Raw genomic sequence first — 144,179 nt, forward strand, 5'->3', positions numbered from 1 at the left:
TGGAATAACACAACTATATAACAATTATACAACTACATAGTAACCAATCTATTATATAGAAGGGCACATGATTCGGATTTTTTTTACTTAATATATATATATATATATTTTTTAAAACGGCTTAATGTTATTTCATTAAAGAAATCCAAAAGTGGGGGAGAATCCAAAATGAATCATGATCAAAGCTAGACAAACTCTAACTTTGATTAAACCAAATGAGTAAAAGACATAAAGTATACAAAACTTACAACATTAACAGTCTAATTCAAATGAAAAATCTCATCTTTGACTAAGCTTCATTGCCTTTAAACGTTGTTATTCCTTTTCTTCTATGTAATTTCATCTTTCTTTTGTGAATATATTGTTTTTCAGCATTAACGTCAACTTTTCTTTATTGTTCATTTGAGCACTCTTTTTCACAATTGGTTATTGGACTGTTTCCTCCTCACTCTTCTCATTTTTTATTTTGTTACTTTCTTCTTTTGTTTGTTCATCTTCCTTGTTTTCATATTAAACTTCTTCGGTATCCTCTATTTCTTCAATTTCATTACATTCTTTTTTCTCTGATTTTCCTTGCTTTCTTTCTCTGTATTTTCCTCATTTTTGCCTTCTTTATCATTGTTCTTAACTTCCACAATATGGTCTTTCATTCTTGATTCTTCCGTTTCATTTTCCTGTTTTTCCGCTTCATGGGCTTTCAGGATTATTTAGTACTAGCATGCTGGAAAATATTGTAGAAAGCACACATGTTTGGCCCTCCATTCATATGAGATTTACATGACAATGGACTTTCCCTTTTTATCATCAATTGTCATGGTCTTTGGTAGTGTACTTTGAGGGTGTACTTTTAGGATTTTTAGGATGCACTTCAATGTTTATTCTAACAAAAGTAAAGTGCTTTCCTCCCTTTGTAATTGAGTCTATATATAATGGTTTTCCCAATAAACTAGAAAAATGACTTAGAGATTCTACATTATATATGTGTGATGGGATGTCACTAAGATTGAACCATATTTGGGTTGTTTCTTTTAGTTTTTTTAGAAAACTCAATTTTTCAAATCATCTCTCTAGCTTCATACAGTTGAATCTAATATAAGTATACTTATTACCCAATTTTTAGAATATTATTCAAATTTGTTCCCTACTTGAATTGCAGAAAATAGAGATCATATAAGTTTGCTAAATATTTGTATTTATCCGAAAGGTAAATTTCTGATTTTTCTTGAAATAATTAAACAAAATAGATTTTAAATGTTATTGAAAAATCTTTTATTACTTTTTCTACTGCATCTTTTTATATATGTTGTTCACATTAATTAAAAGTGATCAAATACTCACCGGGAACACCTAAGATTTTATCTGATTTTAATTTTAATAACAATAGATAATGTTTAATATATCATAAGCTCATAATCCAATAATATTATAAAAAGAATTATCATTACAAGTAACAAGGCCTCAAGTTGTTTTTGTTTAAATTGTGTTCTAATTTTCTTTTTTTAATGATTTTTTTCCTTATGGTTATACAAGTTTTTTTACTTTTAAAAAAAGAAAAAACATAACTCTAATCAGGCTAACTCAGGACAGACCATCTAATAAAATAAATATTATTTTAGTTAAATTTAGTAGATATTTTAATATAAAAGTGTGTATCTGAATGGTTGAAGATTAAAAAGAAAATAGTATTTGATTATGGGTTTAAAACTCACTAAAAATAATTTTTTTTAACACGTGTTTTTACATGGGATGGGACAACTCAATTCTCGAAGCGACGCTGACTCTAATAACACAACATTTTTACATTTAAAATACATTTTCCTTTCAAATGAGAGTACTGTAGATCACATATGATCTTCCAGGATAGTATTGACATATACTTCATATAGAAGAAAAGTATATATCATGCAAAAATATAAGAATTAGTCCCTTATATTGTTTTAGAAAAAATGATGTTCTAAAAGAAGTCTACTTTTTTGATTAAATTTATTAAAAGTACACGTAACACAATTTGGAAGGGACTATGAACAATTGAACCTAGGGGGGAGAAAGCTAAAGTTTTAATCAAACAAATGCAATCAATAATAATGCCAAAAACAAATAACACTTATTCATGTATTAATAAAAAGTGAAATAATTTAATAGTAATTTTTATTTTTTTTTAAAAATAATAAATTTTTTTTATTAAAAATGAAAAAAAATTTGTTTAAGTATAACAAAAAAAAAAAAAGCATTACATTAAAAACAAAATAAGAAAAAACGGCACTCAATAAGTTATCGAGCTAGTATATTTTTGAGAATAACAATTAACTCCTCAACGAATTCTGCTAGTTTTATGAAATAAATCTCAGAAAACGTCATAATAATAGCATTACGAATGAAAGTTCGACGATTTCTCTCCAACAAGATAGTCTACCAAAAAAACAATTGGGAAAGTAACCCAAATATCTAAGTATGTCATCTCAGCCACATCAATCCAAATTTTTCAACAATTACTGAAAATTATGCATCACTCAATAAATCACAATAATACTTTCCAAATATTAGACACCACTCAAAAATGCAAAAGTAAGTGAGTTGTCAATTCAACATCTTCGTGACACATACGACTAGGCATAATACAAAATATTGTCATGGACATATCATCCGTAAATATTCTACCGTGAATAACTAATTTAATTGTAATTACTAATATAATTTTGAAAACTTAATAGTTATAATGATTAATAGAGTTGAAAAGACACATTAAACGTGATTTTAATTTAAACTAGCATGATTTTTGTGCGTTTGCACAGTTAAAAGTACAAAATACCACAATTATCATTTGTCTTATTCATCAAGAAATATATCATCTCTCACTTTGAGTAACCAATATATCCATTATTATCTACAAACGAACTGTATATATTATCATATTACAGATCACTTTCTCATTTCACCAAAAAAATCTCCTCCTTATCGACTTCTTACCACCTTTCACTCTAAGGAACCAACATATTCTCCTCTAGAATTGTCTTAGAAACTGGATCGGTATTGATAAATCTTGGGCTTTCCTCGGTGATTACAACGTAACCAGAAACGAATCTGATCGTAGCCCAGAATCTGAAATTACTCGAGATATGATTGACTTTAATGACTGCATCAGAGATATGGGTTGTATCGAGCCTACCAATTATGGGAACTTCTTCACTTGGTCTTCTACGAGAGGGAATGAGCAAATTAGAAAAAGTAGAATTGACAGATGTCTGGTAAATGAGAACTGGATTAACCAATTTCCGAGAAGTCAACTTCATGTTTTGAATTCGGGTATATCTGATCACTGCCCGATTAAATTGTTCTGGGAAAAGGAAGAAAGGTTCAAAAGGCCCTTTAAATTTTTCAATTTCTGGATGGATAATGATAAATTCAAGGATATTCTCGAAAGCGTATGGTCAACAGATGTCAGAGGTTCCAACATGTACAGGGTTTCTGAGAAGCTTAAGCTTCTGAAGAATCATCTTCAAATCTTTGACAAGAAGAAGTTCAGCAATATCTCCAATAGAGTTCTGGCTGCTAGAGAAGAACTGGAAGAGGTTCAAAAAAAGTTATTAAGGGATGATAGTGATGAACAACTCAATGAAACAGAAAGATATGCGCTTGAAAACTTCAGGAAGCTGAGTCTGCTTGAAGAGAATTTTGTTAGACAGAAATCAAGACAAAGTTGGCTTTCGTTGGGTGACAAAAACACAGCTTTCTTCTACAGAGAATGAAAGGCTAGAAACATGAGAAACAATGTGTACAGACTGAAAAATGATGATGGTGAATATGTTCAGGGTCAAAAGGGTGTCCAAGATCTGGCTATCGATTTCTATAAGAAGCTTATGGGTACAAGAAAGCAGCATCAAAGTCACCTAAATACCTTGTATCAAATTATTGATAGGAAAATCTCTGCAGAAGATAGTCGCGAGTTGATAAGGGTGGTCACGAAGGTTGAGGTTAAAGAAGCTCTGTTTAATATTGATGGGAATAAAAATCTAGGTCCTGATGGGTTTAATGCACAATTCTTCAAGGATAATTGGTTGGTTGTGGGTAAAGATGTTATTGATGGGGTTCTAGAGTTTTTCAAAAACAGGAAGATGTTAAAGCAATGGAATACAGCGGTCCTAACCTTGATCCCCAAAACTGCGGTACCTGAGAAAGTACAAGATTTCAGACCAATTTCCTGCTGCAATGTGATTTATAAAATAATTTCAAAAATCATTTCTAAACGTTTTAAAAATTTAATAGGAAAAATAATAAATCTTAATCAATCTGCATTCATCCCCGGTAGGACAATCTCTCATAATATTCTTCTAATGTAGAGCCTATTAAAAGGATACGGAAAAAAGAAAATATCCCCGAGAGTGGCATTCAAAATAGATATCAAGAAAGTTTTCGACTCTATTAGATGGGAAGCCATTCGAGACTTTCTGGTTGATTCTGTTTTTCCTATGATTTTTATCGATTGGATTATGCAATGCGTTTCATCATCCTACTTTGTTGTTAGCGTCAATGGAGTCCACAGAGGCTATTTCAAGGGTGAAAACGGGATAAGGCAAGGGGACCCCCTCTCTTCTTACCTTTTCGTAGCTATCATGGCGATCTTTGAGAGCATCTTCGCGATGTTCCGAAAGAATCGTCCATACATCTTTCACCCATTCTGTGAGGTAGAGGAGGTAACACATTTATGCTATGCTGACGATTTGTTCATTTTAGCGCACGCAGACGTTGATTCTATTAAAAATATTAGGGCTGCACTAACGTTCTTTTCTGAGGTAACAGGTTTAACTATTAATGAAAGCAAATGTGTGGCATTTTATGGAGGCGTGAAGGACGAAACAAAGCAGAACATCTTCAACATCATGGGCATTAAGGAAGGCAGCTTTCCCATAAGGTACTTAGGAATTTCGTTAACTGCGAAGCAGATCGAGATCTCACACTGCAAGTCGCTGATTGAAAAGGTAAAAAACACGATCTCTGGCTGGGCAGCGAAAAAACTTTCTTATGCAGGGAGGATCGAACTTATCAAAACTGTGGTTATAGGCATAGTTGGCTATTAGCACAGCAAATGGTCATTCCGAAGAAGGTAATGAAGGAACTCGACACGCTGATGAGAAACTTTATCTAAGGTAGTAGTGGAAGAGGAGGAAAGAAAGTCAAATGGACCGCTCTCTGCAAACCGAAGGACGAGGGAGGCATTGACTTGAAGAAATGTATCGAGTGGAACAAGGCTCTAACCTTCAAGCATCTGTGGGCTTTAGAGCGCAATCAGGAGTCACTATGGATCAAATGGGTACATACGAGGTTTATGAAACACGAAACCAGCATATGGACCTGCAAAATTCACGAAGGTATGAGCTGGTCTCTGAAAAAGATTCTTAAACTAAGAAGCGATATTACAGATCTTTATGACATCCGACTAGGGGACGGGAAAGGCACTCTATTCTAGCACGACCCTTGGTTTGAAAATCAGCCTATCATCGACAAGGAGGAGTTTCAAAATACTCGTATCAGAAGGGACTGCGCAAAAGCGAAAATCAGAGACATCAAAGACGGGAATTGGAACCTGCTCTTGAGAAGAATTCCAGAAGGAAAGAGGATACTTGATCATATAAGTAACATACAACTACACGACAGACCGGATATTCATGAATGGAAAGCTGAGGACAATGGGAAGCTGGTATTGAAGAAAATATGGGAGATAATCCGGGAAAAAGCACAGAAAGTAGAATGGGCTTCTCTTGTATGGTCAAGGAAGATTATCCCTCGACACCAGTTCATCTTATGGCTCGCCTTCTGGGAAAAACTCAGCACTCGTGATCGTATCAGTAAGTATATGAGCATCCCGGACGCGAGCTGTCTTCTATGCATAGGAAATGAAGAAACCATAAATCACATATTCGGGAGTTTTTGTATTGCTTCCGAGCTTTGGGACAGATTCTATAAAAGCTTGGAGCTGATCAGTTTCCCGATCGAATGGAATGAAATCAAAGAAGCAGCACTACTCAAAGCCAAGGGAAATAGATTTGCAACAAGCGTGTTCAAGTGCGGCTTTGGAGCAGTGGTGTATAATATTTGGCAAGAACGGAATGCAAAGGTATATGACAGAACCCGCAGGAGCATTGACGAGTTATGGAAAGATATTGTATCGGATTGTAGCGCCCTCGCGGGAACGTGGAGAAGAATTCCAAGCACGGGGCAGAACTGGAATATCTGCAGGAACTGGAATTTACCGTTTTTTAAACTCACTAGAATTGAAAGCATTGTAAATAGATAATTCATTTACGTTTTTAGCTTTTTAGCTTTTATTCAGAATGTTACGACTTCAAAATCATTCTAGGCCTGTCTAGAATGATCTCTTAAACTCGTAGTTTTTTCCCGTTTTTTGGAATTTTTAATGAAATGACGCTAAGTCGTTTTTCCCCCCAAAAAAATAACCAACATATTCATTGTTACCCGCAACTAAACTATATATCATATTACAGACATTTTCATTTCACCCAAAAATATTCTCCTTATCGTCCTCTTACCATTTCTCACTTCGAGTAACCAACACATATCCATTGTTACCCGTAAACGAAACTATCATTTTGAGCACCACAACCATCTCATATCATTACAAACTTTTCTATTTACCATCCTCACTTCAACCAACCAATATAACCCTTAAATCTCTAACCGAACTATCATGTTGAGGATTTTGCATTACAACCAATCACTTATTCCCCAACATATCCCAACTGAACTATCATTTTGAGCACTTTGCACCACAATCATCTCATATCATTACAAACTTTTCTTCTTACCATCCTCTCTTCAACTAACAAATAAGATGCTTAGTTCCCAAACTATCTTATCATATTATAGACCTTCTCATTTTGCACTAAAATCAATCTCTTATTTCCCAACATATCTCAACTAAAGTATCATTTCGAGTATTTTGCACCACAACCATCTCATATTATTATAAAATTTTCCTTTTACCATCCTCACTTCAACTAACCAATATAATCCTTAGTTTTCAAACCATCTTATTATATTATAGACATTTTCACTTCAGTTAATCAACACCAACCGAATTATCATTTTGAGCATTTTACACACAATTATCCCATCACATTAAAGATATTTTCATCTCGGTCAACCAACATATCATTTGTCCCCTAATTGAACTATCATTTCGAACATTTTGCACTCTTTAATATAAAATTCAAATAAGTTTTTATATACCTATACAATTAATGTATAATTAAATAAATATTTAATAATTAATAAAAATAAAATGATTTATATATATATATATATAATTATTTATTAAAAAATATAAAGTAAAAAAATAAAAAGAAAATAGTTTCACGAATACATGAATTAATTAATTAATTAATTATATATATATATATATATATATATATATATTATATTATGCCAACATCAAAAGTGTTGACATAAGAGATGGGCTCTTACATGTGTCTCTCTATTTAAAAAAAAAAACTAAACATTTTCTCTCTAAAAATTGTTTTAAAAATAAATTTAATTTAATACAGAAAATTTCATTAGCAAGTGCCCCAAACCCTAAGAGCTTTACTACATGTCCCCAATCCCAACAAGTGCATTGTTTATAATAGTAAAATACTATTTTATTCTTTCTCGCTATTTATGTTATCTTGATCACTTAGTAAATTCCACCTAAAAATTTTAGGTAATAAACTCAAATGGACAAAATAATAAAGGCTTCGTACGAGCTAAGATTTTGTTCTATTTGAGCATGTAGTAAAAATACGCAATTGTCAATTATCATTGTAAGCTAGTTCATTTATTACATTGCCTACTTCCTAAACATATATATATGACCTGATTTGGATTGGAATTTTTTTTTAAATCTAGAGGAAGAAAAAAAGAATGATTGTTGATGATTATTTTTAATAAAAAAACTTAAAGGGTATTAATATATATATATATATAATAAAAAAATAATAATTTAAAAATGAAAGGTATTTTAGTATTTTAATTAGTGAAACTAGTTATGTGATTGTTGAGAAGTGATTAATTGGAAAATTGATTTTGTTTGGATTTTTTTAAAAATTCAACGAGAACAAGTTCATAGGTGATAATTTGTTTTTACTCCTATTTAGTGTTTCAAAAAATTAACATACATAATTAGAGTGAAAATGCATATTCAAACAATAATATGAGAAATCTTATAGTATTGAAGGGCATGGGGTAAATAAATGAATAAATTTTTTTGTGTATGATATTTAATGCGTCGATTAAAGTATTAATATATTTTTTTAATTGTAAGATAGCGTGCAAGGACACACTAGTGACTTAAATTTGTACTAAATAATCTCCATCATTCAGTTAGTTACGGATAAGACTAAAATTATATAGTTATTGACTGTGACGAGTTAAATTTAGTTTATTAATATAACTAGTTTTAAAATTCAATTATTCAAGGTTCATATGATAGAAAATAATACATTTTCTAGGTCAATGTTATGAATTTTCTATGATCTCCTTCATTTCCTAGCTAATAAATACTATTACTGACATAAGCATGATTGAAACATTTTGTTTTCTTTTAATAAAAAGTCTATTTTAGTTTTTTTACAAAACAAAAACTTTTGTTGCACAATTTATAAGCTAACAAACCATCTTGATAAGTAATGAAAAAAAAAAAAAAAAAGTAGTATATGCATATAAGGTTGAGTCACAACAAATTTACAATATTTAAAATTTTGTAATAATGAGCGAAAATTTAGTATTATAAAGGATGTCGGAAATGATATGTTAACACGTGAGTGGGCTTGAGAAATAAAAAATTTACCTCTTATTAATTTTAAAATTCATTCACGTGTTAACATATCATTCTCGACATCATTCATGACATCAAGTTCTCGCTCTTTATGATTACTCTTTTAAAATATTCCTCAACGAGGTGACATTATTTACATAGAGTCCTAAGATTAAACAAATAGACAATATTTTTACAGATTTCTACTAGAAGAATAAGGGTCTAGTTTTAACTTTTAGATTCACTTTTAATTATTCATTGGCCATCTTGTTCTAACCAGCACTTATTAAAAATATATTTGATGTTTTATAAAAAACAAGAAAAGTGGCTTTTTACCAACTTGGCCCAGCCCATTTTGGCCCATCAAAATCTTAAGGTGGTTAAATGACCAAAATGCCCTTTTAGTCATTTTTTATGTAATTATCCCTTTATTTCCATTTAATTTGTATCAATAAATTATCTCCATTATTGTATATAACATTTATATAAAATAATATATATACAAATATTAAATAATATTACAAATAAATTTAAAAGTAGGGGTGAGAAAATTATCGATATTATTGGTATATCAAAAATAACGTACCGTAAAATATCGATTTTGTAGGTATCCCAAAAAAAATGTAAGATTATAATGATACTGAAATCATTGGTAAGTTAACGTATGAGATTTTTAAAAATTTTAAACTGATATATGCCGAAATATTATAATAATATTTATAAATAAATTTAATATCAAATTAATAATAAAATCATAATTTTTGAAAATTAAATCAAAATATAATTATATTATAATATTAATATTCAATATATGCTATCCCCAAATATTTTATTTTATAAGATATTAAACTAATTTTATTTTACCTAAAGTGTTTTTCTTTTTAGAATATGCTGAATAGAGTCTAATATGTTGTCAAGTTAATTTCTAATAAAAACACAATGAAATCTGAAACACAATAGTCTATAACTCGAAAAGAGAGTAAAAACAACTTCGAAACTAAAAGTCCATGTAACTTTTATGCAGAGTAAGCGTATATTTTTGGAACACTGTAAAAAAATGACAAGGGAGTTAGTTGATGAAAAAATACAACTAATTAAGGTATGCAAATTCTGTAAAGTTGAGATTCCATACATTTATAGAAGTGCTAGTGAGTCGAAAACCACTTATAAAAAATGTGTAAGTTAAGTCCATTTTACAAAAACAAGTGAGGGTGATAAAAGTCAAAGTATATTGATGAACGAGACAATAGGGTAAGAAAATGATCTGGTTCCTCTTACTTTTAACTATATAAGGTGTGAAATAAAATTGACCGAATATGTGATCTTCGGTGAAGTTTCATTTAAAGTTATTGAAGAGAATGGGTTTGTAAACTTATTACATGAAGAACAACCGAGGATCAAAATTGTTAATCAAAAGAAAGTTACATGTATGGTTTATGATTTATTCTTAATTGAGAAAGATAAAATTCAAAGTGTGATTAATGACTAAAGGATAAGTATCAAAACTAATATTTGGATGTCCATTCAAAACATTAATTAAGGTAATTACAACTCGTCTTCTAAATAGTAATTGAATATTGCACAAAAGAATAATTAACTTAAAAAAAAAAATAACTAGTTATATTGGGGAAGATATTAGTAAGATCTTTAATTTTTAGTTTTGTATAACACTTATGTAGTAATCCTACTAAATTGGTTTTTATGTTTAAGTTAATATTTATATATTTAGGTATCAAATGTATAATATCAATATTGTACTGATATTAAGGTATACCGAAATCAAGGTATATACCGAAATAATGTTAAGATAATGATATGAATTTTCTTATACCAAAATTTTCTGAAAGGTATAAAGTATGGATAAAAAATTAAGAAATATAGTACCGACCTACCCCTATTTAAAAGTCATTCTTGTTTTAGTTAATTTTAAATCTCTATTTGTGTATAACTAGTTAAGTTGTTAAATCTTGTGATCGAATCTAATTAAAAAATTAGTTATAATACAATTACGGGAGACTTTTAACAAAAAAAAATTAATAGCATATGTTTGTCGTTATATGATTGTTATTCTAGGTACCTATTGGACTAATCTCCGTCGCAAATATAGGTTAAATATGCGTCATTAATTGCCCATATCTTCTAAACATTGTTTATAGTTGCAAAATGGTTTTTTTTTTTTGGGTAAGATTATGATGTTGATAGTTTTTCACAAGTCCTTCTCTTATTGAATACACCACAACCATGGTAAGGCATAGCACAATAAAAGAGAGTTAGAAGCCTTAAAAAGTGTTAGGCAACCCCATTGGATAGCATCTCTTTAGGGTCGCGTAGGTTCCAATGCTGAGGAATCCCATGTGAAGTAATTTTAGGATACTATGTTTGATTGATTTGAAAACATAATATTTAATCATTAATCATTTGAATACATAATAGATACTCAATCTTCACAAAAACAATATTCAAAGTTCATAACAAAAAATAATTTCCCCAACCACAATGAATATAGAAGAAAAACAAATCAAAAACATTCAATCAACAAACACTCTTCTTCAACTTATATCGGTACAAAACCTTCTTCTTCTTGCTCGACGCATTCTCTATCGTCAACACAATTTTCCCAGCCTCGTTGTTCTTGAAAGTGTTCCGAATCGACCCCTCATTCATGTTCACCTTCTTTTCTTTTTGTACTAACACACTATAAGAACCCTCATCACTTGGCACAAATTCCTCCTTGTAATTCACTTCCCCTCCCAAAACTGTTAAATCCCAGATAAATGTGCTTCCAGCCTGCCCATAATTTAATTTTTTTATTTATTTAACAGTTATTACATTAAATCATACCCAAAATTTTGTATATACATACCTCTGGTGTGGGAATTTCAATAGTTTCAATAGAACCAGATTTGAGAATGAGCTCAGACACATCATCTTCAATTGAGAATTCAAAATCATTGTCTCTTTTAAAACCCCCATATTCAATTGGAATTTCCTCTATTGAAATATACCTATCAAAACAAATAAAGATATGTTTGAAATGATTTACATGACCATGTTTAATCAAACAAAATGAAAGTCTTACTTGAGTAGGATCTCGGTTTCTTTCCCGGGTCGGGCGAAGATGAATTTGCTCTTAGTTCTTTGAGTTAGGAAAGTAGACAAAAGGGTATTGGAAGCATAATACCAGAATGGTACATTAATGAATATCTGCAGAAGAAAATCAATCAGATTTCTAAATCAGTTAAATTTGTAAAGTTTAAGGAAACATGTCTCTAATATCTTACATTTCTAGCAACAAATTCTGGGTAATTCTCTTGAAGAAGATTGACAGCTTGTTTTGTGACTATTCGAAGTTCTTTCCTTGATGGGGATAACAAATTCTTCATATCATTGATTTCAATTAATGAATTGATTCCATCAGCCTTGAAATGAAGCTTCTTGATCCCCTTTTCCATCAACTGTACTCTCCATCTTATGAATTTTTCTCTGTTTTCCTCTGTTCCAAATGATTTCTGATAAAGCTCCTCGTTTTCGAGTGATCCAATGAATGAGTTGAAACAGATCGGGTGTCCTTCACGATCAGTTCCGTTTATGTAAGCTGAAACTGGGAGATCGAATGTGAGTTCTTCATTTAAGAGTGAATCTGCTTTGAATTCCTTACGCCATTGGAGGGTTTTCTTCAACATTTCAAATGCATCATTTGATTTGAACTCTTTAGATCTAAGAAATTTCAAGAGGATTACATCTGTTGATTCATGGATTTTGCTGGGTAAAAGAGGTATACCCCATAGAGAGATTTCTTTATCAACTTTCCCCTCCTCTTCTTCTTCTTCTTCTTCAGTACCCTGTTTCTTGAACAGGGTGTTTCCGATTATGGCTTCTTCAAGCTTCAATTTAAGCTCGTTTAATGCATCTTTCTCGTGATGTTTTAGATCAGAAAGAAAATTGCTTTCTTCCCTGTAAGAGGAACTTTTAAGAAGTACGGCGGGATTCGATTCATTGTCTGCTTTAACGGTGACAGATTCTGGCAACTGGGTTTCTGGAACTTGAACCTCCACAGTCATGGTGAATGAGAAGAAATGGAAGAAATGGATTTTGATAGAGATGAAGAGAGAGAGAAGATGCAACGGTTATATAATTTTGAAATACAGTAGAGCAAAGAGAGAAATAATTGCTTGCTTAGTTGGCAGACACCTCATAGGGTTGAGGAAACTGTTTTTTAGAAGATTCTGCCAGCATGTGTTATCACCAAACCAAGGACTTGTTTGTTGGATGTGTTTTATTTATGTTTATCAAATATATTTATTTTATTTTTGAAAATGTTACATGTATATTAAAAAATAACCAGACGTTTATAGATAAAAATATGACTTGAGAAAAAATAAATTATATAACATTAAAATAAGAAAAGAATATAAAGCACATTATGAGAAGGGTGATTAACTCCCCGACCAACTCCGCCGAATTTTCGAAATAAATCTTAGAAAATATCATAATAATGACATTATAAATGATAAGCATACATCTCAATTATTCTCTGATGACTATCTGATTTGAGAGAAATCTGCGAAACTTCAATGATGGTAGTCGTCCGATACGTATCATTTACAGTATTATTATTATAATATTTTATGAAATTCGTTCCGGAAAGCCCGTGAAATCGGTCAGGGAGGTAAATGTTCTTCTCGAGGACCTACGAGCTCGATAACATATTGGGTGGGTAACGTGGTTGTATTTTATTTTTATTATTTTATTTATTTTTTCATTTTATGTTTTATCTTAAACGATTTTTATCATTTTTAATATATATGAACTATTTAAAAAAAATAAATGATAGGTATTGTACTATATATTATATCTATTTAAAGTTTGATGTTTTCTTTTCAGCTAATAAGAAAATAATTTAGATTTAATGTTTATCAACTATGTTATTCATAAAAAAAAAAAAATTAAAAAATTATAAAAGTCGGCTTAAAGACCAAAAGGTCTTGATTTAATCTTGAAACGCTTTAAGTTTAAGGGGGCGTGGTTGTGGGGTGATATATTAGTTCTTCTTTATTTCAAAAAAAATAAAATAAAAGGTGTAAATATATTTTTTTAATAATAAATGTATTGAATGTATAATTAATTGTTAGAATTTGCAATGAAAAACAATTAAAGGTTTATAAGATGATATTTTGAATAAAATACAAAAGAAAGAGAAAGATCAATCATATGATCATATGCATAATTGCATATAGAGGAGCTGTCTTTAAATTTCATGTTAGTGATTCTGGCCAACTAGTAGTTCCTTTTTATTAAATTATTTGAAAATTAATTATTTCTATGACTCACTTTATTAATCTTTTTTATTGTTATGGATCTGGCAAAACCAAACAACTCAATGATTGAGTCATATCATGAATCTGTTTGACCTTTTGGTGCCAATGTTTTTATTTTCTTCTCAAAATGCATGTGATTGTATTGAGCAACAAATGAATAATACATCAAAATTAAAAAAAACAAAAAAAAAATATATATATATATATATATATATATATAGCCAATGGCCTAAAATGAAAGAATTAATATAAATTAGACATTTTGTTAATATAAATTAAGAATAATGATATAAATTCTTCTAGGTTGTTAGAGGACAGAGGCTTGACTTAAAATCTATAAAGATTTTTGTTATCATATACAGTAATATATTAATGAAATATTATCACATTATATTAGTTTTCTTCCTACAAGTTTAATTTAATGTTTATGGGTTGGTTGAAATTTGAGCTATTGTTATAACCTAGTTATTTGAAAATAATAATAATTGATGATAATTTTAAGAATATAATATTTTTTTAGTAAAAATACTTAAAATATATTAATATATAATGATAAAATAAAAAATAATAATTCAAAAACATAAGTTATTTTAATATTGGCTGAAATAATAAATTGAGGCTTCTTATTATGGATTAATTACAATTTGAGACCTCTTCTTTTGAACCTCACAATTTGAGGCTTCTAGTTGGAGGTCAATTGTAATTTGGGATCTCTTCTTTCGAACTTCACAATTTAGGGCTCCTTATTGGGACCAATTGCAATTTAGGACCTGTTATTTCGAGCCTCACAATTTGAGGTTTCGTATTGTCAAGTTTATACAAAATGAGGTTTTGCCCTAAAGGACGTGGACTTTCGTCAGAAAAAATATTACATGGCAACATTAGTATTATTTAGAATTAAATGTTATTGTTAATTTTTTAATTCATATTCGTTAGGGCAGAACCTCATTTTATACAAACTTGATAATGTAGAGCCCTAAATTGTGAGGTTCGAAAGAAGAGGTCTCAAATTGCGACTGGTCTCAATAAGGAGCCCCAAATTGTGAAGTTCAAAAGAAGAGGTCCCAAATTACAATTGATTCCAATAATGACCCCCAAATTGTGAAGTTCAAACGAAGAGGTCGCAAATTGCAATTAGCTTCCAACAAGGAGCCATAATTTGTTATTTCAGCCTTTTAATATTTTGGTTAATGAATTAAGTGTTGTGATGAATGAGATGGAAAGTGAGATAATAATTTTTTTTGTTATAGTTAATGAATAACACTAAATGAACAAGGTCTATAAATTGGATATAATCTATGTAATTCAATATTACATTAATACAATATATTCTTTATATTCTAACAATGTTCATATTCTCTTCGGGAAGTGTTCATGTTTGAGAATCAACATTGTTTTCTTATTTGAGTCATGTACCACGTTTCCAATAACACTAGTATTATAGGTTGCAAGCACAATATTTTTTTACCATCTACATATGCGCCCTTTTGGGACCAAGGATCATCGTAAAGTTATATGGGGTACAACATGTGACAAATGGAAGGCGAATTGACTCTATGGAAAATTAAAATCATCTCAAAATGATGCAAAGTTGTACTAATTAAGGTCACTCCGTCAATAAAACAGACCTCTAGGATGTCTTTATTTGAATTATTATCCAAGAGTGTGAATAGAGAATATGGATCCAAGAACTAGAGTTATGATTGACTTGAAAAATACAGGGATGAACTTGAAAAAAAGGAGAAAAACTAAACAAATACTTCATCATTAATGAATTAGATTGAAAAAAAAATAGGGAATTAGGGTCACCTTACTACAATAAGAAAATAAAATAAAATTATGTGGGCTTAAACTCACTTTGGCCCTAATGTAAATTCGCCGTGAGTATAACTTCATGTATGGAGAAATGGATGCATAATTTCCTTTGAGGGTCATACAAATCATCTTTTACGCATGTGGTGAATTGGAAGACGATAAAATACCATATAGACAACAAGGGTCTATGTTTAAGGGGACTCTCATATGAGAATGGTGTAGTAAATTTTTCTATAAAAAAGGATAATTACTAAGTAAAATTTGGAATTGATTGGTGGGGTGGTTCTCCAACAAAATATAATTGACCAATGTGGTGGAAAAGTCATTAACACATCATATGATGAATTTAGAAGTTGCTCAATGAGTCCGTGATTAGTGTTTCGTAGAACATTTGGTACATGGGTCATCTCTAGTCACGAAATTCCCCGACACAATTATTTTCAACTTAAAAATTAGGAAGAACCAATGTTTCCATGGGATCGAGTTTGGTTCCATTTGCGTACCATCCAAAATCTCCTTCGGGTGTTATGCTATGCTAGCCTAAGGGTAATTCCAGTTAAGCAACTTCCTAGGATCACCTGATCATTCTACAGACATTTAAAATAAGAAAATAAAATTGTATTACCCTTTATGGTAATTCAAGTAAAAAAAGTAATTATGAAGAGATTAAAAGTTATAGGTTCAATATGTTTTAAATAAAAATAAATGTCATGATTGTGGGACTTTCATACTAGTTTCCAACTTTAAAAAGATTATACAAGCAAATTTGAACTACGAGTCGCATTATCTACTAACATAATATGTAACTGACTATACTATGTTATTTTATAATTTGAACTACGAGTCACATTATCTACTAACATAATATGTAACTAACTATACTATAACTATACTATGTTATTTTATTTATTAATAATAATATAAAACTATTATATTTATAAAGATAACATAAAAAAACATTGAAAGAAATAAGAACTAAGAACAAATTTAATTTTTCTCTTAGGACACCACAAGTGGTAGGATGGTACTATGTGTTTCTCTATAAGTTGGTATACTTACATATGATTTTTTTTTTTTAAGGTGGATGATTTTTTCATGTACACCGGTATTGATCTTGGGAGAATTATTGAACTCAACGATGATACTCAATTAGGGCAGGAAAATGGTTGAGGTTAGAATCAGGGTGCATCATTCCGATTCACATAGTTGTTATTCTGAATCTATTTGTGTTGATAATGAGATATATGTGTATAAAGGTGTTGTATGGACAAAACATTATATTGTCATATCTCCTTCACTTGGATCCTCTTCATCGGAACACGAAGTGAAGTCTTTGTCAAATGCTCTTGTGTTAGAGTCATCGACTTCAAATATGCTAACAAGAGAGTCAATGATAACCCCATTTTACGTTGATTGGATCCGTATGGATAGCCTTGTAGATGTTGAAAGGCTAGTTATTGAGATAACAAATTTAAAGATATTTGATATGATTGGGAGGAAGGTTGAGTAGGCTAAGGCTGGATTAAATGAGCCAACACATTCTCAAGTTGAGACGGAGTATATGTCTTCACAATCACACCCCTCGAGTTGCGATGCCACCACAAATGTTGAAAATGGGGGAGGAGACAAGTAGTGGTTTATCAAGAGTTGAGTTCATCAACTCCCAGTTCTATTTTGATTTTTGTTCGAAAAATAAATGATTGACGAGTTAGAAAATAAATTATAGTCACATGTAGAAGATATAATCCAAGCAATTCTTATTTGAACACTTTATCATGAGATTAATGTTTTTGAATTGTCAATTTTCATTCACGATGTGTCTATTGAGGAATCGATTGTTTTGAGCTAGATTATAATGTTAACGAGAAAATCCAAGTAAAAATTCTCGATACATAATATGACGATGAATGGAAAAAAATTCCCCATGAAGGAGGTCTTTGAATTAGAGACTAAAGTGTGGCCCAATGTACACGAGATTTCACCCCTCCCGTATACTTTATATCCAATCCTTTCTTCATAAAAAAGCTACTGAAGTTAAATGATCTACCGTAGGGTTATATGCAAGAAGAAAAATATGTCTTGAAGTTGAGGAATAGTTCTTTCGACTAGATTTTTATCAATGATTGGAAATATTATTGCTTGGAACATTTATGAGATAAATGATGGTTTGAAGAGAGACGTCATTAAAACATTAATGAAAATCATTGGTTGTGGTATATACTTTTTAGTGAGACTAAAATTCAAAGGATGGATTAATGGATTGTAAGTGATCTATGTAATTGATGGTTATGTGGTTGGGAGGCTCTTGATTCTATTGGGGCATCGGGTAGAATTCTTGTTCCATAGAATGAAGACATGTATGAGAAAATAAATATTAATTTGGGTAGATACTCGATTAGCATTCACTTAAGAAATAGGGAGGATAATCTTCGATGGGTAATTTATGCGGCCTATAGGTCGGTTTTTTCACAATTTAAAATGAGTTCTTTAATGAGATGAAGAGAGTCACTAGTCTTTGAGACCTACTATTTTACGGTCATATGAACGAAGTTAGATGCCCGTCTAAAAGAAATGGGTCAATAAGCCTAGTAATCTAATGCGCGAGTTCTTAAAGATAATTGAAGATTAACTTGTCTTTGGAAGGTGGTCAATTCACCTTTAGTAGAGGTAATAACAATAGGGTCACATTTATTCTCATATCTATATATTATTAATTAGTGAATCAATTTTTTTGAGGGGTTTCTAATATATTTCAAAAGGTCTTTCATGGAATTGTTCAGATCACCGACTAATCTTGATAAAATGTTGAGTGATGGTGAGAACATGTCGATCACTTAGATTCAAAAATACATGGTTGGTCAAGGAATGCTTTATATAGTGTGTGTACAATCATGGTGGCTGAGCCATACATTGGTTGGTCTTCATCTAAGTAATTTCTTTGTGAATTTAAGGAATCTATATAAGCTTCTCAAAAGTTGGTTCATGGGGGATTGTGTTATATTTTGTGTTAAAATTAATGACTTATGTAATGAAATTAATGTCATTGATGGGGCTGAAGAGATTTGTGAACTCTCTGCAGAGGAGGTTAGTTCTCGAATTCACATTGTTAGAAAGTTGATTGTGATCTGTAAGGACGGAAAAATTGGGACACGCCAACGTAGTAGAACTACATGGTTAAGAGTCGGGGATAGAAACACCAATTTTTCAATGAGATCTTTAATGTGTGAGCAAGAAATAATGTGATTAATTTGATCTCAGTCGAAGGGAAAGTTCATAATAGTGAACTATAAATCTTTAGGAGTATTGTCAAGTTCTATAAGGGTTTGTCAAAGGAGACATTTAAGGAAAAACCTAAATTGAATGATATTACTTTTGAATAAATTAGTACAATAAAAAAGGATATGTTGGAGGCTCGTTTTACGATGGAGGAGGTTGAGAGGGCCATTAAAGGGTGCGAAAATGATAAAGCGTCAAGATGCGATGAGTTTACTTTGACTTTTTTAAGAAGTCATGGCATTTTCTTAAGATTGGAATATGGAAACAATTGATCATTTTTATCATTTCGGATCACTTGTATACTTATTAGTCCGGTTGGTTCGAATTATATATTATATCCAATTACTTATATTAAAGATTGCAAAATAAATAAATAATGCTTAATAAAAAAATATTTTAAATTGTATTTTCTAAGTTAAATAATAATGACAATAAATATTTAAAATGTAGATAAATTTTCAAAAGGATCTGTGGCGCAATGGTAGCGCGTCTGACTCCAGATCAGAAGGTTGCGTGTTCGATTCACGTCAGGTTCAAAGAATTCTAATTTTTTTCTCTTTCAAATGATCACCGTCGAGTAACATTTTTGTGAACTTAAAATAAATCTGCGTAAACTTCTCAAAAGTGGGTTCGTGATTGTGCTATATTTTGTGCTAAATAAATGACTTATATAATTAAATTAATGTCATTGATGAGGCTAAGAAGATTCGTGAACTCTCTACGAAAGAGGTTTATTTTCAGATTTATTTTGTTAGTAAGTTGTTCGCTGTATGTAAGGAGAAAGAAATTGTGGCACGTTAGCGTAGCGGAGCTACATGTTAAGAGTTCGTGGGTATAAAAAACCAAACGAAAGAGGTTTATTTTCAGATTTATTTTGTTAGCAAGTTGTTCGCTGTATGTAAGGAGAAAGAAATTGTGGCACGTTAGCGTAGCGGAGCTACATGTTAAGAGTTCGTGGGTATAAAAAACCAAATTTTTTAATAAGATCTCTAACGTGCAAGAAAGAAATAATGTGATTAATTTAATCTCGATCGAGCGGATCTTAATTCTTAATGATAATGAACCAGAAATCTCTACAAGTATTGTCAAGTTCTATAAAGGTTTGTTTTAGAAGTCATTAAAGGTCAAACATAAATTGAATGGTATTGTTTTGATTTAATTAGTATAGTGCAAAAAGATATGTTGGAGGTTGTTATTCGACGAAGGAGGTTGAGGAGGTCGTTAAGGGATGCGAAAGTGATAAGCCGCCAAGATGCCACAAATTTATTTTAACTTTTTTTAAGTAGGCATGGTCTTTACTTAAGACTGGAATTATGGAAACAATTGATCATTTTTATAGTTTCTCATCATTTAACAAGAGTTGGAACTCTACTTTGATACGTTTCCTTCATAAATTCTAGGGACTATTGACGTGAATAATTTTAGGCTTATCAGTCTCGTTTCATCCTTATATAAGATTGTCTTAAAATGTTTGTCTAATAGGTTGCGGAGGGATTTAGAGACGGTCATATCTAATAATCAGATAGCGTTCAACAAAAGTAGTCAAATCTATGACGTGGTATTAATAGACAATGAACGCATTGACTCAACTAATTCAGGAGGCGACAAATAAGCTTTTGTCAAGTTAGACATCGAAAACCTTATGATCACGTCAGTTGGAGATTTTTGTTTGATGTAATTGAAATAATGGAATGAGTGTGAAATTGATTGGTTATATTAGATTTTGCCTCTCGACAGTTATGTTTTAAGTCATTATAAATGAGAGTTCTCATGGACTTTTCGAGGGATCACACATTGTGATCCACTCTCATTTCTTATTCATCGTTGTTATGGAAGCCCTCTAAAAAATGATAGCCTTCGAAAAAAACTCGGGATTCATCTATAAAGTGACTTGTGTGACAAGAATGCATCATTTTTCATATCACATTTGTTTTCACTGATGACACACTCTACATGGTTCAGGCCACCTTCAAGAATTTTAAGCATCTTCAGGATATTTATGGTTATTTGGTGCCTCTTTCGTTTTTTGAGTTAAACTTAATAAGTCACACATCTTTTTCTCAATACTATTTTGAATAGAAGGAGGTTGAGGTTGACAAATATTGTGGGGTTCAAAATTGGTGTTCTTTCGTCAACCTATCTTGGTATGTCATTGGGTGCTAAATTACGATTCAAAGTCTCTTGGGATTAAGGTTGTTCATCGGTTTAGTTTTTAGATTATTCAAGTACCTCGGTTCGGGTTCCTCGAATTTTATTTTTTTTACGCTAATTCAAAAATCGAACCGAGTTCGGTTTTTTTAAATTATAATCCCAAATATATTTTTTTAAATTATAATCCAAAACTATACAAAAAGTACAAATTTTTTCTTAGTGAATAACCATCAAGATTCGAATAGGCGATTGAATGACAAAGGTGAAGCGGTGCTAGTGGTGGTGGTGACTAGAAATAGCGACGGTGACGTTGGTGAGTGATTTTAAGCAAGGAAGATGGAGGGATAGAGATTAGAGATTTGGAGTATACATTAAGGTGGTTGCGAGCTAGAGGAAGAGAGATAAAGATTAGAGATTTGGACTTTGGAGTAGAGATATGTTAAGGATGGGTGGAAGTCAGAGTGATAGAGATAAAGACTTGGAGTAGAGATAGGTCGAGTGTGGGTGGCGGCAAAGAAATGAAATAGATCTAATTTAATATCTAATAAAATAAATAATAATAATAATAATAAATGTTTTCGGTTTGATTTCAAGTAAAACCTAAACTTGAAAATCAAATAAAAACTATATTCGAATTTGAATTCGTTTTGATCAAAAATAAAATTTGAATTCGATGAATTTGGTTTCAGTCGGCTATTCAGTTCAGACCAAATATTGAACAACCCTACTTGGGATTAGATTATCTCTAAAATGAAAGGTAAGTTATTTAGATGGAAAAACAAAATAATATAAAACATGATCGATTAATCTTCATTAAGAGTGTGTTATCATATGCCTACATATATAATGTATAATTTTGAAAAAGTGTAAATATATATTTTTTAAATAAATGCCTTGAATGTATAATTGTTTAAATTTGCAATGAAAAACAATCAAGATGATAAATTGAATAAAAGAAGAAAAAAAAAGATCAATTCAATGATGATCATATACATATTGAGAAATTTGCTTGTAAATATGACTTTATTAATGGGAAATTGATGCATAATTTCCTATGAGGGTTTGACAAGTTGTTTTTCAGTTCCTTTCACACATACAGTGAATTGGAAGACGGTAAAACGCTATTAGCATTTCAAAGAACATTTTGTAAAGGGGACATCTCTTATCGTAAAATTCTCGACACATTTATTTTTAACTTAACAAGGAGGAAGAACTAGAGGATGGTTTGGTTCCATTGGCGTACCCTCCAAAATGTCCTTTGAATCATGTTAGTCCAAGGGTAAGGCTAGTTAAGAGGCTCCCTAGGCCACCCATACCACAAATATTTAAAATAAGAAAACAAAAGTTTACTACTTCATCAAGGTAACTTGACTAGATAATGATTTGTACAAACTTAACCTATGATCAATTTGTTATAATTTATAATTATCTAGATATTATTAAATATTATAACTATGATAAGTGTTTTAATAGAAAATGCATTACATTGTTATCAATCTATTCCATTATTATTAAGACACGCAAATTATGTAATATATAAGATTACTTTACATTTGCGCATCGCACAGATAACATACTAGGGTTAATTTATAAAACAATCAAATCTTGTTAACAAAATTAAGCTCAAATTTATAAAAAATATTAAAATTTTAAAACAAATTGGTCCTTAAAAAAATAAGTTCCATGTAATTAATATTGAATATCCGTCACTTTGGAACCCAATAATTTCGGATCACTTATATAACCTTTTTTTCGCATTTTTGTCCGGTTGGTTCGGGTTATTTATTATATTCCGTTACTTATGTTAAGGATTGTGAAGTAAATAGATAAGGCTTAATAAAAAAAAATATTAAATTGTGTTTCCTAAGTAAAATAATATTCACAATGAATTAAAAATATTTACATATATTTTCAAAAGGATCTGTGGCGCAATGGTAGCGCGTCTGACTCCAGATCAAAAGGTTGCGTGTTTGATTCATGTCAGGTTCAAATGATTTATATTTAAATTTTTTTCTCTTTCAAATGATCTCCATCGAGTAACATTTTTGTGCACTTAAAGATTTGCGTAAACTTCTCAAAAGTTGGTTCCTAAAAGATCGTGCTATATTTCGTAAACTCTCTGCGGAGTAAGTTAGTTCTCGAATTCACATTGTTAGTAAATAGCTCGATATAGATAAGGAGAAAAAAATTGGGGCACGCTAGCATAGTAGAGCTACATGTTAATAGTCGGGGATAGAAATACTAAATTTTTTATGGGATCTCTAACGTGCAAATAATAAATAATGTGATTCATTTAATCTCGATTGAGGGGGAAGTTAATGATAGTGAACTAAAAATCTCTACAAGTATTGTCAAAATCTATAAGAGTTTGTTTTATGAGTCATTTAAGGTCAGGTCTGAATTTAATGGTATTGTTTTTTATTTAATTAGTACAGCGCAAAAGATATGTTGGAGGTTCGTTTTTCGACGGGAGGTTGAGGAGAGACCATTAAGGGGTGCGAAACTTATAAAGCGCCAAGATGCGACAAGTTACTTTGATTTTTTTAAGAAAGTAGGGTCTTTCCTTAAGACTGGAATTATGGAAACAATTGATCATTTTTATTGTTTCTTATCATTTGACAAGAATTGAAATTCTACTTTGATATGTCTCATTCATCAATTTTAGGGACTATTGACGTCAATAAATTTAGACATATCAGTCTCGTTTCATCTTTATATAAGATTGTCTCAAAATATTTGGTCAATAGATTGCGGAGGATTTTAGAGACAATCATATCTAGTAATTAGATGACGTTCAACAAAGGTCGTCAAATTAATGATACGGTATTAATAGACAATGGGTGCATTAACTCAACTAATTCAGGATGCGACAAATGTGATTTTTGTAAAGTTAGACATCGAAAACCTTATGATCACGTCAATTGGGGTTTTTATTTGATGTAATGGACATAATGGGAGTGGGTGTGAAATTGATTGGCTAGATTAGATTTTACCTCTCGACGGTTAAGTTTTAAGTCATTGTAAATGAGAGTTCTTATAATTTTTTGAGAGCTCCCGAGGGATCACATAGGGTGATCCTCTCTCAATTCTTATTCGTTATTATTATGAAAGTTCTCTAAAAATGATGGTCTTAGTAAAAAAACTCAAGATTTATCTGTAGAGTAAGTTTAAGTTATGCGACAATAAGGCATCATTTTGTTATATCACATTTGTTTTTGTTGATGTCACACTCTGCATGGTTTACGCGACCTATAGGAATTTTAAGCATCTTCGGGATATTTATGATTATTCGATGTTTCTTCTGATCTTCAAGTTAATCTTAATAAGTTAGACATTTTTGTCTCAAATATTATTTTGAATAGAAAGAGGTTGAGGTTGACAAATATTATGAAATTCAAGTACTCTTTGTCAAGCTATATTGGTATGTAATTTAGTGCTAAATTACGATCCAACGTCTCTTGGGATTAGGTTTGTTCATCGGTTTAGTTTTTAGGTTCAAGTTCATCGGTTCAGGTTTCTCGGATTTTTATTTTTTTAAACTAATTCGAAAACCGAACCAAATTTGAATAAAACCGAATCAAATATGATTTTTTTAAAATTCGGAAACTTATATATATTATTTTTGGAAAGGACAGAAGAATTAAATTCAAAACAGAATGTCCTTTTATAAATAAAAAAAAAAGGGCCCCTTGGTGCATTTGCTTGATGGCACAAATGTAGAAGGGACGGCACAAGGCAAGCGAAGTCTACGAGTTTGATTCCTTAATTTCCTTAATTTCAACTCTATCGGCCACCTAGTTGACGAACAATGGTCGGCCAACCGATTTCATGATGAAACATGCATCACTTTATACCAACACACGATACACAACCAGGTTTCTAAAACTAATTCAAAGCTAATACTGGTATAGAGTGTCGACTAAAACCAGTTTTAAACTATCATATTGGAACATTTTTTTTTAGTAAAAGAATATATACAATGTTTTAAAACGACAACACAAACTATGTCATAAGCAACCTGCCGTATTTTCAAACTTAACATTAAGGCATTCATATAATTCAACTCTATCAAACATCTAAGAACCACCCTATCTTCTCTTCCTCCATCTCTAATGGGTTTTTCTAGACCTCCGATGCTTTGTGATCCTCGCGAATTTTACTCGAAAAGGGCTTTGATAGAGGTCGGGGAGAGATAAATAGGTTGGAGAGGAAGGAAGGGAAAGAGCAATATTTGTTTGGTTTGTTTAAGGATGTCAATTTGAAACCGCACCGCGAAAATCGAACTGAATTGTCCCGTTTAAGACGATTTTTCCCCAAAACCGAACGGGGATAGGCTGGGATGATATTTATGTCCCTCGACCCGCCCCGGTCTTACCCCATTTCTGCAATTTTATATAATTTTATTATATAATTATTTTATTTTAAAAAGAATTATTAACGGTGTCTCGCGGGAATTCCCTGAAATTGAAATAAATTGAACGAGACGGAGATGATATTAAAAAAATCCCTGAAATAAAAACGGAATAGAGATGATAAATGCATTTAGCCCTGAACCGCCCCATTATTGTCCCTAAGTTTGCGCAGCCTTTTTTATTTTTTGTCTTCATCCTATAAAACAAAATAAAACAAGCAAATAACCATTAATGAAGGTATATAGCTTTATTTTAAGATTATCTAATATATAAAATTATATAATTAAGGTGTAAATTTAAGGAGTCTACAATTATAAAATCACCTAGCTCTTATTTGAGTTATGTGAATAATGTTATTCGGTATAATATTATGAAAAGTTGATTTATTCGTACAAAATTTAAAAATTATTAATATTTAATGAAAAAATATATATATTAAAAAGTAAATAAATAATAATTTAATATTTTAATTGATTTGACTGGAAAAATAAAAATGAAAAGATGATTTATTATTTAAATAATTAAATAACGAATGATTAATTTAAATAATCCTTACCCAATAAGGCTCATTTACACTATAGCAAGATTTTGTAACTTTGACTTCTAAACTATATAATATATGTTGAGACTCTTGTTCTAACTTTTTCTTTTGCTTGAATTGTACTAATCAACTTAGCAACAAACACAATATATGCTTTGAACCCACAATATTTAAAAATATATTATTAGAATCTTATCAAAAATACAAACAATTTATTGGTATAACAAAGTTTTACAAGATTATTTGATATAAATATTTGGAATCATCTTAACAAACTCATGACTAGATAAAATGAAAACACTATCGAGGCATAACTCTAGTTTTTTAATGTCTCGCCAATTTATTAATAACGCAATGAAACTTATAAATTTCGCAAAAACCTACCAAACATTCATAGTGGGTGGGGAATTTGATTTTGCAGAGTTCATTTATTATTAAACCAAACAAGGCCTAAATACAACAATACACCTTCCCAATATTACATATCATATATAAATGTATATATTATGTGAAGAACAACATAACTTACACCAATTCAATCAATTCCCATGAAATATAATAATATTCCTTTGAACAGAGCTTACTGAGTTTGTAAGCTAATTCTATTTCTTGTTCAAAACAAGGCCAAAATTCCTAACTTCCTCGAAAGCTCGCATCGTTTCTCCGTCGAATCCTCCTGCAAACTGCAATCGAAAATGAACCATATAAATTACTTATGTCAATTGGTCATGTTTCATGTTTTCTACAAACAAACCTGATGAATTCGAAAGGCGAATCTAACTCCTTGCAATAGCATATAATCCATAGAAGAATCTTTCTCGGTTGTGTTCTTCGATTGAAGCTCCGTTGTCACACGTTTCATGTACTTCTTTGCCAATTTAACCGACCCGAGTTTAATCTGTTAACACATTGTTATTGTTGTTAAACAAAATTGAACCAACTCTAATGCACATATTTTCATTTTTTAGTTTTATTCTTACCTTGCTCACTATTCCGCTATCAAGTATCCAATCAGTTGGAATTTGAAACTCTTTGCAATTGCGAATTAGTGATTCTCTGCTTCGAAGAAGGTCATAAACGGTTCTCTCCATCCTAAAAGAATAAAACCAATGTCAGGACATTGAAAATATTGTTTTTCTAACGTTAATTTCATGAGAATGATCCTCTACTTACTTCTCGGACAAATTGACCATTTTCTTTAGCCCGACATCGCATGTCAAATGACGATTATCGTCATAAGTCGATACTTCTTGCTCCAGTTTCTTGAGATCCTTATAACAAAACGCTGCCTCCCTCATTGTGTCGGCTTTCTTCTCTGGCCAATTGAAATGCTTAAGAACCGCCCTTTCGTCCACCTAAACAAGCCCATTCGCAATTTAAAAAAAAGATTGCAAGTTTATTATAAGGGATGGAAATTTACTAGAGAAAATAATGACTTACGAGGAAACCGAGTTCATCGTCGAGCCACTTAACAAACGCAACGACGTCTTCAATGTCTTGATAGACAGCCTCGTTAACTTCTCGAATCAAGAAGTTAACGAATTCTCCTTGTGTCTCGACATCTGCCTTTATCTACACACAATGAAACAACTTGTCTAAGAATTTTCAAAAAAACAAAACTTAAGTTATGACATAACATATGTAGTCATAAACAACCAGCAAAACTTCAAAATAGGCTAAATCAAAAAAACTAAATTTTCTTTTTTCGAATTCAAATTCAAATAATCTTACCGCTAGTAAATGAGAAGAACGGTTCTCAATTTCACCAATCATGCTACTCCTGGCATTGGCTACATCAGGGGAATCACAAATAGCTCCACCCAATGAATCTTTTCTCGAATCCCTTTTCATGAGGGAATGATAGAATTCAACTACCTCGGGGACCCTTTGAACCACGCCAATGGAGGCTTTAGCCGCGAATTTTGGTGGCGGAGGTGGTGGTGGTGGTGGAGGAGGTGGAGGAAGAACTCTTTTCCCGGAATCTTCTACTTTTTGCTCGATCAAAACCACATTAGAAGAAGGCAGAAGAATTCTCTTCCCCAAATCTTCTTCTTTATGATCATTTGAAACTGAACTTGTAGAAGGCCTAGGCGGGGGATTTGGAACTCTTAATGCCCGTTTTTCGACATCAAATGAAGAAGTTAGCCTAGCAATCTCCTGCCCATAACCAAACAATTGATGGTTTTGAACAATAATATGATCATCATCATCATTATCATCAGCTAGTTCATTCTCCATTTCCTTTGAACAGATAAAACCATCAGATTGTCTTCTCTTATTCAGCATTATGTCATCAATGGTGAATTTCGATCCACTTATGGAATGTCTACGTCCTGGACTACGAAGATCAACCACCCACTTTTTATCCAACCCATTTCCATCAAGATTATCCACATTCGAAACATCTTCATCGGTTATAGGCCATTTCTTCAATTTCTTGATCAAACTCATCTCATCTTTTCTCGAAAAATTTACTGATGCAGGTGATGATTCATTCTCTCTTTCGTTAAAATTCGATTCACTTGTTTTATTTGAAAGCTCATTTCGCAAACAAGAGTTAACCCATCTCAGATAAACAAGTTCTTCAACCTCATTTAGCCTACTTATCTGTAATCCTTCTACTTGCTTAGACAAATCTTCATTTGTTAACCTTAAAACTGAAGCTTCTTCCTTAATTTTAGCAACAACTTCATTCTAAACAATAACAAATACACAATTATCAAGATTTATGAACAATTTAATTAAGAAGCTATGAAAATCTAAATCTAGATGAATTTAATACCTCTGTTTGCTGGGATTCTATTGATGAAAGTCTGCAAGAAAGATTTCTTTTTTGAAGCTGAAGCTCCTTGTTAAGCCGCCTCAATTCGACCACTTCCATCTCGTGATTACTCGAACTGCGATGAACTTGGGATGAATCATCATGACTAGTTGATAGACTTATGATCAGTTGTTCATTGAGGGTTTCTTTCTCTGTTTCCAATAACTCAACTTTTTGAACAAGGCTTTCGATTTCACTTTTCTTCAATTCAATCACCCTTTCAAGCTCCAAGAGTTTTGGGTTTCTCTTACATTCAAATAACTCAGCTTGAAGTTTAGATTCCCTGTCTTTAGATTCTTGAAGCAAGCTTCTAAGCTGATCAATCTCAACCAATAGATCTCTGGATCCAGATGTTTTCGTCCTTTGGATAGGAACTGCTTGAGGATGAACTTGTGCAGCATTGTAAGAACAAGATAAATCGTTGATAAGTGATCGTTTGGTTCGGGCATTTGGAGGAATTCCTGGGTTGTTGTTGTTGTTGTTGTTGTTGTTGTTGGAGGTTGTGAGGGGAAGTTTCTTGGTTTGAACTGCGGATTGGGTTTTTGTTTTCTTGTCTCCGGCTAGACCTTTCACAAGCTGAGAACTCCAAGAAGATCTTAATTTCGTTGAATTGGTATTTCCTTTGACAAAACTGGCTTTTGGGGGTTGGTTTTGATCGGAAAATCTTGATGGTTTTGATTTATTCTCAGATGGGTTATCTTCCCTCATTTCTTAACAAATAGAATAAAGAGATTAGAAATGGAATAAGGGGAAATGAAGGTAGACAAGAACAAGAACAAGAACGGAGGAATGAAATTAAGCACAGTCAAAATGATCCATTTTCAAATTGAGAGAGAAAGAGAGAGAGAGGGAGAGATTCAAAGTTTGAATTTTTGTGAGCTGAATTGGCAGCTTATTGAAAGAGAGGAAGAGGAGAGAGATAGAGAGAGACTTGACATTGGAGAGCATTGGGGTTAGAGCTTGGCTTGGGGACGCTCCCACGTATGGTATGCTTGGGAGAGAAAAGTGGCACAGTTTGAGGCAGCTTTTCTTTATTGTCACTCTCTCTCTCTTCTCATTTCTGTATTTGAAATTTGAATTTTACTTCCTTAATGGGGTATATAACGGTAACCCTAATTTTTTGAACACTTTATTTTAGTACTAGTGTGCTTGTTTGAAATTAGATTTAAATCATTTTATTTTAGTTGTCTGAAATAATATTTTAATATAAAGATTTCCACAATCTCTTTGAATACCACAGTAATAAATGTTTCCTTAATTTTTTTTCCTAAAAAACTAATGTTTTTTAATCAAGAAAAAAATACTTATTTTGTAGGCATTTTATAAAATAAAAGTTGTCCCACGGTAATAGAGATTGGTATTTATATCTCTATTCATCTGGCACGAAAATTATAAATACAATTAAACATATAAAATTATCAATATATTTATTTATTTATTATATTTTATAAAAGTTTGAAGTTTATTTCTTTATAATAATATAAATTTTCAATCCATTATAATATATATTATATTAAAAAAAAATATGTTTATAAATACATTTTTAGAAAATATTAAACAGAACAAAAAGAAGAGGGTAGTAAAAAAAAATTTCAAAATAAAATAGGAATGTAAATTCTAACGTACCATTATATCCCTACTTTTTAAGTAAATAATTTGTGAATTATATAGAATTGTTGGTGATTTTAAGAAGTTTAATATATTTTTTTTTTAAGTTAAAATTTATTAATATATAATTTATTTATTTTTAAAATAAAAAATATTTTAATATTTTAATTAATTAATTTAGTGTTTTTATTTTACTTTTTAATGAAAAATAATAATAAAATGATTAAGTTAAAATATTAAGATGGATCAAACCAAATAAGGTCACGTTGGTTATTGGGGTGGGGATAAAAGCAGATTTTTTTTATTTAACCTTTTTGGTGTAAAAATTAAAATAATAGTTTTTTAAAATATATATATATATATACTTAATTACCTTTGAAAATGGGTATTTTATATATTTAAAATGATATATTTATTTGATAAAAAGAAGGTAGATGTGATGTTTGGGTTTTTGATAAAATAAAATAAAAAAGTTTCAAGCAAATTCTAAGGAAGGTATAGTCATTTTTAAGAATGTTACAAGCATTTTTTTTAATAATTATGAAATTTTATTTTAATAATATTAAAGAATATTTATAGAAAAATAATTATAAGAAACACTTATAAACTAAATATCCAAAATTATAAACTTCATAACAAACTAATTTTAAGAAAATAGAATAACATAAGAGTGAATAATATTTTTTTTCTTTCAAAAAAGTGATTAATTGGATAAAACTTCTTATAAAATTAAAATGAATATATAGCTTATATGTTAGAAAAATAGAAACCTATATTATAGTTTAATTTATTATTTAAAATTTCATATTATTTATTTTTAAAAACAAACAAACCTAATATTTTTTTCAGTTATAACCATAATAATTGATTTTTTTAACTCAAAAAAGGAATCAACTTCCTTTTATAACTGATTTGACCAGTAAAAGAGGGTATGGAAATTTGAGCTTCTTTGATAAAATAGAAAACTTCTCTATTATTTGTATGATTTCAGAATTATTTGAATTCAAATTTAAATTATATAAATAATAATTTATTATTTTAATTAAATTTTAAGTCAAACTTCACTTTTTCAAAACCACTTTCTCTTCAAAGTACAAATCCCATATTACAACAATCATATAATAATAAAACTCATTTACAACCTTACTTTCTTTTCTCAAAATCAAATTAAATTAATTATTTTTCAATCAAACTATTAATAATTTAATTAATTAAAAATTCAAATAACTTATTTTTTTTATCACACAATTAAAACAAATAATAAAAATAAACCATTATATAATTCAACATCAAATTAGCTTTTATTTTTTATTTTTTTATTAAAATCTTTATATATCACATTTGATCACTTTTTAATTATTCAAATCACTCCATTAATATATGGAAATACTAAAATATATTTACTTCACTCTTACAAAATTTAAACAAAAAATATTAAAATAATTCAACCAAATAAAAACTTATATAATTTACATTTTTATCAAATATAATCAATCTTTTTAAAACCCAATAAAAATCTCAAATAACTTAAAATCAAACAAACTCTAAGAATAGCTTTTCCGAAAGATTGAAAAAAAAAATACTTGGACAAAAAAAACAATCAAAAACTAAGAATAGAAAAAGATCCGGCATAGTTTTTTTTTAACATTACATGACCAAAACAATCAATAATTAAATTATCTCATTCAAATATTAATCTAGATAAATAATATTTAAAATATAACTTTAATATATATATTCATACATTTATTCATAATTTCTTATTAAAACCCAACTTGAATTCCAAATATAACAAAGTAATTATTGTGGTCTTAATCAATAATGACAATAACGAAATTAGAAATTGTAAACTTTAGCTTAGCTTTAGCTTGTTTAGTATATATTTTGAGCTCGTCTCAAACACGATTCAAACTTTTAACTTTTATATTATAGTTCAAGTTCGACGAGTTCGTTCAGAATCTAGAGGAAGATTTTAAATGAGTTTCGCATTTCTTTCTCTAAACGTACATGTTCATAAGCCTATAAACGATCCTCTAAACGAACATTTATAAGAATTTTTAAACAAACATATTTAAGAATTGACGAGCATAAAATCTACAAGTTCGTTAAAATTTTCAAATGAGCTCATTAAAACTAACGAATCAAACAACTTTTTACAAAATTGAGATTCAAATAACTAACTATAACTTTATTCATTTATATCCCTAATTATAACTTATTATTATTCCTTGAAAGATCTTTAATTTCACAACAGCCAAAGATTAATTTCTAAATAATCGTAATTATTAATTTTATTTTATATTCAATTAACTCTCACCATTTTTCAATTAAATACCTTAACATCATGGATAATAAAAAAAACAATAAATCAACATTAATAATTATGAAAAAGATAATTAATTATTATAACTAAAAAAGGAATCTTTTGCCTATGTATGACATAAATGAGATTATTTAAAATTTAAAATTTTCAAAAATTATAAAGTTACATATTTGAAAATAAAAACAATTTTTTTTCAATCTTAATCTAAAAAATTATCAAAAAGTTATTTTTCATACACTATCCCTTAAAATATAAACAAAATTACTTAGAATTTATTTGACAATCTTAAAATTAAAATTAAAATTCAATCATTTATAACTAAAATAAAATTAAAGTGATTTTGTGATTTTTATTTATTTTAGAATCGAATGTTAAACAAAATCATTTAACACTATGAAGATCTCCGTGCGATTCACACGGATAAAAACCGTGTTCATCAAATTTGGTATTGAATTTAAAATATAAATGTTATTAGCTTACTTGATTAAAGAGTTGTACTTATTTTTGTTAGGTTGCGAGTTCAAAACATACCTATAACACTTTTAATTTTATTTTTAACCGTTTTAAGTTTATGGGCGGATCAACCCAAAATCCGACCTAAATATCCATTTACTCTTAATTATATATATATTCAAATTAACCACAGCTCTCGACCCGATAATCCGGACATTTTTAAAATTAAGCATCATTATATATAATAGATACATGTTAGAATTAAAATTTGAATGTGAATTTCAATTCATGTCGTCTAGATACATTAACCCTTTTTGGTTCTACCCTACCTCCATGTTCATTTTTCCAATATAACCCCACCTCTATTCAATCTTCCCACAATATCCCCATTTCCCTCAACTTATTAAAATATTAATTTTATAATATTATATATATATATTTAAAATTAAAATCTCTAAATTAAATAATTAAAAATAAAATAAAATATATATATATATAATTAAAATTAAACATTCTACATCAAACAAGTTACATAGTTATTCCATATAATGAATAAAGGGAAGACAGTTATTCCATATAATGAATAAAGGGAGTCTTCGAAGTCATTCCTATACAATACAGAACCAAAAGTGGGTATTGAAAAGATGGTAACAAACAAAATGTGGATTTATGTAGAGGTTTTTGCTCTTGTAAAAAATGGAAACGATATCATTTTCTTTTTCACATATTTTGGCAGGTTATTTGACATGCAATCTAGATTGGAAGCAATATATTGAATCATGTCACAATTTATCAACGCTCGGTAAAATGTGGAAGTTCGAGTTTAACTCAATTCCTAATCAAGTATATTGGACATTTCCACTAGCAAATAATTAGGAGACATACGGTGTTTGCATTGCTGATGAAAACATGAGAATAAAAAAAAAAGTGGTGAGAGAGGTCAAAGCTTGCATCGTATTCAAATTGTAATGGATAATCCTAGTAAAGACACATTTCGGGATGCCCTAATAATGGTCATCATTAGTATTTAATGTCTACTTATTTATTTTATGAGAAGTGGAAAAAAATTTGGGAGAATGAATGAAGAGGTAATGACATGTCATCATATCACTGGTTGAAAAAAGAATAAAGAGTGAGAAAAAGAGATAAAATTTGTTAATTTTTCAGTAAATCATATGACAAGTCATTTTCTCTTAAATTCTCTCTCCTAAATTTTCTTCTTAATCATTTCTCTTATTTTATTTTTTATTAAATGTATTTTTTTAATGTTTATATATTATATTTTATATTAATATTTGTATAATATATTTTATTTTAATGTATAATATTTAAGTTAATTTTTATTATTTAATTTAGATTATTTAATTTTAATTATGTAAATATATATATATATATATAATATTTAATTTTAATTATTTAGTTTAAAAATTTTAATTTTAATTATATATATGTAATATATTATAAAATGAATATTTTAATAAGTTAAATAGGGAAAATAGAATAGTGTGGGAAGATGGAATAAAAGTAGGGTAAATTAAGAAAATGAACATGAAAGTGGGGGGTAAAACCGGAAAAGTTCCTAAATACATCCTTCAGACAGTTTTTAAAGATTTTGTACAAAATACATTTTTTTTCTTAATTTTAGAAAGTTAAGCATCACTCTTCAATCATGATATCTTAAAACGTTCTTAGTAAAAAATTAAACATGAACATTTGATCTCTTAATCAAAACTCTTACACTTAACTACCCTAATGAGTTGATCAATACAAATATTGTTCATATTTCATACAAATTTCCTTTTAATCTATGGAATCACAATCTTCTTACAAAAAAAATATTCACAATTCACAAAACTACATTGGTATAGCTTTAACTAATGCTCAGGCACCTTGAATCGAATTTGGATAACTGGTAAACTATGAGTTGGAAAAGTATTTGGACAAACAGACAATTTATTTTGTTTGTGTTAACATGTGGATCAGTACATGGTAAATTTCAAACATCTAGATTTGATGTAGTGATCTTTATAAATTGGATCGTGGTGTTCTAGTTATTTTGAATGTTTGTATTCTTGCAAATATGTATAACAAAATAGTGAAATACAAGAAAAGAAAAATACCGTCTTAGGTATTGATAACCTATATAATCAAACAAGATACAAAATGTTATCAGAGTCCACCAGATGAAGGAACAATGTGCCATGGGGAGCCACCTATGGAATCCTGCGAAAACAAAGATCACTTTCTAACTTAAGTAATAAAATCATGAACAATGGGCATTTAACAAATTCTACAGTATGTACTATACCATAAAGATTGAAAAATGTAAGGAAACCATTGAAAGAACACACAAGAACAATGTAGTTGGTTGGTGGAGGAGGATCATTGGATGCTTTGTTTCATATAGTCAAATATGTAGATACCAAAACAAAAACAAAAAATCTTCTTCCATCATAGTTTGATCACCCAATTTGTGATAGTATTGTTGATTTCCATTCTTGTAATCCTGGAATGACGACGAATTAATGAATATATGCAAATCTAAATCAATCTGCGGATGAGATACTCAGACAAAATATTAAAGGAGCTTTCAATGAAATTTATCGACATTTTTTTATCCAAACCCAACTTCAGCTCCGGAAAGTGTTTCCAAATGGATACTTCTCTTCTCCAATTAAAACATGGTTTCTTTTTCAAAGCAGAAAAATCAAATTTTGGTATGCAGAGGCTGATAATATAGAAAGAGTTGGTTATGTGCACCTTCAGGCTTCAAATGTAGCGATTGGTTAATGTGGGTGGCAAAGCTTTCAGCAGGCAAACAGAATACAGCTCTTCAAGTTTTGATAGTTTCCATAACTCTGAATGCAAAAACCAAAAAATTAGGATCATTATCAAGAAATATCTACTCACTTCAGGGATAAACAATTATAATCTTCTAGGACTGAATTTTAAATAAATTGAACCTGTCATACCATAAATTCCTTAAGCGGCGTCTTTTCACCTGGCAACAACCCTCTTCAGCCATGTAGAAAGACAAAAACTTGACAAATGTTCTGGCAAATCCAACTGTACAAAGTGAATGGTGTTTTAAAAGGATCAAATATAGAAGAAGAATGAATTCATTTAACCTAGAAAGTATATTTTAAAAACTTAAGCAAATGGATCAAATAGCTTTCGTCATTCCAACAACTACTTTAAAGCATATTCATCAAATTTTAACTATAAAGATCCCATTTGAAAACTGACATTTTTTTTAAAGAAAATCTTACTTGCATCTCAAATCCCAATGAGAAATCGTCAAATTTGTAATTCGGGTAGGTCAAAACATGTAGTTAGAATGATATCACAACTTCATTTGGCAAATGGAGGTGTAGTTGGATCATATCTCGAATTTTAGACACATATATTTAAATTGAATCTTAGTTGGATGACAATCGAAATTAAAATAACAAAATAAAATCAGATACCAAAAAGGCTCAATGTTAGTAGAAACAAACATTACTTACCCTATCACAGGTTCCTTGGGTGGATTGAGGTTTAGCAAATATTTTGTTTTGACATCTAAGGAGTATATTGAAAGTAAGGATAGATAAGTAAAACTTACACTCGTCCACGATGAGGCATACCCATCAGTCGAAAGCATCCAACTGCCAGTACTAACTTGCACGCCTTGGCTGCTACCCGAAAATTCTAAGTCTAGTAAAATATCATCCGCATCGAAGGTCCTTCTTCGTCGCTTCCTATGTTTATCTTTTTTCTTGTGTTTGAATCTAGATGAACCCTTTTCATCCAAATCAGACTCCCAGTCTTCAGACTTCAACAATGAGTATCTGTTATTACGAAAACTTATCCCATTTTCATTAAACAGTGATTCCCACGATTCTGGAGTCTGACACTCTTCTGACAATCTGTAATAAAGAGCCCAAGCCTGTAGTCCCAACCATTTCACAGGTTTCTCATCTTTGGCAAATGGATTGGAAGGTCTTGAGGATGTGCAAACCTGGGAGACAAGATCTCCAATTTTCATTTTCTCTTCTCGGTTTTCTTCTTCATTGATAAGCCTCAGAAGCTGTCGTTTCTCACTGATAACAGCGTTTAAGAGGAATATCTGGTCCATAGAGGTTGTGTCGCTCCATTTTGTAAGGATAATCTCAAGCCAATATGATGGATTAGTAAAATCAACCGGTTCTGTTCTTGTCTTGAGGAGTTTGCTTAGTGACTCGAGAAAATGTTGGAGATCGTTCTCGTCAAGAGCAATAAGAAGGTGCCGACACAACGATGAGAATGGCTGCTCAATTAGAAACTCGTTGACCACTTTCCATGCTTCTTTAGAGTCCTTGTTAATCAATTTAACAAAGAAGTCTACGAAGAATTCTCTATCGATTGACAAAATCTCTCCGTCTTTTAGTGACTCTGCAAACTCGTCCGAGGACCAAAATTCTGGTACGTATTCGATAAAATTTTCTATTGTTTTCTCTACATCCAAATCCAAAAAGTAATGAGGTTTTGTGGCAACCATTGCAGGAGATTGGCCATGTTTACCTTTCCATTCAAGCTCCTCCCAACAGATATCCCTGTTCACAAATGCAAACTGTGATAATGCTTTAGCACCCTTTTTGTGATCTGAATCTCCATTACCAGAAAAACTAGAGAACCACTGCAAGATCCGTCTCCGGTTCCCTGCATTTTCAAGTTCTCAGTCAGAATTACATAAATTGAAGAGGGAATTTGCGCTCTTAGGACAACAGACCTTTGAAGAAGTTTTCCAGCAGGTGACTTTTATTCGATAGAACATGCCCAGCTGTTCTAGGTTGCTTTTCAAAGATCAATTGAAATATTTGAGTTGCAAGTGTTCGTTTTTCTCTCTTCGACTTCAATATCTTCACAAAAAGTTCGCATTGATGGCGCGGAGAGATGGAATTTATACCAGCGATGCTGTTACACAACCATAGACGAAGCTCTGATCGACCTCCAGCTTCCACAAGCAAAGACCAAATCGAGGATTCCAATTTCTCTAGTAGAGCTATCCGCTGCTTAACTTGTTCATCATCCTCATGATCGTTCATATCAGATTTCGAAAGGTACAATTTTAGAACCATTTTGCTCTGAGAAATAGAGAATCATATTAGAAAACAGCATTTGAAGACTAATAAGAACAGTGGATGAACAAACCTGATATATTACACTTTAGCTTCTACCCAGAGAAGGATTATTCGATTAAACCCTATAGAGAAATTGGAAATCGAAAGAGATGAGAGAAAGAAAAAAACCCTCCTTTTTTAAGGAACCCACTACCCAGATACAATCTTGAATGTTAACAGTCCAATTCGATTCAACAACGTAAAATTTGGGGCTAAAAATGATTTCTTTCATTTTTTTAATTTATTTTTTTATTTTATTTTTATGGGTTCCCCTTCACTCTCTAGCTATCTCAGTATAGCAGTGGCGCATGGGCAAGAGATGGCGAAAACTGAAATGGGTTTCTCCATTCACCGAGGAAATGACACCATAATCACCAACAATTTCTCGATTTCCTCTTTTTCATTTGGGTTTTCAATTTCTCAAAGACCCGTCTTTCTAGTTGCTTTGACGGCAAAGAAGTTAAAAGATAACCATCTTTTAGGCCTTAGGACGTCCCGCACCTCGCCAGTTCGATGTATGGTGAAGTCAGAGTCAGCAGACCGGTCTATTGACGCCGGAGTTATTGAGAAAGAGTTCGAATTCACTCCATCTTTCGGTGAGTATTTGAAGATTTTGGAATCTACTAAAACTACTGATAAACAACAACAGACGAAGGAAACATCCAGTTTAAAAAGAATCAAGTCGAAAATTGAGGTGAAAAGGAAAGAAATTGTTTCTTCCAATAATTTACCCTCTGTTAGAGAAGGTCGAAGCTATAGATTAGACGAAGAATCACGCGAAGGCTTTGGTGGTGAAAGTCGAGAGAGAGTAAATACAGAAAGGAGAGACAAGAATCGAACTGGGTTTGGAGATAGGGGTATTTCCTTGACTAGGAATGAAGCTCAGGTCAGAGATAAGAAGCATTTGAAGTTAGGATCTATGGTGGAGCCTGAGCATTCTTCAGCTAAATTCAGTTCAAGAGGAAACGACAATGACAGAGGGAAGATGGGTTTGGATAAAAAGATTATGAAGCCCACTGATAAACAGATTACTTCTATCCAAAGAATGGAGAGAAACGCTGAACAAACCAATAAGAGCAGTCAAAGGCATCCCAAATTTGATAATGATTTTGATTTAGTCGAAACTGATACTAGTAGAAAGACATGGAAAGGAAAAGTGAATCCTGGTAGGAGTGACTTGCATAAACAAGATAGGTATGAGGAACCTGAAACGGGTAGAGTTGCCTTCAAGTTTCTTGAGGAGAACGATGATATTTTAGGCAAGGGTCGAATGCCTCGAGCAGAAACAGAGGATAGAGTAGCTAAGCTAGCTAATTGGTGAGTAAACACAGTGTTGATTATCTTTAGAAAGTATAATTTGTTGGAATTTCAAATAACTCAAATGCCTTTACTTAATCTTTGTCATGTTATTACCTGATATTTCATGAACTTGTATTCAAATGGATTAATTGTTTGATCCTTCTCATTTGAACAGTTTGAATGGCGCTGATATTGATATGCCGGAGTGGATGTTCTCTAAGATGATGCGAAGTGCAAAAATTAGATACACAGATTACTCTATAGTGAGAGTTATTCAACTCTTGGGAAGGTTGGGGAATTGGAGACGGGTTTTGCAGCTTATGGAATGGCTTCAATTGTGTGATCGTTTTAAATCCCACAAAATGAGGTAGTTGATTTATTCTTTCATTTTGAATCTAATCCATCTTTATACTTTTTGTGATGTGGAGACTTGTTTGTTTCTATTCATTAGTACATTAGGCTTTCACTCCCCCTCAAAGTTGTCCTTTTGCAATGATTATGAATCAAAGCTCTGATTAGTTGATTAGCCTCATTTGGAAACACCTATTGTTAATGTTTTTGTATCTGGATCTGTTTCCAGTTACATAAACATTTGGTAACTAACTTGAAGCATAATATTAGGTTAAAACCCAAGTCGATTATAGACTTTGTTACATGGATTAGAGGGAGGGAATATAGATATGGTATATCCCTAGAATCATGATATTAATAATATATTTTATAGTATAATATAATTATGGTTGAATTAGGGATTATTATAAGTGATTGAACTTGATTGCAATACTCTTATCTTGTGGTATCCTTGAAATAGATGATTTGTAAGTTAAACCGATGCATCTCTTTGAGTTTTTGCTATCTTAAAATATTTTCAATCTAGGGGAGCTAGCTAGCTTTTGCACAAAAATATGATCTCATTAAATAAACTAAGACAATTTTGTAACCAAAATTTCCACCTTGAAGGCACATTTATACAACTGCACTTAATGTGTTGGGAAAAGCGAGACGACCTGTGGAAGCATTCAACATGTTCAATGCAATGCAGGTAACTTGGGATCATATTCCTTAATTGCACATCCAAATATAAATTGCTGCATCATTTTCTAACTCTTGTGCTGATCATCTGGATTTTCCTTTTCTCCAGCAACAAATGTCCACATATCCTGACCGTGTAGCTTATAACTCTATAGCCGTTACTCTTGGACAAGCAGGACACATAAAAGAACTATTTGAGGTAGTTGACTGCATGCGGTCTTGGCCCAAAAAGAAGCTTAATACTGGGATTCTCGAGAAGTGGGATCCTCGTCTAGAACCAGATTTTGTTGTCTATAATGCAGTAAGTATTAACATGTAGATTATTCTCACAGATATAATTTTGCAGAGAATTCGTAATGTTTGACCTAACGTACTGGTTGATCCTTTATTGGTCAAATCAGATTACAACTTATTCTTTCTCTAGAAGTACAGGTCAATTTATACATGAAATGGATAGTGTTTCAATCTGAATTAATCAAAGAGGCAACAATGCAAAACCATTTCATAGCTTAAGATCTGAGGAATGTCTCTTGATGAAATTCTGAAATAATGGCCTCAATTTTCTTGCAAAAAGATTCCATTGATCAAGTTCATCCTCATCTAAACATCTGCGTCATTGACATCACATTCCTTAGAATTTCAACAAATGGATAGGCCAAGGATAAATATCAATCTGCTCCCGCTCGCAGGAACTTGTAATATAGGTCCAATTGCCCCTTGAACTTCTAACTGGATCAAATCACCCTATGAACTTTTGAAATTGGATGAAATCAACAATAAAATTAAGATAGTAGTGAGAGTTTTCATCCAAATTTCCAATTGTTAAATAACTATTATGGCATTTGTCATCAGGGCTTTTCCTAATCTGTCACTTAATGTAACAAGGGACATTGTTTTGATATTTGGTTAGATTCATTATGAAGTGCATTCAAACTCGAGTAATAGACAAATTAGTTCAGTTTTCTCTCTTTGTGTGTAACTTTCAGCTCTTTGATATCAACTAAGGCCCACTTTTCTTAGTAAAAGTGCTGCCATTTTGAAAAAGAATTCATCACTATGTTAATGTCTTGATTTGTTCCAATCTTAAAGGTGTGTGACTGAATCCCATTTTACATGTCATGGGGGCATTTTGACCATTTCTGTAAGTCCTAAAACTAATATTTTGAGATTTTCAGTTACTCTTCTCAAGTGTTACCATTTGAATTGACTCATCTTTGATCTTGGCTTGTAATAAGTAAATATTTGGTCTTGAAGGACATGGTTGTGCTGAGATTTTAGTTCAAGTTGAGAATTGAGATTAAGGGCATATCTATAGATATGTCTAGTTGCATTAGATTTTTCCTGACAAAATATTTCCATTTTCAACTGTAATGAAGGTACTAAATGCTTGTGTGCAACGGAAACAATGGGAGGGTGCATTTTGGGTATTGCAACAATTTAAGGAAAAAGGAGAAAGACCTACAGGCACAACATATGGACTTGTTATGGAGGTGATATTCTCCTTTATGCCTGAGCAATTATACTTTATACTACTATTATTGATGGAAAATGAGAAATTTTCAATTCTATATTTTTGTATAATAAATATTATTTGGTCGTTTTTATTTGTTTTTCAGTTCAATTGACATTTTTTTATTAGACTTCTAGAATATTTCTAGTAATTGATTTGAATTTCAATATTATATACACAGCATTTCCCTAATTATTTCTTTTGCTTAGTTAGTTATGCTCTTGCCTTGAAGAAATAAACTTGTTGTACATTATGTTAGTCGGTATTAGTTGTGAGTTAGTGACACTAAATGAAGTAAATGATTTTTTATCAGGTAATGTATGCGTGTGGCAAATACAACTTGGTTCATGACTTTTTTAGAAAAGTGCTGAAATCTGGCAGACCAAATGCTTTGGGTTATAATGGTAACTAATGAACTATTTTCCTCATGACCTACTTTTGCATTCCCTAGTTCATGTTAGTGACATTTTACTTTATGTTATCAGTTTTAGTGAAAACATTTTCGAAGGAAGGTAAAATTGACGAGGCTGTATCAGCCATGGAAGAAATGGAAAGCCGGGGAGTTATTGGTTCAGCTGCTCTTTACTACGATTTTGCCCGTTGCCTATGTAGTGCAGGAAGGGTTGAAGAGGCATTGGTTCAAGTATGCTTTCTCTTTGTCTTTAGTCTCTTTACATTGGCAGTCTATTTTCTCCTATGGTTTATGTGCTGAAATGCAGCATTTGGTTTAAGGTTTAGAATACAAAATTTTGTTGGCTGATTTTGGCCAATTTATGTAGTGAACAGAATAACCAATCTTATTAAGGAGTTTGGTTGTTTATGCTGATTGTGTTTTTGCACTTTTTAGGAGCTAATACTAAGACTTGAAAAGGAAATTTCAAATTCCATTTGTGACCTAACATGATTATGTAGGATAGATAGAATTTGGATAGTACACCATCTTACAAATGATTGTACATTCAATTTGAGTAATTTCTTATCTTTCGTGGACTATAGGGTTTCTTTCGGAAACCCATCCTAGGTAGCTAAGTGGTAAGAGGCTTGGATTAAGGGGTTTATTACCCTAAGTTCTCAAATTCGAAACACCAGATGAATTGGGAGGTCATGACAGTGGTTGTTGTGCTAACCTTCTCCAGGGATTAGTGAAAAACAAATTGAAGGATTGTCATTCAACAATATTCTATGACTCCTTTTGTTGTAAAACTTGATTTTATAACTTTATATTGTCTTTTCATGCATTTTAAGGTATTGAATTTAGCAAGCGTGATGTTTTATTGATAATTATGAGCTATTACATAACAGAATGTCATTTTCGTTTGTAGATTAGTTACACCATCTGTTTTATGTTGAGGGGCAAAGTTGTCATTATTATTTTTCACCCAACAGGTTGACAAGATATGCAAGGTTGCTACAAAGCCTCTAGTGGTGACTTACACTGGATTAATGCAGGCTTGTATAGAGGCTGGACATGTACAAAACGGTTCATACATATTTGAACATATGAGCAAGTTCTGCTCCCCTAATTTAGTGACTTATAACATAATGTTAAAAGCACACTTGGATCATGGGATGTATGAAGAAGCAAAAGAACTGCTCGAGAAAATGTTGGGAAATGCTGTTTCTATTAGAAATAGAGCGGATCAAAGGCAAAATGTTATACCGGATATCTACAGTTTCAATATCATGTTAGACGCATGTGTTGCAGATGGCCAATGGGATGATTTCGAATATATTTATGACCAAATGTTCCATTATGGGAACTATTTCAATCCAAAACGACATCTTAAGATGATAATGGCTGCTCGCCAAGCTGGCAAGGTAAGTACCTTCTTTCGTTCTTTCTTTTCCTTTGCATTTATTTTATATTTGCTCCATTGCAATCCCTATTTTAGGTTTTGGTTTGATCTTTTTCTTTTTTCCAAAAGATAAATCTTGTTTGATGACAAAAATGGTATGTTTGGGTAAAATGACATTCTGTGATGTAAATATTTAAATATTTTGAATGGTATAAAGAATAAAGTAAATGTATTTTAGTTGATCATTTAAATAATTTGATGATATTGGCTTTTGTTTTCGAGAAAAAACATATTTCCTTAAATTCTTTTTCATTTGTTTTCATGTTAAAAATCAATGTTGGGATATGGAAGTAAAAGATATTCAATGAGCCTATTTGGAAACTGGTATTTCAAGTTAAATCGCAATCATAATCACCATCAAATTGGAAAATCATTAAAGTTAAATTTGGATATACAGAAATTATTTTTTACTTTATTTGATATACAAAGATTATTTCTTAGATCATGATTCATATTATACTGTGGTTTTTACCTTTTTGATGCTGATATCTTCTATTGTCACTGTTTTTGGTAATCCTAACAAATATTGATTTTTTCGGATAATGATTGATGCAAAATAATAAATAAATAAATAAAAGCTCATTGCTTTCTGATTCTCAAAGGATAAGTCTTGAACTTTATGCTGTTTACCTTTTGCTCTTGATACATGTAAACCATGGAAGATTCAGAAGTTCAAAGGATAACTAGTTTGTATTTGAAAAATGACAAGAAATCAATGTTCTTGAAAACTTCAAATTTTGGTGTCACCAAGATCTTCACAATAACCTAAATGTTTTCCTTTAGATTAACTTTTAGTATTTCTTCTTATGTGCATAATTTTCAGGACAAGCCTTTGGAAATGACGTGGCATCAGTTGGTCCAATCAGGTCGCATTCCTCCACCTGTTCTTGCCAATGAAATGTTTTGCTTGAGACTGGAACAAGGTGATTGTGTTGCTGCACTCTCTTCTATTTCCAGTTATTATTCGAGCGAATTGTCTTTGTTTTCCCGCAAATCTTGGACAAGCTTCTTTGACGAAAATGCTCATCGATTACAAAAAAGCACGATTGTTGATCTATTACGGGAAAGTAGAATACTTATAGGTGGTGGCCACGACGACACTAGACACTTGGCTCTTGAAAATCTTATTGCATCTTGTAAAGAATTTTTGAACATGCAATAGTTTATCAATCAAATATTTGGTATCTATTGTTAATTATATTTGAGCTCATTTTCTTTTTCAAATAATCTAAGTTTAAATAACTTAAAATATGATCAATCTTGATCAACACATGGATTAGAATAAGTCCTACTCAAGTATCAAAAAAGACTTTCAAGGATTTTGACACTTGTCCTAACTTTAGTTTGTTGGGACCAGTTTGGTTCATTAAATTAAGGTTCATCCATTATAGAAAATAATAAATATTCATATCTTATTGTAATGTCTTTTTCATTTTTTTTTCTTTTGGCCCAATTTATTCTTTATTTCCCCACGGGTGGTGCTAGTGAGTGTCTTTATCAACCCACATTTGTAATTATTCAGAAATTATTTGAATTAAAGTTGATTTTCTATGTGTGTGTTATTTTATACTATAAAAATAATATTTTTTGTTTTTTTTTATTTAAAAATCATTCATTTTTTAATTATATAGAATGCAATAGTACTACAAATAAAATAATAATAGCGTGCTGGCTAACTTTAATCTCATTTTTTTTTATCTTAACCACCAAGATATTTAAGAAAAATGATTTTTTTCTATTAGATTAAATATTTTGATTCTCTTTTATTAAAAATGAGATTATGATTGTCGGGCATACATTAATTTTTCAGATAATAAATCTTAGTTTTCAATAAAAAAAAATTATGTTTATTCCTGATTTGCAAAGGATTTATTTATTTATTTTGTATTTTTGTATGAGTCGATCTAAGATACCAAAGATTATAAGTATAATTATCACTGAAAAATTAAAATCCGTGCTGTGGTGACGTGCTAGCCTCCTCAATTACGAAAAAAAATATATTTTGTTTGATTTTTGCATTTATTGTGTAACAAACAATAAAATAGCTTGAAAAATAAATTAAAGTTAATGGTTGGTACCAAATTTCACATGCTTCCAAATGGTTGTTGAAGGATGGCTACTTGATACCATTGATTCATGGATATTTCACCAATAAAGAGAAACACATGATACAAAATCTTTTTAGAAAAAAAAAAAGTTATAATTAAAATGGTCATTTATATAAACATTTATTATAAACAAACCGTTTTGAATGGGAACGGGTGGATGATGACAAATAAAATTTGTGAATTAATTTAAAAAAAATTATATATATATATATATATATATATATATATATAATTTAAAAATTAATATTTTGTCACTTATCCATCATTTTTTTTAAATTGACAGAATAAACAGTGTAATTTTATTTTCATTACATATGTAAAATATGATTTAATTAAATAAGACTTTTTAAATTTAAAATTAAATAATAGAAAAAAGTGTTTTTTTATAATTTTTTAAATCAATTTACTGAATTTTTTTTAATAAACTTTTCTAACAAATATATTTGTTTTGATTTTTGACCAAATTAAAAAACTTGTAACAAATAAGCCATCATGAACTTGGCCGATGTTAGAAAAGTTTTATTAGGATATCGTTAACAATACTTCTTGTTTTATTGTATATTTTCCTTGATTGTCATAATCTTATTTTAAGATCTTATAATTTAACTTACAGATTGATTCAATTCATTATTATTATTATTAAAAAACACTTTATTCTTATGGATGATTTTCTAATATAAATTTATTCTATTTAGGGGTGACAATAAGTAGGGCACAAATTTATACGTTCTCGTATCAAAAATCTCTAATCTGAACCCGACTCGATGAACCCAATTCAACTCGAATCGAATCAACTCGATTTAACTCGATGTAATTAATATTATATATATTTTTATTTTAGATTAATATGACAAAAACACAAAAGAATGAAGTTAAATTTCAAATCCGTTTACAAATTTAATAGAAAAAATAAAAATAACTATACAATAACGTTAACAGTTAAAAACGATTATGATAACAAGGAATGGGCTAACGGGTACACAGTGAGTAACGACACTACGAGAAAGACATGGGACGGTGGGTCAATTTCGAAAAGAGAAAAGAAGTCTTCGAATTTTTGGCCCGACAGACTCAGTTTGAACCGAAAGAAAGACTTCAAATTGGTGAAGGAAAATAAGTGGGTGTATAATGTAATTGGATTAACAAATATATTTTAAGTCATTTCAAGTCGACTCGATTTTGAACAATTTATTAATCAAATTAAATGGGTGAACTATATTTTGAGGTCGGATCAGAAAAAAGACAGCCCTAAATCTATCAATGAACAAAATTAAATGAATTGTATGACGTATGTTTCTTGGTAAGAGTTGGACTAGTCATTACTTTGATCAGATGATGTTTGGCTGATTGTGAGCCGCCTGGTTGCAAACCGTCCTAATGTGAACTGTACATTTTCAATGAATAAATGAATCAAATCTTAGTTGACCAAAAGAAGAAAAAAAAAACATGAGATTTTGGAGCATCTTTTACTTTCATTCCCCTTCCCTGTTTACCCACCATTGATGATAATATCATAACCCAAATCTTCTCTCTTTCTCTCCTATTGTTGCATTTACACTTCTCATCATTACCAATAAAAACAGGGTTCTTCTCTCTTCTGATCTTTCATCCATCGCAACAATCAAAAACCCCACAAGGGCCACCACCCACCAAAACCAAACCCTTCTCCCGCTCAATATATATACTTGACTAAGCAGATCGCATTCGTTCTAGTTCTTATGATAGGGTCTAAGTCAATTTGAAGAGAATCTGTTCAAATATGCTAAACATAAACAGGTTAAGAACTCAGACAAGGTCTTCAAGATCTATACCTATGGGAGGTGAGTTATCTTCTTCTTGTTTTCATCTTCATTTTTTGAGAATTTTGATAATTCTCTTCTTTAAATGCTTTAGAATCCAATGTATTATCAGGGTTGGATTATCCAGATCAGAAGAAGAAGAATAACTATGTAGGGGAACTTCTATTGGTGGTTATTCTAACAGCAATATGTCTTCTCTTGCTCAAACAATCCCCGAAATTCAACACTCCTAATCAGGTCTATTTTCGATAAGTCTATGTTTGGTTACAAGGGAATTGGAAATTGTGGGTTCAATTCCAAATCTTTTGTTTGTTTGTTGATGATTTGGAATTATAATTCCAATTGTTTTGAATTTTCTCTTATTCAGTTCTCGCGTCGTGAACCTGGGGTTACTCATGTGCTAGTAACCGGAGGTGCAGGCTATATTGGATCGCATGCTGCATTACGACTTCTGAAGAACTCGTATCGTGTCACAATAGTGGTATTTATCTATCTATTTATCTCTCTCTCTCTCTATATATATCAATCTATCTTCTTTATCGTATATGCTAAAGAAGAATGGAAATTGATGAATTTGAATAGGATAATCTTTCTCGAGGAAACTTAGGAGCTGTTAAGGTGTTGCAAGAGCTATTTGCAGGACCAGGAAGGCTTCAATTTATAAATGCAGACCTGGGGGATTCAAAAGTTGTATCCTTCTAATTTACTTATGAACCGAGTAATCAGTCAGTCTAATCGAATATTCGAATTATATGTTTTTGTTCCTTAATCAAATATATGTCAGGTAAATAGAATATTTTCTGAAAATGCATTTGATGCTGTAATGCACTTTGCTGCTGTTGCCTATGTTGGAGAAAGCACTCTTGATCCACTTAAGTAAGTTTAATTTTGACAGTTTTTTTATGGGATTGTTGATTAATTGAATAATAAGCTTATTATTAATGAATAGGTATTATCATAATATCACATCCAATACAATGGTGGTATTAGAGGCGATGGAGGCTCATGGTGTGAAGACGTTAATATATTCTAGTACTTGTGCAACTTATGGAGAGCCTGAAAAGATGCCAATTACTGAACTCACTCCTCAGGTAATGACGATGAATTGATGATGTCGAGGAGCTATATTAGTGTTGGTTATGGTATTTATTAATCGATGTTTGAATAACTGCAGGTTCCAATCAATCCGTATGGAAAAGCAAAGAAGATGGCTGAAGATATCATTCTGGATTTTCATAAGGACTCAGATATGGCTGTCATGATATTAAGGTAAGAAATTGGAAGGATTGTTTTCGCAAGTTTATTTGTATTATTCGTTCTAATTTCTTAGGAATCGTCAACTTTTTCGACTATGAACTAGGATATGATTGTCATGAATATAACCCTTTTTTTTAATGACTTGAAATCACCTTGAATGATAGTGTGATTATGACAGTTGAATTTTATTTTTTATCTTTTGTGACCCGGCGGTTAGCATGAGCATTATTAGTGGGGAGTTGAATCGAAAACTTTTAATTTCTTAGGTAAGATCCTTACTAGTTGATCACCCTTGTGGGGTTACGACAGAGAATGTTATGCTAGCCTTCTCTCGGAAAACACATAATTGCTCTCAATTTTATTTTCCAAATTAAGTACCAATATCCCCATGTTTCCCTTCATTGTATTGCAAAAGTTTTTAACTTTTAACAATGTTTTCAATTACAGATATTTCAATGTAATTGGTTCCGACCCGGAGGGGAGACTTGGGGAAGCTCCTCGTCCGGAGCTGCGCGAACATGGGCGGATATCCGGTGCATGCTTTGATGCTGCAAGAGGAATCATTCCCGGGCTTAAGGTATGCCAACAGATTGCTTTCATCTTTTTCTTCTTCTTTTTTTTCAACCAGGATTTATTCCCTAAACAGGGTAACTAGACCCTCAAGTTCTTAGTGTGAATCTAAGAGGTTGAGGTCTTAAGTTTTTTTCTTCTGAAAATAGTCCTGTACGAAGACTCGAACACTTGAGTTCTTGTGCTCTACCATTGAGCTAAACGAGTCTTCAATTTTGTGAAAGTTTGTGCTAACAACAACATGGAATAAGTGATTGACCATTTTTGGTGTGCAGGTTAGAGGAATTGACTATAAAACTCGAGATGGTACTTGCATAAGAGATTACATTGACGTGAATGACCTAGTTGATGCTCATGTAAAAGCACTTGAAAAGGCAGCCCCGTCAAAATTAGGAATTTACAATGTTGGAACCGGGAAAGGTTTTCTCTCGTTGTCTCTATTTATCTATGTTATAACTGTTAAGTAAGGTTTGCTAATCATGTTTAATATTTTAATAATCATGATCAATCAGGTAGGTCAGTAAGGGAATTTGTGGAGGCTTGTAAGAAGGTGACTGGTGCAAATATAAAAGTGGAATACTTAGAAAGGCGACAGGGGGACTACGCAGAGGTGTATAGTGACCCGACAAAGATAAGGGAGGAGCTTAACTGGACAGCAAAACATATTGATCTTCAACAGAGCTTGCAGATTGCCTGGAGATGGCAGAAATCGCATATCAATGGCTATGGAGTTCAGTCCCTATTTTCGTCGTCCTAATTTTTGTCATCATCAGGGGACACAATAGCAGAATAATTCTTTCTTTAGCTCCAATTAGATAGATCATTATTATTATTATTATAAGGTGTAGAGATATATAGAGAGACAGGAAGTCCATTATTTGTGTATGGAATACACAATATTTGATGTATTGTTAAAGTTTGTATTAATAGAATTATGGTATAAACAACTTTCAATGACACAAAACAATATCAATATAGTAATAGACTAATTGTTTTAGTGTTTCAAAAGCTAAATGTGGGCTATCAATATTTGCCATACACTTTCTTAGGTTTAGGTTTGTTCTTCTTTTTTGTTGCTAAAAGAAGAGATACAATGCTGTTCAATGAATCAGAAATGAAGGAAAAATATTATTGTAGTTATAGATTAGTGTTTGAGATCTAAACAAAAATGAGAAAAAATGGCCTATGCCCTTTGGATGAGAAAAACTTAGAGAATGGACTTGTATAATGTGAAATCATGGTGGAATCTGAATTCTTTAAATAATTGCACATCTAAGAAACATTGACCTATTTATAGAACTAAAACATAATCTTAATAACATTATAAAACTTACAAAGAAGATATAACATAGTTATCTTAACACACTAATTAAAATAAACAACAATAATTGTCTTCTAATTTCAGACTGCGATTGGAAAGCCTAATATCATCTTGCTACATTGATCTAGTGGAGAAACTAAAAGAGACAGTCATGATCAAACATTCATGCGGAAATGTGGATGTATTAAACACTAAACTACAAGAGAATTAGTTGAGATGATTCTATCGCGTAAAACAACTAAATCCAACCTGTAGGATAAGACAGCAGTTTGGGTGCAGGATTCTTGCATTTTCCTGCAAAATCACCAAAAAGAAAACAATTAGCAAAGCATAGTAGGGGAGATTTCTCGAGACTTTCGCAAAACTTGCTCGAGAGATAATAAATTTACGTGGTCGACGTTCTCTAATCTTTTGAGGACAGATACCATGTTTGGAGAATTCTCTTTCACTCTCACTTTCACTTTCGAAATCACTTTCACTCTCACTTTCAATTGGCTCATCATCGTCATCAATCACTTCTAAGTACTCTCTTGATGATTTGGCAAATCCTTGATGCATCTGTGGCTCATCGTCCTTTAGATTTATCGTATTCATTAAAGTGTCATTTTTCAAGCAGCAATGTTTACCATACACTTTGAAACTAAATTGATCAGCACCAAGGTAGGTGAAAATTAAGATATCTCCGAATTCAAGGGAATTTTCTTCAACAAAGTTGTTCCACCCTTCGTGGAAGAATAGGCTGCCGTTCTCTTCCTTGAGAGTTACAGACCATGCAGAGTTTTCAGGAGACACAAGTGTGTAATTCTGATGTAACTTCTCATCCATGTACTTCACAAACGCAGATGGGATTATCTAGTTTCATTAAATATGCAAAAAAACACAAAGATAGATACTAGATGAGTGAATCATTTTTATTGTGAATCACAAGTGTAAATTCAGAACATATTTTTGTAATAGAAAAAGGAATAGTATGTTCCTCAAAAGGCAAGTTAACTAAGCACATAAGAAGAATGACAGTTCTAGACATTTAAATGTATATTAAGCTTAGAACATGACAAAATGGGAAATGGTATTGTATAATCACTAAGGCTATGTTTAGGCATCAATGAATTGTAACTTTTAAGAGTATTTTCTTTCTTAACTTTTTTTTTTTTGAAAAAGGTCCATGTATATTAAGAGTGAAAAATAATCGTTTAAGCACAACGAAAAAGCATTACATTAAAAGAAAAAAAAAAACAACATATTTGTTTAAATAGTTCTATGAACACGAGTTCTTAAGCTTGAGCTATTAGTCTCCATTAAGCATCTAACAGCATATAAACTCATTTTCAACTAATTAACAAGTAGTTGGATGAAGGACTTTGGTTTTAATCGAGCATGATCATACTAGAATTGGAATTCGGAAGGAAGTTATTAGAGGAAAATTACACCTACATAAATTATACACATTTTATTTCCATGAGAATTCCAACTCTAATTTCAATTCCTACTCCTTAAGCAAACATAAGAAGCTTTAACCAAAAGTAGCCTAAAGGTATCAAGACCTTTAGTAATCTACATATCTGCAAACCTGTTGATGATAAATCTCTATTAATCCCATAAACAAGTCCTCAAAGTATTGTCAACTTTGAAATCTGCTTTTAAACTATTTTTTTATTTTATATCAGCCCTCCAACTATCAAAACCGTTTTGATATGAACCATTTTTAAAGGTTATTTGTTGACTGGACCTAATATTCTGCGTTTGAAATTGGTCAATGTGGAAAAAGAATTAGGTTAAGTAAGAAAAAAGTAGTTTAAAAGGGATTCATAACAAAATGGTTTCACATAAGAAGAAAGCAATAGTTTGTAAGCTTATTTATGGGTTTGCTCATGAATCCAGAATTTGCCTAAAATGCTAAATCCATTTCATTCGGATATATCCACTGGAAACAGAGAAACAGGACAAACTGTAGGAAACAGTCTTAAATCAAACTAGAAACCAACAGTCTTTCCATGAATAAATGAAGAACAAGAAAATGAATGCAACCTTACCTAAAAGGGGTCTCTTTTTTTCTTTTTTTTTTTGCAGAAACATAATAATAACATTCATTTTGGGGGAAAAACAACAATAAAGGCTTATTAGGCAATCAAAAGTTCTTTTAAAAAGAACATGTAAAGTAACTTGGTTCATTTCCTATAAAAGAATTAACAGTAATGCAACATCAATGATACTTTTACATAAAACATTATGAGATCTATGCTTGTTAACACCAGTTCAGTACAAATCAAGACAAGATTTGTCATTACTTAAATAAACAAAAGAAGAAAACACAACATCAAAAAGTGTGATCGATTCTACTAAATGCTCACTGTTCTAGGTCAAGGTTTCTCCAAGATTTGAACTATTTATCCAACAAGTAAGAATGAGTTCTCTAACCACTAGGTCAAGATCAGGGTACATCAGCTCAGTAGAACATTCTATCAATCTATTAAGGTTTGATTCATCAATATGATGTCTTCCTTAAACTAAATCATAGAAAAAATTATTCTAAGAACGCTCAGATGTTAAAATCAGCTAAGTTTTATGGAAAAAAAGGAATATGTAACATATATCAAACAATCTGGAAGTAATTTCTACACCTAATGACGATAGTCAATAGAGTTCGTATCTGTTGGAAATCAGGATTAAGGAGTAATAGTTACTTACCATTTGTTTAAAGCTTTGATTCGGGAAGTAAATTTTGAAGAACTCTGGATTGACCCCTTTCGACGTGGTCGGTAAGCTAGGCTTCGCCATTGTCAGGACTCCTCTTTCAGTCTTCCTCTCTCTCTCTCTCTCTGAAACAAGATGCAGAGTTGCAAAAGCACAAGGAAAGCATGCATGTACCGTTTTATAGTTATCATCTCAATTTTCAAACCATTATTCTTAAGATCCGTTTGCTTAGTTTAAGACTTAATAAAAAAAAGACGCGAACGAAAAGAAGACCACGAATCTAACGTATCATGTCACTTGTGCTGAGGAGAGAAATAAAAATAATCATATTACAAAAATTATAAATTAAAAAAAGTGATCATGTTCGGAAAAATGGTCATATTCGGAAAATTGTCATATTTGGAAAAATGATATTATTATGTTAAAAAAAAGCATAAAAAATGTCTCAAACATAGCCATGTTCGAACAATGGTCATGTTTGGGAAAATAGTCATGTTCAAAAAAATGGCTTTGTTATATTTGTTGGGATCGGCGTCAATAACAACCGGTGGGGTTTAAGTATTGTTAAACGACTATCAATTTCCAATTCGATTTTAACCCTGTTAGAAGTTAAGACATGTTTCTATTCTCATGACAAATCTTCGCGAACTCTTGAATCGGATTCAAGTGCGGAATTACTCGCTAGAAACGTATTAACGCAAGATGAATAAAATAGTAAGAAATGAACACAGAGTTGTTTATGAATGTTCAGAGATAAAAAAACACTTACGTCACCCATTCTTCTATTTCGAGAAAGATATACTAGAAGACTTTAACTTGTATAGCTTCTACACAAGCTCGGTCAGAAGTCCAGGACTTAACAATGTCTGTTCTGAACTCTTAGTTCTCACTCTGTTGAACATATACACTCTGTTCAACTTACAACGCTTAATATTCTTAAAAGATATTACATCAATTTCTCTTAATAGAAAATATTACAACTGAGATAGTGAGAGAAAAACATTCAATGTTTGCATTCAATGATGGCGTGTTGTAGAGCTCCGCGTGCTGATATAGCATAGCTCTACTTGAGTGTTGTAGCCGCACTTGAGTATCGTATCCCTGCTTGAATATTGTTTGATTGTTGAGTTTCTTAGAAAATTTGTATAATGATACACGGTAGTTAATGCAACTGTTGAATCTGAATATTGACGTGTGCCATTATTTTGTTGATTATTATGTCTGTTGATGTGGCAGTATGTTAGATTAAGTTAAATAAAGAAAAAGAAAAATTAATTAAACGAGAAATAATTTATTAAGAAAAAATGATTAAATAAATTTAAAAGAATAACTTACATGATGTAAGACACTTTTTATTTTGTTATCTGTTTATAGTTTATTTTACAAGACTCACTTAACATTTGGTCATTATTAGAGTAAAAGTAAAGATATAACTTGAAACAAGAAAGTAAAAGTTTTAAATATTTTGTTTACATTTATTTTATTTTTTTGTAAAATGACAAATTAATTAATAGATTTTTTTTCCAAACTCTCTTAAAAAAATTACCTTTAAAATCATTTAGACATTAATAGTGCATTTTTTTTTATTTTTTTGTAAATATGAATATGTTGATTTTGATAATTATTTTTACAACTTTAATTATGATTGATTTATTATAATATATAATTATCAAAATATTATAACTATGATGATAAGTCTTTTAATAGAAAATGCATTTCATTGTAAGACACACAATTATGTAATATACAAAGATTACTTTACATCATTGTACGGATAACTTACTCTTAGGGTTAATTTATAAAACAATCAAATGTTCAAATTTATAAAAATAAAAATTGTAAAACAGATTGGTCCGCTAAAAAGTTGGATCAAAAAATAGGTTCTTTACTTTGGAACCAATAATTTCATATCACTTATATACCTTTCTTATTTTTGTTGGCATCATCCAATTAGTTATATTAAAGATTGTGAAATAAATAAATTTTATTTAATAAAAAATATATTAAATTGTATTTCCTAAGTAAAATAGACAATGAATATTCAAAATATACATTAATTTTTAAAAGGATATGTGGCGCAATGGTAGCGTATTTGACTCTAGATCAGAAAGTTACGTGTTTAATTCACGTCATGTCCAAAGAATTCTACTTTTTTTTTCTTTTAAATGATCTCCTTAGAGTATGGCTGCAAATGAGTCGAGCCGCTCGCGAGCCGCTCGGTCAAAGCTCGACTTGAGCTTGACTTTGATCGAGTTCGAACCGAGCTCGAGCCGACTTGTTTAATATTCGAGTCGAGCTCGAGCTTATATAATGCTTGTTCGAAGGCTTGTCAAGCTTTTTGAAGCCTGATAATATATAATATATATATTTATTTATTTAATATTAAAACTTAAAATTTAAAACAATGTTTTTTTTTCTTTTCTCTCTCTTTTCAAAGCATATAGAAGGTCCACAATCCACATTATTGATAAAACAAAACCCTAATTTCTAATGTATCAATCATAAGTGATTCTTCATCTCTTTTTCTTCTTCTTTCTTCCGTCTTCACCATTTTTTCTTCTTCCTCTGTCTTCACCATTTCTTGTTCTTCCTCTTCTTTTGTCTTCACCATTTCTTCTTATTTGTCTTCATCATTACTTTCACTCATTCATAATAAGTTAATACATTTTTTTTATGTTATCTCTCACTATTTCACTCATTCATAAGAAGCCTACAGGTAAATTAAAATTTATTTTCATTTCTATTATAGCTACTCCTACTTTTAGATAACCTTGATTTTTTTTAGTATTATGAGAAATTTGTGCTTATATAGATCGTCAATAGATCTATATAGAAAAACACAATTATATATATAGATCTATATAGAAAAACATTATTATATATATAACTATTATATAGAAAAACATTATATATATATATATATATATATATAGAAAAACACTATTATATATTGATCAATTAGTCAAGAACAAAATAAGTTTAAGAGCATCAAAGTGTTGGATAAATATAGAAAAAAAACTATGGTTTATAATTTATATTAGGGTTAGATTGATGATAGAAAAAAAAAGTAAACAATATTATAATATATATAATATTGAAAGAAATAAAAAGGTTAATATATTATATATAATAAAAGATAAAAAAATATTAGTATATATTTTGTATATATTATGAAGAGATAACAAATGTTAGTATATAATATGTTGAGAAGAAAAAATGAATTTACAAGATTAATAATATATTATAATATATAAATAAATTAATAGATTCTTGCTATAAATAAGTTAATAAATTCTTGTTATATTTGTATCCAAATAATTTAAATATATATAATAATATTTAATAAATTTTGGTTTGAGTTTGGGTTTGAGCTTGAGCTTGAGCTTGAGCTTGAGCTTGAGCTTGAGCTTGAGCTTGAGCTTGAGCTTGAGCTTGAGCTTGAGCTTGAGCTTGAGCTTGAGCTTGAGCTTGAGCTTGAGCTTGAGCTTGAGCTTGAGCTTGAGCTTGAGCTTGAGCTTGAGCTTGAGCTTGAGCTTGAGCTTGAGCTTGAGCTTGAGCTTGAGCTTGAGCTTGAGCTTGAGCTTGAACTTGAGTGTGATTTTGAGTTCGAGTCGAGCCGAGCTTATAGGTAAATAGTCGATTCGAGCTCGAGCTCAAATTTATAAACTCGTTCAAGCTCGAGTTCGAGTCGAGCTAATAAATACTTAATCGAGTCGAGCTTGAGCTCAAGAAAGTTCGAGTTCGACTCGACTCATTTGCAGTCCTACCTTAGAGTAACAATTTTGTGTTAAATCAATGACTTATGTAGTTAAATTAATGTCATTGACGAGTAAGAAGATTCGTAAACTAACATCTCAACAAATATCTTTTTCATACACGATATCCTTCTAATATGTCACTATGATTGTTATTACCAACTTTCTACCCTTATTTTTGATAAATTTTTTTTTTATTAAAATAGAAGTGAAGAGTAACAAAAGATTGTCTTTTTCACCATCTCTTTTAATGTGATTGGGGTATATCTGATAGAATCAATACACTTTTATTCTTGCGTTTAAAAATCTAGACAAGAGTCTAGAGTGAATAATAAGTGGTGATTTGAATATCTCAACCAACATAGTCTTGTTTAATACAAGTTTTCGTATTTTCTCTCACGCATAACCTCCATTATTGATGAAACGTCTCGGTTGACAACAATGGTTACGAGTTTGGGCATTTGACTTTTCTATGGGCGCTCTATATGACTTTTGAGCGAGTTCAATCGGATAGTACTCTATTTGAATTTCAAGAGTTACTTTGGCTCCTTTTGAGATAGTCAAGGAAACAATTGACATTTCCTTATCCTTTTTTTTCTAAATCTTCGTTTCACTCTTCGTGTTCTTTTTTTTTTATCCATCACTAGAGGGATTAAAATGTCTACACTTGTATCAATGTGATCAAAATCAATCGTGTAAATTCATTTAATCTTTTTCAATGCCCCTAGTTTAGATGTTGAGCTTTGACATTTGACCTAGTGAATGTTAGGTTTTTATCTAAGCTAAAAGTATCGATGAATGTCATTGACCCATTTAGGTTAGCTTTCTACCCGAACCTTACTTAATATTCTTGAGTTTTCTCTTAGGCTAGTCCACCTTCAAGAACATATTGAATCGACTTATGAATACATTGACAAGCTCTTCAATAGTATAGTGTTGTCCTATGTTTGACGCAGATACCACTCAAGTGTCACTTCTTCAAGATACTAAGGTAACAATTGTAATACTATGGGCTCCCCGAGCTGCAATGGAAGTTGTCAAGTACATGTTCATATAGGCTGTTGGATATTTATTCCCTACATATTTTGTCAAATGTAGTCATTTCAGTCCGTGAGGGACCACGACCCTCTTAGCTTCCTCTAACCCAAATTTCCAACTCTAAGCTTTTTGTGTTGACCTTCTTTTAGCTAAGGCATCAAACTGTGCTTTCATTTCAATCTAAGAAGCCTGAGTTGCACTAGTTCAACAGTCACATCCAAAAATTCATTTCAGACCGAGTGTCTTCGGTCCTGAACAAAAACCAAAGACCTAGGAAAATATGTGTCAAGACCCAAGAAAAATCTGAGTTAGGACAGAGGGATCTGACTGAGTTAGGACCGAGGAAAATAAATATAATATTTTGCCTTGCCCATACTTCAGCCAACCCATGCTTCAACAAACCCATACTTCTGCCACCTCATGCTTCAGCCAGCCCATACTTTAGCAAACCCATACTTCAGCAAACTCATACTTTAGCCACCTCATGCTTATGCCACCTCTTACTTCAGCCAACCCATACTTCAGAAAACTCATACTTCTGCCACCTCATGCTTATGTCACCTCATGTTTCACCAACCCATGCTATGACAAGCCAATGGCCAGCCTTCTTCATTAGCAAAGTATCCACCCCATGCTATGACAAACCAATGACCAGCCCTATTCATAATCAATTTATGCAACCCATGCTATGAAAAGCCAATGACCAGCCATCTTCATTAGCAAAGTATCCACCCCATGCTATGACAAACCAATGACCAGTCCATGTCATCATCAATTTATGCAACCCATGCTATGACAAGCCAATGACTAGCCCTCTTCATCATCAATTTATACAACCCATGCTATGATAAGCCAATGACAAGCCCTCTTCATCATCAATTTATCCAACTCATGCTATGACAAGGCTATGACCAACCCTATTCATTATCAACTTGTCCAACCCATTCTATGACCAATCGATGACTAACCCTTATTGAGTACTATATATACTACACCCGTTCATTCATTTTATCATAATTCATCTTCCTCTTTACTAAGAAATATAAGGCATACTTTAGAAGCAAGATCATATCATCTTTAGCAAGATCAATCTAATGCAAACTCTTTTCTCAACCCATTTTTACAAACCCACACTGGTTTTATATAATCTGTTTTCCATAGTATATTCTATTCTTCAAAGTATGATCTGTTTTCTAAAGTATATTCTGTTTTCCAAAGTATATTCTGTTTTCCAAAGTATGATCTGTTTTCCAAAGTATGATCTGTTTTCCAAGGTATGATCTGTATTCCAAGTTATAATATTTTTTCAAGGTATGATATGTTTTTATGAAAAACATAGTGAATATTGATGTATGGATTTTGACGGATATGGGAGGAAGGCTAGCCAACATGAGCTCTGGTAGTCCGATTCCAAATTAATTGATGTTTATTATGGGACTAACTTCTGAACTTGAGCTATTAGAAGATCTACCCACACAGAATGTGTCTAACTAGGTTGTGGACTTTAGAGATAGACTCTGAAGAGTGCCCTTCCAAACATGTGCTCAAAACGGATACCTCATCTTGAGGATCAGCTCTCAAGGTCAAGGGTCAAATATATGCTCGAAATGTTACTGTTCCATTACTATGAGAAACTATTTTATAAACCAGCATATCAATACAAATAAGCTTTCAAATGTTTTTTCTATAATTTTTTAAATGTTTGCTGGGTCTTTAAACTCACCATGCTTGTGTGGTGTAGGTACACAAAAGTAGGTTTCATTTGACATGATGAAGGGAGGCTTGGAGTGGGGCAAGGTGCGGGGTATGTGTGTGAAGGGAGGGACAAAGACATAAGACCGAGCACTTTGTAGGGTCTAGTATTGATAGACTGTATTTTTGTAGTAAATGACTCTTTTATCGTATTTTGTAACAAAAATACGTGTCTTATTTTTATAAGGACCGGATTTTATAACATGAAAACGATTTTTAATATAAAATTATATCATTACTATCAAAACATTATGGATATAAATATAGAAAACTCAACTTATCGTTATCAATTGTTAAGCTGATAATAAGTTGTATAGCTTTATTTCCATTAGAATCATGAGAAGAGGAACCCAAGCCAATACTTCTACACCATCAGATGAGACCGACCGAGACAACTTTTTTATCAGGCCTAGTTGATGCATTACGGGATCAGAACCGTATTCAAAACGAAAAGATAAGGGACCAGAACCGTATTCAAAACGAGCAGATGTGTGAGATGTTTCAAGAAAGTTGGACCAACCATAATAATACCAGCAATAACCATGATGGAGGAAGTCAACCACCGGACTACAAGCAGTTCATGGGCTTTAAACCATCAAATTTTAAGGGAAACACAGACCTGATGGTAGCAGAAGAGTGGATGCAGTCCATGGAGATCATTTTCGAGTTCATGCAATGCAACAACTCGAACAAGATCAGATGTGTGTCTTTTATGTTCAAGGACGATTCTAGAATCTGGTGGCAGGGAGCCAAGTCCACGCTCGACCTTAACTCAGCAACCTGGGCGGAGTTTAAAGAAGTATTCTATGACAAGTATTTCACCCTAAGCACCAGGAATAAGCTAGCCTGAGAGTTTCTAGAAATCCTCCAAGGAGAATCAAGTGTTGTCGAGTATGTAAAGAAATTCGAAAGAGGCAAGTACTTCACACCTATGATTACTGGGAATGTGTTATGGTCTCCAAATTAATACATCGGTCCTAGTGTGCACTTGGGCTACATTTCTGTTTTTTATTTTAATATTCTGTTTTGTTTTCCTTCTCTTATATTTCTCAAACTAAATTCTGTTATGTTGTTACAACAATAATCCTGAATTTTGTGAGGGCAAGACATCAACTATATAAGGTTGATCTATCTTCCCCAAGAAACTATGAAAATGAATATTTGAATTCTCTTGTGAAAGTTCTTCACCCCTATTTTATTTTAGGTTTTGAACCTTTGTTTTGGACTGTTTGGTATAGACCAACAATATTCTTTACTCACCCTTGATTCTTCTTTTCCCCTCATCTCAAATTATCTACTACAAAACCCTTCCGCTGCCCTTTGTTTAAATATTTCCCACCCAGTCATAGAGATCAAAACTCGATTCTTGAAATCAATAACTCATAAGCTCTAAGTTACAAATAAACCGTAACAGAATGCTACCATTGAGTTGAACCATTTCCTTGAAAGGTTGAACACTACCATTCGCCGTGATGTCAGGTTGAGCAACTCTTCGACTATACGTGAAACCATTTATAGGGCACTAATGGCTGAGAAGGAAAACCAGGATATTATTAAAGAGGCTCAGGACAAGTGGTCTAGTTATCATGAGAGGGATTTTCAAAGGCCAACAATGAAGAGGCCCTTTCAACAATCCTATAATCAAAATGCTCATCTCCAACAACCAAGAAACACATACCAGGAGTGGTATTATCAACGCCCACAACAACAATAACAACATCAACAAAGGAGAATTCAACATGCTAGGCCAACTTTGTTGGCAAAATCTTCAAGCGTGCTAATCCCAACTTGTATTCTCTGTGGGAAGATCCATTTGGGTGACTGCCTACAGGGATCCAATTTATGCTTTGTCTGTAGGAAACAAGGGCACTATTTAAGGGACTGCACACAAAAAAAGGATGTAGTTCTGGGAAGAGTGTTCGCTATGATGCGGGAGGAGGCAGACCCTGATACAACCATAATTACGGGTAATCTACTAATTGATAATTCCTTAGCCAATACTTTAATAGATACATGAGAAACTCATTCATTTGTTTCTACACATTTTGTGCAAAAATCAGGTTTGGAACATGATAAAAATAGGATTGCATATATAATTTCCCTACCATCAGGCCCTAGTCTTAAAACTAATAAATTGGTTAGAGCTTGTGAAACTCAGATCCAAAGTCATAGAATGTTGGCAGATCTTGTGGTTGTGGAGATGTCTGGGTTTGATGTTATTTTAGGAATGGACTGGTTATCCCGCCATGGGGCCCAAATCAATTGTAAAGAGAAGACTGTGGCACTAGTCGATCAAGATGGGAAGACCTTTCTATTCCAAGATCAACAAATGCCTCAGATAAAAGTTCTAGGCGTGTTGACTGCTTCTCATGCTATAATCAATGGGCAACAACCGATAATGGAGGACATCATGATGGTAAGAGAGTATCCTAGCGTGTTCCCGACTGATATTTCTGGGTTGCCACCAGTTAGAGAAGTAGAGTTCAGCATAATGTTGAAGGTTGGTACTCTGCCAATCTTAAAAGAACCTTACCGTTTAGCACCCACTGAAATGAAAGAGTTAAATGACCAACTGGAAGATCATTTGAGCAAAGGCTTCATTCGACCAAGTGTGTCACCTTGGGGAGCGCCAGTGCTTTTTGTAAAGAAGAAAGACGGGTCAAGACGTTTATGCATTGACTACCGTGATCTGAACAAGGTAACCATCAAAAACAAATATCATTTGCCAAGAATCGACGACCTATTCGACCAACTCAAAGGGGCTTCTGTCTTCTCCAAAATTGATCTAAGATCTGACTATCATCAAATTCGGGCCAAGGATGAATATGTAAAGAAGACAACATTCAGAACTCGCTATGGGCACTACGAGTTCTGGTGATGCCTTTTGGGTTGACAATTACACCAGCGGTATTTATGGAGCTAATTAATAGGGTCTTTCAGTCCTATTTATATCAGTTTGTTTTAGTCTTCATTGATGACATCCTCATCTACTCTCAATCAGAGGTTGTGCATCAGCAACACTTGGCTTTAGTTTTGCAAGTTTTAGCAAAACATCATCTTTTTACAAAACTAAGCAAGTGTGAGTTTTGGCTGAGTCAGATTGTATTCTTAGGCCATATTATTTCGGCCAATGGTATTGAGGTTGACCCAGCTAAAGTAGAAGCAGTAAAAGACTAGGCAACACCAACCAATGTGCCCGAGATCAGAAGCTTTCTAGGTCTGGCTGGATATTACAGAAGGTTCATCAAGGGCTTCTCCAAAATTGCTCTGCCTCTTACAACCTTGACACGCAAAAAGGAAAAATTCATGTGGTCTGATCAATGTGCCAGAAGTTTTGAAGAGTTGAAGAGAAGTTTGATAACTTCCCTTGTACTTACAATTCCAGTTGAGGTATGCAACTTTATTGTGTGCACAGATGCTTCCAAGAATGACTTAGGTGTTGTGCTCATGCAGAATGAGAAGATAGTTCGGCTGCATGGCATACCAACAAGGATAGTATTAGACAAAGACCCACGTTTTACTTCACATTTTTGGGAAATTCTTCACAAGGATCTAGGCACGAAGCTGCCCTTCAGTACTACATTACACCCTCAAACCGGCGGCCAATCCGAACGTGTGATCCAAACTCTTGAAGACCTGCTTCAGGCTTGTCTAATTGACTTCGGAGGCAATTGGGAACCCATGCTGCCTTTGATTGAAATCGCCTACAACAATAGATTTCAGTCTTCCATTGGAATGGAACCCTTTGAAGCCTTGTACGGGAAGAAGTGCAAGACACCTCTACACTGGGATGAAGTAGGCGAGAGAATTGTTATTGGGCCAAAAATCATATCCAACATTGTGGCACTGGTGGGCAAGATCAGGGAGAGGTTGCTAGCATTTCAAAGCAGACAGAAAAGTTATGCTAACAAGAAGCACAAAGATCTAACTTTCAGCAGAGGCGACCGTGTTTTCTTGAAGGTATCCCCTTGCAAAGGTATCATCGGATTTGGGAAGAAGGGCAAGTTGAATCCTATGTACATTGGACCCTTTGAAATTCTGGAAGAAATAAGAGAGGTTGCTTATAGGCTAGCTCTACACCCCAAATATTGATATTGTCTACAACGTTTTTCAACCTAAGAAAGTATATTCCAAATTCAACCATATCATTCATCATGATGTTATGCAGTGGACACCCGACTTGGCATATGAAGAGGTTCCAACTCAAATAATTTTCAGGCAGATTAGAAGGCTGAGAAATAAGGAAATTAACATGGTGAAGGTTCTCTGGAGCAACCATTCCACAAAAGAGGTAACTTAGGAAGTAGAGAAAGACATGCAAAAGAAGTACCCCGAGCTATTTGGTACGTTTTAATTTCAAGGTTGAAATTCCTTTTAGCAGGATTGAGTTGTCACACAAAAAAATTCATTTCAGACCGAGTATCTTTGGTCCTGGCCAAAAACTAAGGACCTAGGAAAATATGTGTCAAAACCTAGGAAAATATGTGTCAAGACCCAAGAAAAGAAATATAATATTTTGCCTTGCCCATACTTCAGCCAACCCATACTTCTGTCACCTCATGCTTATGCCACCTCATGATTCAGCCAGCCCATACTTCAACAAACCCATATTTCAGCAAACTCATACTTCATCCACCTCATGCTTATGCCACCTCATGCTTTAGCCAACCCATACTTCAACAAACTCATACTTCTGTCACCTCATGCTTATGCCACCTCATACTTCACTAACTCATGCTATGACAAGCCAATGACCATCCCTTTTCATTAGCAAATTATCCACCCCATGCTATGACAAACCAATGACCAACCCTCTTCATCATCAATTTATGCAACCCATGATATGACAAGCCAATGACCAGCCCTCTTCATTAGAAAAGTATCCACCCCATGCTATGACAAACCAATGACCAACCCTCTTCATCATCAATTTATGCAACCCGTGTTATGACAAGCCAATGACCATCCCTCTTCATCATCAATTTATGCAACCCATGTTATGACAAGCCAATGACCAGCCCTCTTCATCATCAATTTATCCAACCCATTCTATGACAAGGCTATGACCAACCCTATTCATTATCAACTTGTCCAACCCATGTTATACCCAGTCGATGACCAGCCCTCTTCATTATCAACTTGTCCAACCCATGCTATAACCAGTCGATGACCAGTCCTTATTGAGTATTATACATACTAAACCCATTCATTCATTTTTATCATTATTCATCTTCCTCTTTACTAAGAAATAGAAGGCATACTTTAGAAGCAAGATCATATCATCTTTAGCAAGATCAATCTAAAGCAAGCTCTTTTCTCAACCCATATTTAGAAACCAACACTGGTTTTATATAATCTGTTTTCCACAGTATATTCTGTTCTTCAAAGTATGATCTGTTTTCCAAAGTATATTCTGTTTTCCAAAGTATATTTTGTTTTTCAAGGTATGATCTATTTTCCAAGTTATAATCTGTTTTTCAAGGTGTGATATATTTTTATGAAAAACATAGTGAATATTGATGTATGGATTTTGACTGATATGGGAGGAAGGCTAGCCAACATGAGCTCTAGTAGTCCGATTTCAAATTAATAGATGTTTATTATAGGACGGACTTCTGAACATGAACTATCAAAAGATCTACCCACACAGAATATGTCTAACCAGGTTGTGGACTTTAGAGATAGACTCCGAAGAGTTCCCTTCCAAATATGTGCTTAAAACGGATACCTCACCTTGAGGATCAGCTCTCAAGGTCAAAGGTCAAATATGTGCTCGATATGTTACTGTTCCATCACTATGAGAAATTATTTTATAAACCAGCATATCAATCCAAATAAGCTTTCAAATGTTTTTCTACAATCTTTTAAATGTTTGTTGGGTCTTTAGACTCACTATGCTTGTGTGGTGTAGGTACAAAGCAATATGTTTCATTGGACATGATGAAGGGAGACTTGGAGTGGGGCATGTTCCGTTAAGCATGTTCACGTTAAACATGTTCACGTTTTAAACATCCCTCAGTCGGTCTAAAGAATAAGAGTTAGGGGTGTTACATCAACGCTCTAACTAGCTGGTTGTACTGATGGTTCTAAGATGAGTAGTGGCAATGTAGCTTGTGCTCCAGTAGTTTTAAGAGATTTTCGTCTTTAGAGTTTGTGTAGTTTTGATACCTATATTTCATCCTTGAGGCATGCCTTGTATTGTTGGTTCTTTCTTCTTTTTGTTCTTCAGTCGTGACTTTCTTCTCCTCTTGGATATGCTATAGCCTCAATATATCTCGAGCGGCTTCTCGAGCTTCCTCGTCATCTTAGACGTACAATGATTCTACAAATGTCTCATCGTTGGGATCCCGTGTCGTATGGGTGGTTGATACATTGAACTCAAGTGAGTTAGTGGGTCTGTTAGTGGCTTAGAATAAATGGTTCTCTTGGCTTGTGGGTGGATTAAATAACTGTCTCTATTTCGATTTGATTAATAACTCAAAAAGAGAAAATAACATAAGAAATGTTGATATAAATTTAGTCTAGGTCTTTCATCATTTGTTTTTTCCTTCGTTTCTAGCTCCGACATGTTTATATGTTGATTTTTCGTAATGTTCATCATATCATTAGTCTTCTTGAGTGAGTTTTCTTACCTCATAGATAACACTTGAATCTCATAGTCTACGTGGCTAACGATCTTATGTCTGTGTAATAAAGACTCAAAATACAACAATTCGTTATGTTAGTCATTTTAATTGTCCTTTTATTTTCAAATGAATTTTAGAATGTACTTTTAGACACCTATATCATCTATATGCATACATGTATTTGATATATATAGTCGACACATAATAGGCTTTCGACGTGGTTTTGTTGTTTGGGCACGAGAAGTCAACGACTTGGTAGAAATGGCTTAGGGTATGTTTGGATGAGTGGAATTAAAATTGGAATTAGAATTAGAATTGGAATTCCAACTCCATGAGAATTTGCATTGAATTGTCTTTTTAGGAAAACTATAGAATTATAATTCAATCATAATTCATATGTTTGAAAAAAAAGAATATAATTAAAATAATTTTAATATATATTGTCTATTATATTAAAATATTGGTTTGACATAACCAACTAGAATAGTGTGTTAAGAGAATTTTTTAAGTTTCGATTTTAATTAAAAATATTTTGATTCAGCATTTTAATTTCATAAATTAAAAAAAAATATCGGTTCAATAATTAACTTTTAAATTAAAAATATATCAGTTCAAAATGTCAACTTACTAAATTAAAAAAGAAAAAAGACACCGGTTCAATAATTTAACATCCTAAATTTTTAAAAAAAAAATATCGATTAAAAATTTTAATCGTGTTTAAATGACAAAATAATAAGTTATTTTGTTTGAAAAAACGTAAAAAATAAAATTACAATACGAAGCTAAAAAGAATTGAATTGAGAACTATAAAATTACACTAGATTGAATTTCATTTAAATTTTAATTCTAATTATAATTCTTAATATTAAAGGGTCTACCAAATTTAAAATTGGAATTAAAACCTCCAATTCTAATTCCAATATCAATTTCAAGGGTTACCAAACACACTATTTTTGTTATATGGCTTGTCATGGTTGTAAGAGAGGGTGGTGCTTTTGACAATGAAAGTCTGAAGACTTTGGATGTAAGGAGCGCTCTCAATTGAGCGTAGAGTCAATCATAGATCCCTCATTTTCAAAAGTAGGGGATCCATGAATGGAAGGAAGAGTTAACGCGTGATTTTTCCTACGTTCATACTCATCGAACAAACACTCAAAAAGCCTCAATGGCGGGTAGAGATCGTCATTCCTCATTGACGAATCATATCACGTAAATATATAAGTGTATAGATGACGTCGCACAAACACACTATACTACATAAACATAAATAAGCTCCTAAAGCTCATGCACGTCGAAGGAGAAAAAATATGGGTCTTTAATACCCGTGTAAATGTTAAATATATATTTTTAAATGAATGGCCAAAATATTATTTTCAAGTTAAGCATTAAGCGTCCCCAACAAAGTCGACAAAAAATTGTACGCGTTTAAATACAAATCAGCTCGCCAACCGACGAGTCAACCCAAGTCAAAGAAAGGTCAAATATAAATCAAATGGATGTGGAAAGTGGTTGACCGACCTTTTGAAGATTTTGAAGTGAAAATGTGGATTTATTCGAAAAAGGATTATTTGAAAAGAGAGATTATTTGGAAAAGAAGTTTTATTTGAAAAAAAATGAAGAATTTTCACCTTTGGAACCCTCTCAAGTTGCCAATGAACCCATGAGCTTCATAAATTCATTCCGACGTCAATACATGATGGAATTCGATGATCTCGGACGTATTGTAAAGATAAAGGAGTTGCCTTTCATCGTGTTTAGTCTGATTTCTCGATGGTGTCCTCGAACTAGGTGAAGTATCGTCATAAATGAAAGGTGTCATTGAGAGATTTCATCTAAACACCCTTTCACTTAAAAACCTGTAACTTGAGCTATGATTGATGGTTTTAGGTGATTCAAGTTGGGTTGAAAAGCCGATCCACTTAAGTAAATGAAGAACTTTGGAAAATTATAACTCGGGCTAAGAATGACCATTTATGCTGATTCAACAGGGAGGTTCACGATTGGTTGTGTCGGGAATCTTTCATAAAAAATTTATGATCAGGGAGTCTTCAGCATTAAAAAAGAGGGAAAGAAAAGAGAAAGGAGTCTTCAACATATTGGACCAAGAAATAAAAATTAAAAATTAAAAAGAAAAACTTTTCAAACTTTTATTGATATTTTTATTTTATTTTAATTTAAGGCCAAACATTTGTGCCTAATTGATATGATTAAAATGTATATTATTATATATAGAAATAAGAAGTTATTTTTTTTTGATTATACTAATAATTAATTAACATGATAATTTTATTTTTAAGTTATCAAATTAACATAAATTAAATCTCACATGATTGAAAATATATACAAGACTATAATTAATTTAAAAACAAAACCAATAATTCATGTCATTAAAAATACCTTTAATATATTTTTTTTGGTAAAAATGATATATTGAAATTAAGATGAAATAATGAAAATATTTGGATTATATGAATTGACATTTAATTTATAGTTGAAGGTGTGAATGTGATGAGCTGGATGCATTTATGAATCTGTTAAGAAAAAGAGACTTATGTATGTATTCAATGCCTGCCGCCTATAAAGACATAACTCAACTCCTTCAATTCTTCAACTACCTTTACCTATAAAAGATTCCTTTCTGAAATTTTCATGCGGAAGACTCCTTTCTCTTTTTTTCCCTATTTTTTAATGCTGAAGACTCCCTGGTCATGAAATTTTTATGAAAGATTCCCGACACAACCAACGTGAACCTCCCTGTTGAATCAGCCTAAACGGTCATTCCTAACCCGAGTTATAATTTTCCAAAGTTCTTCATTTATTTAACCTTCAGCATTTTTGCAGATTTTGAAACCGTGACTTTATTTGCCCGTATCTTTGGACTTAGGACTCCTTTCATGATCAGTGAGTAGGCTTTGGAATGCTGAGAGTCTTGCACATAATTTTCGTGTTTTACAGAAATTCTAACACGGTACGTGTTGATCTGGAAAATGACTGTACAGAAACATGTCAATTCACGCACTAGTTTCCAACCATGGCTGCATGTCCAATTGCTTCCATGACTGCAACTTCTTCAACCGTGTTTGTTTCTATGGCCGCAACTCCACAATGAGCATCTTGGAGAGTTTTATCCTTTTGTCTTATATGCGTTGTCTTTTATATGTTCTATAACATACACTTACGTCGAATTCAACTAGTCATATATCGCTCTCAAAGTTTAAGTTTCCTTAGTTAAATTAAGGTTAATATTCAATTACTGCATTGTAAATACCTTAACAAAAAAAATTTATTAATAAAGTATTATTTAATATTTACACTATAAAAAAAACTTGCATTAAAAAATCACTTTATTATTATGTTATTAAAGTTTACGTGTTAACTAGATTTGACTGGTTTAGAAAATGAAAGAAAATCAATTATCCAATGAAATAATTTAAGCGTGTCAATTTTTGATTAAAAAATTTGTAAGTGCACACACTTTCTAATAATTAAGGTGGTCACTCGGTGTAATAATTACAAATATATAAACTAAATATCTCCAATATTACAAACAATTTGTCTCCATATATCTTATTATATATCATATATATTCTAAATTATTATTATTATTATTATTTTACAATTTTAAAATCAAATACTTTTAAATTGAAGTATAAAAAATATTATCATCTTCAGATATAAAAATCTGATCATTGTGTATGTTATAGAACATCCTTTTACTGGTATCGACGAATAATAAAAATAATAATAATAAATAAAATAAATAAAATAATAATAAAAATAAAAAATAAAAATAATAATAAAAATAAAAATAATAAAAATAATAATAAAAAAAATAATAAAAGTAATAATAAATAATAATAAAAAATAAATAAAATTAATAATAATAAAAATAATAATAAAAGTAAAAATAATAATAAATAATAATAATAATAATAAAATAAAATAATAACAATAATAATAATAATAATAATAACAATAATAAAAATAATAATAATAAAAGTAAAAATAATAATAAATAATAATAATAATAAAATAAAATAATAACAATAATAATAATAATAATAATAATAATAATAACAATAATAAAAATAATAATAAAAATTATAATAAAATAATAATAATAAAAATAATAATAATAATAATAATAATAAAATAATAATAATAATAAAATAAAATTAAAAATTATAAAAATTATAAAAATAAAAATAAAAATAATAAAAATAATAATAAAAATTAAAAAAATAATAATAATAATATTAAAAATAACAATAAAAATAATAATAAAAATAATAATAATAATAATAAAAATAATAATAATAAAAATAATAATAATAATAATATTAAAAATAATAATAAAATAATAATAATATTAAAAATAATAATAATAATAATAATAATACTAATAATAAAAAATAAAAATATTATTATTATTATTATTATTATTATTATTATTATAAGTTTTCTTTTTGTAAGGTATTTAGCTTAATTTTAAGCCTGTCTGTGGAAAGCCGCAACACCTTAATAATAATAATAATAATAATAATAATAATAATAATAATAATAATATTAATAATATTAATAAAAAGAATAATAATAAAAAGAATAATAAATAATAGTAATAAAAATAAAAATAATATTAAAAATAATAATAATAATAATACTAATAATAAAAAATAAAAATATTATTATTATTATTATTAAAGTTTTTTTTTTTTTTTTGGTAAGGTTTTCAGCCTCCTTTTAAGGCTGTCTGCGCGGAAAGCCCCAACACCCTAATAATAATAATAATAATAATAATAATAATAATAATAATAATAAAAATAATATTAATAATATTAATAAAAAGAATAATAATAAAAAGAATAATAATAAAAATAAAAATAATATTAAAAATAATAATAAAAATAGTAATAATAATAATAAAATAATAATAATAAAAAGTAGACAATCGAGTAACATAGTATCTGGCACAAATTCTTGAAATTGCACGATAGGCAGTGGCGGACCTACAAGGGGGGCCTTGGGGGCCCGGGCCTCCCCCAACCTTAAGATAAATTATTTTTTATATATATATTTGACAAGTATCTCTTAGTCCAGTTGGTTTGGTAACTAACTTTGAAGATGAGGTTAGGTGATCAAATCCTGGCCTCACCTTTAATAAGTTAAAATAGTTAGGCTAAAATCTATTAAATTAGATTTTCATATTTTTTTTATATAGTTAATTTTTTATGAATTTCTTTTTAAACCCTGGCCTCACCTTTAATTTATTTTAACATATATTAAAATAATAATAGTGTTTTATATTTATTAATATTAATAAACAAGTTAAAATAGTTAGGCTAAAATCTATTAAATTAGATTTTCATATTTTTTTTATATAGTTAATTTTTTATGAATTTATTTTTGTGTTGCATTTGATGAAAAATTTATTGGGAATTACAAGTGAGTTGTCACTTTGCCTACAAAGAGGAGAGCAAAATATAGTTCAAGGCATGTCATTGATTTCGAGTTCGAAAAATCAATTATAAAAGTTTAGAGAAGATGGATGACATGATATTTTGGACCAAGTTAACAGTTTTTGTCAATTACATTCGATCTTAATATTTGATATGAATAAGCATATGATAATTGATAGCAATGATAGGCGGAGAAGAAAAGGGGAACTCATCACTAATCTTCATCATTATCGTGTGGAAATCTTTTGTCAGGTATAATAAAAATTATTTCTTATCTATTAATAGTTATTATTTATTATTTATTAATAGTTATTATTTATTATTTAATGTTAGGTTGTTGACTTGATTATGCAATAAATGAATAATCGTTTTTCAGAATTTAATACAGAATTATTTGGCTGCATATCATGTCTTCCTCCCAGAAATTCATTCTCCCAATTTGATATTCGTAAACTCATTCGTCTTGCCAAACTTTATCCCAAAAATTTCACAGGCAATGATTATTTATTTTTGGAACAACAAATTCGGGCTTACTTATTTAATTTGCGGGATGATCCTCAATTTTCTTAAATTGAAGACTTGAGAATTCTTGCTCAAAAATTGATTGCAACAGAAAAACATATAGTATTTCCATTGGTTTATCGATTGATAGAGTTGGCTTTAGTTTTATCAGTTGCAACTGCATCCGTTGAAATAGTTTTTTTCTGCAATGAAGACCGTGAAGACTGATTTGCGTAATCGAATGGGAGATGAATAGATGAATGATAGTTTAGTTGTATATGTTGAGAAAGATATTTTCTCAACAATTGAAAATGAGCCAAATATTGTAATATTTTCAACAAATAGAATCTCGTAAAATAAATTTGTTTTTTTTTTAACCGACTCATGAACAAGAATAATTTAGTGACTGTGTTTATTAGTATTTTGTAATTGTGTTTGTTAATATTTTTATGTAATTATCGAGTAAAATTTTAATTAGAAAATGTATTTAATTGATCACCAAAAAATGTTACGTTACTATATATTTGGCCCCCCCGAGAAAACATTTCTGGGTCCGCCACTAACGATAGGGGCGTCACGTATTGGAGTAGGGTTTCTATTATCTCATCTAATTGTTCTCGATTTTTCTTGACCAAGACTCCACGAAGCTAAATATCAAATTCTAGCTTGATTTTTCTGTCCTCGACTTTTCTTGACCATAACTGTTTTGAAAAGCTCGAACTCAAGCTCAAACTCTAGCTCAAGCTCGAACTTAAACCAAATTTTATTTTTAAAATAAAAATATCAAATTTTCATACATATTCAACATTTAAAACATAATATTTTAAAATAAAAATATGAAATAATCATAACTATTTAAAATTCCAAAAACATAATAATCCAAAAAGCATCAAACCACCGTTCCTAATCAAAATTCTAAAATATAAAATTCCAAAATGAGAGTACAAAACTATATAAATTGTTTAAACATTCAATAAATTAATATTTTTATGTCACGTTCTTCGAGCATAACACAAATACAACTGCATTTAATAATATGAAATATTTAAGTTTAAAAATAATTAATATAAAAAACACGTATTAAAACAAATAACTAAAATTTAACTTACTTTAAAAGTAGATACGGACAAAAATAAATTAAACTTGTTTTCTATTAAATATTATTATATATATATTTAAATTTTTTTGATATAAATATAACAAAAATTTATTAACTTATTTATAGTAAGAATTTATTAATTTATATATTATAATATATTATTAATCTTATAAATTCATTTTTTTCTCTCAACATATTATATATAATATATACTAACCTTTTTTCATTTCTTCATAGCATATACTAACATTTTTTTTTATCTTTTATTATATATAATATATTAACCTTTTTTATTTATTTCAATATTATATATAATATAATATTATCTCTTTATTTCTATCATCAATCTAACCTTAATATAAATTATAAACCATTATATATAATAGTTTTTTTTCAATATTTATCCATACTTTAATGCTTTTAAACTTATTTTGTTCTTGACTAATTGATCAATATATATATATATATATATATATATATATATATATATATATATATATATATATATATATATATATATATATATATATATATATATATATATATATAAAATAGTGTTTTTCTATATATATCTAAATATATAATAGTGTTTTTCTATATAGATCTATTGACGATCTATATAAGCACAAGTTTCTCATAATACAAAAAAAAAAATCAAGGTTATCTAAAAGTAGGAGCAATAGCTATTAATAGAATCGAAAATATTTTAATTTACATGTAGACTTCTTATGAATGAGAGAAATAACATAGATGAGAGATAACATAAAAAAAAATGTATTAACCTATTATGAATGAGTGAAAGTAATGATGAAGACAAATAAGAAGAAATGGTGAAGACGGAAGAAAAAAAGAAGAAGAAAAAAAATGAAAAGTCACTTATGATTGATACATTAAAAATTAGTGTTTTGTTTATGACAATATAATATAATGATGTAGATTATGGGCCTTATATATGGGCTTTGAAAGGAGAGAAAAAATAAAATAAAAACATTGTTTTAAATTTTAATATTAAATAAACAAATAAATATATTATATATTATCAAGTTTGAAAAAGCTCAACAAGCTTTCAAGTAAGCATTATATAAGCTCGAGTTCGACTCGAATATTAAACAAGTCGACTCGAGCTCGGCTCAAACTCGATCAAAGTCAAGCTCAAGTCGAGCTTTGATCGAGCGGCTCGCGAGCAGCTCACGAGCGGTTTGACTCATTTGCAGCCCTAAGTTTAAGACTGGTAAACAAATTGTATTTACACTGAAATAAAAAAAAAAGACATGACATGGGTAACGAAGTTGAGAACGAAAAAAGTCACGAATCTGACGTAACATGCCACATGTGTAGAGGAGAGAAATAAAAATAATCATACTACAAAAATTATAAATTAAAAAAATGGCCATGTTCGGGAAAATTTTCATGTTCGAGAAATTGTCATATTCGGAAAAATAATCTTGTTACGTCGAAAAGAAACATAAAAAATGTCTCAAACATAGCAATGTTCGAACAGTGGTCATGTTCGGCAAAATGGTCATGTTAAATAAAATGGCTTTGTTATATTGAAAAAAAACCTATAAAAAAAAGTCTTGAATATAGTCATGTTATTGAGGCCATGTTAAAAAAATGGCTATGTTCGTTGAATTTTTGTGATATTGTTTTTATTATATTTTGGTTGTCTAAATTATTTCTCAAATAAAAATTATGTATAAATTTAAATCATTAGAAGCTATTTAATTTTTTTATACTTTAATAATATTAATTAATGTTTATATGGAATTATATAGGTTGAAATATATAAATAGTAAAATAAATAAATAGAAAATAGGAAACAATAATCATAAATATATAGTATTATTATTTATTTTAAGAAAATATTCATATGATAATTAATTTAAATATTAATAATAATTAAAAATAACTAAAAATAACTATATAAATATAAAAGATAAAACACATGATTTTTTACTATATTCTTGGTCTGATTGATGTCTTACAATCACTTTGGATATTTTATCTTTAAAACTCAATTTTAATAATATATAGTTAACATATAAAATGCAATTAAATCATTTGAAATTAAGGAATAACAAATTATGTCTTGTTTAGAAACTCTTAAGTCTGAAGATATGAATTAGAAAAAAAATATTATTTCCATATTTTACTTTTTCAATTATCTCATCCTAATTTAATTTAAATAAAATAATATTTTATAATATATAACCATATATATAATATATATTTTTTTAGTTTAAATTAATTCTCATCAACTCGAGTTAAAATATTTCAAAAAAGTCAATAAAATTATAATAACAAATAAATATGTCAGGTATGTTGACAATTTTCATACATTGTAATCTACAAATTTAAATATTAAAATAAATAAATAAGATAACAAAAACAATTAAATATAAATTATGTAACTATGATTTTATTCAACTAACATTGTTTAAATAAGATAAGAACATTGATATATATTTTTTTTAACATAAATTTGGTCACTTCCAACCTTTTATTTTAAATGATACATTGACAATAATAGCATAACACAGTAATAAAGAAATTTAATATTTGATTTGCTACATGAATATATTACTTTTTTTATTATTAAAATAAAAGCTAAATTAAATATATGAAAGTTATCCAAGTTATACTTTCACTCAAAAAAATTTGAAATTATCAATATAATAATGTATTGGGAAGACTTTTAAAATTCTTCTCAATTTTTTGTGTCACACCTTACATATATATATATATATATATATATTTTAAAGTACAAACATCCTTACCTAACAAATATTCTAAAGTACACTCCTTCCTTTAGTAACTTAGTTTGTAATTAACCTTGAAACACTTAAAGATATTAGAAAAATTAAGAATTGAAACAATTATTTAGTTAAATATTTGAGAGACCAATAGTTTGTCTATCCAAATAATTTCCTGGACTTAATTCAAAGGTTAAAAAGTAATGTCAATTTTTTTCTTTTATTAAATAACAAAAAGAAAAAATAAGTACAAAAATTATGACTAAAGCTAATTCATTTTGTTTTATTAGTTAAATTAAATATTTTCTATTTTTTTTTTGTAACTTAATATCTTTATTGGTTGACCATTCATCAAATTTGACAAAAATAACACATTATAATAATGTTGAAAAAATAAAATATGAATTAAAATTAATAAATGTGTTTTTTTGGTTAAAGACATTACTTTTATTTTTTGTTTTCAGTATAATTCAATTCGTAATATATTTTTTTTTTTTTTTAGAATATTGAGTTTCATTTTTTTTTAGATTGGGATTAATCACGGCGAGTTAAACACATTACCCGTAAATAATACTTATCCATTTAACTTAGCGCAAACGGACTCGAACGATATCATAATTTTAGTATCTTAGGAACTATTTATTTTTAAGTTAATAAATAAAATTAAATAAAGCAAATTTTTGTATTTTAAATACAAATTAGAAAAACCTTAAAATCCAAAACTATGCCTATTTTTATTTAATTTTCTTCTAGTAAACTATGCCTAATTATTGCTACTTAGAAATTAGAATTATAAAAAAGATTACTACTTGTTCAGAAAACAAACAGGCCCAAACATTTCCCTTCGAGCAAGAGAGTGTCCGTTTCTTTGTAACTTTAAAGACAGCATTTCACCGCCGCCGCCACCTCCGCTGCTTTTACTGGACTCTCCACCGCTACAGGTTGGATTCAGATCCTCTCTTCAACTTGCACTACAAAACAAAGGCTAAATCTTTTCCTATCTATCTTTATTTTCTCAGAAATGGCTTCTTCAGCATCTCTCTATACGATTTCATTAAACAAACCAATGTATGTTTCTAAAGCTCTTGACTTCACCAATAATCTAGCTCCCACTAGATTAAGCATTTCCAACAAATGGGTTCTTCCCAATCTCAATTTTATGTCTTCTAAGATAACCCAATGCGTAAAAAGATGTTCAGCTTTAGATGTCAAGAGTAACAATTCGATTTTACTTGGAAATAAGTTTGAAGTTGAAGATGTAATCGAAGCTCGACAGTTTGACAGAGATACACTTAGTGCGATATTTGAAGTGGCTAATGAAATGGAGAAGATTGTGAAGAATTCAGGTGGAAGTCAAATCTTAAAGGGGTTTTTAATGGCAACATTGTTCTATGAGCCTTCTACTAGAACAAGACTCTCTTTTGAATCAGCTATGAAACGTTTAGGTGGTGAGGTTCTTACCACTGAGAATGCAAGAGAGTTTTCATCTGCTGCTAAAGGAGAAACACTTGAAGATACAATAAGAACTGTTGAAGGGTATTCAGATATCATTGTAATGAGGCACTTTGAAAGTGGTGCAGCCCGAAGAGCTGCAGCCACAGCTAGTATTCCTGTTATTAATGCTGGTGATGGTCCTGGGGAGCATCCAACTCAGGTATATGTAATTTTGTTTTTGTTGTTTAGTGGTTTTCTTACAACTAACTGTTTTTCAAGAGAAGTTTAATGCAATAGCTCAAGTTAAGTTAGAAAATCTTCTGTATGGAATGCAGTGAAGGACATAACTCAGTAATATAGTTAACTGTAAAGAAGACAACTTTAGGCCCTATCAATTAATCAAATCAACTTACATATCAAGTACTTCAAATTCATAGATTTCCATTTGCTTTGTTCAACATTTACCTTTCAAGACACTTGAATTTAGTTTTTTTCAAATTTTGATCGAAATTTGTAAATCTGCCTAATCCATGTTACTTTAATATAACAGGCTCTTCTTGATGTGTACACGATTGAAAGAGAGATTGGAAAAATAGACGGAATTAGTGTTGGATTGGTTGGTGATTTAGCAAATGGAAGGACAGTAAGATCACTTGCATATCTTTTAGCCAAGTATAAGGATGTTAAGATTTACTTTGTTGCCCCTGAAGTGGTCCGAATGAAGGTACAAAATATATTTAGCTCGGTTTTAATGGAATAATAATCGTTATATTTGAAACAGGATGTGCTAAGTTTTGTTTGGATGATTTTAGGATGACATAAAAGATTATCTGACTTCCCAAGGTGTAACATGGGAAGAGAGTGATGATTTAATTGAAGTTGCATCTAAATGCGACGTGGTATACCAAACGAGGATTCAGAAAGAGAGGTTTGGGGAGAGGATTGACCTTTACGAAGAAGCTAGAGGGAAGTATATAGTGGATACGTCTATTTTGAACGTGATGCCAAAACATGCTGTAGTTATGCATCCCCTTCCGAGGCTTGATGAGATAACGGTTGATGTTGATGATGATCCAAGGGCGGCTTATTTTAGACAAGCTAAGAATGGTCTTTATATTCGGATGGCTATACTGAAACTACTTCTGGTTGGCTGGTAATTTCCATTTTTTTTCAATCATTTTTTTCATAAATTTTGGAGAGATATGAGTTTATATTGTATTGACTGAAGAGGGTTAAAACCTATTTCAGTCAAATTATTTTTAGACAAATAGTTAAGCTGAAATTCAAACTATTTTGTTGAAGAAGTGACATGGTATTTGACTATTTGGTTTGAATTTTTGGTTTACATGGCTTAGGAAGAATGGGTATGATTTGCTTTCAAGACATTGATAATCTAGATGAGTTGAAATGGTTAGATGTGTCACGTTTGAGCTCCGAAACTGAAATTGATAAAAATGCAATTGAAGATTTTTGTATCACTTGTGACTTGTTCAAAATGACTTCATATTCTGCCAAAGTGAAGTTGAGTAGGCTATCTAGGAGTGTGTAGAGTCAATTGCATGATATCCAGGTGAATCTGTTTCATAGATATAACTTGTAACCGAGCTGAACAATAGAGCTTCGAGTAAAGTTGATTTCTAGGAAAATATGTTAGGAATGACTTTCATGTTGTAAATTTCTGCATTTGAATTGATTTTGAAGCTCAAACCATTCAATTTGAGAACTGCGCAATCAGAACTTTTAAGAATAAGTTTCTGCCTATTTTGGATTTTTAAACTGTTGAGATGTGTTCTTCACTTAAATGTTCTAAGGTCTTCTCTAATCTAATAGAGAGGTTGATTTCTAAAATGCAAGGTATATTCAAAGTTCAAGGTGAGTCAATCAAAGAACACAAATGATTTCTAAAATGCAAATTCCACCCTGTTTTGATTCAACTTGTTTTTTTAAGCCAATGTAGATTCATTTGATTGCTCCATTCATCCTCCATTTAATGCAATGAATTAGATTGATTTGTTTATTTAAAGCTTCTTGTCTTTGTGGAGAATCCAATTTTAAAAGAATTTTTTAAGTTGAAATTATAAAAAAGATAACTAAATCCTGATTTTCACTTCTTAAAATCCTTTTGGACTTGAGTCTTAACATGATGGTAGACATTAGAACTAAATCTAAACTAGATTGACCATTAAGGATTTGGAGTGAGAAATCCATTTTTGCAAATCTACACAAAATGGCATGACTTTGGCTAAAACTGTTGGCTGGCTGCTGTCCCAAAATCCAAAACCCATGCTAATGAAATCTACCAAATGTTAGTTAAGATATCAAGTAGATTAATAAATTTTTTTGAGGTCATTTGTTTAGGCCAATTGTGAGAAAAAAAAATGATACCTGAAATTTCTTAAAATACTTTTTCTTTAGTTTCAAATAGGGCCTAAAAGTATTGATTTCCATGAAACAAAATAAAGTCAGGTTGGTATCTTGATAATGTTTTAGGATTCAGAAACCACATTTGATCTCTTGAATTTTGTTTATTTTGGAATTGAATTGGTTTGAGCCTAGATGATCTTCAAATTATGAAATGCTTTGGAAATGAGTTGAATGAAATAAATTTACTGAATGTGTTGAAAATAATGAATGGTTTTAAGTGATGAATGCTTCCATGCTTGGATTAATAAATGAAACAAAATGTCATTTAGTAGTGGTGGGTATACATAATTTTTTATTCATATTTTATCGAAAATTTCAGTATATGAAAAATTAGACTGATATACCCAATATCGACGGTATACCTAGAATTATACGGTATTGATAGTAAATCAAATTAGTTTTATATATCGTAAAATAAAATGTTTAAAAATGGTGTATATTGAATAATATTACAATTTAATTATATTTTAATTTAATTTTTAAATATTATGTATCTATAATTGAATTAACATTAAATTATTTGGGATAAAAAAATCATCTTATTAAGGTTAAAGAGACCTAATATATATTGAGAATAAAATAAATTTATTAAGATTGATTGATTGATTTCGACCCATAATTTGTTATGGTTGAAAAAGTTAATAATGCCTATAAATTTAATTCTTGAAATAGAAATTAAAATTTAATTATTTATAATTTTAATTTATTAGTTATTATTTTTTATTTTTTATTTATAAGTATTATATTTATATTTTTAATGTATAAATATTATTTTAATATATATTAAAATTTTAAAAATTTCATAACTTCGTTACCATACATTACTATTTTTATCGTTATTCTGAAAAATCGATATTTTCGGTATTTTACAACGATATTTTGATATACTAAAAATATCAATAATTTCATCCCTATTTGGGTATATTTTCCTAACACATAAAAGTTGTCACCAAACATAATAATATAATTTAATCCTTTAAACAAAACAAATAATATTTAAGGAATATATTTGGATCATTTTTTTGCTGAAACTAATACAATTTTATTTTTACATGGAAACACAACTATGATTCCATAATGCAAACATAACAAAACTAAGAAACAAAAACCTAATTACAAAAACACTCTAATCATTGAGATACAATTAGAGATATCTAAGGCATATGGATAATTTTGGTGAATATTTTATCTTTCTCAGCTCATTCCTGCACCAAACTTATGCAATGCCTTAATCCATGTCAAACCGATGAAGGAAAGATAGCGACAACAAAGGATGGAGTAAAAGTGGCGTAAACATTATGCACGAAGGGAATGTTGTCAAGAGGAAATTAAGGTGGCCAATAACAAAGCAACCGAGGTGCTACCAAGTCACTGAAGACCAATCTTGGGAATAATAGTTGTAGGATGTTGTCGAACCTTCATGGAAAAACACTAAGAAGGATTGGAGAAGTTCCCTTCTAGATAAAAACGAAGAAGTTGCACAAACCATAAGGTACATGAGAAAAACATGTTCTATGAATACTAAGAGTTTTGCAATGGCTGAAGTGAATGTTTGAATCCATATCTACCCCAATCCAACCTGTACTAAGAGTTTTGCAATGGCTGAAGTGAATGTTTGAATCCATATCTACCCCCAATCCAACCTGTGCGCGTTTAAAAATCTCCGCTCTGAAAAAACAATTTTTTCACATTTAATAAATAAATTTTAAACATAAATATCTCTTCAAAATGTTTGAAATATAAATAATCAAATTGGGGAATGGTTTAAAAATTAGTTTGTTCGCCACCTAAATTTTCTTACAAAATTAGGAAAATAAATAAATTATTGGCGTGTATAACAATAATGTGTTTAAAAAAGGGATTCTTTAGGGGTTCGCTGATTGGTTACACGTGAGAAATGATATTCGCGCTATGTCTAAGGTGCCCGTTAAAAACAGTCTCCACCCCTAATATTTTGACCATTTTTAGAAAATATTTTACACATTTTTATCTGTTTATTTGTCAATTTCTATCTAATTTAAAATATCTAGTATATACCTTAATACTAAATTTAAAATTAATATTTATTAAATAGGTCAATAATTTTAAGTATAATAATAATTATTTATAAATAAATAAACTAATATTTTGAACATGAGAAAATATGTAAAATTAAAATTTATTATATTCATAAATTAATTTTATGATTATAAATAAATCACCCTACCATTTTTAGATTTTTTTTGGTATCGGGATACAAATATTTGAACCCAAAGATTTATTTTTGTTAAACATATTATATTTAATTATTTTTTGAATTTTTATAAAATGGTTCAAAAGATATATATATATATACATGTAAAAAATAAGAAAAATAAAATAAAACTAAAATAAAGTGGGTCGTGAGTGGGTTGGTTACTGAACTTCATTTTCAACCTCTCGTTCCTACAAATTCTGCGATTTTTGTGTGGGGGGTTGTCGTTAGACGACAATCCCATTTTTCAATTTTAAAATTTAAATTTGGATATTTTTTAATATAAAATTAGTGAAATAAATTTAATTCAAACAAAAAAAACTTTTAAATTATGTCTGTGTGAATCATAATCAACCATTTAAATTAAAAAAATTAAAACAAAATGAGAAATTATTATATTTTTAAATACTTTCTAAAGATTGCTAGAAGTTTTTTTTCACTTATTTAATACTCAAACAATCTCACATACGAAAATAGTTAATTTAGACAAAATCTTGAAAAACTAAAATAAAAATAAAAATTGGTGAATCACCGTTGTTCTTTGTTAATCCTCTCTCACTTTTTTCATTGTTTTGTTCTACTATAAAAAAAAAAAAATTAGAATTTATGACTATAATACCACTACTAGCTAGTTTTCCTGTAATTTAGGTCTTTGTATCTTCAAATAAACTCACTAAAACAAATAAATTCAAATTAATATATATGTATTAGCCTAATTATTTATAAAAAGAAACTAACATTAATATATTATTTATTTTCTTATCTATATATATATATATATAATGATGCTTAATTTTTAAAGTGTCCGAATTGCCGGGTAGAGAGCTGTGGTTAATTTGGATACTTGGGTCGGATTGTGGGTTGACCCGTTTTTAAATTTAAAACGGTTAAAAATAAAATAAAAAATGCTAAAGATATGTTTCGAACTTGCAACCTAACAAAACAAGTATAACTCTTTAACCAACTAGGCTACAAAGACTTTATATTTTAAATTCAACACCAAATTTGATAAACGCGGGACGTTTTAATATTAATATAAGTTCAACTTTTTAACTAACTAATCTATATATATATATATATATAATGATGCTTAATTTTTAAAGTGTCCGGATTGCCGGGTCGAGAGCTGTGGTTAATTTGGATACTTGGGTCGGAATGTGGGTTGACCCGTTTTTAAATTTAAAACGGTTAAAAATAAAATAAAAAATGCTAGAGGTATGTTTCGAACTTGCAACCTAACAAAACAAGTATAACTCTTTAACCAACTAGGCTACAAAGACTTTATATTTTAAATTCAACACCAAATTTGATAAACGCGGGACGTTTTAATATTAATATAAGTTCAACTTTTTAACTAACTAATCTATATATATATATATAATGATGCTTAATTTTTAAAGTGTCCGGATTGCCGGGTCGAGAGCTGTGGTTAATTTGGATACTTGGGTCGGAATGTGGGTTGACCCGTTTTTAAATTTAAAACGGTTAAAAATAAAATTAAAAATACTAGAGGTATGTTTCGAACTTGCAACCTAACAAAACAAGTACAACTCTTTAACCAACTAGGCTACAAAAACTTTATATTTTAAATTCAACACCAAATTTGATAAACGCAGGACGTTTTAATATTAATATAAGTTCAACTTTTTAACTAACTAATCTATATATATATATATAATGATGCTTAATTTTTAAAGTGTCCGGATTGACGGGTCGAGAGCTGTGGTTAATTTGGATACTTGGGTCGGATTGTGGGTTGACCCGTTTTTAAATTTAAAACGGTTAAAAATAAAATAAAAAATGCTAGAGGTATGTTTTGAACTTGCAACCTAACAAAACATGTTTAACTCTTTAAACAACTAGGCTACAAAGACTTTATATTTTAAATTCAACACCAAATTTGATAAACGCGGGACGTTTTAATATTAATATAAGTTCAACTTTTTAACTAACTAATATATATATATATATATATATATATATAATGATGCTTAATTTTTAAAGTGTCCGGATTGCCGGGTCGAGAGCTGTGGTTAATTTGGATACTTGGGTCGGAATGTGGGTTGACCCGTTTTTAAATTTAAAACGGTTAAAAATAAAATTAAAAATGCTAGAGGTATGTTTCGAACTTGCAACCTAACAAAACAAGTATAACTCTTTAACCAACTAGGCTACAAAGACTTTATATTTTAAATTCAACACCAAATTTGATAAACGCGGGACGTTTTAATATTAATATAAGTTCAACTTTTTAACTAACTAATCTATATATATATATAATGATGCTTAATTTTTAAAGTGTCCGGATTGCCGGGTCGAGAGCTGTGGTTAATTTGGATACTTGGGTCGGATTGTGGGTTGACCCGTTTTTAAATTTAAAACGGTTAAAAATAAAATAAAAAATGCTAGAGGTATGTTTCGAACTTGCAACCTAACAAAACAAGTATAACTCTTTAACCAACTAGGCTACAAAGACTTTATATTTTAAATTCAACACCAAATTTGATAAACGCGGGACGTTTTAATATTAATATAAGTTCAACTTTTTAACTAACTAATCTATATATATATAATGATGCTTAATTTTTAAAGTGTCCGGATTGCCGGGTCGAGAGCTGTGGTTAATTTGGATACTTGGGTCGGAATGTGGGTTGACCCGTTTTTAAATTTAAAACGGTTAAAAATAAAATAAAAAATGCTAGAGGTATGTTTCGAACTTGCAACCTAACAAAACAAGTATAACTCTTTAACCAACTAGGCTATAAAGACTTTATATTTTAAATTCAACACCAAATTTGATAAACGCGGGATGTTTTAATATTAATATAAGTTCAATTTTTTAACTAACTAATATATAATGATGTTGAGTAAATGGATAATTGGGTCGGATTGTGGGTTGACTCACCCATAAACTTAAAACGGTTAAAAATAAAATAAAAAATGTTATCCGTAATTTTTTTTCACGGTTTTTATATTATTACTCGTGCAAATGAACGGGCTAAATGCTAGTTTATTTTAGTAACACATATAAAATAAAATAATATTTTTAATAATAAATAAAATAATTTAAAATTAAACTTATTTATCAAACTATTATTTATTTTATTTTATGTGCAACACTTTATTTTATTAATAATATTTTGATAAAATTTATTTTGTATTTAATGGATATGATATTATTCCCCAAATTAATTTAATTTTCAATGAAACCGTATATGATTAAAAAAAATATTTTTGTAGGCTCAAGATTTATTTATTTAAAATTCTAAATTGAAGATCGAAAATGAGTGTCTATATAATGCCCAGCTTGGACAAAGTTTGGAGGAAATTTTAGTTTTACTAAAGCGCATGTCCAAACTGAACTAATAGACACTTCATTTGAATTTCCGAATTTATTATTTTTTTCGAACTTGTTATTCATTAAAACAATTAAAATATAGAGAGATAAAACCCAATGGCCACCTTCACGATATTTCCAACCTGATGCTGGTATAACGTTTATTGAAAATTTTAAAATACAACAATTATCTATTTGGTTCATTTAAAATTTGATAATTTTTAATTTTTGACCCGACCATGGTTTAGTTTGTCCACTTAAACTAAGAACTAAAAAGTGTTATGATGTTTGACTTAACTTGTTCACTTATGTTAAGAAATAAAAATTCTTGTGTTTGACTTAGTTTGTCCGCTTAAACTAAGAACCTTGGAGTGCTTCTGCTTTTGATCTGATTATGGCTTAGTTTGTCCAATTAAACGAAGAACATGAAAAGTCTTTTAGCTTGTCCACTTAATCTAAGTTATTAAATGTTCAACTTGTCCACTTAAGTTAAGTTATTATATGTTCAACTTGTCCAATTAAACTAAGAAACTTTAAATAAATTAGCTTATCCACTTAAGCTATGTATCATGTGTTTGACTTAACTTGTCTACTTAAGCTAAGTATCATGTGTTTGATTTAACTTTTCCACTTAGGCTAAGTATCTAATGTGTTTAACTTGTCAGCTTAAACTAAAATCTTTTACGTTTGACTTAACTTGTCCACTTAAGTTAGGTACTTAGCGTTTTTGCCTTCTCACGTTTTGGTGACGTCATATCAAAACATCTTCAGAAATCGGTTCAGTACAATATTGTCTCTTTGACTATTCAAAAGGAGACCAATCGTTGGTGCATTTTTTTGATACAAAGTTTATCAATTAAGAATTCGAACTCTAGTACGAGCGATATCGTCAATATTAATATTCGAAGTTTACGTCAAGCTAATTTTTTAACCACGTACCATGAGGTTAGATCTCACTTCTCTTCTAGAAGTTATGCACTATGAACTCTAGGACTCAAAGTGTTTTTCCTTAAACATACTAGGGATATATCTGATAGATTTGACACACTTTTTTTTGCGTTTAGTAAACTCGACAAAAGTCTTGGCGAACAATAAGTGGTGATTTTCAATATCTCAACTATAATGAGTGCCATATTACCATCTCTTTTCCTATGAACGTGGTATATCTTATAAAATTAATACACTTTTGTTCTTGCGTTTAACAATCTGAACAAGAGTCTAGGGTGAACAACAAGTGGTGATTTCAAGACTTTCAAGCGAGTTCAATCGGATAATATTCTATTCGAATTTCAAGAGTTACTTTGGCTCCTTTGGAGATAGTCAAGGAATTGACATTTTCTTATCCTTACTTGTTTTTTAAATCTCCATTTCACTCTTTGTGTTCCTTTCTTTATCCATCATTCGCTAGAAGGATTAAAATGTATAGACTTGTCTTAATGTGATTATAATCAATCGTGTGAAAGTATTTGATCGTTTTTAATGCCCCTAGTTTCGATGTTGAGATTTGACGTTTGACTTGGTCGATGTTATGTTTTTATCTAAGCTAAATTTTTTGATGAATGTTATTGACCCACTTGGGTTAGCTTTCTACCTAATTTAAAAGTACACTAATGGGAACCCTGGGTTGTGGTGTATTATTTTAATGAGACTAAAATTTGGAAAATTGATTAGTGAATGGTAAGGAATCTATGTAATTGACAATTATGTGGTTGGAAAGCTCTTGATTATAGGGGGTCGAGTGGAATTCTTATGGCATGAAATGAAGACATGTATGAGAAAATAAATGTTAATTTGGGTAGATACTCGGTTAACGTTTAACTAAGAAATTGGGAGGATAATCTACGTTGGGTAATTTATGTGGTGTATTAGGCTAGTTTTTTCACAATTTAAAATGAGTTTTTTTAATGAGATGAAGAGCGTGGTTAGTCTTTGAGACTTACCAATTGTTTTTGCGGGCCACATGAACGAAGTTAGATCCCCGTATAAAAAAAATGGGTTAATAGGCCTAGTAGCTTAATGCACGAGTTCTTAGAGATAATTGAAGACTTTGAACTTGTCGACTTGTCTTTGGAAGGTGGTCAATCACCTTTAGCATATGTAATGACAATGGGGTCACGCTCATTCTTGTATCGATATATTATTAATTAGTGAATTAATGTGTTGAGGAGTTTCTAATATATTTCAAAAGGTCATTCTATGTAGTTGTTGAGATTACCGACCGACCTTGATAGAACGTCTATTGATGGTGATGATATTTCGACTCTTTAGATTTGAAAATACATGGTTGATTAATGAATACTTTATACCGCATGTGCAATCATGGTGGGTGAGCCAAACATCAGTTGGTTCTCTATCAAATACTTTTTTATGAACTTAATGAATCTATGTAAGCTACTCAAAAGTTGATTCATAGGGGACCGTGCAATATTTATTACTTACATAATGAAATTAATGTCATTGATGGGGCTAAGAAGATTCGTGAACTCTCTGTAGAGGAGGTTAGTTCTGATCGGATTCACATCGTTAGAAAGTTGCTCGCTATGTGTAAGGAGGAAAAAATTGGGACACGCCAACGTAGTAAAACTACACGATTAAGAGTCGGGGATAAAAATACCAAATTTTCAATGAGATCTCTAATGTGCGAGCAAAAATAATGTGATTAATTTGATCTCGGTTGAGGGGGAGTTCATAATAGTGAACCAGAAATCTCTAGAAGTATTGTCAAGTTCTATAAGGATTTGTCTAAGGAGTCATTTAAGGTCAAACCTAAATTGATTGATATTACTTTTGATTAAATTAGTGAATGGTAAGGAATCTATGTAATTGACAATTATGTGGTTGGAAAGCTCTTGATTATAGGGGGTCGAGTGGAATTCTTATGGCATGAAATGAAGACATGTATGAGAAAATAAATGTTAATTTGGGTAGATACTCGGTTAACGTTTAACTAAGAAATTGGGAGGATAATCTACGTTGGGTAATTTATGTGGTGTATTAGGCTAGTTTTTTCACAATTTAAAATGAGTTTTTTTAATGAGATGAAGAGCGTGGTTAGTCTTTGAGACTTACCAATTGTTTTTGCGGGCCACATGAACGAAGTTAGATCCCCGTATAAAAAAAATGGGTTAATAGGCCTAGTAGCTTAATGCACGAGTTCTTAGAGACAATTGAAGACTTTGAACTTGTCGACTTGTCTTTGGAAGGTGGTCAATCACCTTTAGCATATGTAATGACAATGGGGTCACGCTCATTCTTGTATCGATATATTATTAATTAGTGAATTAATGTGTTGAGGAGTTTCTAATATATTTCAAAAGGTCATTCTATGTAGTTGTTGAGATTACCGACCGACCTTGATAGAACGTCTATTGATGGTGATGATATTTCGACTCTTTAGATTTGAAAATACATGGTTGATTAATGAATACTTTATACCGCATGTGCAATCATGGTGGGTGAGCCAAACATCAGTTGGTTCTCTATCAAATACTTTTTTATGAACTTAATGAATCTATGTAAGCTACTCAAAAGTTGATTCATAGGGGACCGTGCAATATTTATTACTTACATAATGAAATTAATGTCATTGATGGGGCTAAGAAGATTCGTGAACTCTCTGTAGAGGAGGTTAGTTCTGATCGGATTCACATCGTTAGAAAGTTGCTCGCTATGTGTAAGGAGGAAAAAATTGGGACACGCCAACGTAGTAAAACTACACGATTAAGAGTCGGGGATAAAAATACCAAATTTTCAATGAGATCTCTAATGTGCGAGCAAAAATAATGTGATTAATTTGATCTCGGTTGAGGGGGAGTTCATAATAGTGAACCAGAAATCTCTAGAAGTATTGTCAAGTTCTATAAGGATTTGTCTAAGGAGTCATTTAAGGTCAAACCTAAATTGATTGATATTACTTTTGATTAAATTAGTACAGTGCAAAAAGATATGTTAAAAGCTCATTTTTCGACGGAGGAGGTTGAGGAGACCATTAAGAGGTGCAAAAGTGATAAAACATCAAGATGCAACGAGTTTACTTTGGTTTTTTTAAAGAAGTCATGACATTTCCTTAAAATTGGAATTATGAAAGCAATTGATCATTTTTTTTTTAATATCATTTGACAAAAGTTGGAACTTTACTTTGATATGACTCATTCATAAAGTTCTAGGGACGTAAAAAACTTTAGACACATTAGTCTCGTTTCGTCTTTCTATAAAATTGTCTAAAAATATTTGGCCAATAAATTGAGAAGGGTTTTAGAGATATCTTATTTCTTTCGAAAGGATTAATAAAAAAAATCAAGAGATAAACTATAACTCGCATGAAAGAAGGAAGTTTGAGCTTGATGCAAATGGCTAAAATATCTTTCGAATAATCCAGCCAAAGTAATAGGAATTATACTAGGATCAGTACAAATATAAATAATAAGTACGATTTAAAAAGTTTTTCTTATGTATAACTACAAAGTAACCAAATTGAGTAGATAATTTGTCAATCATTCATTGAATGATAAATTACTACAAATGAGGGGATATGCGATTTAAATAATGGAAAATCCAATATTTTAACATTGTATCTAGAATTACTGGAAAGGTGGAAACAAGACCAAATATAAATCAATAGTTCAAACCACACTCAAAGGTAGGACATTTCCCATTTTTATAGGAGCTTATGTACCAGAAACAATGGTATCTCCACTAAGCCACTACCTACCTATGAGTCACCGACTCATTCTTCAACAGGCACGCGGTCAGAGCCCCAGACTCCTCTCACTACTTGGGAGCTTACGGTTTCATATTCTATTTCACTCCCCGATGGAGGATTTTGGATCTGATAAAATACGATGAATTGAGACAATATTTTATAAATACGTAATTATCTTGAATATATTAACCAATTCTTTCTTTTCAAGGAATTTAGGCCAAAATATGAAATGAAAATAGATCAATTTTTTTTCATTCCCGAGGAAGTACATCTCTTACCCGGATATTTTTTGATAATGGTACCGAACAATAGTATGATTAAAGTAGATACACAAATTACTTTAAATACAAAAAATCGGTTCAAGAACGTAAGGTGACCCTACTTTTTAAGAGTAAGAAGGAGTAGAGAAAATGTCTCGAACCAATGTTCGAGTACCAGGCGCTACGGTGCTAAAGTAACCAATGCCCTACTCCAAGGAAGACGGTCATATCCAGTAATAAGATGACGTTTATTAAATGTCGTCAAATCTATGATGCTGTATTAATAGTCAATGAGTATATCGACTCGGCTAATTTAGGATGCGACAAATGTGTTTTTGTCAAGTTAGGCATCGAAAATAATTATGATCACAATTGGAAGATTTTTTTTTAATATAATGAATAGAATGTGAATGAGTGTGAATTGGATTGGTTGGATTTTGCCTATTGATGGTTATGTTTTTTTTATCATTGACAAATACACAATTGATAGTCATATTATTACATTAAGTTATTTTTTAAAATTAATTTTAGTTGTAATATCATTATAATTAAATACAATATTTTTTTTATGAAGAAATAATTTCTAATCTCATTAAAATTATTTAATAATAATTTTTTTAAGCATTTTAGAATCAACTTGTATATCATATCATACGAAAAATATAAAAGTTAATGATAAAATATAGTCTCTACAAGTCATTATAGGATAACATAAATCTAAAGTAAAATTTTTTTATCATCATTGTTTAATTATATTTTATTGCATAAATTAAGTTTGTATTAAAACGTGGGAATTAAAATTTATTTTAACGTGATAAGGGTGGGTCAAATACTATTAAAACAAACTACTCAGAATATGCATTTAGACGTTTAAATTCTTAAAAACTAAAAAAATATGATAAAATTTTGATTATGTACTCTTAATAAAACTCAATGTTATGTAAGACACTTTTTATTTTGTTCTCTATTTATAGTTTATTTTACAAAATTTATCTAACATTTTGTAATTCGAGTAAGATATAACTTGAAAGAAGAAAGTAGAGAAAGTTTTAAATATTTTTTTTAAAAAGACAAATTAATTTATAGATTTTTTTTTTCCAAACTCTCTCTTCAAAATATTTTGCTATAAAATCATTTAGACATTAATGGTGCATTTTTTAAATATGAATGTGTTCATTTGGATAATTATTATAACTTATAATTATCAAAATAGTATTAAATATTATAACTATGATGAAATGCATTTCATTTCATTGTTATCGATTTATTAATTCATATTATGACACGATGTAAAGGTAACATACAAGGGTTAATTTATAAAACAAACAAATCTGGTTAAAAAATTAAGCTCAAAGTTATAAAAAATTAAAATTGTAAAACAAATTCGTCCACTCAAAAAATGGGTTCCAAAAATTTGTTCGTGTAAATTAATTAATATTGAATACCGTCACTTTGAAACCTATAATTTCGAATCACTTATATAACTAATTTTTTTGGCATCTACCTCTTGTTGATTCGGGTTAGGTATTATATCCAATTACTTATATTAAAGATTGTGAAATAAATAATGCTTAATAAAAAATATATTAAATTGTATTTCCTGAGTAAAATGATATTGATAATGAATATTCAAAATTTACATAAATTTCAAAAGGATCTGTGGCGCAATGGTAGCGCGTCTGACTCCAGATTAGAAGGTTGCGTGTTCGATTCACGTCAGGTTCAAATATTTTTATTTTTTTGTCTTTTAAATGATCTCCGTCGAGTAACAATTTTGTGTTAAATCGATGACTTGTGTAATGAAACTAATGTCATTGACGGAGCTAAGGAGATTCGTAAATTGATACCTCGACAAATATCTTTTTCATACATGACATCCTTCTAATATGTCACTATGATTGTTATTACCAACTTTCTACCCTTACTTTCGATAATTTTTTTTATTAAAATAGAAGTGATGAGTGTTATAATGAAATAAGATATTAGAATGAGAATAATAATAATAACAGAAGAGTGTCTTTTTCACCCTCTTTTTCATGTGACCGGTGTATATATGATAATATCGATACACTTTTGTTTTTGCGTTTAACAATTTGGACAAAAGTTAGGGTAAATAATAAATTGTGATTTCAATATCTCTACCAACACATTATTGTTTAATACAAGTTTTCGTATTTTCCTACTTTTTTAGAGGCCTTGAGTTCTCACGCATAACCTCCATTAGTGATGAAACGCTTCGGTTGACAACAACGGTTATGAGTTTTGGTATTTTGGCTTTTCCATGAATTTTTCCAACAAGTTTTCGAGCGCTCTGTAAGATTTTTGAGCTAGTTCAATCGGATAGTACTCTATTTGAATTTCAAGATTTACTTTGGCTCCTTTTAAAATAGTCAAAAAACAATTGAATTTTTTTTATCCTTGTTTTCTAAATTCTTGTTTCACTCTTCGTGTTCCTTTTTTTATCCATCAATTGTTAAAGGGATTAAAAGGTCTACACTTGTCTCAAAGTGATCATAATCAATCTTGTGAAATCATTTAATCTTTTTCAATGCCCCTAGTTTTGATGTTGAGCTTTGATATTTGACCTGGTAAAGATTAGGTTTTTATCTAAGCTAAAAGTATCGATGAATGTCATTGACCCACTTGGGTTAGCTTTCTACCCAGACCCTACTTAATACTCCTTAGTATTCTCTCAGGCTTGTCCACCTTCAAGACCTATTGAATCGACTTATGAATACATTGACAAGATCTTCAATAGTATAGTGTTGACATATGTTTGACGCAAATACCACTCAAGTGTCACTTCTTCAAGATACCAAGGGAACAATTGCAATACCGTGGGCTCTCCAAGTTGCAATGACATGATGTTTGTCAAGTACATGTTCATATAGGCTGTTGGATATTTATTCTCTACACACTTTGTCAAATATGGTAATTTCAGTCTGTGAGGGACGACTCTCTTAGATTCCTCTAACCCAAATTTCAACTCTCAACTATGTGTGTTGACTTTCTTTTAACTAGGGCATCAATTTGTGTTTTCATTTCAATCTAAAAAGTTTGAGTTGCGCTAGTTCAATGCTCTGACTAGCTAGTTGTACCGATGGTGTTGGGATGAGTAGTGGCAATGTAGCTTGTGCTCCAGCAGGTAAAGAGATTTACGTTTTTAGAGTTTGTTTAGTTGTGGTACTTGTATTCCATCCTTGGGGCATGCCTTGTATTGTCGGTTCTTTTTTTTTTCTTCAGTCGTGACTTTCTTCCCCTCTTGGATATGCTATAACCTCAATATATCTCGAGCGACTTCCCAAGCTTCCTCGTCATCTTAGGCGTACCATGATTCTATAGTGCCTTATCTTTGGGATCATGTGTCATACGAGTATACATTGGGCTCAAGTGGGTTAGTGTGTCTGTTATAGGCCTAGAATTGTTTGGCTAGTGGGTGGATTAAGTAACTGCATGCCTTGTGCAGAATTGTTTGGCTAGTGGGTGGATTAAGTAACTGCATGCCTTGTGCAGTCCAGTAACAAAGACATCTTTTCATCGAGACTATCTACCTGGATCGCCGAGATAATGTCAAATGAAGTTTTCTCTTCCACCATTGGTCTCCTTCAGACATTAAAAGAAATTAAAAAAATAGTAAATTGTTGATTTTAGCTGTTGTCATTTTTTAATTCTCACTTTTTTTTTTTTTTTGTAATTTTTGGTGATCTCAATATGTCTTGCCCGGTTGCTCCATTTTGGCCTTCCTTTGAGGAAATAAGGCTTAAAATTCATGATGTAAATATCATTATTTAATTTTTTTATGCCTTCAGATAATCTTTTATTACCTTTTCTCTTTATTTTCATTAATTCCTGTAAAAAAAATTAAAATTAATATATTTATTTTATTTAATCTATTTATATGCATAAATAAACTAATATTCATATAATTAAATCTATTTAATTTTACTAACACATATAAAATAAAATAACATTAATAATAGATTAAATTATTTAAACCCGTATATGATTTAAAAAAAAAAACATATTTTTTATTATACTTTTTAATTTTTTTTTACTCTTTTTTTTTAGATTCAAGATTTATTTATTTAAAAGTATAAATTGCAGTATATATGTGATTAAAAAATATGTCTGACATGTTAATTTGGAGCCATTAAGTTACCAATATAGTAGAAAAATGGACCTCATTGAAAAAGAAATATTTATGCATTTTACTGATTCTGCTGAAAAATGATTGTTATATTATTGACCATTTTGTACAGGCTCAACAATCAACATACTGTAACAAACTATATAAATTTCACAAGAAAATTTATAAGAACTATGAAGAAACAAATCATAGAGATTCCATGGTCAAGAATGTGGCATTTCTCAAGGACCTTTTTCCCAATGATCTTAGCCAAAAGGCCGATAAAGGTATGTTCATTTCTCAATATTTTGAGAATTTTCCACAAAGGAAACACCATCTTGTGAAGCAATTACCGCTGTGCATCTGCAATTACAAAATTTATGTAAAACTAACAAAGGCAGGCACTTCATATAATTCTGTTTAACCTCATCATCTATGTACAACGACGAAACAAACATTTATACAGACACAAACGAGATCCCAAACACGAGGTCCTAAAGAAAACAACCCAAATCCTAGAATTCTGAAAAACTAATAAAACTATTCAATTATGCAAATTCCTCATTTACTCTTACAAATGGAATTAGAAAACTTACGGGATCTTACAAATGATTCCATGGTCGATTACCCCTCCAATATTCTCAAGGCTTCTAGCTACTTCAGCTGCACTTGAAAACATAGCAACTTTATAATAACAAGAAAATGTAGAAGAAAAAACAAACAAAAAATTGAAGTCATAGTAATGATTTAATAATACCAAGGCTTAGTATTGGTGAAGTAAATATGACATCCAGAATATTATGTCCTTCTTTAGTCAACAAAGGGAAATCACCTCCTGTCGGTCCTGCATGTCCTATCGAAGATCTCCTCCAGACCTTCAATTACTAAATAACACATTCTAACACAATGCTCCGATAAGTCATCAATCTTAGACTTGTATATATTTATATATACATACCTCGGCATCACCCAAAAATAAGTCATCAATCTCTTCAGCAGGTTCCATCCAGTTAAACTAATATCAAGATTAGAAAGAATACAAATGTATTATAGCAACCCCCATGTTGCAATAAACCTATTCCAGTTTATGATCAATTTTGCACTTACAGAATGGACTAAAACAGGAACTGAACCCTCCAACTCATCTTTGTACTGTTTTTCAGTGACAATGAAGGCAAGTTTTTTTGCTGCATTGACTATGTTCTGCAACCATATATCGAAAATTAAATTCAGTCATACAATACAGATCCAGTAACATAAACAATAAGTGTTTCTTCATTGAATAATGATTAGAATAACCTTCTCTTGAATTAATGACTCTTCTCCTTGCAACTTGCGATGACCAATAACAGCAACAAGTGTTTCCTCCTCTATGATATCAGCGTCATTGAATGCAAAATCAATCTACAAGTTTAAGAACTCAATACATTATACGATAGTATGAATTCCTGAAGAATGTACAAATATTTTACAACTAACATTATTTGTTTTAAAAGTTGAATAAAGGACACTCAGAAACCATACAAACCAGAGATGTATCTTCATAACAATCCAGTGGAATTCCTGCCTTCGCTGCTTCACTAGCACTACTAATAGATCTGCATTCGCGCCAATAACATATGGTCTCCATCATTATAATGCGGGTTTTAGCCACATGCAAGACAAATATCAAGAGCTTCTAGATTGAGACGAATAACAAGGAGAATTGAATTTGAAACTTAATATAAGAATCAGTTATGTCATTTTCTTTTTCTCCTTAATTCTATGTATCAAGGAAGTAAAACTACTACAAAGATTGCCTTAGTTATCAACAATCAATAACCTTAATGGTAAATAGGACCTTAAGAACTGAAAGATTATGTATAGCAAAATAAACACTATTCTTTCCATTTTTAACCCTTTTTTTGCACCTTGAAGAAGAGAACTCACGTTGGTATCCCCACTATATCTTTGATGGCACCAGAGCGAAGCTGCTGACCTAAGTATTGTATAGCCAAGAGTGAAGCATGACCAGAACCTAATCCAATCACCATGCCATTTTTTATGTATGTATCCACCTACAAAAAGTATCAACAACAGATTAGTCTTATTATTATGTTAAATTAGCCCATTAGTTGTTGAGTTGCCTTGAATTGTTTGTTACAAAGAAATAGAGTATTGAACAAAATGAAAGTTTATCTTTTTGGTTTATAATCTTGATTTTAATAAATAAGATTAACACAATAGAAAATCTAATATTTTGTGGTGTTGACCTAGTTAATGTTTATTTAGAGGTGCAAATTTTTAAAAAGTTGAAGTCTTTGCTTTGATAACTTCGCTTTCGTTATCTAACGAGTGTTGTCATAACCCTATACTATCATGAATGTAATCTTTGTTCTAATCTTCTCAATAATATATTCTCTCGTTTTGGTGCTAAGGTAACCAAGTTTTATCTTGGTGAACCACGTTAATAACATCTCGTATCTTTTTTTTATTGTTTACTCAATCATTTGTATTTTCGTTACAACATAAATTTCATTGATTTCAGCTATTTAATGTAAACCAAAGCACCTAGCATCATTTGATTATCTTACAAAATGTGATAACAAATTGTAGAGAGGCCAAATTCATATGAAATATAAGCACTAACTGAAAGCTTGCTTCATTTTCATCAGTTTGAGAATGGAAAGATTACATCGGGAAGGAGAAGGAACATACAGTGAACTTGGCGGCGGATTGAAGAACATCAACATTGGCGCTGCTGGTAAGACTACAGCTGATGGGTATTGCATGAATTTTCGATTTTTGAATTGGAGAAAACAGAAAAGGCAAGACCTTTGATCGAGTCAGACGAAACTGTCCATTAGGATGGCAGCTCGACGGAGTTGTTGCTATTGATAGAAGCATTCTTCCTTCTCTTTCTCTATCTCTCTGTCTGTGTGTGAGAAGTTTGGATAAGGAGAAACTGCAACAAAATTGGACACATGTTCAGTGTTTGGGTAGGATTTTCATGTCAAATGTTTTTTTTTCTAATTTCCCTCCTCATTTTTAACTTCTTTATTTTGTTTTAGAACTTATTTGAAAAAAAAAATTATATTATAAGATAGTATTATAATTAATTAAAATAAATGTATCAAATTATTGTTTTCAATTACACCATTGAGATTTACCTATGTAAAATTAATTAGTAAATAATACCGTATAGCGTCTACAAAATCAATAATTGATGATCTTGATATTAAATTGGATAAACAATTTATAAAAATAAAACTCTCATTAGAAATGATTCAACGATTCCGCGATATGTTGAAGATTTCTTCAAAGATGAACTCATTTAAGTTCTTGAACGATGAGTGTTGTAGTAGAACAAGCCGAACGAACTAATGAAACGATGTAGAAAGAATATCTACAAAAAATTCTGAGCGATAGTTAAAATTGTCCTTAGTCGAGGGTTGGTATGTAACGCCGAAAAATGTTTTGCTAAATGAAAATGGATGATTTATATATATGACCGAAATAGTGAGAAATTCATACAAATCATGAGAGGATACATGTAAGAGGTCATTCATATGAAAGAACAAATTAAGTAATTTTTATTGAAAAAATGAAAAATAACTCAAGATCCGAATATTTCTTCTCATTGTTAAGAATGGGACAGACACGGATTCGAGAAATTATCACCAACAACAAATGACCCATCGATGATTGAGAGTATTATTCGGACTATAAAAATTAAAAATTAAAAATTCAATATAGCTAAATAAGATGTCAAACCAAATAAAATGCAACATCAACTCAAACATGAATGATGAAAAAAAACAATACACACTCTATGCTAAAAAAGCTATTGGAAGGGCCAAACAAAATTTGATTTATCAACTTTTTAGCATTTATTTTTCTAGAAAGGGAAAGTCAACTTTAATTGCATTTTTTTTATTTATTTTTATTTTTTTTTATTTTTTTTTGATAAATCTCGACTTTTTTTAAACTTATAATTTAGGTTTATTTATTGTTAAAGTTAAACAAAATGAGATTTTGTCTTAACGGTTTCAAACGTCTCGCTGCGATTGGATTTAATTTTCCTTCTGGTATGTTAAAAAAAAAACGAAAGCTAAAAATAAATGTCTTAAGCCCTTTTGAATTAAGACATTTATAAATAAATAATATATAATTAAAGTCATTAATTTAAATACCAAATTTTTGTGATGATTTTGACTACTGATTTTAAATCTATTAAATTTGTTAGTTAAATTAGTTATATGAATGTTATATATATAAATTTAAAATGACACGTAGATAATAAATTAACGCGTTTAAAACTAAGACAAAATCTTGTTTTTGCATAATTTCAATAATAAGAATCCGCAAATGTGAAGTTACTAGAAAAAAAATCAAAATTTCAATTGATCCAAAAAATCTAATTTAATAATTCGTCTTTATTATTGATGATTTAAATATCAAATTATTTCAAGTTAGAATTCAAAAATGTTATAATAGAAGCATTCATTAGAAAATAAATGGTAATGAACGATCCTCTCTAGCGATCGGTTATAATACCAATTGATGTAAGGCTAATAATACCGATTGACTATAATACCAATCGGTATATCCTAATTAATACCGATTATACGCGGCAACTTTCCGCTCTTTTGCAAATGGCATATATCGATTGGTATTAAAACTAATCGGTATAAACAAAAAATATCTACGAAAAATGGGCAGCAATCTTGCCGCGTTTATTGAGTTATAGTGCCGATCGATATAAACACCAATCGGTATTGCTAAATAAATTAGCAAAACCCGAGAGCTCCTCTTCTTTCCCCATTTTCGAAATCTCCTGCGATGACGAAGGTTCTGCCGACCCCTGCTGCGACGACCGTCGACCCCTACTGATGCGACAAAGGTTCTGCCGACCCTATGCCCCCATCCGCTTCATCCCCATCTCCTTAAGGTACACATATATATATATATTGATTTGGATATATATGTTTATGTTTAAATTTAGATCTTGTATTGCCAAAACTGTAATTTTCCAGAGCAAGATACACATGTTGTTATTGCCTATGATAATGAAGAGGAGAACCTGTGGAGATTCTTGAGGAATTAACTTCAGTTAGGAATATTTATCCTCTTAGTATAATTTAATTTCAAAATTTGTTAGTCATTTTAATTAAACATAGAAAATAATACATTCTTTCTGTATTTCAACTGCATGTTATCTAGAATTCGGCTATCCATAACAAATAGTTGCAAACTGTAGAGAATGTGTAAGTATGGATAAATCCATTTTTTTGCAGGTGATGAAGCTGCTAAGAGTATTAAACCAAATTCAAACACTTCAAGTAAAGGATGTACACATTAATTCCCCAATTTTAGCTACAAAGAGTGTGTATTTTTATGAGATGTGTACTTTTATGGCTTATTATTGTAATCTTATGATCTCCAAACTGTCGTACTGATCTTTCTTTTTCATTTTTTATCATATATTTTTTTCGAATGCAACAAACATTGAGTGAGTCAAAGCACAGACAAGTAACTTTTAGAATCCTTGTATCAAGTAATGGGGACTCTCTTAGGTCTTTTTACATTTTCCCCAACATAAGCAACCACTATTCCACTTTTATGATATAAAACTTGCAAATTTGACTAATTTTCTTATGGGATACACTCCTTTAGTAGAAAAAATGGAATTAGATTGGAGTCAATTTTAATTCCTTGCAAGCTTGTTGAATTCACACTTGTATTTGTGGAATCGGTTAGTCTCTTAATTTGGATGTTTCTCGGTGGAGTAGAAGAAGTTGCCTTAATGGGAGGCCGAATCCTCTGCTACTAAAACCTCTGTTCCCTCTCACATGGAGGAGACAACAGACATTTAAAAAAAAAGTATAACTACAATTTTGCCCCTTCCTGCGAGAAGAAACAGGGGAGTAGAGACCTGTTAGTAGCAGGTAATCCTGTGTGCCTTAATGGAACTCTTGAGCTTTATGTATAATAATATTTTGTCACAAGTTGACATTCTTCCGTTATTGGAAACTGACAAATATGAAGTTGTTTTGTGTATTAGACACTATAGAAAATTGCTAAGGAACTTGCCTATAAAATGTGTCTGCCTTGTTCTATCTCGATCTTCCTTCCTCCATTTTGATGGTTGAGTCTGCTTTTTTTTTTTTTTTTTTTTTAATACTGATATTACCCTATATCGATTAGTTACATTCCAATCAATATTACCATATACCGATTGATTAGATTTTAATCGGCATGCCTTTAATTTGTAATACTGAGAGAGTTTTTAGCTTATACCGATTGATTAGATTTTAATCGGCATGCCTTTAATTTGTAATACTGAGAGAGTTTTTAGCGACCGGTGCCGATCGTATTAAATTCAATCGGTGAAGAGTAATACCGATTAGATTCGAGGTATTATCGAACGAAAAACCAATCAGTATTAAGACTTTTTTTAATTGATTTAAAAATTTAATCAAGAGACACTTTTAATTATAAAAAAAATAAATTATTATAATATAAAATTTTAAATAATATAATTTATTATTTTTAAATAATTTGTTATTTATTTAAATTTATAAAATAAATATTTTTAATATGTTATTTTAAAATTTTAAAATAAATTTATATATTATTTTGTATTTTTAATATATATATATATATATATTATTTTAAATATTTTATATTGTCCTTGTTAGTCCAAAATAATAAAACACTTTAAATAGTGATTGGAATTTGATATACTTTATTTTTTTTTTTTTTGTCAAATTTTAAATTTTAATATAAATAATAATATCACTTTATAATTTTAATTGATAATACATCATTTAACTCATATTTGCTTAGACTTTTTTTTGTTATACTATTTTGTTTTAAGAATGAGATGGTTATATATAACAAAACAAATAATTCAAGTTGTAAAAATATAAACAAATATGTCCACTAATATATATAAAAAGAGAGAAAAATATGTCTACCATCTAACATGAAAAAAAATATTAGCATTATATTTTTTCATCTGTTTAAATATAATATAAATTTACAAGGTTAGAGATATAAACAAATTTTGTTTAATATATTGATAAATTTAAGACTCTTACACAAGACAAGATCATTTCTTACATGAGATAAGATTTATATTTAACACAATTATGTACTTAAGTTGGATTTGAGATAAAAATAATTGATTTTAAAAGTTTGGGTGGAGACTCATGACTCGACAATATAGTGTAATAACTTCATTTTTCACATGATATTTGAGTCTTCATAAAAAAAACATTCACAAATATATATATATATATATATATATATATATATATTTAAAAGTTGGGATCAAAATTAATTTGGACATATTAGTGTCAAAACTTGTATCTCCAATCATGTATAAAATCTAGGAGTGTAATTGACCGAATCGAATGACTGGATTCAAAAACCGCTAAACTAAACACAGCGGTTTGATTTATTAAAGGTCGAAACAGTCAAATTTACCGAAAAAATCGATCATGTTTAAAATTTAAAAATATGCATAATTTGATTACATTTTGTAGTCACAACTAACATTTTTTTAATAATTAAGTTTTCAACCATACCATTCTAATATAGATAATGATATTTATTTTTTGAAATATATTTGGATTACAATTATTTTTTTAAATAAATATACATATATAGTTAATATTTATTTTTCAAAATATATTTGGATTATTTAGCAATAATATTTTTTCTGTCAACTGATCTAATAGAATCAATTAATAAACCAACCCGGTTTTATATTTTTTCAAATCGATTTCAACAGTCTTGTTGTGTATTTTGGTATACGAACGGACCGAACCGAACTAAATACATTCTAAATAAAACCTATACGAAAATTTATTAGCTCCAAAATTTAACGGTCTTTTGTGTGTGTTGGTACAAGCTCTATAACATCTTTGACAAGTTCTTGAACATGGGCTAATATGTTGTCAAAATTGTGCCTTTAAGTCGAGTTGGTAGGAACAAGATTGTGCATTACTTATTGTTAAAGACAATACACATGGACTTGTTGTCAATCATAGCAAGAAGATCAGACAACTTTTTGAGCCGTCCCTATAACCGCAAATTGTATGGCCGCAAATTGTAAGGATCACATACTATATCATATAATTAAGATGTATTCAAAATACTCCAATTACCTGTAATATTAATGGTTTTATATTATTATTGTGAAATGAGGGTGAAGTTAATATATTATAAATAATACTTTAATGGATATTTTTTGAGTTTGGGTTGTGATGACTTAGTGGTTTGCTCAAAATATTTATAGTCAATTACGGGTAACGTTATCTGGGTTTGGGACGTTACAAGTGATATTAGAGCCGACCCGATGATATGAACAAAGTGTCAGGGGAAACATCTCTTGAATCCTGCAGGAACAAAGTGTCACGTGAGCCACTTCTAAAGTCATAAGTGAGTCTGAGAATACAAATGTGATCACAATTAAAACAATTAAGACGTCATGTGACTAAGTTGGAGAGAATCTGATGTCACGCATCGAAAAATCAAAATCATAGTAAATATGAACTTATTATAAACGTGAGACTAATAAACTATAAATATTTTCATAAATATCTTTTTAGCTTTGATTGTGATGGTCTGATAGTCACGAGTTCAATTTTATTTACCCATTCTATATCTCATACTTGCATAACTTTACCAAACCTCATTGCCTCAAAATTATAGAAATCTCATGAAAGTAAAATATACTTTCATTATAATTTATTGTATCATTCCTTACTAGATCCTCTTCATTATGGTGTATCATTTACAGTGTTTGCTGCACTTATAATTTTTTCACATTTTAATTCAAAAATATTATTGCATTAGTCTTCCAAAATTTCAATTTGATCTTTATTCATGAATCAAAATACTTTTTTAGAATATAAAATAATATATCGGTAAATTATTATCCCAATATTATAAATTGTGATAATATTAATATTAATATTATTTTATTTTATTATATTAATTTTCTTATATTTTGATTATAATGTCTATTAATAAAAGTTCAATACAATATTTCTCTCATGGTATCAAAGTCTTTTATCGTTTTGAGTCAATTAGGTGATAGTCTTCTGCCTCCATTAATAGTTACCTTAGTCATTGATGAGAGCTCTAATAATTTATTCTTATACATTTAATAATGTCTTCATTTTTTTAAATATTTAGGTTGATTTAGTTGAATTAGATGGTTTATAAGAAGGTTGGTTTTATTATTATTCTTGGAGGAGAGGAAATCAGAAGTGAGTTTGTGAATCTTGATTTTATTAGTTTTGGTTATTGTTGAGAATAAAGAGGTCGAATTTGGTTTAGTTTTCTCTGTATTTGTAAATTTGGTTTGATTGGTCTTGGTTTGGTTGTTGAGAATAAGGAGTTGAATTTGGTTTGATTTTTCATTTTATTTGTGAATGATGGTTTAATGAGTTTAGTTTGGTTGTTGTGGGTTGTTGATTTTGGTTGGTCTGAATCGAAGAAGAGTTTCTGGGTGGATGATAAATGGATTGGGCATAAGAGAGAAGAGAAGGATTAAAAGAATATTAAGAATGAGGAGTACTTCTCGTTGTTTCTATTGTTGTTACCTATTAAATTCTTTAGTTATGTCGATTACTTACTGATATGGATTGTTGTTTTCTCTTTCTGACTAATAAACTCTTAATGCTTATTGTTGTTGCATCGTAAGTTTAAGAGAAAATGTTACAATATAAAATAATAAATTTATAAAATATTATCAATATTATAAATTATGATAATATTAATATTATATTATATTAGTTTCCTTATATGTTTTATATAATCAACATATAAGGAAACTAATATAATATAATATTAATATTATCATAATTTATAATATAGTGATAATATCTTATAATATATTATTTTATATTATAACATTCACTCTCAATCAAAACGCAACAACAATAAGTATTGAGAGTTTATCAGTTAGAAAACAAAAATAGTAATTCATATCAGTAAGTAATCGACATAATTAAAGAATTTCACAAGTAACAGTAGCAGAAACAACAAGAAGTACTCATTATTCTTAATCACATTCTCTCTTTTCTGCCCAACCCATTGATCATTCACTCAGAAAACAACTCTTATTTGATTCAGACTAACCAAAATTAACAATCCAAACAACCAAACCAAACTCATTAAACAATCCTTCACAAACACATGGAAAAACCAAATCAAATTCAACTCTATATTCTTAGAACAACCAAAATCAAGACCAATCAAACAAGTTTCACAAATACAGGGAAAAACAAACCAAATTCAACTTCTTATTCTTAAAAACAACCAAAACCAATCAAATGAAGTTTCACAAACTCACTTTCGATGTCCTCTCCTCCAAGACTAATAATAAAACCAATATTCTTCTAAACCATCTAATTCAACCAAATCAACCTAAATATCTAAAAGGAAAAGACATTATTAAAAATATAAGAATAAATTACTAGAGTCCCTCCATCAATGACTAAGGTAATCATTGATGAAGGTAGCGAAAGACTATCACTTAATTGACTCAATAATAATAACAAAGCTCTGATACTATGTAAGAATAAAATAAGAAATTGTATTGAATTGTTATTATGGTTACATATGTTATGTCTATTATATATACATTATAATTATTATATAAGGAAACTAATGTAATAATATAATATTGATATTATCTCGATTTATAATATTGTGATAATATATTTTATAAATATATTATTTTATATTCTAATATACTCTCAACTCACGATGCAACAATAATAAACATGGAGAGTTTGTCAGTTAGAAAACAAAAACAGTAATTCATCAGTAATTAATTGACATAACCTTATTTTTATAATAAAAGAAAAATATAATATCAAACTCTCAATACTTATTGATGTTGCAGAAAATTATAATAATAAACTCTCATATATTGTTACTGCATCGTGAGTTTGAGAGGGGATGTTAGAATATAAAATATATAAGATATTATCACAATATTATAAATTGTGATAATATCAATATTATATTAGTTTTCTTATTTGTGGATTATAATATCTATATAACATATTTAACCAAAATAACAATTCAATACAATTTTTCTCTCTTTATTCTAAGTTTCTAACCTATTTAACTCTTTTGTTAATCTTCTTAATGGAAATTTCATCCCTATGTATTACCATTTTGATTTTAATTGTATATTAACCATTTGGATCTGACAAAGTCAATTATAGTAGTGTTATTTCTAGATAAAAAATAATTACACTAAAATTTATATAACGAGTTTTGACAATTTAAAATTCTATAAAATTTCATAATTACTTACAGTAACCATCTTATTCAACTCTAATGATGATGTGATTAAGATTCGTAATGTCCTCATCATTCTTTAGGAAGATTTGGTAGATTGTGAATTTAATGTGTATGATTGTTTTAGTTCAAATGGTGATTACATTCTATATTATGTAGTGTTTTTGCCGACTAACGTATCTTTTTTTAATTGACAAATTTGATACAACCTTTTTATATGTAAATATATTCCTCAAAAAATCTAAAATTGTTGTTTTGACAAGTAAAATCCAATTATTTATTTCATAGAAAACTATTATTTATTTAATATATAACCCTTTTATTTGTCGCGACACTGAAAAAAGAAGAAAATGGAAGGAAACAAGGAAGATAGAAAGTAAAATAAAAATTGCTAATGTTTATTGGGTTGTGGGTTTATCCAAGCAAGTCGAGCCCCTAAACCGAACATGATCATATGACACGAGTAGTATAAAAGACTAAATGTTACGATTTCAATTTTCATTACAAACTTCTATAAATTGAATTGAGGAATATATGAGAGTCCTGCAATATCGAAAATAATAAGAACAAGACCCTTAACAAAATGATAGTAAAAACTATTACAAATGGTCGAAAACAAAGAAAGGTTAGATGGCTATATGAAAAGTAAAAAGTTTAAGCAAATGTAAAATGTGAGTGTCTAAACACTATCTTAACTATTGATATGAGTATAAACCAACCCAATTGCTAACCATGATAACATTTTTTTGACTTTGTTTGAGGTTGGTTATGATTGACACTCGAGTCATCCAAAAAGATAGAGCCAACCTTTAATAATTAAAGATGAAAAGATAGAGATTTTAATTATTATTGTTAACGTTATTATTGCTAACATATGCATAGAAATTATTTAAAGAGAAAAAGTACACTCTCATATTCCTCTTTTGAACATGTAAATGGATTGAGTATATACATCACTATCGCAATAGCCCACCCACTTAGGTTTGTTGGGAATCATATTTTACATGTAATTTTGAGCTTTGTTTGATTTGGGGAATTTGGAAAGAAAAATTAGATTATGAAATTAAAATATTATTAAATTAAAAGTGAACTGTTTAAATTAAATTATTAAAATATTTCTTTTGTATTCTATAAAAAAAATATTATAGTAATAATTTGATATATGTAATGATGATTTAAGTGATTTAATTGATAAATTGAATGATGATTATAATGCAATATCAAATGTTGGATTCTCTAGAAAAGACTCATTGGCAATGCACTCAGCTTGTTAAAATGATGGTATTTACTTTACTGCAAAACCGCCATTAATTATAATCGTGTGTATTTGCAGAATAATATTTATTTATGTTACCAAGATAACTTTTAAAGCCTGGTAAAACCTAGTATTATTGTATTCCTCTATTTTTGTAATAAAAAATATATATAATTGAAAATTATAAAATGAGAATAAAACTATGAATTTTGTTATTTTAGAGACTGACTTTTGTTATTGGAGTCCTAGAGAGTTTCTCCATTATAGAGGGGTATAGAGAAATTTATACGTTCTTGAATGACTTCGAATTTACATAATTTTTTATTGAATGATGTTTGAATTTTGAATTGTGTTATATGAGTTTCAACTATTACAATTTTAATTAATAAGATTTTGACAACGTAGTATTTTTTCCTTAATAAATTTATTACATTTGTTAAAATAGTAAAAAACTTTTTTTTAACTATTCATATACATTACACATTACACATTTAAGGCATTCAAATCATATTTTATAGTTTTAAATATGTATATCTCGAAAAATACTTAATTTAAAACGCAAATATGTCCAAATTGATTGATACACAAAGTTACGTCATTACAAAATCTTTTGAAAAATAAATATCAAATCTCTCTCTTCAAATTTTCTTTAAATTAAGCACTTTTTAGTCGACCAATTAAAACAATACGCAATTTTAAAAAATAAATAATACATTTAAAATATCTTTAAACATTAAAACAGTAAAAAAAAATAATTAAAATAAAATAAGAAACGAACATTTCACCAATGTGAAAAAAATCTCAAATAACTAAAGTTTGAACATCGTATAACACAATTTAAAGTTCGAACCTCATTGAATTAAACAACCCGAATTCGAATCTTAAATAATAATTTAGCTCAATAAAATTAATTTTGTGAAATTCTTATATTAGTGAATAATAATTTAATGTTCTTTTCAAACTTGAGCCAGATTTAAAAACAACATGCGAACTATTCATCGTCTTCCCAGATATCAACCGAATAATCAAGTTGATCTTATTTGAAAATATAAATAATTTGGAGTATTCACATATTTAAGTGTCCGTTAAATGTGTCTTATATAAATATGTGTACATATAAGTTAAAATAAATAAATAAGGGGTCACGGGGTGAGAAGAAGGGGACACTATTTGACTACTCATAAGAAGTGACAACTTTTTTGTTACATCATTTCTCAAATAAATTCGAACGTTGGATCTTATGGTCCCACCATTTCCCATCTTCCATTCTCTACTACTTAATTTCACCGCCACCGACTGTTCTTTTAATTATTATTATTATTTTTTTTAATTGTGGAAACTTACCCTAAATTGTATTTAATTCCTCATTTTTTTATATCTTAAAAATAACTTTTATAACCTATTTTAAGGATGGATTTATAAATTAGAGTTGTGTCACGGTTGAGCTCTTACACGGATTAAAGAATTCGAATTTTCGAATTTTGGGTACGATTGAGAAAAGAAAAAATGACAAGAAAATTATGGATAAAATGAGAATAAATAAAGATAATTTTTTTTAAAAAATTAAATATAAAAAGAGTGTTTAAAATTTTAAAAATTAAGGAATAATATCAAAATTTGTACTGTAAAAAAGAAATCGAAATGGGCTACATCTTAAAAATATTTGAAGTAAGTTTAAAAAAATAAAAAAGAAAAATTTAATGAAATTAACAAATATTGATTTTATCTTTTTTTAATTAGAGAAAAAATATTGAATTAAATTTAACAAAATTAAGAAATTAGATGTTCATATCATATTAAAATATTGTAAAAATTAAAACAAAATATTTTTTTTGGGGTAGACTGAAATCAACTCAGCTTTTAATATATATAATGAGATATTTTTTATTTAAAACACTCTAATTTAAAAAAAAATAATAATAATAAAAAAAATAAAAAAAATAAAATATAAAATGGTCCAATTGTATATGTTAAATTTATTAACATTTCAATATTAGGCTTACTGCTTCAACTACACACATTTAGTAATGTATATTCTTTCTTTTTTATCTTTAATAAAAGCTTTAAAAATTACAATTTCATATAACATCATTATAATCCAATGTTTTTTTAGTTAGTTATCAAATGATACCATAATAATGGTATTTGTGTCTTGTCTATACTCTACCCAAATACTAATCAAAATAATCATTTATCATTCATATTTTATAAAAAAAAAAATATTTATTATTTTATAATAATATAAAATTTTAAATATATTTAACTATTTACATTGAATAAAAAATAATTTTATCAAGGTGACCTTAGAGAATTTAGTCAACCTCACATTGCCACAATCACAATTTACCCTAAAATCTGCCTTTTTTTTCAAAACATGTGTTTTTTTTTACTATAATTCAAATCAATGATTAAAAAATAAAATCAAGTCATTCTAAGATGTTTCTACAAGTAACTGGAATGTATTTTTTTTATTAATTAATTAATATTTTTGGATAGTAAAACTGATAAAAATTTGGATTTTTTCAAAAAAAATAGAAAATTGTTGATTTTGTCTTAGGTCAAAAAAATTGATTTTTTCCATATGTTCCTTTCATGTGAAGCCTAGAGGAAGAAGACAGCCTGTGAAAAAAAAAACCTTCAACGGTTTGAAAATCCCCCATTTTTTTCACTACTGCCAGACCACAATACACTTCTGCCACTCGATTCATTTGTCAAGTACCGAACTTGCCACCATTGAATAATGACTAAACTCATGAAATTTGTCTACTTCAAGGGTTAAAACCGTCATTTTCATTAGTTTGTGTCCAGAGAAAAACAGACCTCATGCTATAAAGGAAAATGTTCATGTGCACAACACCCAAGAAAAAGTTGCAGATTCTTCAACAACTCTTATATGCCCGGCCTCTTTCTCTGAAACCCCATTGCCATTGTTGCATTTTCTTCAAAAGAAATAAACACTGCTTAATGGGTATTTATAGTTTTGATTCATAGAAAGCTTGCAGGGGAAAAAAAGATCTGTCTTTGTTCATGTGAGTGAGCTTAACTGAAGAAGAAAACTGCAAAGAAGGAAGCTTGTAATCGGGAAAAGAAACAAAAATGGTGGAATTACACTGCCACAGCTACTTTTGATGTTTGTTTGTTCATTTCTCATATCTATATCGATCTTTAAGTTTTACCCTTTTCGGATTTTGCCATCTGGGTTGAACTAATGAAGAACATTTACACTGTTCAATTAGTTTTCACAATCTGCATTGTTCTGTTTGTGGGTTTCATTTTGTGTCAAGAAAATGGAGATGATATTGCATCTGTATATATAGTTACCCTCAAACAAGTTCCATCTTCTCACATCTACACGACTGAGTTGAGAGAAAAGAACAAAGATAGTTCTGGTGAAACTAATCGATTAAATACACTTCCTCCAAGGTTACTTCCATTTCCCTTACTTAAATTTTTGTGTTTGATTTTCAAAACTATCTTAAAATTCTTTCTTGATTCTCACAATTCAGGAATGTTTCCAGAGGTGGTGGTAATCGACGTAGCAATAATTACATAGCTCGACTTCATGATTCCCTATTGAGGAAAGTTTTGCGAGGGGAGAAATATTTGAAGCTGTACAGTTATGATTACTTGATAAATGGGTTTGCTGTTCTTGTTAGTTCTAAACAAGCTGAGAAGCTTTCAAGGAGAAAGGAAGTTTCGAATGTGGGTTTGGATTTCTCAGTTCGAACATCAACTACACATACACCGCAGTTTCTGGGTCTTCCTCAAGGAGCTTGGTTACAAGAAGGTGGATATGGATCTGCTGGTCAAGGAATAGTAATTGGGTTTATTGATACTGGAATTGATCCAACTCATCCTAGTTTCTCTGATCAATTATCTGAAAACCCATATCCAATTCCACAGCATTATTCTGGGATTTGTGAAGTTACTCCTGATTTTCCATCTGGATCGTGTAATAGAAAGCTGGTTGGGGCTCGTCATTTTGCTGCTTCGGCTATAACTAGAGGAATATTTAATGCTAGCCAGGATTATGCTTCACCGTTTGATGGAGATGGGCATGGAACGTGAGTATTGATGATATTTGGTTTTCTTCTTCTTCAATGGTTTCAAGCAGTCTTTAATGGTTTCTTAATGTTCAAAATTGCAGGCATACTGCTTCAATTGCAGCAGGGAATCATGGGATTCCTGTGGTAGCTGCTGGACATCATTTTGGCAATGCTAGTGGAATGGCTCCTCGTTCACAGTAAATTTCTGATCTACTTTGTTTTTTTTGAAAATGGTGTAAAAGACTCGAACCCACGAACTAGCATTCCGATCTAGCTTATTGTTTCTTCAATCAAACAACTTATATATGCCAAATTGTACACAGTATTGCTGTTTACAAGGCGTTATACAAGAGCTTTGGAGGATTTGCTGCTGATGTTGTGGCTGCAATAGACCAGGTATGGTTTCTCAACCAATCTCACTTTTGTTTCAATGTTTTTATTTGTTTAATTTCTTTGCTACAATTTTTGTTGTGAAGGCTGCACAAGATGGAGTGGATATAATAAGTTTATCGATTACTCCCAACAGGCGTCCTCCAGGGATTGCAACATTTTTTAATCCGATAGACATGGCACTTCTATCGGCAGTTAAGTTGGGCATATTTGTCGTGCAAGCAGCTGGAAATACCGGGCCTTCTCCCAAAAGTGTTTCTTCCTTTAGCCCGTGGATCTTCACAGTTGGTGCTGCTACTCATGACAGGATATATACTAATTCCATCCTTCTTGGAAACAACATGACCATCTCCGGAGTTGGACTTGCTCGTAAGTTTTGTTTTACTGAGCCTTTTTGTTGGTATGAGGATTCCCAATAATATCATTTGGCTAAAATGTTTGATGATCTAGCTAAAATTTTGTGACGTAATTTAAAATTTTACAACTTCTTGCACTATAAAGTTCAACACTTTCACTTTACATTTTTTAGTTTGGTAATTTTTAAAAGTAATTGTAGTTGTGACAAATAATAGTTTTCCAAAAGGGCTCAGGTTATTTGGATTTTTTATGAATTATTTGAAAATATCTTCTTTGATGAAAATGTGAGCTATTTGATATTGTTTATAGACTAGTATTTTGATTAATAAGTGATTTGATGCTTATAAATTATAATGATAGTGATGTTTTTTTAATCATGATAAAATGAGCTCTAAGAGGTTTATTACCTTGAGTTCTTGATTGAAGACAACCTGGTTACAAAAACAAAAAAGAAGTGTGTGATCTCTAACCTAATTTAGAATTGATGGCATTATTTTTTTGTTTCAGCCGGAACGGAGAAGGATAAAATGTACACATTAGTGTCTGCTGTGGACGCTTTGAACGAAAATTCAACTGGCGCAAACGACATGTATGTTGGTGAATGTCAAGATGCGGATAGTATAAATCAGGATGTGGTTCAAGGAAACCTTTTAATCTGCAGTTACTCTATCCGGTTCGTCCTTGGTGTTTCTACAATCAAACGGGCTTTAGAAACAGCTAAAAACGTTAGTGCAGCTGGCGTGGTTTTCTGTATGGATCCTTTTGTCATCGGTTTTCAGCTTAATCCGGTTCCTATGAGATTACCCGGGATTATAATGCCCTCCACCAAGGATTCCAAGGTAGTGAAAAATCATCAATCTATTTTGCTTTCATTTATTTTTATTTGAGTGTTTTTGACACTTTTCTTTGGGGCAGGTCTTGCTTCAGTACTATAATTCTTCTTTGGAAAGAAATGGTACAAAGAAAATTGTAAATTTTGGTGCAGTTGCATCAATTGTGGGTGGAATAAAAGCAAACTTTAGCTATTCAGCTCCAAAGATTATGTACTATTCTGCTCGTGGGCCTGATCCGCAGGATAATTCAGTCGATGATGCTGATATCCTCAAACCGAATCTTGTTGCTCCAGGGAATTCGATATGGGCTGCTTGGAGTACCCTTGGTACCGACTCAGTTGAATTTCAAGGTAATCATCGTCATAATAATAATAATTATGGAACATTTTACAATTCGATTATCTGGATCTGGTTGAGAAACTGTCGAGAATTACTAGATATCGATCCAGAAATGTTTTATTAAGATAGGTGTGTTCACTTGTATGCACATTAGAAATCTGACACCTTAAAAATTCCTCCTATTGAGGATCTAACTTTTGGATTATTATGAAATTTGGACTTGTATCATCTCTTCAAAACAGTATTTTTGAGCTCTCAAAAAGCCTTATTTGAAGTGGGATCATGAATGTGGGATGGAATACATCCTAAAACTAAAACAATTAATCTTAGAATAATTGCATTAATTCGGTAAGTTAGGAATGGATTAATTCGGTAATATAGTAAGAATGTACAAAAGATATTTTTAACATATAAATAATCTTGAAGTACTTTCTCGATATTAGTTTCCCGTCTTATTAGATTAACTCGATACTTAAAATTAGTATTCATCATCTTAACTCTTAATTTTGAAACGCAAAGAACGTTTAAAATTATTTATTCATCATCTTAACTCTTAATATTGAAACGCAAAGAACGCTTAAAATTATTTATTCATCATCTTAACTTGGTCAATGTTCTAGCTGCACTGACTTGTAATGTTTAACTCTGAAAGGCGAAGGCTTTGCAATAATGTCTGGAACCAGCATGGCTGCTCCACATATAGCCGGACTTGCAGCGTTAATCAAACAGAAGTTCCCGAATTTCAGCCCTTCAGCTATTGCATCCGCACTTTCGACGACTGCTTCTCTTTACGATAGAGTCGGTGGACCCATAATGGCTCAACGAGCTTATTCCAATCCAGACGAAAACCAGTCACCTGCAACACCCTTTGACATGGGGAGTGGCTTTGTCAATGCAACTTCTGCTCTTGACCCTGGCCTTGTTTTTGATTTGAGTAAGTTTGTATTATACAGACACTAAAATTGTGAAACCCGATTAATGTTGTTTTTCTCCTCTCCTTTTTTTTTTTGGTAGGTTATAGCGATTACATGTCATTCCTATGTGGCATAAATGGATCGGCTCCTGTGGTTCTAAACTACACGAGCCAGAGTTGTGGGAAATCAACCGCAATCAGTGGCGCTGATCTGAACTTGCCATCCATAACTATTGCTAAACTTAACCAATCAAGATCAGTGCTGAGAACCGTAATCAATGTAGCTGGAAATGAGATGTACAAAGTCGGTTGGAGCGCTCCTTATGGAGTATCACTCAAAGTGAGTCCAATCGAATTTACTATCTCATCTGGGGAGAGATTAAACTTAACCATAGCTCTTACCAGTATTTTGAATAACTCGTATCCAAGTTTTGGACGAATTGGATTGTTTGGAAATGGGGGACATGTCGTCAATATTCCTGTATCAGTCGTTGTGAAGATATTCTACAATACAACAACAGCAATCTGAAAATGTATCTTTGTCGTTATTTTGTTTCTCGGGTTTTTGGTTTTGGTTTTGCTTTTGTTTTTGGCTTTTTTTGTTTAGCTTGTTAACACAGTTTGTCTAGCCATGATCTTGTTATGTATCTGTTCACAAATTTCTGATTTTTTTTATTCATTGCCATGTAAATGTTGAAGGCTTTTGGCTCAAGTGTATAACATAGTCTTTAATGATGGATGAGAGTAACCAATTAATCTTACTTTTATTTTTATCTTTATATATTGTTTTAAATATTAAGTATTGTATTAATAAAACTTTATTGCATACCTGTTAGATGTTACAATATTTTGTTTCATAAATAAATTTTCAGTGTTTTATCAATTAATACTTATGCATACAATTAAAATTATAAAGAAATGTTTACGATTTTAAATTTAAGATTTTAGGAGTTTATAAATTATTTTAATTTCACGATTTTACATAAATAAATGAATTTATATTTATAATTAAAAATTTCTTATTTAAATAAATAAACTCATAATTTATTTTAATTTAGGAAACTAAAATATCCCCTATTCGTAATGACTACACTTAATCTAATATTGTTCTTAATATAAATTAAATTTTGGTTTCTTAGATACTATTTGTTTTTTTGTTACTTAACTATCTTATTGAGTTCTAATTAACTTTTTTTTAATGTTATTTATTATTTTAAAAAATATTTTTATATCAATAATAATTAATTTTATTTTGTGATTTAAATTAAATTTTCAATGTTATTTAATGAGGTGCGGGTCTCTTGAGATTGATAGTCACTAAAATGTTCAAACCATTTAAATTAATAACTAATGTAAGTTTAATATTTATAATCATCTCACATTTATACTGATAATCATTCAGACTATAGTTTTATGGTTCATATTCATCTAAAAATATATATCCAAAAAAACTGAAAATTTTGAAATTGAACATATTTATTGGGACAGATTAAGATTTCAGATATTTCTTTTTAAACTTTGCAATTTGGGGTTACTCACTTTTTAAGTTATCTAAAATAAAATTTTGTTTTTACGGTTTCAAACACCGTTAACTTATTATATACGTGATATTTATAAATTAATAAACAAAATATTTATATCACTAATTTAACTATCGAATTTCAACTAATTAAGAGTTTTGAGTATCCATTATCGTAACAAACAATCAATTTATATATAATTCTTAGTTTGAATTTTATGAAAATTAATATTATATATATAATAATAATAAGGTTTCATCCATCACTTTAACAATAGACTTTAACCATCGAGAGAAACTCCACTCCATATTTGTTTTTTAATATCATATAAACATATTCAACAATAATACTTACTCTCTTATCACTAGTAAAAAAGGCGGTCGGTATTGAACCTAAATATGTTGGTATAAACTAAATATTGAAATATTAGAAAATTGTCGGCATTCGTCGGTATACCGACTTTCAGTAAATCTTTTTAGGTGTTTCTCGAGATATTAGTAAATCTCTCGGTATTTCCCCCAAGAGAAAATAACGAAGGTTCGAAAATCTCTCGGTATTGCCCCCAAGAGAAAATACTGAAGGTTATTCGAAAATCTCTTGGTATTGCCCCCAAGAGAAAATATCGAAGGTTATTCGAAAATCTCTCGGTATTGTCCTAAGAAAAAAAACCGAAGGATTTTAAATTCTCTATCGGTATTTCCCCCAAGAAAAAATACTGAAAGTTATTCAAAAATATCTCGGTATTACCCTAAGAGAAAATACGAAAGTTATTCTATTATCTCTCGGTATTGTAGACACTCATTTTTCACCTCCCAATTTTATAGTTTATGCTTTTAATAAATCTGAGTCTATACAAAATTTTCGAATTCATTCACGAACTAATTGCACGATTTATTTTAAAGACAATTATTTTTAGAACAATTTAGTTTTGGAAATAATTGATTTTGGATTCTTAATAAGTTAAGATAGTAATTTGTCTAAGTTACAACATTTAAGAAAGTTATTATACTTAGAATATTCAAAGTTTTATTTAACTAATTACCTTAGGTATTTATAAAATAAAAAATTACAAAATATATATATTAACTTTTTTATAATGTTTTATAAAAAAGAAAATCGTTAAGTATATTTTTGTATTTTGTTTTCATTAATTAGATTAGTTGTTTTAAATTGTTAGATTAGTTGTCGACTAGATTAGTTGTTACATTAGATTTTGTAATTTATTTTGAATTAGTTAGTATTTTTATTATTAATTAGAATTGTTTTTTAAAAATATGAATAATTACAAATAAAATTGCTTATTTATTTGTTTTTTTTAAAAAAATCTTTTTGTAGGGCGAAAGGAGATGTGTGACTCTTCAAAAGGTCAATCCAAGATCCACATGCAAGATCCAGATCAGATTTGTGAATGTGGCAAAGAAGATTCAAATCAAAGGCAAGTCAACCCGAAGTAAGGCCAAGGAAATGATCCAATTGACGGATCCGACCGGTGACCCAACCTATGGACCGACCCATGGAATCAATTGCTAAAAAGGAAAAGGTGAATGTAGCGTTCACCTTCATGATTGTGACAGCCACAAATCTTGAAGTCTCGAGCCGATCATGTGTGGTCAAAAAAAGAGGGGAAATTGTCAAGAAAAAAGTGGAAGTTGTCAAAAGAAAAGGGAGAAGTTGTCAAGGAAGAAGGATTCAACCGTGAGTTCAAGAGGAACATGAAGACTTGGTTATTTTTGAATTAAAAATTAAAATAACCAAGTATTGCATCATTTATTAATTAGATCTTAAATTCCATTGGATACCACTTGACATTTAATGACATTTCAAGTGGAGATTGATCAATTATTTTTAAACATTTGTACATGTTTAAAATGAAAATCTCTTTCCAATATCAAGGGTGTTAAGTGGGCCTTTGAGTCTATAAGTACCCCTCTTAACACCTTGCAAAAAAATATCCGTTTTTCATTCTCTAATGCCCTTAGGATGCCCAACTAAAACATCCTTGAGTACAATCGGCTGCCCCTTTGAATAACCTCCCTAAGTAATCACCAATTAGAAATTGGTCATAAGAATTGCTTAGGGCTTTAGGTTTGTCAATCTTTCGAAATCAAGAATAGCCCCTTTGTAAGTTCTTGTTTTTTCATTCCATTTTGTCTTTTTCTTTACATTAAATCCATGATTTGTTTTTGCTTTTTCATTATATAATGTGATTGTGTTTATAAATTGATAGCTTAGATTTCTCTTATTTATTCTGCCATGTAAATATGTAAAATAACAATGAATTTGTAAATAACTGAAACATAACAAAACGAAAAAAGAAAAAAAAAAAATTAAGCAAGGATCTTTGATCCAAAACATTTTTTCAAAATTGGAATCTAACCTTACAAAAAAAATTGCTTTCATTTGATCCATTTATTTATTTATATTTTTTAGGAAAATAAAATGGGACAAAGGATTAAGTATGTAACCCGCAAACATATTTAACCATTTAACCAGGCGCAGAACTTGTCGCCTGACGGACTCGAAGCCAGGATCTTAGGGTTAATATCTACCTCTTGTTGCCACTAGTCTAAAAGAGTTAGAATTAGATATTTCTGTATTTAAGTGTTCATTTACATGTTTTAAACCTTCCTGAGAATTTTCATTCAAGGATCCATTTGAATCACCAAATGTTTGTTAGATTATGATCATGTCGAAAAATTGGCAGAACAGTAGGTCTGCTGCTTTAGCGACACTTAGGACCGAAAAAAAACTAGCCCTGAGATGCATTGGAAAAGCCTCCGACCGATAAATCTGTATCCTGGAGCGTACATAAGGTGCCAGCCGACCGAGGAGCTTCTCTACACGCAAAAGCCGACGCCTTCCCGACGCTTCCAGCGCTTCTGGATGCTATTGTACACACAAGACCGAGAAAAATAGTTTGGTTCTGCGCATGTACTAGTTTTCCTGATGCTCAGGACCCTCAAACTTGACCCAAACCTCTTTTCTAACCGAGAAAATCTAGCCCCGGGTTAAACTTTTCTCGTACCCGGTTCCTTTAGATCTACTTAGGATTTTTTTCTTTAATATTTCATTTTATTTTTTTTATTAGCCTCTTTGGGCTGTAATTTTCACCCAAGAAGGACCTCTTTCTCGTTTAGAACCGAAATGAGGAGCTGTTGTTGGCCAAGGACCGAAGCTGACTGCACATGGCGACCGAGAATCGATGCTTGCTGCACCTGGCGACCGAGGACCACTGCTGTTTGCTGCTGTGGACCAAAGACCAACGCTTACTACACTTGATGACCGAAGACTAAAATTTGCTGCACTTGAAGGCTGAAGATTGACGCTTACTACACTTGGCGATCGAGGATTGCTTCTATTGGCCGAAGACCGACGTTTACTGCACCCGGCGACCGAGGACCGCTACTGCTGACCAAAAACCAATTCTTACTGCACTTGGCAACCAAAGACCGACGTTTGCTGTACTTGGAGACCGAAGACCAACTCTTATTGCACTTGGCGACCAAGGATTGCTGCTACTAGTCGAAGACCAACGTTTGTTACACTCGACGACCGATGACTTATGTTGTTTGATCCCGCTGATTGAAGACCGACACTTGCTACACCTGGCGACCGACGCTGGTCGCACCTGAGGACTGAGGACCGACAGAGGGTGCAAATGCTGACTGAGCTGGGTTTGCACTTTGGCTAAAATCAGGTATAGGACTGTGGAGGCTAACCACGGTCCTTTGCTTTATTTGTCATATTTTTTGGTATTGTTTTGTTTGGTTTGGTTGGCTTTATTATTTTATGTATGTTTGTGGTTTATATGATCCTAGGTTAGCATAAAAGTTTTTTAAAATCTAAAATGTAAAGAGTTGTGGGACAAAGTGTCTAAAAAACTATTTCACACATGTAATCAAACACCGAATTCACTCTCTTAATTTCCTAATTTTTAAAATTAGGTGGCGACTCTCTAGTCGTGAGAATTAATTAATATTGAAAAAGTTAAAGTAGGCCTATGGACATACTTCCCATTAAAAAATTCTCAATCTCTCCCAGATTCGACGAGACGGTAAAATATGGAGTTGTCTACAAAGACTCGTTTTTAAACTTTAAATTTTCAAACCTTAAAATTAATTCCCCTCACGTTTTCAAAATAAATTTTTAAAGAGCGTCCCAGATTTTTCAAACTCATCGATAAAAAAATATTTAAAAAAAAAAATCACAGGTATTTCTCTCGTGTGAAATACCGAGAGATGATCTATTATCTCTCGATATTGTCACTAAAAATGACTTAAATAGGCCGTCCGTATTTTACACAACCAAACCCTGTTATCAGTCAAACCAAAATATATACAATACCATTCATAAACAAAAATATCATTATATTTCCAAAATTTTGAACTACCAAAACGTTTACAAATGTTTAAAAAAAGAACTACAATATACTAACTAAGGGTGGAAACATTGTCATTAGGTATACAATTTGTTGTTTATATTGCTCTATTTATTATGAAATGACTTTTTTAGTTTCTTTGGAGTTTCCGTAAACTCATCCAAGTATCCCCACGACCACGATTCATCTTGCAAACACATAACATCTGTATAACATAATTAATCTAGTATAATACCCTAATTAATCAAGTCAAACAATACCACTAATACCCTAATTATACTCAACAAATCAAACAGATTCATCAAATTAAATCAAGCCCTAGAATCATCATAAATGAAGCAATTTGATTCAAAATCAAAATCTTATACTAAACAAGTCAAACATATTCATCAAATTAAATAAAATCCTTGAATCATCATAAATGAAGCAATCATATTCAAAATCAAACCCTAATTAATTAATCAGATTGAAAATCTAACCTAGCTAACAAAGTATAACCTAAATCTAACAAAATATAACCTAAATCTAACCATAATATAAATTAAACTAACATTGAAGCAGCGGCGTTGAAGAGGCGGTGGCAAAAGCAAATTGGAGTCGGTCGGTTGGCGTCGTCGGTCGCCGTCGGCGGCGAGAGGAGATCGATGTTAGTGCGTCGTCGGTCGTCAATTGCCTACAGAGATCTTGGGAGAAGAGTGGGAGGCGCAACCGGGTAATCAGTGAAGAAAAAGTTTCAATATTATAAAGGTTTGTTACCAAAAAGATATACAAATCTCTCGCTATTGACCTTAATTGTTACTGAGAGATATATAAATCTCTCGCTATTGACATCTTCCAACACTTAAAATTATTTTCATGTTTTTGAGATGAGGTCAATACCAAGATATTTATATAAATCTCTCCCTATTGACCTCTTCTCCCTATTGACCTCTTCTAATACTTAGAATTATTTTCGTGTTGTAAGGATGGAGTCAATAGGGAGAGATTTATATAAATCTCTCGCTATTGATCTCTTTCAACACTTAGAATTATTTTTGTGTTTTTGGGATGAGGTCAATAGAGAGAGATTTATATAAATTTCTCACTATTGACTTCTTCCAACGCTTAGAATTATTTTTGTGTTCTTGGGATGAGGTCAATAGAGAGAGATTTATATAAATCACTAGCTATTGATCTAATCCAACACTTAAAATTATTTTTGTATTTTTGGGATGAAGTCATATAAATCTTTCTCTATTGACCTCATCCAACACTTCAAATTATTTTTGTGTTTTTGGGATGAGATCAATATCGAGAGATTTATATAAATCTCTCCCTATTGATTTTGTCCAACACTTAGAATTATGTTCGTATTTTTGGGATGAAGTCAATATAAATTTCTTCTTATTGATTTCATCCAACACTTAATTATTTTCTTGTTGTTAGAATGAGGTTAATAGAGAGATATTTATATAAATTTTTCGGTAAAAATTCTTATTAACGAAAAGTTTAGAAAATTATTAAATTTATTTATTTTATTTTAATTAATATAAAATTATTTTTTATTATATATTTTTAGTTATTTTATAAATTTAGTTTGGAGGCCATTGAAAGAAGTTTTGAGAATATCATTTAATGTAGAGAAATATTAATTGTCTAACTTTAAATGAGTTATATACAATAACAATATATAAATAATTGAAATATTTCCATCTAAATTGACTCCAAACCAAATTTATAAATATAACTAAAAAAATGTAGTAAAATATATTAAAAATAGTACAAGTTATTATGATAATTAGTATATATCAATTTTATGTGCTTTTGTACTTTTTATATTATGTCATATTTATTGATATGAGAATAAAAAAAAATTAATTAATGTGAATTAGATTTGTTTATAATATTTTTTTCAATAAAGTTGGGAAAAAATTGATTGAGAGAATAGAAAATGTGTAAAGTAGAAAAAAAAGAATAAAAAAAGAAAATAAAATGAGTTTGTTTGAAAAAAAGAATAATATTGATAAAAAATAAAATGAATGTGCTAATGAAATTTATTGATAATCTTATTTCGTAATAAAAAATAAAATAATATTACAATACAACTATATGATAATATAATTTATTAAAAAAATAAAACAAAGAAAGTCTTCTTGATTGTTTTGAGACTTATGATGATCATAGTTCACTTAAAATAGTTTCACCGTCTCCTATTTGTGCTTGAAATTTTCTGTCGGTGGTTGCTTCCAATGTACAACGAATCTTCAATGATTTAACATAGAAAAAATAAAAAACTTGACAAAATTACCTGAATCTAATCAACGGGTTTCAAATATAAATAGTCGAGTCAAGAAACTCGAAAAACACTCACAAAAATAAGGATTTTTTTTTAGAATTTTAGAGTGAGAAATGATAAGATTATGTGTTCTAATATATTTGAATGAAGGTATATATGTAGCTGCAAATTAAACACAAACAATACATGGATTTTTTAATCCAACAAACACTAATTCATCCATACAATTGTTAGTCTTGTTTGCCTCTTCATTACCTTGACACTTCCTCCTCATTAGGAGAATGCATGTTGAATATGTTCAATTTGCTAGCACATAATAACAATTGATAGCAATACATATTTTGTAGTGAGAATAGCAATTAACAACATTTGTTAATTACATCATTCAAGACATTAATGTTAATTAAATTTCATTTGAATTAAATTTTACCTTAATTCACATTTGAATTTGGTGTGAATTTCATTTAAATTAAATTTCACCACTAATTTACTTTTGATTTTTTATGTGAATTTCATTTTGATTAAATTACCATTAATTTACATTTGAATTTGGTGTGAATTTCATTTATATTAAATTCTAATTTTTATTCAATTAATGAAAATATTTTAATTAGTTTCAAAAAATTAAGACAAGACCACTCCAGAGAAAGTGACATCTCGTTTATTTTACGAGATTTGAGAGCAAATTAAGCCACATGACTTATCAAAGTATTCATTCAAATATTTTTCTAAAAAGTACTCGGGTTTGAATTTACCATTAAAATCCCTAGTTTTTACCGCGCGCGGGAGAATTCATACGGAAGGTAAGATATGAGACTTAGACCAATTGCGATATACAAACCGCCCTTAAAAATGATGTTTAAAATGTTAAAAATCGAAAAACAAAAGAGGAGAGGAAAATAATACGTACACCTATAACAATATATAAATAATTGAAATATTTCAATCTAAATTGTACGTCCAAACTAAATTAATAAAGAAAAGTAACAAAAAAGTAATAAAATATATTAATAATAAAAGTTATTATGATAACTAGAAATTTTTTCGTGTAATTTACACGGATAAAAATATAAATAAAATAAATTTAATGTTTAAAATTCTTAATAAATCAAAAATAATATATTGAAATAAAAAATAGAATACTTCCATCCCACATTTTATTCACTTCGGTAAAACAATTTATTTTTTCACATATGTCATCACATATTTTTTCCGAATTAACCTCTCATCTTGTGACATTACACTTTTAATTTTCAATCAAATATTTGATACATATTTTGTTAGGATCGGGATCAACGATAGAGACGGGGTCTCACAACATTGAATGCTTATGCACACTTCGGTTGATATTAACTCTGTTAGAAGTTAATATCGGTTTCTAATCTTCGCAAGTCGTTACAAACTCTTGAACCGAGTTCAAGTGCGGAAATGTTTGTTTAGACTTGAAGCAACAAGTGAAAGGAATGGAAAAGAAGAAACGCACAACACAAAAAAGTTTATGGATGTTCGGAGTACAAACTCCTACGTCACCCCTTCTTCTCAAACTTGAGAAGAATATTCATTAGAAGATTTGGTTTAAATACAACACTTGTACAAACCCAGTCGAACAACCAGGACTTAATTACTGCCTGTTTTCGAACTCCTAGCACACTCACTATTTTGGACAAAAACAAATTATGTCAACTTACAATGCTAACCAACTCACACAGAATAGACAACAGTTAATATACTCTTAACACTCTAACAAGATTTAAGGATTTTTGAAACTTTGAGAGCTTGCGAGAGTTGTCAAGTTAAGAGACGTTATAGTTTGTATATGTTATCAAAGGTTGTCAAAAGGTCAAAAGGTGATGAAATAATTTGTCCGTAGTCTTCTTAAGTAAGAAAGCTGCAACAGTCATATAACATACATATTTGCTTCATTAGACGCCAGTCCTTATTTGATTGGTTGATTTCTAAGAGAGTACATCAGATGAGATTTTCTTTGATTTTGTCTGTTCTTGAATGATAGTAAGCCAAATTATCATTAATGGGATTATGATGTACGAGGAGCATATATCTCAGAAGGTTTGACTTAATTTGGTTCATAGCAGAACTCTGCTGCTGCCAAAAGATCTTCACCAGTCTTTGCAAAAAAGTGGAAATAAGTATCTAGGACATATAAAGCTAACGTCTACACTACCGAAATCGTCCTTATATATTACCGAAGCTGGTAAAAATGTAAGAAGTAGGAAAGACCGGAAGCGTTTCAATAAAATACCAATTTTATTGAAAAACCAATTTTAGTAAATAACGGAGGCGCTTCTTATATAACTGAAGTTATATAATATCGGAAGCGTCTCTATAAATTACCGGAAGATAAAACCGGACGCGTGTTTTGCAAAATACTAGACGCGTCCCTTAATATAAAATTGATGTGTAGGATGCCGGCTACGCTTCAATATAAAAATGGAGTGCAAACTACCAGTTACACTTTGATAAAATACCGAAATGTAAGTAACCGATTATGCTTTGGTAAAATACCAAAGAGCGAACAAACCGGTTATGCTTCATAGAATACCAACTTCATATGATACGAGATATGTCCTTAGTATAAAACCGAACTTACAAATAACCGGAGGCATTTAATATAATACTGAAGTTCTAAAATACCGGATATGCATCTTCACAAACCGGTCTTAACAAAATACCGGATACGCATCTTCACAAACCGGCCTTCACAAAATACTAGATACGCGTACTTGCATGAAACCGATCTTCTAAATACCAAAGAACATAAAATACCGGACGCGTGCTTTAATATAAAACCGAACTTCAAACTACCGTAGGCATTTCTTCCTTTATAATACCGAGTATAGAATACCAAAGTATGAAATACTGATTTTGGAGATAAAACCAGAAACGCCTCTTTTTGCATAAAACCGAAGTTTGATCAAATGCAGACTTTAATCAAATACCGGACAAGTTTTTCTTTCCAGTTTTTTTTAATCTGCACAGGATTAAATTAACACAATTAAGTTGTTATTTAGGTGCTAATAGTTAATTAACATTAGTAGTTGATTAACTATTTTAACTTAACAATTTCTCCCTTTTTGGTTATTTAAACTAAATATTCAAAACATGGTAATTTTATAATCGTTGGCTAATTATCCTAAGTTAATTAGCTATTTAATCTAACATATTTTTTAATATTTAGCATCGTGACCTCACACTTTGATCAATCAAATATTATTTTATTCATTTCGGTAAAACAACTTATCTTCTCACATATATCATCACATATTTTTTCCAAATTAACCTCTCATCTCGTGACCTTACACTTTCACTTTTCAATCAAATATTTGATTAATATTTTTTAATATTTAGCATTGTGACCTCATACTTAGGTCAATCAAATATTTGATTCATATTTTTTTAACCACTTTCAATTAATACCGAACTATTATCCTTAGGCAAAGCACATCCAAATCATACTTGGTTAATGCGTTATACTTATTTTGTTAGGTTGCAAGTTCGAAACATACATATAGCATTTAATTTTATTTTTAAACGTTTTAAGTTTATGGGAGGGTCAACCCACAATTCGACCCAACTATTCATTTACTCATATATATATATATATTAGTTTATTATATTAATTTCATGTCTTTTTGTATTCTTTATTTTATGACATATTTATTGACATGAGAATAAAAAAAAATAACTAATGTGTATTAGATTGTTTATCATATTTTTCTCAATAAAGTCAAAAAGAAAATGAATGAGAGAATATAAAATGTGTAAAGTAAGAAAAATGAAAAGAAAATGAGTTTGTTTGAAAAGAAAACAATGTTGATAAAAGATAAAATGAAGGTGTTAGTGAGATTTTTTTTTTGTTGAGAACGGTAAGTTCCGCTTCTTTTTCAGAGTACGACTAATCCGCGCGAGTTAATCATATAACCAGCAAACACACATAGTGAATTTACCAGGCAAACGAAACTTGTCGTCTAACGTGCTTGAACTCAGTACCTCAAATAGGCTCGACGCTCGGAGTATCCCACAATTGTTAAAAAAAAAGAATAAAAAAGTTTATTTTAAGAGAGAACAATGTTGATAAAAGATAAAATGAACGTGCTAGTGAGACTTAAAAAAAATTATTTTATTTATATAAATAAATATTTATAATAATAATATATGAAAAAAATAATTTTTTTTACAGTAATCTTTATATATATAAATATAAAATGATGTTTAATTTTCAAAGTGTTCGGATTGCCGAGTCGAGAGATGTGGTTAATTTGTTAAACATAAAATTAAAAACAAATACAACCCTAAACCAACTAGACTTTATATTTTAAATTAAACACCAAATTTGATAAACGTGGAAAATTCTTAAAAATATAAGTTCAACATTTTCACTAACTAATATATATATATATATAAATATATATTGATTCTTAATTTTCAAAATATTTAGATTGTCGGGTCGAGAGCTGTGGTTAATGTGAATATATATATATATATATATATATATATATATATATATATATATATATATATATATATATATATATATATATGAGATTAAATTGATACTTGGGTCGGATTGTGAGTTGACCTGCCCATCAACTTAAAACGATTATGTATGTTTTAACTTGCAACTTAACAAAACAAATACAACTATTTAACCAAGTGTGATTGGGATGTGGTTTGCCGAAGGATAATAAGCCGGTAACAACTGAAAGTGGTTAAAACATATAAATCAAATATTTGATTGACCAAAGTGTGAAGTCACAATGTTAAATACTAAAAAATATGAATAAGATATTTAATAGACCAAAGTAAAAGTGTAAGGTCACGAATGAGTAATGACAAGTTTATTAAAAAAATATGTGATGATATATGTGAGAAGGTGAGTTGTTTTATCAAAATAAATAAAATGTTAAATGAGAGTTTCTATTTTTTATTTTAATATATTATTCGTAATTGATTAAAAAATTTAAACATTGAAGGCATATTATTATAATTTGTTTTTAAAAATTATTTTGTTTATATTTTATCTATGTGCATCGGCAATTTTCCTAGTATATATAATGATATTTAAAATTTAAGTTAACAAAAAATCACAGTTTGTATTTTCTCTCTTCTCTTCTCTCCTCCTCTCTCTCTCTCTCTTAATATTTTTTCTTTTTTCATATATATATATATATATATATATATATATATATATATATATATATATATATATATATATATATATATATATATATATATATATTAATGGTAGAAAAATAAAAAAAATTATATAAAATATTTTATCTTACATTTTTTCACTCATTATATATATATATATATATATATATATATATATATATATATATATATATATATATAATATTTTATTTATAAGTATAAATATTTTTTGATTAATATAAAAATTAATTAATTGATAATAAATATAAAATACAAAATATATATATACACAAAATAATAAAATATTCTCAAGTGGTCTAGCGGTTAGGACCACTTTAACCGTTAGATCACATGAGATAATTTTTATTATTTTGTGTATGTATATATATTTTGTATTTTATATTTATTATCAATTATTGATCAATTAAGTATGAAATGTGAACATTTAATTGGTAGATCACTTGAAATAATTGTATTATTTTGTGTATGTATATATATTTTTATTTTATATTTATTAGCAATTAGTCAATTAAGCATGAGATGTGAACATTTAACATTAGATAACTTGAGATAATTTTATTATTTTGTGTATGTATATATATTTTATATTTTATATTTATTAATAATTAGTTAATTTTTATATTAATCAAAAAATTATTTATATTCATAAATAAAATATTATATATATATATATATATATATATAATCTTTCTTCTAAATAAAAAAAGAGATTGAATTATTATTTAAATAGCTGCAAGACCAAAACAGGATGCAAAGAACCGAAAGCTCTGATTTTAAGTTCCTCCCGCTTACATCCCCTCAACATTCTTGGAAAACAATCGAATCGAAGATCCGGAGGAGAATTGTCCATTAGCTCTCGTGTAAAGTCAACCACTCCCCTCAACATTCTTGGAAAACAATCGAATCGAAGATCCGGAGGAGAATTGTCCATTAGCTCTCGTGTAAAGTCAACCACTCCTTGCTTGCAGACTGGCTTTAATCATCGGTAATCAGAGGAAAGGCTGGCTTACAACTGTAGTTGCAAACACGCCCCGATGTAATAAAAAAAAACCTGCTAACAGGCACACCGTCCTTATTCGCTTCCAACGAACAACCAATATATATATATATATATATATATATATATATATATATATATATATATATATATATATATATGACATTCTATATATATAAAATATTCTTTATTTATCTCTTAATATATAATTTATATTTAAAATGATGGTGGCTTTTTATTTTTATTTTGTAGGGTTGGTTTTGTGAAAAAACAATGGATCTCTTTAAACATCAACTCTCTTAGTTTTGCTTTTAATAATAATATTCAACCACAATATTCTAAGCTTTGTATGCAATTTAGATTGAAATGTTTTAATTATTTATAAATTGTTATTGGATATCAACTAATTTAAAATTAGAGAATTAATATTTCTCTACAGTGGTAATATTAAATGATACTCTCAAAATCTTTTTCAATTGTCTCTAAACAAAATTTTTAAAGATAACTAAACATGTACCATAAACAAAGTATTAATGTTTTATATATATATATATATATATATATATATATATATATATATATATATATATATATATATATATATATATATATATATATATATATATATATATATATATATATATATATATATATATATATATATATATATAATATAGGGGTGTAATTGAGCCGAGCCGCTTGCGAGCCGCTCGGTCAAAGCTCGATTCGAGTTCGGTCAAAATCAAATTTGAGCCGAGCTCGAGCCAGCTCGTTTAAGATTCGAGCCGAATTCGAGCTTCGGTAAGATTCGCTTGATGGCTCGTCGAGCTTTTTCGAGCCTAATCATATTTTTTTTATTATATTTTATTTTTTAATGAAAATTTAAAACACTCATAAGACTATTTATGGGCTTATTGTTTATTATACCAATACCAAAATTATTGGCACATAAAAGGTACGAGATTTTTAATATTTTGGTATATCAAAATATATCAGAATAATATTTATAAATTAAAAAATATATATTATATAATACTTATAAAGAAATAAATATATTGATATTAATTTAATTACGGAAATATAATTTTTAAAAATCAAATAAAAAAATATAATTATATTGTAATATTATTTAATATATTTAATTTCAATATATTATATTTTATAAGATATAAAGATATTTTTATTTTATTATAAAGTATTTTATTTTTCAAAACTATTTTGCAAGAAGACTGAAGAGACTGCCCATTGATAATTCTTTAACAAACTTACATCTCGTTTCGAAGTCCTAAATCTCACTCCGGTAAAACTCTAAATCTTGTTCAGTTACTGCTGTCTTTAACCACTAAATCTATATAGTAGTTGTTGACATAACTCATTTGTAATATAAGATATTTATATATAAAATATTTAAATTCGAGTTTCGAGCTTATCGAGCCTATCGAGCCGAACTCGAGCCTATGGTTATTTGATCGAGCCGAGTTAATAAAAAACGAGTCGAGTCAAGTTAATATTAAAAGCTCGATAGAGCTCGAGCTGAGCCAATAAAAAACGAGTCGAGCCGAACTCGAGCCAGGACTAGTTCGAGCTCGGCTCGGCTCGTTTACACCCCTAATATAATATAACATAATTATGATCATTTATAACGGATTGTTTTATTTTATTAAAATAACATATTTTTTAATTGAAAATAGTTTATAAAAAATGTCAATGTACATCAATATTTTAAGAGAAATGATTAGGTGAGAGAATTTGATGAGCGAATTTGGTGAGGGAATGACTTGGCTTATTAGCTGAAAAAATCAAATAATTTCTCTTTTTTCTCTCTTTCCTCCCATTTTCACATTTTCCAATGAAGATGATACCAAGTCATTTCCTCACCAAATTCCCTCATCAAATTCCCTCTCTCTATCACTCCTCATATTTTAATTACTCAATATTATTTCAAATATAATGTAATTTAACATTATTAATTATTTATTCTTTACAAAAGTAATTAATTATATGATACATGTCATATATTTATATAATAAATACTTAAACTTCTTAATCATGATAAATAATAATATCATATTCAATTAATTATAATATCTAACTAAAATATAATATAAAATATATATGTATTATATCAAAAATCACAACAATATCGGCATCTTAGTGTACGTATTTGGGTTGACCTTTTAAAATAATTTTTAAAAGTGAAAAAAAAGACAATATTTAAAATTTAACTATCATAATAATTATTTATTATTTATTATTAAATATATATATAATTTTACAATTATATCATCTAAGACTATTAATTAAACAATCTAAATACTAAAATAGTTAAGATCAGCTCATATTGTTCACATTTCATACGAAACATCTGAAATTGTGAGGTCGGAATTAATGATTGGTTTAACGAACATTTAAAAGTGTGAGGTCACGAGATGAATGTCGGATAGTGGATGGTTTGTTGAGTGTGAAGTCGGAACTAGTGGTTGGTTTAACGAGTATTTGAAAGTGCGAGGTCATGAGATGGAAGTCGGGTGGTGGGTGATTTGTCGACCGAGGTGATAAAGAGTCATATAAAAAAGTGTGAGTCACAAGATAATGGTCAATTGGGGTCAGTGGTTTGTTTGACGTTGGGTAAGAGGTTTGTGATCAATTGGGATTGATTATTGATTTGTTGAATTGAGAGTAAAGGAGAGATCGACTAAGATTATTAAGTGGTTTGTCGAGGGATAAAGAGACATTTGAAAAACTGTGAGTCACAAGATGAAGGTTTAGTGGTTGAGTTTTGACGATGGATAAGAGGTGTGTGATCAATTGAGATTGGTTGTTGATTTGTTGAAGTAAAAGTAAAAGAGATGTCGACTAAGATTGGTGAGTGATTTGACGAGAGATAAATAGACATATGAAAAAGTGTGAGTCGCAAGATTAGAGTTAGTGGATGATTTTTGAGAGGATAAATATGCATTTGAAAAAGTGTGACTCACAAGCTGCACCCCGGATCTGTTGTTGCAGATTTGGTGCTCCACCTTACACCACCTTCACAATATATGTTGACTTTTCATTCTCCCTCTTCATGAATTTTGACTTATCCTATAAAATAACTATTTTTTGTGAATGTGGTGTAGGGTGGAGCACCAAATCTGCAACAACAAATCTGACCCCCACAAGTTGAGGGTCAATTGAGGGTTAGTGGTTGAGTTTAACGATAGATAAGAGATGTGTCATTAATTGAAGTCGACTAAGATTGATGAGTGGTTTACCGAGAGATAAGAGGTGTGTCATTTGAGGTCGACTAAGATTGATGAGTGGTTTGCCGATGAGATAAAAGAGACCTATAAAAAAATGTGAGTCATAAGAGGTTCAACTGAGAGGTTAAGTGAGTGCCTAGAGGATAAAATATATGTTAACATTAAGTTTAGATTAAATTTAATTTTTATAAAATAAAATCAATTTTAAATTAATTAAATTTAAATAATATTAATTTTATCTGATTTTTTTTTATAAATAAATAATATTTTTTTTTTTATATATTCTATTCAGATGCACGGGCGGGCACGAATGCTAATGCTAGTTAATCATAAATACATTAACATTTTTAATATTAATAAAATGGGAATTCTTTAATAAAATATATGATCCAATTTACTATTTAATAGGAATAAATAGGACATATAAATCTGTATATTAAAATGAGTGAACTTTTTATTAATTAACTTAAAAAAAATAATGTATAGTATTATTGTAATATTCTAACATAAAAACAGTATATATTGTTAGGCAATTAAATACCTAAATAAGTGGGTTTAACTAAGAAACAATTAAATCGCTTAAAGAATTAAAAATACTATTAAAATCATATAATATTAATTATTATTTTGTATAAATATTTAAAAATTACTATTTAATTAAAAATAAAAACAATATATTTTTTTTTTCTCTATTTATCTTTTCCTTTCTTTTTGGAAATAAAAGGTTAAAGAAGTATATATATATATATATATATATATATATATATATATATATATATATATATATATATATATATATATATATATATATATATATATATATATATATATATTATATCATTCATCATTAATATCATTCATCATTAATATCATTCGATCTCTATCTTTTCTCAACAAATTTCTCTATTCATCTCTATCATTAAATATCATCCAATGGATCTCTTTTATGTTCCACCAAAGAAAAGAACCATCATAACAAGTGATCCAATGAAGCACTACGTCGACTACGATGTGCCGCCAAAAAAGAGAACTATCATGAAATGCTATCCAATGAATTTCCCTAATGTGTTAACAAAGAAGAGAGTTATCATGAAACGTTATCCGAATCCCTCTTATGTGCCGCCAAAGAAGAGACGTTTAAGGTTTTGTCTTCGATCATCAGACATCGATGAAAACAATCAAAATATTTGTACAACTCTTTCAACCATATTTGAACTTGGGAATGCAGATCTTATTTCAACCAAAATCGAGACAATATTTTTGATTCAAGATTAATGGATGCTTTGTTATAATAATTTTAGATAGATTGTAGAATCTAATATATATAGCTAAAATCTTTTACATAGATGGTAGAATCTAATATATAAAGCTAAATTCTTTTATAGTTGATTAAATTATTGTGATTTTGATATAATATGAATACATCTTATATTAGTGTATTTTATTTAGAAAATTATAGTATTATAATTGTTTCATTAATTAAATATGAATATTGTTATTTATCATGATTAAGAAGTTTAAATATTTATTATATAAATATATGACATGTTATCATATAATTAATTACTTTTTTTAAAGAATTAATAAATATATATTTTTAAATTACATTAAATTTGAAATAATAGTAATTAATTAAAATATTGATTTACAATGACATTTATGAGAAATTATTTTCAATTAAAAAATTTATTTTTTAATAAAATAAAACAATACATTTTTAAGGCAGTAATTATATATTAAAAAATATTATTCAAATATAAGAATTTATATATATATATATAATAAAATAATTTTATAATTGACATCTAGCACTCACCACAACCACATAGGTGAAAAAAATTTAATTAAATATTATTTATGGGTATTTATTTTTTAATATAATATATATATATATATATATGACATTCCATATAAAAAAATATTCTTTATTTATCTCTATGTTTAGAATGATGGTGGCTTTTTTTTATATTTATATTTTATATTTATATTTTTTAAGGTACGGTTCATATTTTAAATTCGTATAATTTAATTAGATATTATAATTGATTGAATAGGATTATTATTATTTTGTAAGGAATAAATAATTAATAATGTTAAATTACATTATATTTGAAATAATATTAAGTAATTAAAATATTGATGTACATTGACATTTTTTATAAATTATTTTCAATTAAACAATATGTTATTTTAATAAAATAAAACAAACCGTTATAAATAATCATAATTATGTTTTGTTATATATATATATATATATATATATATATATATATATATATATATATATTTATATATGACATTCCATATAAAAAAATATTCTTTATTTATCTCTTAATATATAATTTATGTTTAGAATGATGGTGGCTTTTTTTTATATTTATATTTTATATTTTTATTTTTTAGGGTACGTTCATATTTTAAATTAGTATATTTTAATTAGATATTATAATTGATTGAATATGATTATTATTATTTTGTAAGGAATAAATAATTAATAATGTAAAATTACATTATATTTGAAATAATATTGAGTAATTAAAATATTGATGTACATTGACATTTTTTTATAAATTATTTTCAATTAAACAATATGTTATTTTGATAAAATAAAACAATCCGTTATAAATGATCATAATTATGTTTTGTTATATATATATATATATATATATATATATATATATATATATATATATATATATATATATATATATATATATATATATATATATATATATATATATATATATGACATTTCATATAAAAAATATTGTTATTTATCTCTTAATATATAATTTATGTTTAGAATGATGGTGGTTTTTTTTATATTTATATTTTATATTTTTATTTTTTAGGGTACGTTCATATTTTAAATTCGTATATTTTAATTAGATATTATAATTGATTGAATATGATTATTATTATTTTGTAAGGAATAAATAATTAATAATGTAAAATTACATTATATTTGAAATAATATTGAGTAATTAAAATATTGATGTACATTGACATTTTTTATAAATTATTTTCAATTAAACAATATGTTATTTTATTAAAATAAAACAATCCGTTATAAATGATCATAATTATGTTTTGTTATATTATATATATATATATATATATATATATATATATATATATATATATATATATATATATATATATATATATATATATATATATATATATATATATATATATATATATATATATATATGACATTCCATATAAAAAAATATTCTTTATTTATCTCTTAATATATAATTTATGTTTAGAATGATGGTGGCTTTTTTTTTATATTTATATTTTATATTTTTATTTTTTAGGGTTGGTTTTGTGAAGAAAGAATGGATCTCTTTAAACATTAACTCTCTTAGTTTTGCTTTTAATAATAATATTCAACCACAATATTCTAAACTTTGTATGCAATTTAGATTGAAATATTTTAATTATTTATAAATTGTTATTGGATATCAACTAATTTAGAATTAGAGAATTAATATTTCTCTACAGTGATAATATTAAATGATACTCTCAAAATCTTTCTCAATTGTCTCTAAACAAAATTTATATAGATAACTAAACATGTACCATAAACAAAGTATTACTGTTTTATTTTAATTTATATATATATATATATATATATATATATATATATATATAATAACATAATTATGATCATTTATATAATTTAACATTATTAATTATTTATTCCTTACAAAATAATAATAATTATATTCAATCAATTATAATATCTAACTAAAATATACGAATTTAAAATATATACTTATTATATCAAAAATCACAACAATTACGGCCTCTGAGTGTATTTGGGTTGACTTTTTAAAAATAATTTTTAAAAGTAAAAAAAGACATTAATTAAAATTTAACTATCATAATAATTATTTATTATTAAATATATATATATATATATTAAAATTTACAATCATATCATCACTATTAATTAAACTATCTAAATACTAAAATAAGATTTGTATTCCCAAATTTCAAATATGATTGAAAGATATATATACAAATATTTTGATTGTTTTCATCATTGTCGATGATTGACGACAAAGACTGGAACCTCAATTTTTTGGTGGCTCATTAGAGAGTTTAATTGGATGACTTTTCATGATATTATTCTTTTTGGCTGCATTAGAGAGATTCATTTTCATGATATTATTCTTTTTGGCTGCACATTAAAGAGATTCATTCGATGAATCGACTTTTATGATAGCTCTCCTCTTTGGGGTACATCAAAGGGATTCAATAGCTACAAAGGACATATTAGAGAGATTCACTAAATAATGTTCATTATATCAATAGAGAAATATTTTGAGAAAATATTAGAGAGATTTAATATTATTGATTAATGATATATAATAATCTTATTTTTTATTTTCTATTAATTAATAATTTTTAAATATTTAATATTTATACATAATAATTAATTAATATTATATGGTTTTAATAGAATTTTTAATTATTTAAGCGGATTAATTGATTCTTAATTAAACCCACTTATTTTGCTATTTAATTGTCTTAAAATATTATATTGTTTTTATCTTGAAAATTACAATAATGGTAAACCTAGACCCTTTCATATTTTTTTTAAAATTAATTGATAAAAACTTCACTTATTTTAATTAACAAATTCACTTAGATGGGTCATATTTATTCCTATTAAATAGTAAATTGGATCATATACTATTTTTTTAATATTAAAAATTTTAGAATTTTTATGATTAATTACTGTATAAAAAAACATTATATTTTTCATATATTATTATTAAAAATATTTATTTATTTAAATAAAAATAATGACTTATTTTTGTAAAGTCTCACTAGCACTTCCAACATGGTTCCCTTTTCAAACAAAATTATTATTCATTTTATTCCTACAAGAGGTGGATATCCCGAGCGTCGAGCCTACTTGAGGTCTTTGAATCGAGTCTGTTAGGCGACAAATTCTGCTTGCCTGATTAAATAGTCAAGTGTGTTTACTGCGGAGATTAGTCATATTTCAAAATAAAAAAAAGTAGAACTCAGCTATCTAAAAAAAATCTCACCACCACTTTTATTTTATCTTTTATCAACATGGTTCTCCTTTTAAATAAACTCATTTTTTTTCTTATTTTTTATTCTATCGTACTTTATTGAAAAAAATATGATAGACAAATCTAATTCACATTGGTTAGTTTTTTTTATTCTTATATAAATAAATATAGCATAATATGAAGAATAGAAGAGCACATCAAATTAATATATATATATATACAATAATTATAATAATAATAATGCTTAATTTGAATTTATTTGGTTTGTTCGGGTCTAGAACTGTGTGGTTAATCTGGATATATATATGTGAGAGTAAATGAGTATTTGTGTCGAATTGTGGGTTAACCAGCCTATAAACGGTTCAAACAAAATAAAAAATGCTATATGTATGTTTCGAACTTGCAACCTAGTGGCAACAAGAGGTGGATATCCCCCAGCCTCCATGAGGTCTTGGGTTCGAGCCCATCAGGCGGCAAGTTCTGCGCCTGGTTAATTGGTTAAGTATGTTTGCGGGCTATGTACTTAACCCGCGGGGATTAGTCGCACTCCATAGGAGTAGCGGAACCCAGCGTTCTAAAAAAAAGTACAACCTTTTAACTAACAAAACTAATAAGACTTTATATTTTAAATTCAATCCCAAATTTGATGAACGTGCGATATTCCTAATAATATAAGTTCAACTTTTTAATTAACTAATATATATATATATATATATATTTTAATTTAATTTACTTGGTTTGTCGGGTCGAAAGCTGTAGTTAATTTGAATATATATGTGAGAGTAAATTAATACTTGGGTGGGAATGTGATTTGACCTGTATATAAATTTGAAACGGTTAAAAATCAAATTAAAAGTGTTATATGTATGTTTCGAACTTGATAAAGATACATTTAAAAAATGTGAGTCACAAGATGTCGACTAATTAACTAATTGGTAAAACATATTAAATAAAAAATATATATATATATACAAAATTATAAAATTATTTCAACAATCTTAAGTGGTCTAGCGGTTAAGGTGTTCACATTTAATTCTTAAAACCTTAAAGGTGAGTATTATAAATATTTGAGAGATCAATGTTAAAGAATGCATTAATGAGTATAATATATGGTGACATATATATAATGCTTAATTTGAATTTGCTTGGTTTGCTAGGTCGAAAGTTATGGTTAATATATATATATATATAATATGTGTGTGTGAGAATAAATGAATATTTGGGTCAAATCGTGGGTTGACCCGCCCATAAATTTGAAATTCGAGAGTTGTGATTAATTTGGATATATATGGGAGATTAAATGAATACTTGAGTCGGATCATGTGTTGACCCGCCCATAAACTTAAAAATCGAACTTGATAAAGAGACATATATAAAAGTGTGAGTCATAAAGATGTCGACTAATTAACTAATTGGTAATACATATTAAATACAAAAATATATTTATGTATATATATATACAGTTATAAAATTATTTCAATAATCTCAAATGGTCTAGCGATTAAGGTGTTCAAATTTCATTCTTAAGACTAGGGTTCAAATCCTAAAAATTTTAAATTTAAAAGTTAGTATTATGAATATTTGAGAGATCGATGTTAAAGAATACAGTCTTGAGTATAATATATGGTGACACAACTTTTAAACAAAGGATGAGAGATATGTGAAAGTGTGATATCGGATTTATTGGTTAGTTTGACGAGCATTTAAAAGTGTGAAGTCACGAGATGGAGGTCGGGTGGTGGGTGATTTATCAGCCAATGGGATAAAGAGGCATATGAAATTAAAAGTATGAGTTACAAGATAATGGTTAATTGGAGGTTAGTGGTTGTCTAAGACGATGTATAAGATGTGTGTGATCAATTGGGGTATTAGTTGTTGATTTGTTGAATTGAGGGTAAAAGAAGTTGTCTAAGATTGTTGAGTTGTTTACCGATGGGGTAAAGAGACATATGAGGAGATAAAGAAGCATATGAAAAAGAAGTATATAAAAAAGTGTGAGTCACAAGATGATGGTCAATTGGAGGATTATTGATTTGTTTGACGAGGGATAAGAAGTGTGTGATCAATTGTATTGGTTGTTGATTTGTTGAAATGAGGGTAAAAGAGGTCGACTAAGTTTGGTGGGTGATTTGCCGAGAACATATAAATTAGTATGACATATGAGGGGATAAAGAGACATATGAAAGAGAGGTATATAAAAAAGTGTGAGTCACAAGATGATGGTAATTTGGGGGATTAATGGTTGGTTTGATGAGGAATAAGAGGTGTGATCGATTAGAATTGGTTGTTGATTTGTTAAAGTCGGGGGGGGGGGGGTAAAAGAGGTCGACTAATTTTGGTGGGTGATTTTTCGAGAGGATAAAGAAGATATGAAAAAGTGTGAATCATAAGAGGTCGGCTAAGATTTGGTAGGTGGTTTATCGAGTGGATAAAGAGGCATATGAAAAAGTGTGAGCCACAAGAGGTCGACTAAGATTGGTGGGTGGTTGCCGAGAGGATAAGAGGTGTATGAAATTGTGTGAAGTCACAGAGATGAAATGTCGATTGGGAATTGGTTGTTGGTTTGTCAAAGTGAGGGTAAATATAAGAGGTCTTCTTAGCAAATTAGATATTAAGAACATATGAAAAAGTGTGAGTCACAAGAGGTCATCTAAGATTTGGTAGGTGGTTTTCTAAGTGGATAAAGATGTATATGAAAAAGTGTGAGTCACAAGAGGTCGACTAAGATTGATGGGTGATTTCCAAGGGGATAAAAGGTGTGTGAAAGTGTGTGAGGTCACATAGATGAAATATCGATTGGGATTTGATTGTTGGTTTGTCAAAGTGAGGTTAAATATAAGAGGTATTCTTAACAAATTAGATATTATTGGTTAAAAATATATGAATGAGATGTTGATTGACCGAAGTGGTCGATTGAAGGATTGGTTGTTAATTTGTTGATATGAGTGGTAAAAGAAGTTGGGATAAGATTAAATAAGATGAGATGTGATGTGGGGGTTTGTGGTTAATTTGTCGGGATAAGAAGCCGATAATAAAAGGACATATTGACGGTTAAAAATATATAAATGAGATGTTGATTGATCAGAGTATAAACGTTTTTGTGCGGTTACAAGATTAGATGTCGAAATTAGGATTGGTGAGTGGTTTGTCAAGGGAATAAAGATGCATATAAAAAGTGTGATTCACAAGGCGAGAAGTCAATTGGGGAGATTGATATTTGGTTTGACGAGGGATAAGAAGTGTGTGAAAATGTGTTTAAGGTCATGAGATGAGATGAGATGTTGATTGAGATTTGGTGGTTGGTTTGTCGGAAGTGTGAAATAATTTAAGAGGTTGATAACAAATGAGATATTAATGGTTAAAAATAGATGAATGAGATGTTGATTGACCAAAATATAAAAGTGTGTGAGGTCACAATATTAGAGATCGATTGTGATTGGTGAGTTATTTGTCGAGGGGACAAAGAGACATATAAAAAAGTGTGAGTCACAAGATGAGAGGTCGATTGAGGGATTGGTGTTGGTTTGACAAATGTCAAAAGGTGTGTGATCGATTGGAATTGGTTGTTGATTAGTTGAAGTAGGGGGTAAAAAATATTGACTAAGTTTGGTGGATAGTTTGCCGAGGGGATAAAGAACATATGAAAAAGTTTGAGTCATAAGAGGTTGACTAAGATTTGGTAGGTGGTTTGTCGAGTGGATAAAGAGGTATAGGAAAAAGTGTGAGTCATAATAGGTCGACCAAGATTGGTGGGTGGTTTGTCGAGGGGATAAGATGTATCTGAAAGTGTGTGAGGTCACGAAGATTAAATGTCGATTGAGATTTGGTGGTTGGTTTGTCAAAGTGAGGTTAAATATAAAAGGTCTTCTTAACAAATTAAATATTTGTGGTTAAAAATATATGAATAAAATGTTGATTGACCGAAGTAATTTATTGAGGGATTGGTTGTTGATTTGCTGAAATGGACGGTTAAAGAAGTCGCAATAAAAGTAAATATGATAAGATGTGAGGTGAGGATTTGTGGTTGATTTGTCGGGATAAGAAGTCGATAACAAAAGGAGATATCGACGATTCAAAATATATAAATGAGATGTTGATTGACTGGATTATAAATGTGTGTGTGGTCACAAAATTAGAGGTCAAAATTAGGATTGATGAGTGGTTTGTCAAGGGGATAAAAAATCATATGAAAAAATGTGAGTCACAAGATTTGATGTCGATTGGGTTGATTGTTGTTTGGTTTGACGAGGGATAAGAGGTGTGTGAAAGTGTGGGTAAGGTCATTAGATGATGTCAATTGAGATTTGGTGGTTGATTTGTCGGAAGTGGAAAATAATTTAAGAGGTTGGTAACAAATGAAATATTAGTGGTTAAAAATATATGAATGAGATTTTGATTGACCGAAATGTAAAAGTGTGTGAATTCACGAGATTAGAGGTCGATTATGATTGGTGAGTTATTTGTTGAGGGGACAAAGAGACATATGAAAAAATGTGAGTTACAAGATGAGAGGTCTATTGAGGGATTTGTGTTAGTTGACGAGGATACAAGGTGTGTGAGGTCACGAGATGATATGTTGATCGACATTTGTGGTTGGTTTACCGAAGTGGGGTAAAAAAAGAGGCCGCGGTAATATAAAAGAGGATGTTAATAAATGAGATATTAGTGGTTAAAATATATGAATGAGATGATGATTAATCGAATTATAAAAGTGTGTGAAATCACGATATTATAGGTTGATTGAGATTTGTGGGCGATTTTCCGAGTGGATAAAGAGTAATATGAAAAAGTGTGAGTCACAAGATAAGAGGTTTATTGGTGGTAAAAGAGGTCGCGGTAAGAGTACAAATAATGAGATGAGAGGTGTGATTTGTGGGGATAAGAGACCGATAATAAAAGAGATATCGGTGATTAAAAATAATATGAATGAAATTTTGATTGATCGAAATGTGTGAGTTCTTGATAATAGAGGTCGATTGAGATTGATAGTTGGTTTGTCGAGTGTGATAAGAGGCATGTGAAAATGTGAGTTCATGATATGAGAGGTCAATTGAGAATGGTGGTTGATTTGACAAAAGATAATATGTGTGTGAAAGTGTGTGAGGTCACGATATGAGATGTGTATTGTGATATTGATGGTTGGTTTGTCGAAGTGGTGGTAAAAGAAGTCGTGGTAATGGATAAGAGTTCGGTAATAGTATAAAAATTGTCTAAAACAAAATGTAGGACACAACTTTTAAATAAAATATTTAGATGGATCTATAATAACTAAAAAGATAAATGATGTTGACTTAATTCTTACTAAGAAGAAATTTACAAGTGTTTTTCAAACTTATAAAATTATTTTTTTAACTTTAGATATTTAATAAATTTTAAAATATATGTTAATATTAAATTTTAGATTAAATTTTATTTTATAAATTAAAATTAATTAAATTTAAATAATATTAATTTTGTTTAAACTATTTATAGATAAATGTTTATATTCAATCTTATTACATGGTTATAATCCAATTTTTTTTTTCTTAAAAATTAAAAGGAGATTGAATTAGCTAATATGTAAAGAAGTAAATACTAAAGTGAGAATAAAGATAACATCCTACAAGTTTGACAATCTGTTTTATCTGGCATTGAATTTCTTGATTTCGAGAAATACAACAATAGTATGAAAATTATAAAAAGTCACATAGGTACTTTTCCTTTTCCTAGGTGTCCTTGAGGATCACCAAAACCAAAATTGAGCAAAACAAGAACTAGAAAGTATGAATCAAGTTTAGATGGTTGAGATTAATATAAAGTATTTAGTTACAATAAATACAAAGAAAATGGGGATATATCTTTCCTGTACATATATGATTGATGAAAAAGAAGATTGAAATTTGAGGGTATCCATAATTCTTAGTTTTGATCATTTTAATGAAAATAGAACTTCATGTACTCAGAAACACAGTTCGAAGGCTGCATTCTTCTCTGTGAGGATCTTGGAAATTCCAAACATTTTCTTGATTGGTCGTCCATGGATGCATTGATAAAATCATCTATACCATCCTTTACATCTTCAAAGAAGTTGCATTATCTTTCTACATTTTACTACATGAATTCATAGATAGATTTTTGGAAACCGTAGATGGGTTTCACTCAAGCAGCAAACTTTTCAGTATGGCTGCAATATGGATACCCAATGGAGATCACCAAACAAAGAAAAACAGAGCATTTTAATAATGTTAAAAAAAACAAGAAGAGATCAGAGTATGGTATTAAGATTGTCGGTCACGGTTAATCAGAAACACGGACCAAAGAATACTCATCATCTCTATAATTCAAACAAAATCGAAATTGAACTGTTTAGAAACCAGATCAAAGGGCAACAGATAAAAAAACACAACATTTATATGTTAAAAAGAAAAAAGAGATCAGAGTATGGAATAGGATTGTCGGTCACGGTTAATCAGAAACACGGACCATAGAAT

At 29.8% G+C, this 144,179-nt stretch overlaps 9 protein-coding genes and 3 non-coding genes across 15 annotated transcripts; 7 read left to right on the plus strand and 5 right to left on the minus strand.

Annotated features, from left to right (window-relative positions):
• Window positions 1-11,159: 11,159 nt before the first annotated feature.
• Window positions 11,160-12,916, minus strand: LOC124942852 (patellin-4-like). The gene is made up of 4 exons (XM_047483422.1): window positions 12,088-12,916; window positions 11,886-12,010; window positions 11,670-11,811; window positions 11,160-11,593 (listed from the first exon to the last, which is right to left on the minus strand). Exons 1-4 carry the CDS (start codon window positions 12,865-12,867, stop codon window positions 11,339-11,341), a joined length of 1,302 nt encoding a protein of 433 aa, XP_047339378.1. The 5' UTR covers window positions 12,868-12,916; the 3' UTR covers window positions 11,160-11,338.
• Window positions 12,917-19,679: 6,763 nt separating this feature from the next.
• Window positions 19,680-19,751, plus strand: TRNAW-CCA. The gene has a single exon. It is a non-coding gene; the product is annotated as a tRNA-Trp (tRNA).
• A 3,532-nt stretch (window positions 19,752-23,283) lies between these two features.
• TRNAW-CCA lies at window positions 23,284-23,355 on the plus strand. Its single transcript has one exon. It is a non-coding gene; the product is annotated as a tRNA-Trp (tRNA).
• A 3,372-nt stretch (window positions 23,356-26,727) lies between these two features.
• Window positions 26,728-30,211, minus strand: LOC124941908 (protein CHUP1, chloroplastic-like). The gene is made up of 7 exons (XM_047482288.1): window positions 29,102-30,211; window positions 28,051-29,013; window positions 27,760-27,891; window positions 27,493-27,674; window positions 27,300-27,411; window positions 27,074-27,217; window positions 26,728-27,002 (listed from the first exon to the last, which is right to left on the minus strand). The coding sequence occupies exons 1-7, from the start codon at window positions 29,846-29,848 to the stop codon at window positions 26,922-26,924; spliced, it is 2,361 nt and encodes a 786-aa protein (XP_047338244.1). The 5' UTR covers window positions 29,849-30,211; the 3' UTR covers window positions 26,728-26,921.
• Window positions 30,212-35,605: 5,394 nt separating this feature from the next.
• LOC124942798 lies at window positions 35,606-38,648 on the minus strand. Its single transcript, XM_047483353.1, has 3 exons — window positions 38,275-38,648; window positions 37,129-38,204; window positions 35,606-36,590 (listed from the first exon to the last, which is right to left on the minus strand). The coding sequence occupies exons 1-3, from the start codon at window positions 38,621-38,623 to the stop codon at window positions 36,522-36,524; spliced, it is 1,494 nt and encodes a 497-aa protein (XP_047339309.1). The 5' UTR covers window positions 38,624-38,648; the 3' UTR covers window positions 35,606-36,521.
• A 287-nt stretch (window positions 38,649-38,935) lies between these two features.
• On the plus strand, window positions 38,936-45,572 carry LOC124942797 (pentatricopeptide repeat-containing protein At1g30610, chloroplastic). Its single transcript, XM_047483352.1, has 9 exons — window positions 38,936-39,982; window positions 40,140-40,331; window positions 40,925-41,006; window positions 41,106-41,297; window positions 42,373-42,486; window positions 42,820-42,910; window positions 42,992-43,149; window positions 43,893-44,324; window positions 45,186-45,572. Exons 1-9 carry the CDS (start codon window positions 38,985-38,987, stop codon window positions 45,522-45,524), a joined length of 2,598 nt encoding a protein of 865 aa, XP_047339308.1. The 5' UTR covers window positions 38,936-38,984; the 3' UTR covers window positions 45,525-45,572.
• Window positions 45,573-47,946: 2,374 nt separating this feature from the next.
• On the plus strand, window positions 47,947-51,110 carry LOC124942587 (UDP-arabinose 4-epimerase 1-like). The gene is made up of 10 exons (XM_047483118.1): window positions 47,947-48,290; window positions 48,382-48,506; window positions 48,637-48,750; window positions 48,852-48,959; window positions 49,054-49,145; window positions 49,219-49,360; window positions 49,444-49,538; window positions 49,974-50,103; window positions 50,372-50,516; window positions 50,609-51,110. The coding sequence occupies exons 1-10, from the start codon at window positions 48,230-48,232 to the stop codon at window positions 50,851-50,853; spliced, it is 1,257 nt and encodes a 418-aa protein (XP_047339074.1). The 5' UTR covers window positions 47,947-48,229; the 3' UTR covers window positions 50,854-51,110.
• Window positions 51,111-51,336: 226 nt separating this feature from the next.
• Window positions 51,337-54,238, minus strand: LOC124944084 (putative B3 domain-containing protein At5g66980). 2 transcript variants are annotated; one of them, XM_047484546.1, is made up of 3 exons: window positions 54,106-54,238; window positions 51,843-52,269; window positions 51,337-51,711 (listed from the first exon to the last, which is right to left on the minus strand). In XM_047484546.1, the coding sequence occupies exons 1-3, from the start codon at window positions 54,193-54,195 to the stop codon at window positions 51,656-51,658; spliced, it is 573 nt and encodes a 190-aa protein (XP_047340502.1). In that variant the 5' UTR covers window positions 54,196-54,238; the 3' UTR covers window positions 51,337-51,655. The 2 variants fall into 2 exon arrangements, with proteins under 2 accessions (XP_047340502.1, XP_047340501.1); XM_047484545.1 differs by having other exon boundaries at window positions 51,807-52,269.
• Window positions 54,239-77,908: 23,670 nt separating this feature from the next.
• On the plus strand, window positions 77,909-82,380 carry LOC124942150 (aspartate carbamoyltransferase, chloroplastic-like). 2 transcript variants are annotated; one of them, XM_047482579.1, is made up of 4 exons: window positions 77,909-78,032; window positions 78,111-78,745; window positions 79,076-79,249; window positions 79,338-79,888. In XM_047482579.1, exons 2-4 carry the CDS (start codon window positions 78,113-78,115, stop codon window positions 79,680-79,682), a joined length of 1,152 nt encoding a protein of 383 aa, XP_047338535.1. In that variant the 5' UTR covers window positions 77,909-78,032; window positions 78,111-78,112; the 3' UTR covers window positions 79,683-79,888. The 2 variants fall into 2 exon arrangements, with proteins under 2 accessions (XP_047338535.1, XP_047338536.1); XM_047482580.1 differs by lacking the exon at window positions 77,909-78,032 and adding an exon at window positions 82,192-82,380 and having other exon boundaries at window positions 78,041-78,745; window positions 79,338-79,678.
• A 10,754-nt stretch (window positions 82,381-93,134) lies between these two features.
• TRNAW-CCA lies at window positions 93,135-93,206 on the plus strand. The gene has a single exon. It is a non-coding gene; the product is annotated as a tRNA-Trp (tRNA).
• Window positions 93,207-95,662: 2,456 nt separating this feature from the next.
• LOC124941910 (probable ribose-5-phosphate isomerase 4, chloroplastic) lies at window positions 95,663-97,688 on the minus strand. 2 transcript variants are annotated; one of them, XR_007099649.1, is made up of 8 exons: window positions 97,537-97,688; window positions 97,136-97,205; window positions 96,907-97,011; window positions 96,715-96,810; window positions 96,566-96,622; window positions 96,365-96,482; window positions 96,204-96,275; window positions 95,663-95,970 (listed from the first exon to the last, which is right to left on the minus strand). XR_007099649.1 is itself a non-coding variant. In XM_047482290.1 (8 exons), exons 1-8 carry the CDS (start codon window positions 97,638-97,640, stop codon window positions 95,901-95,903), a joined length of 687 nt encoding a protein of 228 aa, XP_047338246.1. In that variant the 5' UTR covers window positions 97,641-97,688; the 3' UTR covers window positions 95,663-95,900. The 2 variants fall into 2 exon arrangements, 1 of the variants encoding a protein (XP_047338246.1); XM_047482290.1 differs by having other exon boundaries at window positions 96,204-96,270.
• A 13,324-nt stretch (window positions 97,689-111,012) lies between these two features.
• LOC124942096 (subtilisin-like protease SBT2.2) lies at window positions 111,013-115,109 on the plus strand. Its single transcript, XM_047482513.1, has 8 exons — window positions 111,013-111,592; window positions 111,676-112,233; window positions 112,317-112,412; window positions 112,539-112,611; window positions 112,692-112,974; window positions 113,470-113,801; window positions 113,878-114,145; window positions 114,787-115,109. The coding sequence occupies exons 1-8, from the start codon at window positions 111,378-111,380 to the stop codon at window positions 115,092-115,094; spliced, it is 2,133 nt and encodes a 710-aa protein (XP_047338469.1). The 5' UTR covers window positions 111,013-111,377; the 3' UTR covers window positions 115,095-115,109.
• Window positions 115,110-144,179: the final 29,070 nt, after the last annotated feature.

The sequence above is a fragment of the Impatiens glandulifera genome, chromosome 6 (genome assembly GCF_907164915.1).
Source record: "Impatiens glandulifera chromosome 6, dImpGla2.1, whole genome shotgun sequence".
Classification (NCBI taxonomy): domain Eukaryota; kingdom Viridiplantae; phylum Streptophyta; class Magnoliopsida; order Ericales; family Balsaminaceae; genus Impatiens; species Impatiens glandulifera.

Bases quoted from the DNA above. Each gene is read 5' to 3' on its own strand.
- LOC124942852 (XM_047483422.1), bottom strand. From the start codon at position 12,867: ATGACTGTGGAGGTTCAAGTTCCAGAAACCCAGTTGCCAGAATCTGTC. The intron at 11,812-11,885 runs GTAAGACTTTCA...TTGTTTTGATAG, and splicing joins GAAACCGAGATCCTACTCAA to GTATATTTCAATAGAGGAAA. The intron at 11,594-11,669 runs GTATGTATATAC...AATTATGGGCAG, and splicing joins TTGAAATTCCCACACCAGAG to GCTGGAAGCACATTTATCTG.
- LOC124941908 (XM_047482288.1), bottom strand. From the start codon at position 29,848: ATGAGGGAAGATAACCCATCTGAGAATAAATCAAAACCATCAAGATTT. The intron at 27,892-28,050 runs GTAAGATTATTT...CATTGTGTGTAG, and splicing joins GTTCTTCTCATTTACTAGCG to ATAAAGGCAGATGTCGAGAC. The intron at 27,412-27,492 runs GTAAGTAGAGGA...TTATTCTTTTAG, and splicing joins ATGGTCAATTTGTCCGAGAA to GATGGAGAGAACCGTTTATG.
- LOC124942798 (XM_047483353.1), bottom strand. From the start codon at position 38,623: ATGGTTCTAAAATTGTACCTTTCGAAATCTGATATGAACGATCATGAG. The intron at 38,205-38,274 runs GTCTGTTGTCCT...TTGAAAATGCAG, and splicing joins GCTGGAAAACTTCTTCAAAG to GGAACCGGAGACGGATCTTG. The intron at 36,591-37,128 runs GTAAGTTTTACT...CACTTTGTACAG, and splicing joins ATGCCTCATCGTGGACGAGT to TTGGATTTGCCAGAACATTT.
- LOC124942797 (XM_047483352.1), top strand. From the start codon at position 38,985: ATGGCGAAAACTGAAATGGGTTTCTCCATTCACCGAGGAAATGACACC. The intron at 39,983-40,139 runs GTGAGTAAACAC...TCATTTGAACAG, and splicing joins GTAGCTAAGCTAGCTAATTG to TTTGAATGGCGCTGATATTG. The intron at 40,332-40,924 runs GTAGTTGATTTA...TCCACCTTGAAG, and splicing joins TTTAAATCCCACAAAATGAG to GCACATTTATACAACTGCAC.
- LOC124942587 (XM_047483118.1), top strand. From the start codon at position 48,230: ATGCTAAACATAAACAGGTTAAGAACTCAGACAAGGTCTTCAAGATCT. The intron at 48,507-48,636 runs GTCTATTTTCGA...TCTCTTATTCAG, and splicing joins AATTCAACACTCCTAATCAG to TTCTCGCGTCGTGAACCTGG. The intron at 49,361-49,443 runs GTAATGACGATG...GAATAACTGCAG, and splicing joins TTACTGAACTCACTCCTCAG to GTTCCAATCAATCCGTATGG.
- LOC124944084 (XM_047484545.1), bottom strand. From the start codon at position 54,195: ATGGCGAAGCCTAGCTTACCGACCACGTCGAAAGGGGTCAATCCAGAG. The intron at 52,270-54,105 runs GTAAGTAACTAT...TAATGAAACTAG, and splicing joins ATCAAAGCTTTAAACAAATG to ATAATCCCATCTGCGTTTGT. The intron at 51,712-51,806 runs GTAAATTTATTA...GTGATTTTGCAG, and splicing joins GATTAGAGAACGTCGACCAC to GAAAATGCAAGAATCCTGCA.
- LOC124942150 (XM_047482579.1), top strand. From the start codon at position 78,113: ATGGCTTCTTCAGCATCTCTCTATACGATTTCATTAAACAAACCAATG. The intron at 78,746-79,075 runs GTATATGTAATT...TTAATATAACAG, and splicing joins CTGGGGAGCATCCAACTCAG to GCTCTTCTTGATGTGTACAC. The intron at 79,250-79,337 runs GTACAAAATATA...GGATGATTTTAG, and splicing joins CTGAAGTGGTCCGAATGAAG to GATGACATAAAAGATTATCT.
- LOC124941910 (XM_047482290.1), bottom strand. From the start codon at position 97,640: ATGGTGATTGGATTAGGTTCTGGTCATGCTTCACTCTTGGCTATACAA. The intron at 96,623-96,714 runs GTAAGTGCAAAA...TCTTGATATTAG, and splicing joins TTCCTGTTTTAGTCCATTCT to TTTAACTGGATGGAACCTGC. The intron at 96,271-96,364 runs GTATTATTAAAT...TTTCAAGTGCAG, and splicing joins TTCACCAATACTAAGCCTTG to CTGAAGTAGCTAGAAGCCTT.
- LOC124942096 (XM_047482513.1), top strand. From the start codon at position 111,378: ATGAAGAACATTTACACTGTTCAATTAGTTTTCACAATCTGCATTGTT. The intron at 112,234-112,316 runs GTGAGTATTGAT...TCAAAATTGCAG, and splicing joins GATGGAGATGGGCATGGAAC to GCATACTGCTTCAATTGCAG. The intron at 114,146-114,786 runs GTAATCATCGTC...TAACTCTGAAAG, and splicing joins CGACTCAGTTGAATTTCAAG to GCGAAGGCTTTGCAATAATG.